We start from the raw sequence: 102,303 nt of genomic DNA, 5'->3' as shown, positions 1-102,303 counted from the left end.
AACTAAAGATTAACCGTACTTAAAACGACCAAGATGACGCTGATCAGACCACATTACTGGTTTCAAGCTGACCGTCAGAACTGACTATGCTGTTCTGCTCCCTCCCTCCGCCTATATAACCCTGAAACTCCCTTTTAAAAGCCCCTGTCCCCTGAACAGCAATCGGGAGTTCTCGGACAGGACTCCACCCTCTCTCCGGTTGCCAGCCTCTGAAGCAAACTTTCCTTTCCTACCAACACTTGTCTCTCAAGAATTGGCTTTGTGGGCTTCCCTGGTGGCGCAGTGGTTGAGAGTCCGCCTGCCGATGCAGGGGACACGGGTTCGTGCCCCAGTCCGGGAGGATCCCGCATGCCGCGGAGCGGCTGGGCCCGTGAGCCATGGCCGCTGAGCCTGCGCGTCCGGAGCCTGTGCTCCAAAAAAGAATTGGCTTTCGAGCGGCGAGCAGCCGGACCTGGGTTCGGTAACACTTTGACACTACCTTCTGGTCTGCTTTTCCCAAAAGCCAGGCGACGACTTCCCCGGCAGTCCAGTGGTTGACTCCGCGCTCCCAATGGAGGGGTCATGGGTTCTATCCCTGGTCTGGGAACTAAGATCCTGCATGCCGCCTGGCGCAGCCAAAATGAAAAGCCGGGCGAGCCTGGTACCCTCTGCTTCCCAATCCTGAGCTGAGTCTGCCACCTGTGGCTGGAAGGCATTTTATCAGCCAGGTGGCAGACAGCACCAGGGGCAGCACTGTCGGGCCCTAGAAGGAGCCCAGCTGTACCGCTTTGGCGGTTTTCTGATGCTGAAGCCCTTCCGCCCACTTCCTTCTCGGGGCTTCTCAGGAAGGGGGCGTGCGACCCAGACCTCATAGGCACAGGGGACAGAGCACCAGGGAGGAAGGTGGTCCTCCCAGACTCCAGTTGTGCTTGAAAACGTGGGGATGAAAGGGGCTTGGGCTGCGAGCTTCTTGAGGGCAAGGGCCATGCTCCTTTTGCCCTGGGCCTGGCATGAGGGCAGAGTGGCTGCCACACTCCAGCCTACCACAGCCCCGTTGAGAGCAGCCTCCACCTCCGTGGTGGGCTCAGGTCCCTGTGATCAGCCCCTGCCCTGTGCACACACCCCTGGGGCAGGAGTTATGACCATAGTCTGGGTGCTTGGGTACCCTGGCTGCTTCTTGCAGTACAGTGGCCCCAGGCCCTTCACATTCAGAGGGGAGCTGATTCGACTTGGGGAAGTATATCTCAGCACAAGGTGGCCAGGGGGCTTCTCTGCTTCTGTCTGGACAGAGCAGTAAAGGCCTGGGACCAGGAGCTCAGAGCTTGGGGACAGGATGGAAGGGAGCTCCTGGTCAGGAACTGCTCTAGACCCTCTCTAGAGGAATCCCAGGATCAGCTAAGTGTGGGTTCTGGAATCAGATGGGCCACCCCAGCCTCCCTCATTTGTCCCCTCCTAAGGCTTCAGAGGCCCTCATCTTTGGGAAGAATTCTTCATCCTTGGTTTTGTGCTGAGGGCAGCGACCAGGTCTTAACTCCTCTCTGCCAGTTCCTGACACACAGTAGATGCTCAATAATATTTGCTGAAGGAATTCTGCCCAGAGATTATCACCACTCTTGCCCAGGGGGCAGAGGAGGTCAAAGTTTCCTATGCTAAATGTTTACCAATATCTTTTTTCCTTGAAAGAAATGAGTTTTCAGGAAGTGGGCCTAAAAGGGGATACACACTTCAAAGGCTTGTGGCTACTAGCACCAAAAAGTATTCATCTACCTACCAGCCCTAACTCTTCTTTTCTGCTCAGTTAAGATGGAGAAGGTGGCAGGACCTGGTAAATGTGTCCAGCTGTGGATTCCCCCTTCAGTGTACAAGCTATGGATGGTGCCCAAGTACAGGACAGGATGGAGGGGCAGGGAGGCAATGGGAGGTCTTCAGGATCAGACTTTTCAAACTGGAAGAGACTTTAACTTATCTAGGCCAACCTCCTCCTTTTTCAAGGCCCAGAGATGGTCCAGAGTCACACAGCAAATTATGGCGGAGTCAAACGTGAATTCAGGTCTCTATTCCAGCCCAGAGCCCTTTGCTTCACCTCCGTACTACCTCTTTTGGCCAGAAGGGGGCACTCATGAGTCCTGGGAAAGACAACATCCCCAAGGATGCTGACTCACGCCAGTTGGACTCTTGCAGGAGGAAGGCTGGAGTCGGGTCATAAAAAGAAAAGCAATTCTCCTGATAAGGGTTTCTTGTTGAAACCTGGTTGAGCTTGAATCAACAAACAAGGTCAACAAACAAACAAACAACAAACAACAAACAAGGTTGAGCTTGAATCAACAAACAAGGTGGGAGTAGCCCTGAAGGGGGATGGGGGAAAACTTACTCCAGGCCTCTTTTCTAGCTTCGTTAGTTCACAGGGTTTATAACCCGCTGCAGAAAGTGTTTCTGTGTGTAATTCAAACAAACTCTGTTTTTCCTTTCACTCAGTTGGTACACTGTTGGGACAAGCCTGGGCTGATGACAGCCAGTCCCCAGGTGATGATCTCAGGGAAGGCAACAGCAAAAAGAGTACGTGGCGGCCGGCCGGTCTGGGGGAGAAGCTCTGACTTCCAGGCCAGACGCACAGGCCAGTGGGGAGCAGGGGTGGCCTGGCAGCTGGCCCAGCCAGCCACTTATCCCAGGGTTGACACCTCTGACACAGCAGGGAGAAAAGGCTGACAGGAGAGGGGAGTGAAAGGGCTTCTGCTGCAAAAGCAGCTCCGTTTCCACAGAGGTCCTGGGACCCTGCCTAGCAATCCTTCCTCCCCTGGTCTGATGTGTGGCTCTCCCACTCCCCCCCGCACTGATCTTCCCAGCCAAGATACAGGATGGGGCAGAGGAGGGAGGGGACCCTAGAGCAGGCCCTGCTGAGTGTGCAGGGGGCCCTCAGACTTCACTGATTCTAGGACCCAAGCCAGGGGCTCCCCTCCAGTTCTCTGCACTGTCGCCAGGATGGGTGCTCCACCTGGCATTTAATCTGTCCAAATCCTGCATCCAGGCCGACGCTCAGCCTGGCCCTCCACCACTGCAACACATTCTCTCCCAAAGCCCTTCTTCCCAAGGTTCCAGGTAGCATGAGGTCCAGCAACCTGTGCTGGGGGCAGCCCTGCGGGCAAGGGCTGGGCCACCTGGGAAGAAGGGGGGCAGGAGAGACTCGGAGGAGGGTTGAGCTCTTCGGAGCTGTCTAGAGGGTGAAGGACAAAGAGATCACATGGGAGGCACCGAGGCCGGACTTGAGGGTCCAGTGTGTTGAGCTGTAGCAGCAGCGCAGGCAGCCGGCTGAGCCCAGGCAGCCGTGACAGACCTAAGCTGGGCGCAGACCCACCTTCCTGGGCCCCGGGTACTCTGATGCCCCAGCAAAAAAGTCAGGAGGATCCGCTCCTGGATTCTGCTGGTCAGAAGGAACCCCGAGCCTCTGGAGGTCAGCCTCTAAGGTCCCAGCTCCTGGCTGAGTCCCGACGTGCAGAACCCAGATGGCCTTTGGTTCAGGCTTTCTGGGCAGCCCTTCACCCCAGCCTCTGGCGAAGTCGCTGGACATTCCTGGGCTGAGGCAGGACTCACTGACTTCAGGGCTCAGATGCCGGTCACACATGTGAGTGATCCCGGGCCTCAGACGCTGGTCACATACATGATCTCCACGCGCAGCCGCTTCTTGGGACCGTCTGTGTCCTCCAGAGTGAGGCCCTGCTCTGGGGCAGCCTCTGTTACAGCTCCTTGCACCTCAGCCTGCGGGCCCTGCCTCTCAATCTTCCCCAGGGCCCAGAAACTGCCACCCATGAAGAGGGCGGCTGAGATGAGGAAGAAACTTGACATGTAGAAAACATAGCTGAAGTTGCTGGTGGTGTCTAGGAGGAGTCCTAGGGGACAGAGAGCAAGTTAGGCCACTGCCCTTGGCTACCAGGCCTCCCGCCCACGCCCCCTCACCCCTGCTAAACTGTGTGCTCTGTGAGAGCAGGGATTTTATTGTTGTCTCTGCTGCACCCCCAGCACTAGGAACCGTGGCTGGCACCTAGTGGGAACTCATTAGGTATTTGTTGAATGAAAGGAAAGGAAACACTAAACCAGCCCCAGTCCGGGCAGGAAGAGCCCTTGGGCGGCCAGACGAGCACTTAGGGGCATGTTTCCTTCACCCTTGGTGGCAGGAAGCCAAGGACTCAAGGGCCAGTGGCGTCTGGGATATCTGCTCAGCCCTACCCCAGGCCCGCCATGCCTCCTCCTGGATTGCTCTCCCTGCTTGTCGGCTTGGAGAATGCCCTTGGAAACTGGGACTTCCAATGCCACGCTTGGGAGGAGTCCCCGTTGTCTGACTATAATAACCGTGCTGTCTGTTGACTGCCCCCCAGCACCACGGGCTTCACAAACCTTCCCTTTTACTCTGAATGTCACACGCTCAGCTGCCCAGCAAGTCCACTCCTGTGGGTCCCTGCTTCCGTATCTGTTCGTTTCCCTCCCGGCACAAATCACCATTATGATCACAGAGGGGCCTCTTTGCTCTAATCCCCGACTCCTCCACCAGAAGGTAAGCCCTGAGAGGTGGGGACTAGTTCTCTGTCTTCAGCCCTGCCCACCCCGTGACTGGCACAGGTGTAGGGATGGGTGTGGCAGGTGTTCTCATCTGCATTTTGCAGATGACACTATGGCTCAGAGAAGGAAAATGACTTGCCCGGGCCCCACAGGCAGAGGATGTTAAGAACAGCAGACATGTGCATAGCACTTACCGTGTGCCAGGCTCACTACTAAGCTCTTTGCTATATGACACTTGTGATCCCCACAACAAGCCTGTGAGGTAGATTCTACTGTCATCCCCACTTTACTGATGAGAAACCAGAGGTACAGAGGGGAAGACAAAGGACTGAGATAAGTCTGGTATGAAAATCCTTATTTTTCACTGTTCATACCCCGAGTGCCAGCTGCGGAACAGGCTACAGCCAGTCCCCTGAGGTGCTTGAGAAAATCCCAGATTCCAAGTCGCTAACCCTAAGATGCTGGAGGGGGCCCAAGTCTCCAGACTGTTCCTATTTGCAACCCCCCCATGCCCTGCCCAGGCCACACCTGGCTGCCCTCCCTCCCAGGGCCTCACCAGCCAGTGGCGGGGAGATGAGGATGGAGATGCTCTCCAGGACGGTGAAGAGGCCCAGGGCGCTGGAGAACCGGTCCATGGGGACAATGTCCATGAGGACCTGGAAAAGGAGAGCACCAATGCCGCTCATGGACACGCTGTACACCAGGCAGTAGGCCACCAGCACCCGGAAGTCGGCCGACGCTGCGCACGCCAGGTTGGTGAGCCCGTTGAGCAGGGCCGCCAGGCTGAACAGGTACTTGCGGTGACTGGCGAAGTCCCGCCGGCCCGCCACCAGCCCAGCCATGGGCCGCAGGAAGATGTTGCTAAAGCCAATGATGGAGATGAGCAGGGCCGCCCTGTGTTCGTCCACCCCGTGCCAAATGGCATACGGCACCAGGAAGACGTGGGGCAGCGGGAAGCCCACGATCATCCAGGCGACTCCCAGGGTGTACACGCGGTAGCCCACGTTGTGCCGCAGGACGTCGAAGGCCAGGTGGCGCCGGATGGCCCGACCGCATGCTGCCGGGCAGCCGCGTGCGGGTCTCTTGGAAGGTGGAGGGAGGCCGTCTCTGGTCTCAGGGGTCACACGGGCAGGCACGGGCCTCAGGATGGCCCCACAGACACAGCAGTGGAGGAGAACCCCGCCGAAGATGAGGAAGCTGCCTCTCCAGCCCAGGTCCTCCAGGAGATAGCGGGAGAGCAGCGGCCAGAGCATGATGCCCAGGGAGACGCCCGCCGAGGCCAGCGCGTTGGCCAGCACCCGCCAGCGGGTGAAGTACAGTCCCAGCACAGTGATGCTTGACTGAAAGCTGAAGCACATGCCCAGGCCTGCGGAAGGAGAGGGGAGGACCAGCTCCAGGGTGCACCCAGTGCAGGGACCCTGGGGTCAGGTCCCAGGTCTGTTCTCCTTCCGTTCCAGCGCAGACCCACTTCCAGGTCCCCAGGGATTTAAGATGGAATCAGTCTACCTCACCACCTCCCTAGAAGCATCCCACCCCTCAGATCTGCCCTCTCAAGGCTGCCAGGGGCACACCTGTTCCCGCTGGCACAGCACCAGGGGGATTTTCAAAACCCTAAATCAGGTTAAGTCTCTCTGCTGCTTAACACCTTCCAAAGATTTCCCATCACACCTAGAAGAAAAGCCAGAGTATTTACTCTGCCCTGGAAGGCTCTGCACGGTCTGGCCCCTGGCCACCCCTTGGGTGCCATCTCAGGCCACTCTCCCTGGCACTCGCCACGATCAAGCCCCATCAGTCTCTTTCTCTTCCTCTGGACATTAAGCTGCCCACCTACTCGGACATTTGCAGTTGCCATTCCCTCTGCCTGGAATATGCTTCCCTCAGACTTTCCTCTCCTGACTCAGCTTGGATGCCACCTCCCCCCACACTCCGTGCACAGCTGAACATGCTGGAGAGAAAGTTCGCAACCACGCTGTGACCACTGGCCTCAGGCGGGCCCTCGGGCCACCCACGGTGCCACTGTAGTTCCCTCGACCATTTACTGTCCCCGCTCTTAGATGACCACCAGGCCTTCCTGGTGAGCACCCCTTCCTCTGAGCACCCCAACACCTCCCTCCCGCACTGCCAGCTGACCACCTACCTTCCCGTCTGTGACAATGGACAGTCCGTGCTCCCAGTCAAGGGCAACCCTCCACTTCCGCCCTGCATCCTGTCTACTTGAAGGCATACCCCTCCAGCAATTTCTCTCTCCTGCGGCATCCATTATCCCCTCTTTACTAGATCATTCTCCCTCATTGTTATTTCTCCCGTTAAAACAAAACTCTTGACAACAGTCTCTTCTGGGTACTGGTCCATTTCTCTGCTCTCCCCTTATATCAAAATTTCTTGGAAATACTGTTTACCTCCACTGTCTCCAGTTTCCTTCCTCCTCTTCTTTCTCTCGTTTTTTTTTTTTTTTGGCCGTGCCACGTGGCTTGTGGGATCCCAATTCCCCGACCAGGGATTGAACCTGGGCCACGGCAGTGAAAGCCCAGAATCTTAACTACTAGGCCACCTGGGAACGCCCCTATTGTTCTCTTTTGAACCTGTTCCAATCAGACTTTCATCCTTACCTCTGCTCCAGGATTCCTCTTATCAAAGCCGCCAACCTCCACTTTGCAAAGCCAAAGATGGAGTCTGATCCCCACTCAGTCTGATCCATCAGTGGCTTGACAGTCGATCACTCCCTCCTGCTTGCGCACTTTCCTCACTTCCTTTCTCAAGAAACCCCACTCCCTCTCTGTCACTTCTTCCTGCCCAGGCCGCTAACCACTGGAGCGTCCGTGTCCTGGGCCTCAGGCCTCAGTCCTTTACATCCGTCCTCCCTTGTTCCCTTAGTGACAGCAGGGTGATACCTCATCTCGAGACTTGAGTACGAGCCATCTCAGGATTCCCCAGCTGCCCGCTCCAGCTCAGGCCTGTTCCCTGAACTCCAGACCGGATGTGTCCAAACCTGAGCTTCCCATCCTCCCGAGAACCTGCTCCTCCCCTAGTTTCCCACTGTAGTTAGTGGCTACTGCATTCTTCCATTCTCCCCTTGGTATCACCCTTCTTGGGTCCTGGGTCATCCTTGGCCCCTTCTCTGCAGCTCACATGCAGTCCTGAACACGACCACGTCCCATCACCCCAAGCATACCACCCTGGTTGAAGGTACCACCACCTCCTGGCTGGGTGGTGACCACGCCCCTGCCTGTTCTCTGCTCCCAGCCCAGCCCCCTATGGTGTATTCTCAACACCGCAGCCAGAGCAGTGCTCAGTGCTTCACAAACAGCGACTGGATGACGTCCCTCTGGCCGAACCCCTCACATGGCCTCCCATCTCACTACACAGCCTTTTAGGAACTAAACCTGTTCTTGGTCCCCCCACCCCCCGACCCCTTTGACCCTTCATTCACGCCCCTCCACCCCACCGGCCTCCGCGCTGCTCCTCGAGCACTTCTGGGCCTTTGCTTTTGCTGTTCCTGCTGCCTGGAATGCTCTTCCCCTGCCGGCAGCCTCCCTTACCTCCTTCTGCCCAAATGCCACCTTCTCTGCAAGGCCTTTCCCGACCACCCTGCTGAAACCAGCAACCTCCCCCAACCCTGCTTCACCTGCCGCATTGGCTGCTTTAGTTACTCTACCTCTTTACTTGTTTAATCTCTACCCACCCCCAGCCGAGCCGGGACACTATCACATCTGCTGTCCTGTCTTCTCAGGTGCTCGTCATGATCAGATATGATCCTTCTTACTCCTCTGTTCATTGTCCCTCTCCCTCATGTGACTGCAGGCGGCCCCAGAAGACGCGGTGCCTCGCCTGCCCTGTTCACTGTGCCTGGCCCTTTTCAATCTTGCACCCAGTAGCTACCCAGCAATTCTCGACGTGGAATGACAGTCACCTGTGATGAAGCCTGCCGTGAGGTAGAGCTGGCCGAGGGTGCAGCAGAAGGAGCCGGCCACCATGCCCAGGCTGGCCAGCACGCCGCCCAGCATCACCGTCACTCTGCAGCCGAAGCGCCCCACCAGGATGCTGCACAAGGGTCCTGTGCGGAGGAGGCAGCCGGCAGGTGACAGCGAAATGGCAAGGTCAGAGGGAGGGGGACAGTGGGCTTGGGAGGGGGTTCCAGCAGGAACTAGCAGGTGGCTTAACGGGCACAAGTCCCGGAACATACAGACCTGGGCTCTGAGCTCCGCCCTGCCACAGACTGGCGACGGGCCAAGCAATGCCAATCCCTCTCTGTGCTGCAGTTTCCTCCCCCAGAGACTGAGGGGTCAGACTGGGTGATGTCTGGCCAGCTGTGAGGTGAGGTGCTGCAAATATTCCGTTTGACCCTGACAAGGATCCCCGGAGGTACAGACTGAGGCCGTTCACTGCACTGACCTGAGGCCGCTTCTGTCCAGGTGAAATGGGATTGGCTTGTGACCTGGGTGGACGCCCCTCATGGGGGTCTGTCTTGGTGGGCGAGGGTCCCAGGGCAGTTAGATCATGGTGAGCGCCGCCTCCAGCCCCTGCTCCCCCTTCCCCCATCCTCAGGAAGACTGGCCACAGCCCTCCCACCATCCTTCAACCTGTCCAGGGTGGGCAGCCTGGGGCCCTGGGCCACCCTTCACCCGCTGGCTCTGGCCTCTGGGGCACTCTGGAGAAACGCAGGTGGGGTACCCTCTCCCCCCAACCCCCTCCAGCCATCACCAAAGTCTTGCACCCAGATGTTTAGCTCCTGGTAGACAGGGGCCTGTTCTCCCTCACCCACCCCCACCCTGAGCTGCTTTCTCACCAGTGCAGACCCAGAGTAGAGGCCAGTCCTGGCCGCCTGCTCTCGTCACCTCACAGGGCCCCATTCACCAAGTACCCTGCCCCCAAGTACACACAGCAGAGTTTCTCCAGAGTTGCTCTCCCAGAGAGTAGCCAAAGGGACAAGGAAAGTGTGTGTGTGTACTCGGTGTGTGTCTGTGTGTTTGGCGTGGAGAGAGGATGTGTGGGTGTGAGCCAGTACGAGTATGGGAGTGAACAGGGGAAGTGAGAGGCCCGTCCTCAGAGGTAATCAAGGAGAGGCAGCCACAGAGGGAGAGGCAAGGCTTTGAAGTGGACATGACTGCTGACTCACACATCTCTCCCACCTCATACTCTGGCCTGACTTTGGAAAGGTGACACTGGGGAAAGCCCTGCGTCATCGAGTTGGGAGTGAGGGGCCGGGATGTGTGCCAGCTCAGCCGAGACAGCCGAGGGCGCTGGGTGGGGCGCTGGGAAGCAAGGTGTTTCTGCTTCCACCCTGAACTCACCCTGCAACACCGGCAAGGCCTTGTACTTTGTGCTTGCTTTCCTCACCTCTAAAACGTGTGGGGGTGAGAGGTACTTAGGATCAAGGACACTTTCAAGTTTAAAATTTCCATGATACTCTGAATGAGCGTGGGCTAAAGGGGTGTGTGTGTGTGTGTGACACAGAGAGACAGACAGGAGTCCCGGGCCCACTGAGATGCTGGCACACCTGCTAGGCATGAGTCTAAAGCTGGTAGGGGAGTGAGGTCCCCAGCGAATGCCTGGCTCCCAGCCCCTGGCCCAGACCCCTCTCTGGCTGCAGGGAAGGAACTGTCTGAGATTCCCACTACTGCTCAACCTTGCTGACAAAAAGGTTATGCGGTCTGGGCCAGGCCTGGCCTTGCTCCTTGCCAGGCAGCGTGTTCAGGGGTCATTGCAGTGAGGGTGGCTTTTATCCCAGTTTGACTTCCCTCCCCATTCGAGGGAAGGACCTGGAATAACAAGCAGGCTGCTGGTGCCAGGTGGAGGTCAGGGCAGGAGGTAAGCAGGGAGATGGATCAGCTGAGACAGGCAAACACACCCGTGGGGAGAGCCCGGCGGGCTGTGAGGTCCAGCTCTAGCTGACCAGGCCCCTCTGAGGGAACTGCCTGTGGAGCTCTCCCTGGAGATCTTCCAGGAGCCCAAGGCTATTGTGGAGGACCCTCCTGTGCAGCCCCTGCCCTTCCCTTTCCCTGGGGTCAGGGTGAGGTGCTCACATCCCTGGGGGAGCCCTCCCTCCGTCTCCCCAGCCCTTGCAACACCCCCTCTGCTTCCTGGTGAAAGATGGGCTCTTGCCCTGCCCCCCTCGTGCTCCTGGTGTCTTCCTTGAGCCCTCCTTCCCATCCTGAAGCCCTGATGAGGGTCTCCAAAATACTAATAACTCACAGCTGCTTCCATTGCCCTAGCTCTCGGACCTGGCCGGGACCTCATGTGACCTTCTCTGCAATCCTGTGTGGGAGGTGGGCAGGATGGGATACTGGGTGTTACTCCCATATTGCAGAGGAAGAAACTGAGGTTCCGAGAGGTCACCCAGCAGGACCCCAAGCCGCTCCTCCTCCAGTCTGTGCTTGAGTGCCCGGCACGCCTACAGTCTGGATCCATCCTCCCACGGTCATCAAGGGGACCGGCTTTACCTCTCAGGGGCCTCTCCATCCTCTGCCCCTCCCCAGCCCGGTCCAGTCCAGCCCAGCCCCACCAGACTCCAGGCAGGGGAGCTGGCCCTGCTGAAATCAGAGGAGGTCTTAGGGATACACAGCACGGGGCAAAACCTGTGGCCTCAGAGAGAGGGACCCAGGAGGCCAGGGAGGTTGTGGCTTCCTCCCCAACCCGGGCTCTTTTTCATCCCTCCCTCCATCCCTCCCCTGGCTGCTCACCCCCTGCATGGAGCATGGCTGTCAGGATGGATGGGAACCAGGAGGTCTCGCTGTTGCTGGCCTGGAACTCACGCTGCAGTTCAGTGAAGAAGATGCCGATGCATGTGGGGAAGCCCAGGGTGAGGCCCTGGGTCACCACAGAGGCCAGGAGCACCATCCAGGCCCAGCAGCCCTCCGAACACTCCAGGGCCTGGGGCATCCTCGGCTCCAAGTGCTGCCGCCACAGCCTCGCGGCCACTGCTCCTACTGCCCGGGCCGCCTGGGGAAGGGACAGAATGGAGCTGCCAGCCCTCCCTTGGCCCACCTGCCACCTTCCCTGGGTGCTTGAAACCGTCCCTTCCTCTTGCCCCAGCACCAGGTATCACAGAGGGGCACCGCCCCCTGGGAGGTGGCCAGAGGCCCATGCGCTGGCCTTGGCATCTCCTTTCACCTACTTCCCAGAGCAAGCCTGGAGGGAGGGACAGGAGGGGCAAGCAGGTGAGCCGTAAGTCAGACAAGGCAGGTGGGTGGAATTCTTTCTGGTCGTTACATCACTTAGTGGTCGGCAGGTGGGACCTCCCAGCCAGCCTTGGCCCGCCCGCACACACCACGTGGCACGCACTCGACAGTCGCTTCCAGAATGGAGCAGGCGTCTGAGCCAGCCTAGCCCCGACGGCGCACAGGCGCACACGGATACCTTCCGAACATTCATAACCAGGCTTCCTGCTCACAAACACGGGCTTTCACGATGCCCCATCAACAGCCAGGTTCCCTGTCAGTGCTGCTGTGACGGCTGAGGTGAGCAAGACAGGGCTGGGGTCCCCCAGGAGCGCACACAGAACAGCTACACGAAGGCTTACGTAGACACACACGCAGAGGGTTTCCCTGGTGGCGCAGTGGTTAAGAATCCGCCTGCCAATGCAGGGGACACGGGTTCGAGCCCTGGTCCGGGAGGGTCCCACGTGCTGCGGAGCAACTAAGCCCGTGCGCCACAACTACTGAGCCTGCGCTCTAGCGCCCGCGCGCCACAACTACTGATGTCCGCGCACCGAGAGCCCGTGCTCTGCAACAAGAGAAGCCACCGCAATGAGAAGCCTGCGCACCGCAATGAAGAGTAGCTCCCGCTCGCCGCAACTAGAGAAAGCCCGTGTGCAGCAACAAAGACCCAACACAGCCAAAAAAAAAAAAAAAAAAAGATACACACGCAGACACACATCACACAGACGGGCAGAGAGAAACACATGGAACCAGCCAGGAACACAGATTTATGTGCAGACACACACTTACATAGACACATACAGAAAAGTCTAGAGACACACAGACACACACAGTCACACATACAGATGCGCACAGACATACACAGAGACACACACAGACATACACTTACGCAGATACACACTTAAAGAGACAAACTCAGACAAGCCTAGAGACATACAATCAAATGCACACAGACACATGCTACACAGACATAAGGACACACACAAACTCACAGGGTTGCACGCTCTGCAGACAGATACACACACCCTCACATCTTTGATTCAGTCCTACCTCGGTTCCTCGCCACCACCCAGGCCACTCCCCCCATCACAGAAGCTGCCTTAACCAGGCTGCAAAGCCCCAGCCCCCTCCCCAGATGTCGAGCCCTTTTCCAGTCCCCTCTACCCTGGCTCTCCAAAGAGCCAAAGGGTCCCAGGAGCTCCCATTCCCAAGCCTCCCTCCTTTTAGCCCCAGGCCTGGAAGATCCATGGAAACTCAGGAAACTACCAGAAATATGAAACCCCCTTCCTGCCAAGCCCAGCACCCCACCCCTCCCCCCCACCCCAGGGCCCAGGAGCTTTAACACAGCACCTAAGCCGGACCCACCCTAACTGCCTCCTTCACGGGCTCCAAAACCTTCTCCAGCCACAAGGCCTCTTCCCTCCCCAGAGGACCCCCAGGGGCCCTGCCAAGGGGAGCAGCCCATTCATCCCTAGCCCCGGAGAGTGTGGGGCGGGTGTGTGTGTGTGTGGGGGGGGACCTTGAGTCCTGTGTGTGGGCTGGGAGCATCTCCTGCCCTCCTAGCTCCTGCACATGACACTAGCCCTAGAGATCCCCCAGCTCTGATCCTCCTGGCTCAGCCCCATGCTCGGGGCAAACCTCAGACACAGGCTCCTCCAGCAAACTGGCTCTCGCCCCTTCCAGGATTTCTGTTCCCTTGGCAAATGAAAAGGCCACTGGTGCCACCTGATCCTCTCTGTGAATGTCAAGTCTCCCCACCCTGCTCTACTGCCCACCCCCCTCCCCACGCATCCCGGCCCCTCGGTCCTCCCAGACCTGCCACCTTCCCCCTCCTCCCAGAAGGGCCGCCAGCCTTCCCTCCACCACCCTCACTTCCTCCCGCTGCCCCCCATGGCGCCCCACCCCGGCACTCCCCAGCCCCTCCCTGCTCTGGTCCCCTCTCCTTCCGCCCTTGTCCGGCCCCTCTATGGAGAGGTCGCCCCTCTATGGAGAGGTCTCTTTCATGCCCTTAGCCCAGGACTCTGACCTTCGCTCTGCACTTACCTTCCCTCTGAACCTTTCAATGGAGCTAGTTTCTCCTCCCTCCAGGCCCCCCAGACAATCAGAGTCCAGGAAACCCTAAGCACCTTTGTTCTCTCTTTGCCCTGGCCTCCCTCTGGGAGCTGTCTTGAAGACTTTGGCCTTCCACAAGGAGGCTATCTCCTCCCATACACCCCCAATTCCCGGGTCACACAGATAGCTTTTCTGTCCCCCAGCCCCTCCCTCAGCAAGCTGGTTCCCCCTCCGGCTGCGGAGATTCCAAAATCCTCAGCCAGAGAGAAGTCCTGTTGGTCCTTCAAGATTCAGCTCCAGCAGCACCTCCAGGAAGCTACCCTGACCCTTACCCCAGGCTAGGCTAGGCCCTTTCCCGTACTTCTCTCTGTAACAGCAGTTCTCACACCACATTGGAGTGGGTCCTTCCCTTGTTTATCACTGTCGCCCCCCTCCTCCTCCCCACCTTCCATACCACGAGCAGGACCTGTTCACAGCCCCGCACCCAGCCTCCACCTGAGCACAAAATGTAACATTAATGTGACCCACCTGTGTTCTCCGGGGGGCAGGCAAGCCCAGGAACAAGGGTGACCTGGTTTCCCAGCAGGTAGGTCCATTCCAGAAGACTCGAGCAGAGCGGAGCAGAGCAGAGATGGGGGCTCCGGCTCCACCTCTGCCCCAGCAGAGAAGTGGTCTTCCCTTGGTACTGGGAACCAGGAGTCACAATCACTGCCTGGTGCGTGGCTGGGGCAAAGGAGGGAAACGCGGCCGGAGACACTTCACTCTCCCTTCCCGGGACTGGAGGCGAGCAGCTTTCCGCAGGAGCTGCCGACCTCAGCCCTCGGGGTCCCCCACCCTGAGTGAGACCATCTTCATGCCCAGGTGGCCTGAAGCCGGGTTTGTGGGCAGGGCAGAAGTTCACATGACACCTCTTGGCCTTCTCCCGTCACACACCGTCCCTGGGCTGATTTTTAGGGCTTCTCATCTGATGACAGAGGCCTAGCTAGGCCCTCAGAATCCAGTCCCAGCCCCTCTGAGCTTGCAGGTACCGGCAGAAGGGTGAGCGGATGCTCTCACACAGGGCTTTGGGGTTAGGCGCCGCCCCCTCTCCCTCTGCCCCCTTCCCGCGGTGGGAGAGCTGGTGAGAGGAAAACAAGAATCACCAGCTTCACCAGCAGCGGAAGGATGGCCAGACCCTGCAGACCCCCTCTCTCCCCAGGCCCCACATCAGGCAGCATCCCGGGCCTGAAGCCCAGGACACAGGACAGGCAGCGGTGCGGGTTCCTGCAGGACAGGAGAGCAGCAAGAACCAGCCTAAGCTTGGGGTTGACAAGCCCGCACATCCCTGCACCTGGCAGGGGCCGGCTGGCGCCAGCCACGCTCCTCCCTCTGTGCCTCCAAAGGTGCCCCGCCATCAGGGCAGGGGCAGGCTGACCACAGCCTGGAAGGGGGATGGGATAGGCAGCAGGAACTTCCTGACCTCTTGTCACCCTGGCTCAGTCCCTGCTGTCGGGATCTAGTTTCCTTCCACTCGGCTTCCCACCCACCCCGAGGTGGATCTCCTCTGGGAGGGGCTTCTGGACGTCCAGGCGGCGTCCCCGTGGAGATTTCAGCCCAGGCCTTGGCTGGTGCCTGTCCCCTCACCCCTCAGGCCATCGCAGGCTGGGGCGGCCCAGGACCCGGGCAAGAGGCTTTTCTGGATCCTCTCCCCCCACAGGCGGGAAGGGGCCCCGGAGGCCCACGGCGGGGCGGGCCCGCGACGGCGCTCACAGGGACCCCGGCACCCTGGGGACTGTGGGGAGAGCCCGCTCACCGGCTCGCCCGGGCCCGGCGGAGGGGCGGCTCCACTCCAGCGGAGCGCGGCTTCCTGCGGCCCGGCCCGCTCGCGGTGGAGGCGGCAGGACGCCGGGCGGCGGCGGGGACCGGAGGGGCGGGCCGCAGGGCTCCGGTGGGCGGGCCCACCTCCGCGTCTCCAGGGAGCCGGGCGGGGAGGCCTCCGGGCGAGGCGGTGGGGCGTGCCCGGTGCCCGGGGCCCGCAGCCGCTTCTGTCAACTTCGACCCCTCCTCTGAGTGGCCCCGACCCCCGCTCGGCGGGTTCATTTGCATGTCGTTAACATGTCATTTGCGTAGCCCGCCTTCTCACTTTGCGGCTTCTCGATTTTCCCGCTCTGGGTTCTAGGGGCGCCAGGAGTGGAAGAGAGAAAGCGTGTGATAAGAGACTCCACCTCCCAGCGGCAGCGGGGTGGGAGGCCAGGGTGCAGGATTCTTTCTTTGGGGGCTTTAGCTGCCCAGGAGTCCTTCCAATGAAAACCTAGAGCTTTGAGGGCCACATCCAGGGGAGCCCAGGAAGGCAGCTGTGCGGAGCAGACAAGAGCGTGGACCCCTCAACCCTGGGGGCAGGTCAGACGGCGCCCACCACCTCCGCGTGCGCCTCTCCCCCACCTAGCCAGCCCTTCATATGCATTGTTTAAAATGTATTCAATTAGTACAAAGTTACAGTAACCAGTACAGGCATAAGGGTAGACATAGATCGGTGGACTAGAATTGAGAACAAACCGTTACATTTACAGTCAGTTGATTTTCCGTAAGTGTGCTGCGACGATCCGGGGTGGGAAGAATAGTGTTTTCAGCGAACAGTGCTGGGTAGCTGCATGTAAAAGAAGGTGGTTGCGGTTGGCCTTCCACCTCACACCATTTAAAGAAAAAAGAAAAAAAAAAAAAAAAAAGGCTTACAGATAGAAATATAAAAACTAAAACTGTGAACTTTTTAAAAAAGATTTTTGATGTGGACAATTTTTAAAGTTCTTATCGAATTTGTTACAATACTGCTACAGTTTTATGTTTTGTTTTTTTGGCCGGGAAGCAGGTAGGATCTTAGCTCCCCCACCGGGATCAAACCTGCACACTCTGAATTGGAAGGCAAAGTCTTAACCACTGGACCACCAGGGAAATCACTGAATTCTGTTGAAGAAAGCACAGGAGTAACTCTTCGTGGCCTTGGAATTAGGCAATGGATTCTTAGACACTACACCAAAAGCACGAGTGACAAAGGAAAAAACATAAATTGGATGTCACCAAAATTAAAAACTTTGGGGGAATTCCCTGGCGGTCCAGTGGTTAGGATTCCAAGCTTTCACTGCCAAGGGCCCGGGGTCAAGCCACGTGGCATGGCCCCCCCCCCAAAAAAAAACCTAAAATCTTTTGTGCACTAAAGGACACCATCAGGAAAGTGAACAAATAACCCTCAGAATGGGAGAAAATATTTGCAAATCATATATCCGATAAGGGACTTGTATTGAGAATATATAAAGAACTCTCACAACTCAACAGTAAAAAGACAAATTAACCCCATTAAAAATGGGCAAAGGATATGAATAGATATTTCTCCAGAGAAGATATGCAAACGGCCAACAAGCACATGACAAGATATTCAACATCATTATTCATCGGGGAAATGCAAATCAAACCCACAATGAGGTACCGCTTCCCACCCACTGGGATGGCTTAACTTCTGGATGAATGATGTAAGAGATACTCTATCAAGTTGTGAGTCCATCTTAAACATAAGACATTGTTGTGACTGTGGTTCATGTTCTTGCCAACAGTCACTGCGCTGGGTTGCCTCTTACTGGGGGCATATTCAGCTCAGCCTGAGGTTCCCTGGATACAAACTTTAGGAGGAGGGGATTAAGGTTTATCCCATGGTTCCATAGGGATGGTCCCAGGCCTTGAGAGGTCCGGTGGGGGGGACAACAGGGATCATACTACAGGGTCTGCACCATCTCGTCACCCCTTATCTCAGCCTGGCCCAGCACTGAGTGGCAGTAAGACAGGAGGGAAGGGGGCAGGGCACAACCATTAAAAGAATGACACAGCTGAGGATACATAAAACTAGTTAGAACCAACTAGGCCCAGGGACTTCTCGCAGACCTGGAGCCTTATTATACACTTACGGTAATACATTAGCAGGCTAAATGACACACATACCAGTACCATGACAGTTCCGAGGCTGACCATAAAAGGCCAAAAGTGGGCGGTGGCCCAATTCCTGGAAATCCCCACCCTTCCCCAAAATAGCTGGAATAATCTTCCCACTTGTTAGCCCATGAAATTACCCAGCCCATAAAAACTAACAGCCCCATGCCCCAGGGTCCCTCTCACCTTCAGAGAGGGACTGCTTTCTGCCTATGGAATGCGTATTTTTCTAAATAAATTCGCTTCCACTTTACTATGGCTCGCTCTTGAATTCTTTCCTGCATGAAGCCAAGGACCCTCCCTTGGCGGCCCATTCCAGGAATTTGCCCGAGACGTGGGACTCGACTATTATCTCGTGCCCGCTTCTCCTGCAACAGCAGTACCTGCCCCAGGTACTCAGAACAGGCTAGATGTAGCCCTCCAATCCATCCCTGGGTACTCTGGCGGGACCCAGGGACTTAATACCCAGGGACTTCCTGGAGGCTCTTACCCTCTCTGAAAAAATCAAACCAAGAGGTTTTCCAGGACCTCACTATTTCCTGGGGAGCCCCACCCTAATATTCGACCTCTACTCATCAAGATGAAATTGAGAGCTGTGAGGATACCCCCTCCACCATCCTGGACTCTGGGTACTTCTCCAGAACGAAGCTCCCACCAGGTTGGGGCATAGTCACTGTGGCTGCAGAGCTCAGAGCCAGGGTCTGTGGTTCCCACAGGTAGTCCCCACAGCCTTCCCCAGCCTTCCTCCGTTACTCTGTACCCTAAGTGTTGGTCTGAGTGCACACCCTGGTCACCAGGCCCAGTTTTGTTAGGGCCCATGACAGCTGTCAGTGAGGGGTGGGTGACAAGGGACTCAGAGTTGGAAAGGTCCTCATCCACAGAGAAGCAAACTGCGGCATCTGCTCAAAGAGAGAGGGAGGCACCTACTCAAAGTCATAAATCTTTAAGAATTAATAGTAAGTTATTAGTAGTTAATAACGCAATCGCCGTACATCACTAAGAATAACAACCACTACATTCATTGCTCATCTGCCAACCCCCTTGAGATCTTCACACCTGCATGGCTGGTCCCCTTCCCTGAAACACTCTGTCATGATGATCCTTTTTTTTTTTTTTTTAACCCGGTTGGCCCTTGGTTGGCCTGCAACTGTCAGCTTAGAATCTGCTTCCTCCAGGATGGCCTCCCAGACCTCCCATGTCGAGGCATGAATCCTGCTGAGTGCTGTGCATCTGCCCCACTAAGCTCCCTGAGGCTTAGGAGCTTTCTTGCCCAGTTGATCAACACGACCCCAGCACTTAGCACAGTGTGTAGCACAGGATAATAATAACTATAATAAGAAGGGTCAACACGTATGGATGGAGGTTCTCAGTGCTGTCCAGATACTGCTTCATTGGCTGAATGAAGGAATGGAGTATTGCCCGTCCAAGTCACTCCCCCCATTCTAGGATCTTATCACCCCAAGCCCAGGACCTGGCATCCCTTAAAAATATTTTAGTTACTGGAAAGCGCCAGGATGTGATTCTGGTCCCTCTGCCCTTCTCTCCAGGTCTTGGCCTCTGGCAGTGACCCTGTGGTGTCCCTGACATGGACAGAGTGCCGACTGCTGGGATAATGGGGACAGTCTGTCTGTCTAGGCTTTTCTGAATGCTGTTGGCTCTGGGCCCCTGGGTGCCTTCCTACTCGAGGGCCCATTTCCTTCTCCACCAGCTCTATCCTTTTTCTACCCTCTGCCTGTCACCCCCCTCTGCCTGTTTGTCCTACTCTGCCAGGGCATGTGGCAGCTTGTCAGCTGGCCCCAGAGGCCTAGGCCATGCCACCCAGCCGGCTATTTCCCCAGAAGACCCCCTGAACTCAGATCTGAGGTGCACAGTCTCTCCCAGGGCTGGCCATGGCTGCGGGCCTAATGTTGGGGTATATCGTACCCTGGCCCCCTCCACTCCAGCCCCCACCTCCTGGGGGAGCAGAGATGCCCTGATGGCTCCCATCGAGGGGCAGCAGATCGCCCAATGCTGGGGCCAGCCTGGGGAGCAGGACAAGAGAAACCACAGGGTGACCTCCTGCCTCCTGATTTGGGATCATTCCTGTGCTGACCCTCGCCCTGATTTCGGGTGTGTGGGAAGGGGCAGCGGTCATCAGGCAGGCAGGCACTGCTAGAAGCATCACCTGGGCACAGCCCTTGCTCCGAGACCCCCGGTGCTTTGGGCCACCCCTCCCTCTGAGTCCCCTCTTCCTTCTCCCTCTTTCTCCTTTTGCCTGTCTTACCCAGACTCTCTCCTCCGTGCCACCCTCCTCTCTGGAGCTCCAAGCCCTTCTCCTTGAGATTTTCTCACTGTCACCGGAACTGAGCCTGTCCCCATACTGCTCACACCATCTTCCCCTTAGACCAGGCCCCTCCTCTGTTCTCTGACTCGATCCCATCCAGGGCCTCCCTCCCACCCCTTGGCCTTCATCTTCATATCCAGCTGATCTCTACAGACTCTTCCCTTTGCGATTTTGCTCAGCTGTCTTCTCTCTTCCTGAAGCTGGGGTCACTTCAGGCCCACACTCAGCCTTGACAGATCTCTCTCCTCAGCCTCCCTGCCTGAAATACCAGATCCATCTTGCAAAAGCCCCCCCCCCCGCCCAACCCTTTTCAGGGTTGCATTGGAAGGCCTTCCGGCTCTGAGTTCACAGATCACTCTGCCAACACCCTGGCAGGCCTCCGCTCTGCACACTCGTTTCCCAATACTCCCAGCCCATGTGCCTGGAAGCTCACCCTTGGGGTTCGTCTCCTCACCCATCCCTTCCCCCTGTGAATTTCTGCTCTTACACCATCCCCTCCCGAGTCCTCACTTCACCTCCAGCACACTTCCACTCACTCCCACTCAGCCTGGCCCTGGTGCCCAGGCCACGCATGGTTCTCCCCACCTGGGCTGCCCTGATACCCTCAAAACTGTCCATGTAAAAACAAACTGGGGGGACTTCCCTGGTGGCACAGTGGTTAAGACTCCGTGCTCGCAATGCAGGGGGCCCGGGTTCGATCCCTGGTCAGGGAATTAGATCCCACATGCATGCCGCAACTAAGAGTTCACATGGCATTTAAACAAGCTTGAGTCTCTCCTACAATGAAAGAAGAACAAAAATCTACCCTCCCTCCCCTCATATCCCCCTCGGGTTCCCACCCCTGCCCCTCCACATCCTGACTTGGTGGGAACAGCATCTCCTCTCACTGGGTCCACACCTCCCCTCCCCCTCCGCCCTCTAAGGAAAACTTCTGCCCCTCTGGTCATTCCCATGTTACACATCCAATGAGCATGTTTAGTCTTGATCTGCCTGAAGCATCGGCCCACATTGATCCCTCCCTCCTGGAAATTTGCTCTCTCCTTGGCTTGCAGAACATCATTCTCTCCTGGGTTTCCTCCCATGTTTCTGGCCGCTCGTGCTGTTTGCTCTGGACCTTTAAATGGCCGAGTCCCACAGGCTCTGACCTTCATCCTCTCCTCTTCTCTCTCCCCTTCTGTAGCTCCAACCACCACCTTTATACTGATCACTCCACATGTTCTATGTCCAGACCATATATCCAAACTGGCACCTTCACGTGTGTGCCTCAACAACCCTAAAGCCCGACATCAGCTAGAACCTGCCATCAACGCTGGCCTCCACTGCCCCTGGTGTAGCCACAGGGCCCTCAGAGCCTGGCCCTTGCCCACCCTTCCAGCCCCAAGTAGCTCTCCCTCACTTGATGCCCTCCAGCCACCTGAGCTTTCTCTGCTTGTCATGTTCCCCCAGCTGAGGGGTCTTTGCCTCTGCTGCTCCCCCCTGCTTGGAGCCCCATCCTGACCCTCTGTGCCTGGCTAACCCCTGTCACCTCAGACAGAAGCTCAAGCGTCACTTCCTTCGGGATGCCCTCCCTGGTTTCCCTGCTGGGGCTGGTGCTACTGGTTATTCCTTTCCCTCACAGGTCTACTGCTCCGCTTGGCACTGTCCACCACGGTGTGTTTATATTGATTTAAATCAGGAGTTACACACTTTTTCAAGGCCAAGAGGTAAATATTTTAGGCTTTGCAAGCCAGACAGTCTCTGTCGAAACTACTCAACTTTGCCATCATGGGCAAACGCAGCCACAGACAATATGAAAACAAATGAGCATGGCTGCGTTCCAATAAAGCTTTATTTATGGACACTGAAATTTGAATGTCACCTATCTATCCTTTTTTTTTTTTTTTTTAATTTGGCCGTGCTGCATGGCTTGCAGGATCTTAGTTCCCCAACCAGGGATCAAACCCGGGCCCCGGCAGTGAAAGCGCAGAGTCCTAACCACTGGACCGCCAGGGAATTCCCTGAATGCAATTTAATTTTCAGGTGTCACCAAATCTAATTCTTCTTTTGATTTTTTCCCCATTAAAAAAGTGTAACAACCTTTATTAGCTTACAAGCTGTACAGAAGCAGGCGATGGGCCATAGTGTACCGACTCCGGATTTAAACAATTCTGTGATGAATCTCTCTCTTGCCATCACTAGATCATAATAGGCTCCGTGAGGGCAGGGACTGAGTCTGTCTCAGCTCATCACTTTTGTCCCCACTGGTTGACCTATGGGAAGAATATTCTTCCCTCTTTTTCTACCACCCCTCACTCAGCTCATTGAATATCTGCTGAATGAGTAAAAACAGCAGGGTATGTAGATTGACTCACTAAATCCTCTCTGAGGTGGGTACTACTGTTTTTTTCTTTTCTTTTCAAGTTGGGTGTTTATTATTTCACTCCACTGCTTATGTATATTTGACATCAATTATTCTGTATATATCAAATATTGCATCATTTTACAAAGTGAACTCAACATGCTGCCTGTAAACCTTCTGTCTCTGGGATTCCCCCGTCCTTGAGAACAGTTCTGCCTTCCACATAGAAGACTGGGGCCGCTGGGGCCCTTTCCCTCCCCTTGGTCCGCCCCCTCCAACCCCTCACCCCCCACCCCCGCCAACACACACACTTAGTCAAATGCTGCCTCCTGGCCCTTCATACCTTCAGCATCTCTGTCCACCCTGCCCAGCCCGGAGCGGGCTGTCTTTATCTCTCCTTGAGCGGCTGCAGCAGCTTCCTGACCACTCTTCCTGCTCTAACTGATGCTCCCCTCCCTCCTCCAGGCCGGCGCTCTGTCCAGATCCGCTCAGCTATCTCCTGCTGAAACCCCGCAGTTTCTTCCCACTGATCCTGGATAAACCCTAAAGACCAAAGAGGCTGTTTACAAGACCCTGCGCCATCTGGCTCCACCCACCTCCTCAGATTCATTTTCAGCCATTCTCAGCCTCTCTCCCCAAGCTCCAGTCATGCTGGGATTCTCTTTGCTTCCTAAAATACAGAGGTGGGTACTATTGTTATTTTGCTTTTTTTTTTCAGATTATGGATCTAAGGCACAGAGAGGTTAAGTAACTTGTTCAGGGTCACACAGCTGTAAGTGGCAGAGCCAGGATTTGAACCCGGCACGTCTGGTTTTGGAGTCCAGATGCTTAACCAGCACATCATGTTTGCTGAGGACTGTCATGGTGCAAGCTCAGTAATGATGTGGCAATAAAACCGGTCTCCACCCTCCACCAGCCACCACCCGGCTTCCACCTGGCACACCCTCCCCATCTCAGGTCAACTTCTTTTCTTTAGGGACACCTGGTGTGGGATGGCTCCTTGGTCATCTCTTCCCCTGAGGAGCCTTAATCTTAGTGTGTGGCTAGATACACTCACCACCATGACTGAACTTAGGGTCTGTCCCCTCTACCCCCAAGCTGCGCCAGGGCAGAGACAGGGTCTATCTTGCTTCCCACCACCCCCTCCGCCCCTCTCCTCCCAGGAGCCCTGTGCCTAGCGCACAGGAGCCACACAAGACACATCTGTGGAGCATTGGAACAAACCGGGCAGAAACCTAACCATTGGTGTCATCTCCAATTGCATGTAAAACACAAAAGGCACCAAGGCTCATACTCTCCAGGCAGGAAGCATCTGTAGCTGTAAATGAAGAAGATTCAGCTTTCAGAAACACTTGGCAGGGAGCCAAAAGCCTTTTAATGGGTGCGCTTGGGCTTCTGACACTTTGATTGTGATATTGGCAAGGCTGAGCAGCTAAGCAAACGTTATTTAACTTAATCATTTGAAGCATCGGTGTACATACACGTTACCAACAACGGGGCATTATAGGCGTTGGCAGAATGACTGTTCTGAGCTTGCAGGACAGTTGGCATCCCTGACACCTCGCCCTGGTCCAGCTACGAAATTCCAGACATGTGACACCCCGTCTGGGGTGAGATGCGTGAAGCACTTGCCTGGAGCTCAAAATGTACTGGGACACCAGCAAAACTCAGTGATCAAGACAAATGATAACCTAACAATAATTTAAAGGTCACATTTTTAGAAAATCAGACCAATAAAGTATGGCCAATGGAGCGGTCACTTGGTTTCATGAGTAAAACTGTGTTGGGGTCAGGGCTGGGCTTAGTGCGACGGGTATGGAGCAGGTAGTACAAGTAATGGGTCAGGTCACAAAAGATGGGTCTTTTTCGTCTTCTTCTTTTTGGCCACACCGTGCGGCTCGTGGGGTCTTAGTTCCCTGACCAGGGACTGAACCGCGCCCCTGGCAGTGAAAGGGCGGAGTCCTCGCCACTAGACAACCAGGGGATTCCCAAAAGGCGGGCCTTTATTTCCAGTTGTGATATTCTGTCTATCATGGATGTTTGCATTAATTTTGATTTTGTCATATATTACCTTAAAGTATCATTTCCTCTGATTTCTGAGTCTTTTGGCACCTGCTCTTAAATGTTATGCCCTTGGTGAGGGTCTCACTTGCTTCACCCTAGTCCTGTCTCTACCTGAAATGCCCCCATTCCCCAACCACCTGGTTTGAGAAGCCCTGGGAGTCGTATAATCCTCAGCAAATATGGGTGATATCTCGATCCATGCTTTTTTAAAAAATCTGTTATTCGGGCTTGCCTGGTGGCGCAGTGGATGAGAGTCCGCCTGCCGATGCAGGGGACGCGGGTTCGCGCCCCGGTCCGGGAGGATCCCACGTGCCGCGGAGCGGCTGGGCCCGTGAGCCGTGGCCGCTGAGCCTGCGCGTCCGGAGCCTGCGCTCCGCAGCGGGAGAGGCCACAACAGTGAGACGCCCGCGTACTGCAAAAAAAAAAAAAATCTGTTATTTTATTTATTTATTCATTTGGCCTTACTGCACAGCATGTGGGATCTTAGTTCACTGACCAGAAACTAAGCACGAAGCCTTAACCACTGGACCGCCAGGGAAGTCCCAATCCATCCCTTTCTATAGGTCAGGAAACAGAGGCTGGAGAGGTCTGTGTCTCTCCCCTCACACACCTGCTGGAGGGTCCTCAGCCTCAAAGAACCTTCAAGTGGGACTTCCCTGGTGGCACAGTGGTTAAGAATCCGACTGCCAATGCAGGGCACATGGGTTCAAGCCCTGGTCTGGGAAGATCCCACATGCCATGTCGCGGAGCAACTAAGCCCGTGCGCCACAACTACTGAGCCGGCGTGCCACAACTGCTGAAGCCCGCACAAGAGAAGCCACCGCAATGAGAAGCCCACGCACCACAACAAAGAGTGGCCCCCGCTCGCCGCATCTAGAGAAAGCCCGTGCGCAGCAATGCAGACCCAACACAGCCAAAAATAATTAATTTTTATATATATATATATATATACACACACACATATAAAGAAGAACCTTCAGGCTAGAGGGGAGATCGAGATGGAAACCCGGGAGGAATAGGCAGGTCCTTTGCAACTATCTGGATGCAGTAGGTGCGTGGAATTGGCTTCAGGAGGAAGCAAACGGATGGCAAAGGGAGAAGCAGGTGAGCAGCCATGCCTGGGCCACTTGCACCCAGCCTGGCCTGACCCAGGAGAGGATCTGAGTGGCCTCCGACCCTCCAGGGGTTAAGCAATGGAGACAGAGATGAAATACCCGGCCAGGCGCTGCTCTGATGGAGAATTCCCACATGAAACAAGGTGGGTGTGAGGAGGGATGCATGCAGAGGGTGATGGCAGGAGAGGGGGAAGCCCACCTGGCTTAGGGAGAGGAGGGTTCAAGAGCGGCTTTCTGTGACACGGCATGTCTTAGCTGAGACTTAAGGACTAGGGAGGAGAAAGTAATAAATAATGAGGAGGAGTAAGGAAGGGGATGAGGGTGGAAGAGGGCTCCCAGCAGGGGCGATGGCAGGTGCAAAGGCCAGGAGGCAAGCGCTTTGAAGAGTAGAATGGAGTGGGGGCTGGTGATGAAGCCCATGAAAACGAGTGAAGACTGATGTTTGGCAAGGAGCGGGGGTGGGGTGGGGTGGGACTGGGCTAGCAGGGAAGGCTGGAGAGGGTCCACCTCTCCTGAGCTGGTGGGACCTGGTCCAGGTTACAACCAGGTGCCTTCCTCGCTGGAAGAGGGAGGAGTTGAGCATAAGCCCTCTTGGGTGAGATGCTCCCGACAGCATCAGGTACCCACTGCATGGCAGGCAGGGCCTCTGCCAGAGGCTCCCACAAACATCCTCTCCCTTCCACCTCCAGCCTGAGCACACCCTCTCTTGGGGGAGGGAAGGGTTAAGGTTCCCTCCCAAGGGTCCTGCCATCTGATCCTGCTTCCCCCTCTGTCCTCACCTGTGGGATGGCATGGTGAGACGATGGAAACCATTGATGCTGCCAGCCTCCTTCAGCTCCGTACTTTAACCCTTCTCCTCCTGAGTCAAACTTGCGGTGACATCCAGGAAGCAACATCTGTGGCTTTGGCTGGGTTGCCACTTGCCACCCACCTCTAGAGGGAATCAGGGAAGGTGTTAAAGACAAAACAAAGATATAGGACAGATGTGTAGGATGTAATATTATGCAGCCAGTGAGTGAACAAGCCATTTTTGTATTTTGAAAGTAACTTTGGAAAAGGCACGATACGAGTTGTAACTATCTTTTAGCTATCTCCATCTTCAACTTCTACATCTGTATAAGAAAAGAAGACTGCAAGGTGGAATTTCCTGGTGGTCCAGTGGTTAGGACTTGCACTGCCGGGTGCACAGGTTTGATCCCTGGTCTGGGAACTCAGATCCCACAAGCCGTGCAGCGTGGCCAAAAAAAAAGACTGCAAGGAAATTCTCCAGGAGCGGTTATCTCTGGGGGAAGGCAGTAGTGATCTCGGAGAGGCAGCAGTGAATGGTGGCATGAAGCGAGATCTTAATTCCCTGCCCAGGAATTGAACCTGGGTAGCCTGGATGAAAACCAGGAATCCCAGCCACCACACCTGCCCTGCCCTAGGACCCTCCCCAACATGCGTGTGCAACTCTTTTTCCAAGATGGATTACAGCCCAGAGGCCTATGGGATGGCCTTAGTATCATATATTATGGAGTGGAGCTCCCTCCTCTTTGACCCCCAAGGAGCCTTTCTGCACATGTGCAATGTGTCCCTTGCCCCAAAGATGGGAAATATATGACCTCGTGATCTTTTAACAGGGTTTAACCCCTCTCTGTCCCTGCCATAAAAGCGTCCAATGTCCAGTTACCTACCCTATTCCTGTTGTTTCTTATATCGAAGTGCAGATCTTGAAATATAGACAGGAGTCTGGTAAATACATACGTAGTCCTGGAGCCCGTATGTCTCTTGCCTCAGGAAATGTAAACAGGGGGTTGGTAATGAATGTCTGGCCTGGAGCCCATCTTCTTCTCACCCCAAGAAGTGTGAACAGGAGGCCAGTTATAAATGTCTAGTTTGGGGCCCACCTATCTCCTGCCTCAGTAGGATCATGATAGGAATATTTTATTTTCTTTTGTGTTTCTATATTGTGTACATTTCCTATAATGAATGTCATAGAAGAGGGGGTATAGCATAGTGATCGAAAAAGCAGACTGTATGGGTTCAAATCCCGGCTCTCCAATTTATGTAGCTTCAAGACCTTGGACAAGCCACTTAGCCTCTCATCCTCAGTTTCCTCCTGCATACAATGGGGAGAATTAATACCTATTTATAGGGTTGTTAGGATTAAATGAGTTCATATTTGGCATGAACATTTCATTTGCCATGCACAGGGCCTGGCACGTAGCAGGCACTATGTGTTTGCTAAATAAAAGCAAAGTTACTTTTGGAGTTCCCTTGGTGGTCCAGTGGTTAAGAATCTGCCTTCTAATGCAGGGGACGGAGGTTCGATCCATGGTTGGGGAACTAAAATCCCACGTGTGGTGGGGCAACTAAGCTTGCATGCCACAACTAGAGAGAAGCAACGAAAGATTCTGTGGGCCACAACTAAGATCCGACATGGCCAAATATAAATATTAAAAAAATACACAGATTATTCTTTAAGAAAAGCAAAATTACTTTTATAGAATATGCAAAAAGGTTAATTTTAAAATTATCCAAGTAATACAGGAACACAGTCTTCTTGTAAGGAATAACATGGGAATTTTTTAAGTGAAATAATCCTTGGGGAGGGATTAGTTTACAGCCTGTCTGGATTCACATTAAAAAAAAATTTTTTTTTGGCTGCGTTGGGTACTCATTGCTGCACGCGGGCTTCCTCTAGTTGCGGCGAGCGGAGGCTGCTGTTCGTTGCAGTGTGCGGGCTTCTCATTGCGGTGGCTTCTCTTTTTGCCGAGCTCGGGCTCTAGGCGCGTGGGCCTCAGTAGTTGCAGCACGCGGGCTTAGTAGTTGTGGTTCGCGGGCTCTAGAGCGCAGGCTCAGTAGTTGTGGTGCACGGGCTTAGTTGCTCCGCGGCATGTGGGATCTTCCCGGACTAGGGAATCGAACTCGCGCCCCCTGCACTGGCAGGTGGGTTCTTAACCACTGCGCCACCAGGGAAGTCCCTGAAAAACGTATTAGTTGAGTGCTAAGGCAGGAGCAGGAAGGCATGAGAAGTGTGTGGGTGGCATTCCAGGGACAATCCCCTCCCTGCTCGCTCCACACTGGGGGAAAGGGCAAGGCCAGGATTCACCAGTGTGGACCATCAGCACTGGCTGATCCTGCGCCCCAAAGCTCCCGCTTTGATATTTTCCCCCAGGAGGCAAATGCTGAGCCAGGAACCCAGACATTCTGGTTTGCTGGCCAGCCTCACTGACATGCAGGCCTACTTGCCATTTGGCTTTTTGAAATATTGGCAAGTATCTGACGACCCCCAGAACTACCACTGTGGATCCCTCGGGGCCTAGGAACTTCAAATCAGGAACTGTTTAAGAAAGCAAATGGCACGCTTCTGATACGGATTTCACACCAATGTGTGCCTGAGGGCAACACCGTCCCAGCATCACGCACCACGTGAAGTGTCCCTCAGAACCAGGAGGAACTGGCGAGGGTAGCCCCCCTCGTCAGCTCCCTGATGGGGAAGGACTCAGATCCACGCAGCTACACAGTTACCTCCTTAGCGTTTCTTTCTTTTTTTTTTTTAATATTTATTTGGCTGCACCAGGTCTAAAGTTGTGGCAGGCGGACTCCTTAGTTGCAGCTTGCCGGCTCCTTAGTTGTGGCATGCGAGATCTTAGTTGCAGCTTGCATATGGGATCTAGTTCCCTGACCAGGGATCGAACCCAGGCCCCCTGCATGGGGAGCAAGCAGTCTTGTCCACTGTGCCACCAGGGAAGTCCCCTCAGCATTTCTTGACCTCAGCCCATAGATTAGGAAGCGTGCAGCCTCTCGCCCAGGAGGAATAGGTTTTGGGGGTGGGGAGGCAAGATTTGAGCATTTTGGCGTGCAAGCTTTCTGTTGAACGGGAAAAAGTTTAGATTTCATTCCTACCCACCCACACCAGTAGCAGCCTGTGAGGATGAAAGTGATTGGACTGGTGCTGAGCGGAGCCTCCAGGGAGGAAGGTCAACATGAGCCGCAGCCCAGGCTCAAGGCAGCCAAAGGGCGCCCCACCCTGCGAGGCCGTCAGAGCGCACCCAACGCCTGCCGCGCGGCCGCCCTGCCAGGCTCCACGATGACGGCCCCCCCAGTGAGAAACTAGGGTCACTAACTTCTCCCAGAACAGGCCAGGCCGGGATGGAATTCAGGCGGGTCACTAACTTCGAGAACAGGCCAGGCGGGGATGGAACTCAGGCACACCCTGGTTCTGGGTGATGTGGCCCCAGGGATTTTCTCCCCCGTGACTTGTATCATTTCCTCTTGAGAGCCAATCATTAACCTTACCGAGGCCCTCACATGAGGAGCCACAGGAACAAGTGACTGGTTGAGGCTGGAAATGCCCAGGCTGCTTCCCCAGAGGGGCCGGGTCCCCAGTCACACTCCTGCCAGGGTCGCAGGGCAGGGGCCCAGCTCAGGCCCAGCCTCTCCTGCTGACTTCTACACACCCTGCGGGGCAGGTCAGATGGCAGAGGCCTGGATGTGGACGAAGCCCCTTTGCTTTCGGGCAGTGCTACCCACGGCAGCTGAGTGCCCTCTGCTTAGGGATGGGGGTGGGGAAAAGAGCTTTCAGGAACACTGGGGAGGGTGCAGGGGGGTTAAGGTTTTCCCACCCGGACAGCCTCAGTTCCACACCCTCTCCATGCTGTAAGACACCTGCTGTGTGAGAAGGTCTGCTGGGCAGCAGGGTCAGGGGCCCCAGCCCTGCCTGGACCTAGTCCCTCAGCCTTTTTTCCGGGGGTGGGGATGGGGTGGGGTCTGGGATAGTCATGGATTCCTTGGCTTAACTTCCCAGCCTCCAATTAAGCCAGTAACAGACAGAACACCTCTACCCTGGTGGGTCAGGTGCCAACCCTCAGTCTGGCCAGCTGCGGGGGAGGAGCCGGAGAGAAGCCACCTGGTCAGAGCCCCGCCCATTCTCGGGCAACAAAGCCCTGGTGCTGAGTGGCCAGGACCAACCCGGAGAACCTCTGATGGGGTTTGGGAACTCAAGGGCGGGGGACGCCATGCATCCTGGCCAGCAACCTCCCCGCCACCCTGGAGGCCACAGGGCTGTCCCCAGTACCGGGGGCTCTCCATTCTGGTTCAGAGCTCTTCTCCCGTGACGGTGAGGCCAGAGGGGTCGGCCTGTTTTCTGGGATTCCCAGGACCTCCTGGGACCACTGGGCAGACGCCGCAGGTCAAGTCCAGGCAGCGGGTCGGGAGGCGGGTTCCCCGCCCACCCCTCAACCACGGGCCAGGGGTCCCTGCGGGCCGGCCACCCTCCCCAGCGTGCCCCTCCCAGCGGGCCAGCCAGCGCTTGAGTCCAGCTTTATTGGCCGCCGCCTACGCCCCCGGGAGCTGCTTGAGGGTGACCGAGGCGCCGCTGCTGACCATGACCGCGGGGTAGAGCGCTCCAGGAAGGAGGCCAGGAAGCGGTAGATGAGGCTCACGCCACCCGCCACGCCATAGGAGAGGCAGCCGGCGCCGCATTCGAGCGCCACGCCGAGCGTGCGGTGGTAGCCGCCGTGCAGCACCGTCTGCGTGTTGTGTGCCACACGGAGAACTTGAGCGAGTCCCACTCCAGGCACCACAAGTAGGGGTTGCGGCCCAGCAGGTAGATGATGTTGCGGCGCGGGGCGGCCGCTGGGCGTGGGGGATGCGGCGGTAGGTGACGCCCAGGCACGCCCACGAGTTGGACACCTCGGCCTCCCACTAGTGGCAGCCCTCTGCCAGGCCGCGCGAGCACAGCACCTGCGGCCACTGCTTGAAGCCGCCCGGGAAGGGGCTGCCTGCGGTGAAGGGCTCCAGGAGGATGCCCAGGTTTAGCACCGAGTGGGTCTCCTAGAACAGGAACAGCTCCTCACTGGCCATGGTAGGGTCGAAGTTCAGGTTGCACTAACCTGGGGCAAGGGGGATGGGAAAGGAGGCCAGGGTCATTGGCCCCGGGCACAGAGCGCTGGAGGCCCGGAGCGGGGAGGGGCCGAAGCCGCATGGGTTTTGCACAGAAGTCACCAAATGCTTCCACCCCCAGCTCCCAGAAGTGGCCCCTCTATACCCACCTCTTTAAGTCTCCAACTGTGGCCCCCTGGGGGTGCTGACATAGTCCGGAGGAATGATGAGCTGGTTGCTGTCCAAAGGTCTGCCTTCCTAGAGAAGTTGAGAACCAAGAGTCCTCCTATCTGCCCCCCCCCCCGCTCCCAAAACCCTAACATAAGCTCCTTTTTTGTTTGTTCAGGGCACAAGATTGAGTGGGACTGAGGGAGGGTCAAGAGCTCCTGGAGCAGGTCGCTCAGAAGCGTTCATCAAAGGCAATGCAACCTTAACCCTGGAGATCTCAGAGAAATCACCGGTGATTTCTTAGAGAATCACTTGGCCCCTAGCCCAGCCTGGGAAAGGGGCTGCAGGGACATTAAATGAAAAGGGAAATTGGCTGAGGAAGAAATGGGCTGGGTCGTCCAAGCTGGCTTGGCTAAAGTCCAGGGGAGGTCGGCAGGCACCCAGCTGAGGGCAGAGGTTGTGCCATATCAGGGCCACGGGGGGCTGCAGAGCTGGCCTCTGGGTAGTAGGTGAGGCCTTGCCCACCCCTGGGGGTGGGACAGGACGGCCCTCTCCCCTTCCTGTCAGGGCCTTGGAGTCACGGGCCGAGTGCTTCTGAGGCCTCCAGCCCAGAGTGCGAGGCCAGGGCAGGAGAGAGCCGGCACCTCTCTGGAGCCCCGGCCTGAATGGAGGTGGGGCTCGGTAAGTCAAGGCACCCAAGGGCCCTGTTCCTTTCCTTCCCACCCCTGGGGCTGGAGACCAGTACTGCGGACTCACACTTGAGAAGTGTCTCCCTGTCCACAGTGGGGGCAGCGCCTCACAGGAGTTCATCTTGAGAAGTGTCTCCCTGTCCACTGGGGGCAGCGCCTCACAGGAGCTCATCTTGACGCCTGGGGAAGATGGAGGGGCTTTGCTGAGGACACTTTCACAGCCCAGCATCTTTCCAGAGAGAGGCGTGGGCTTCTAGGAGGTTGAGTTACCTGGGGAGGGTGCACACAGACAGGCAGGGTCCTCTACAAGTGCCTGGAATCCCAACCGCTGCCCTGTACGGCCGGCCCACGCCCAGAATGCAGGTGAGTCTCCAGGAGGCCCAGGCAACCAGGCACTAACCAACCCTTCAGGAAGAGCTGGTTGATGAAGCTGAGACCCACGTCCACCAGCCGGGTCCAGAGCTCTGCCAAGGTCTCTGGCAGCTGGAGGAAGCTCTGCTTCTCCTTACACTTGGTGCTCATCAGGGGTTCCATGCAGGCCGGGAAGTGCTTCAGCCTGGGGAACTCCTGCGTGCCGGGCGGGGCTGGCAATACCACTTGTTAGCCAGGCCCCAAGCAGATTCCAGGAACTCCTGCTTATGCCAGGGGCTTAGCGGTCCCCAGAACCATGGGGCAGGTGGAAAAGCTGCCCATGTTCAAACCTGGACCTCTTTCTCCCCTCGTCCCGGTTTTCTGGACATCTTAGGTTAGGGATGTCAAAGGCACAGCCACTGTGGCCTAGTGGAGGTTGTGATGGGCGTGGGGCAGAGATGGGGGTAGGGTGGGGCCTTGCCTGCAGAAATTGCTGGTGGCTCTGGTTGGCGAGCAGGGTGTGGAGCCAGATGCTGTCCCCCTCCAGCTTCAGGAGATGGTTGTGGCTCTGCTGGATGGAGCCGCCCAGCTTCCCCAGGGTGGCCGCCTCCTCTTTCTCCATGAAATCCAAGACCTTCATCTGCATCTGTTTGACCTCCTGGATGATCTCCGAAAAGCAGGCGTTCACCTCATCCCGAGCTGTCTGGATCAATTTCTGGGGGGTGGAAGGGCGTATAGAGAGGCATCTCTGAGCCCCAAGCCGGTACCGCCATTGTCTTCTGCTTAGGCATCCCGTCTCTGTCCTCCTGGCCTCACCCCATTCCCTCCAAGCCCTGAGAGGTCCCCTCAGGCTGGGCTGGGGCTGGGGGTGGACCAACCTTACCGAGAGAAATGCTACCTGGCCCTGGTGCTTTTGGCTGTCAGAGGTGACGACCGGCATCTGGCTCTTCACGTTGGCCTGGACCTTCTGAACCTTGACCTGGGGTGAGAGGGTGGGGTGCAAGAGGAGAGAGCCACTGATTCAGAGAGGTGCCCCAGCAGAAGCGCTTCTGTAAGCAGCCCCACGTCAAGCCCAGAAGAGACGGACCTCTTACATTCTTTTTTTTTTTTAAAGAATCAATTTTATTTAGTTAGTTATTTTTTGGCTGTGCTGGGTCTTCGTTGCTGCGTGCAGGCTTTCTCTAGTTGCGTTGAGCGGGAGCTACTCTTCATGGCGGTGCATGGGCGTCTCATTGCGGTGGCTTCCCTTGTTGCGGAGCACGGGCTCTAGGCGCACAGGCTTCAGTAGTTGTGGCTCGCGGGCTTAGCTGCTCCGCGGCATGTGGGATCATCCCGGACGAGGGATCGATCCCATGTCGCCTGCATTGGCAGGTGGATTCTTCTTAACCACTGTGCCACCAGGGCAGTCCTCACCTCTTACATTCTTAAGAGGTTTGAATGAGAATGAGGATGGACAGAGCTGAAGGGTAGATGGCCCAGGGCCACCCCTCTTTTTTTTTTCTTTGGCCAAGTGGCACGGCATGCGAAATCTTAGTTCCCCAATCAGGGATCGAACCCGTGCCCCCTGCAATGGAATTGCGGAGTCTTAACCACTGGACCACCAGGGAAGTCCCTGAGGGCCACCCCTCTGCTCCTGTTCTCTCACTCCCTGAGAGACTCTCTCCTCGTTCTTAGGTATCAGGTTCTTTGTCTCTGACAGTGATGACCATTGGGTTTCAGATCACAAGAAGCTGCTGTGGAGGGTTCAGTGACTTGAGAAGCCTGAGAGGCAGTGGGGCGAGGAGGGGCCCATCAGATATGGAGCACTTGGCTCCCTGGGCAGCGCTGCCAGGCCCAGGCAGCATTATGTTTCCAAGTTCCACATAAGCCTTTAGTCTCACCTGTTCCAGAGGTGGGCATTGTCATGTTTTACAATCTACTATAGGACAGTGTATTCCAAGGGCCTGTCTATGAACTGTTGCTGACCCACAACAAAAGAAGAAGCTCCTGCCAGACTGTAAGTCAACGCGCTGCTTCCTTTGTCGAGAAAGTCTTGCTATGAAAAAAGCATCAGCTGAACTGAAGAGTGTGATGAGTTGGCTTACATTCCGGCACAAGCTCCATTCTTGCCAGGGACCATCAACAGGTGGCTACATTGGAATAGCACAGTTCTAGAATATACATGATAGAATGTCTAAAATATAAGTATTCCATTATAAAAGCAATACAAATACAGTAAACAAAATTTTAAAATAGAAAAAAGGGGGCTTCCCTGGTGGCACAGTTGTTAAGAATCCACCTGCCAACGCAGGGGACATGGGTTCGAGCCCTGGTCTGGGAAGGTTCCCACCTGCCGCGGAGCAACTAAGCCCGTGCGCCACAACTACTGAGCCTGCGAGCCACAACTACTGAAGCCTGTGTGCCCTAGAGCCTGTGCTCCACACAAGAGAAGCTACTGCAATGAGAAGCCCATGCACCACTACGAAGATGCTCGACACAACTAGAGAAAGCCCGCACGCAGCAATGAAGATGCAGCGCAGCCAAAAAATCAATCAATCAATCAATCAATCAATAAGAAAAAAGGAAGGGATCCACCCAACTGAATGTTTGTATTTTGATATGTTCTCTTTCAGCCTTTCCTTTTTCTGTGCAAAAAAAATTTAAATAGGATTCATCACAAATAACTTTGGATCCTTATTCATTCAACTTGCCATCACTTTTCATGTCCTGGCAGGACCCTCGTGACCATCTTTTTTTTTGGCCACGCAGCACCGCATGTGGGAGCCTCGTTCGCAGACCAGGGATGGAACCTGTGCCCCCTGCAGTGGAAGTGTGGAGTGTCAACCACTGGACCACCAGGGAAGCCCCATCGTGACCATCGCTGTAATGGCTGCGTAACCTTCCTCCGAGGAAAGGGGTGCCCAGAGCTTCTGAGAGACCTTCCCTTTCCGCGGAGGACTCCCGAGTGCCCTGGCTCCTCCCCTCCCCCTCCCCCCAGCCCCCCAGCTCCGGCCTCACCTCCTTGCCGGCACACTCCTCCTCCAGGGGGATGGTGTCGTGGTTCTTCTGCTCCTTCAGCAGGCAGGCCCCGCACACGCAGCAGCCTTCCGTGCGGCAGTACAGCCTCTGTAGCTTGCGGTGCTTCCGGCACAGCCGGCTCTTGAGGTCCCACACGGGCTCCAGCAGCTGGTGGCCCTGGAACACCTGGTCCTCGAAGTGGCTGCGCAGGTGCTTCTCGCACAGGGAGGCCATGCACCGCAGGCACGACTTGACTGACTTGAGCTCCTCTGGGGCACAGAAGTCGCAGGGCATGTCTCTGGGCCCCCAACCAGGTTCTGTGAGGACCCCAAGGCCTGGCCCTTAGCCTGGGTGAAACAGGTCACCATCTCCTCCAGGACGACGTTCTTGCAGAGGCGAGGCCTGGAGCGGAAGCTCTCTCGGCACTGGGGTCAATAGAGCGTCTCTCCCACAGGTGCCTGGTGGTCCCAGAAACCCTGGAGGCAGGTCCTGCAGAAGTTGTGCCCGCAGGCGGTAGTGACCGGGTTGCGGAACACCTCCAGGCAAATGGGGCAGACTCCAATGTGGGGAGACTGTTGTCGTCATTCATCAGGAACTGGCCTTGGGGAGGTCTTGAGGGCTGGGCAGGGGGCTGCAGGGCTGGGACTTGGTCCTGGACTGGCCCTGGGAAGATAGAGCAAAGCTGTGTTGAAGCCAAGGCAGGAGTTGAGGGGCCCTTTGAGAGACACACCGGTTCTTCTCTCGGAAGCAGCTGTCTGCCCACGGGGTACAGGGACTGTGCCATCGGTCAGCCCACATGGGGGCATAAATTGGGGCCTGTGTTCTCCTTGTCGCTGTTCTAATTCCTGGACAAGAAGGTGGATGGGAGGAAGAAGACACATCGTGACAAGGGAAAGGAGCCGCTTCCTTGGCCCTTCAGAAGAAAGGTCAAAACACAAGTACTTACGTGAAACTCTCTGTATGTCAAGAAGAGCCAGAGGCTTGGCTGCCCTATGGAGGGAGAAAAAAGAACCCTGGGGCGTTCAGGCGTAGGGGCCTTGCCCGCACTTCACCAGTGCGGGGAGGATCCCCGTCAGTCCAGTGTGCCCTCACCCCAGCCCCTTACATCTCTTGAGGTTTGATGACCACCTTCTCACCTTTCCCTTTGGCTGCTGTTCTGCGGTCTCCCCATCAAGTTGGCCCCCCTCCTCGAGACTGCCTGCAATTTTGCTCCCTGATGTCACAGTTCAACCGTGACCAGCCCCAGCATTCTGCTTCTGATGTCAGCAGGGCAAAAGGTGTGCCACCGGACACGCTGCAATGCTGATGCGTTCTGCCCGCCCAAGAGATTCTTTGCTCCAGAGGCTTCATCCCAGGAGGCGGAGCCACTGCTGCACCTGGGGCCCCTTGCAGTGGACTTGGGGGACTCGCATTACCAACCAGAGAGGGAAGATGGCAACTAAGTGGCAGTGGGATCTTGGGCAACTGGTTTAATCTCTCAGGACCATGGTTCTCTTGTGAATCGACAGGGTTGTTGTAGAAGATACTTCAAGGCTCCTTGATCTGAAGTTGAGTGAGCCAAACACTATCTGACTGGTCATCCTAGAGACTGTCGCTTCCCACTGCGGTTCTGATCCTCAGAAGGAAAAAAGGGATGAATGAAGCGGAAGACTCTTATCACTGTGACAGCTTCTTGTCAGCGTTTCTGTTTCCCAGTCCTTCCAGCCCAACAGGATACATGCCCTGAAAAGTTTACAATATTTCACTCTTTTCCTCCAAAAAGTTAGTTTGATCCCACTTATTGGATAGGAATGGTAAACAGAAGGCATCCTTTTCTCATTTCCTTATCTCAGAGGAAACATTTTCAGCATTTTTCCATTAAGTATGATGTTTGCTGTTAAGTTTTTTGTAGATACCTGTATCAGATTCTGTAGACTCCCTTTCCCTCCTGGTTTGCTAAGAGGTTTTGTCTGGAATCGTTGTTGACTTTTATCTAATTCTTCTTCTGCATCATTTGAGATGATTATAAGCTTTGCCTCTTATTCTGCTGGTGTGGTGAATTTATATTTATTGATTTTCAATTATTAAACGAACCTTGCATTCTGGAATGAACACTTCTTGGACATAACATGCTGGGCTTTTTATAGATGCTGGATTCAATTTGCTACTATTTTCTTAGGATTTTTGCAACTATGATCACGAATGAGATTGGCCTGTAATGTTCCTTTTATGGAATGTCCCTATCAAGTTTTGGTGTTAAGGTATGAATAGCTTCATAAAATAAGTTGGGAAGTGTTATCACTTATGTGGAATAATAAGATGGATATTACTTCTAACTTAAATGTTTGGTAGAATTCACTGGTAAAACCACCTAGGACTGGAGACTTCCCTGGCGGTCCAGTGGTTAAGACTCCATGCTTCCACTGCAGGGGACGCGGGTTTGATCCCTGGCCAGGGAACTAAGATCCCACATGCCGCTCAGACAAAAAAAACGAAAACAAAAAACCCCACCTAGGCCCAGAAAATCTTTTGTGGAAAGGTTATTAATTACATATTCAATTCCTTTCAGAAATTATGTTGTCTGTTTATTCCTGTGTCAATTTTGGTAAATGGTGTTTTCCTAGGAATTTGTCCATTTCCTCTAAATTTAAAAATTTGGGGGGTATAAAGTTGTTCATAATATCCACTTTTTTTTTTCTTTTTTGGCAGCACTGTGTGACTTGTGGGATCCTAGTTCCAGACCAGGGATTGAACCCAGGCCCTCGGTAGTGAAAGGCAGAGTCCTAACCACTGGACCACCAGGGAATTCCCTATCCACTTATAATTTTTCACATAACATGAAATTGGCATTTTAACCATGTTGGTGTACAGTTCAGTGGTACTGAGTACACTCACAATGCTGTGCCACCATCACCACTATCTATACACAAAACTTCTTCATCACCCTTGACAGAAACTTTGTAACCACTGGGCAATAATTTCCCATCCCCCCTCCCTCCAGCTCCTGGTAACCTCTAATCTACTTTCTATCTCTATGCTAACTCTCTTTCTATCTCTATTCTAGATATTCTGTATGAGTGAAATCATACTATATTTGTCCTTTTGAGTCTGGCTCATTTTACTTAATGTTTTCAGGGTTCATCCATGTCATAGCATGTATCAGAATTTCATCCCTGTTGATGGCTGAATAATGTTCCTGCTGTCTATATTATATAAACACATTTTGTTTATCCATTCTTCTGTTGATGGACATTTGGGTTGCTTCTACCTTTTAGCTATTGTGAGTAATGCTGCTATGAACATGGGTAGACAAATATCTGTTTAAATCCCTGCTTTCAATTCCCTTGGCTATATCCCTAAGAGTGTCTTATAAAGACTATAGGATCTGTAGTTGTGGCTCCCTTTCACATTCCAGATATCCTTTGTATTTTCTTTTTTCTTGATGAGATAAACTCTCTAGGAGTTTACGCATTTTAGTAACCTTCTAAAAGAATCAGCTCTGGGTTTTGATGGTTGTATTGTATGTATGTGTGTTTGTTTTTTATGTCATTGATTTCTGCTCTTCTCTTTATTATTGCTTTTACTTCTTTGGGTTATTCCTTCCTTTTACTTTCTTTATGTTGAATTTGCTTTTCTAAGTTCCTGAGATGGTTGTTTATGTAACAATTTTTAGCATTTCTTCCTTGTAAATACATATGTTTTCCCATTTAAGTATGACTCTTATTGCACCTTATACTAAAGAGTATTATCATTATCATTCAGTTCAAAATGTTTTCTGATTTCCATTGTGATGTCTTCTCTGACCCATGAGTTATTTAGAAGCATGTTGCTGAGCTTCCAAAAAAGCAGATCTTTTCTAATTATCGTTTTTTATTATTGATTTCTAACTTGATTCCACTATAATCAGATGTTATGCTTGGATTTAAATCCTTTGACTTTTTTAAAGACTTGCTTTATGGCTCAGAGCGACATGGTCAATGTTGGTAACTTCCACATGCACTTAAAAATTCAGAATGTGTTCTGCAGTTATTTGATGTAGCGTTCTACACATTTCAGTTATGACATTTGCCAATCATGTTGTTAAAAGCATCGGTATCCCTATTGGTTTTCTGGTCCTCTTTTTTTTTTTTTTTTTTTTTTTTTGCTGTACGCGGGCCTCTCACTGTTGTGGTCTCTCCCGCTGCGGAGCACGGGCTCCGGACGCGCAGGCTCAGCTGCCATGGCTCACGGGCCCAGCTGCTCTGCGGCATGTGGGATCTTCCCGGACCGGGGCACGAACCCACGTCCCCTGCATCGGCAGGCGGACTCCCAACCACTGCGCCACCAGGGAAGCCCTCTGGTCCTTTTAATACTAAAAGATGTGACAAAATTCCTAGTATTATTATGGATTTGCCTATTTCTCCTTTTAGTTCTATCAATTTTGAGGCTGGAACATTAGATGCACACACATTTATAATTATTATGTTTTCCTAGTGACTTGTTTTACCATTATTGATTTTTTATTATTCAATTTCCTCCTTCCTATTATCTGGGTAGTTATACTTCTATTATTTGGGGGGTAGTTACATGAGAAATTATAACATGCATCCATGGCTTATCAAAGTCTAATATTAAGCGTTAATCTTAAATAATGCAAACCCTTAGAATTCTTCAACTTCATTTACCTCATCCCAACTTTTACTATGGTTGTGTATTTTCTCTTTATATATTTTAAAACTATAAAGTGCTAATAATGCTTAAATGGTCTTAAAGTGGTCTTAAATAATGCTTAAAGTGCTAAGAATGCTTAAATGCTTAAATGGTGTATAATCTATATATCTATATATATCAATCCATGTACTTACCATTTTAATTGCTCTCCATTTTTTCCTATTTCTCTAGCTTCTGGGGTCATTTCCTTCTTCCTGAGGAACACCTTTTAGTATTTCCTTTAGTACAAGGTCTGCCAGTGACAAATACTCTCAGGTTCTGGTTGTCAAAGTTGCTTTTATAACATCTTCATTCTTAAAGGATATCTTCATTAACGACAGAATTCTAGGTTGGCAGCTCTATTCTTTTCAGCACTTTGGAGATTTAATTCCACTGTCTTCTGGTTAATATTTTTCTGTTGAGAAGATGACTGTCAGTCTTATTGCTGTTCCTTTGAAAGTAACCTCTTTCCCCCCCCTTCTGGTGACTTTTAAGATTTTCTCCATATTTTGTTTTCCTCCATTTTGTTATTTCTATGTGTGTTTTTATTTATCCTGCTTAGGACTTGTAGTGATTCTTGAATACGTGGCTGCCTTTAAAAAGGGGCTCGATTCTGGCTCAGCATTTCCATCGCCCTGCCTCTGCCAGGTTCTTTTTTTTCCCCCCCCACTATTTATTTATTTATTTTAAAAACTTATTTATTTATTTTTGGCTGCATTGTGTCTTCGCTGCTGCACACGGGCTTTCTCTAGTTGTGGCTACTCTTTGTTGAGGTGCACAGGCTTCTCACTGTGGTGGCTTCTCTTGTTACGGAGCATGGGCTCTAGGCCCGTGGGCTTCAGTAGTTGTGGCACGTGGGCTCAGTAGTTGTGGCTCGTGGGCTCTAGAGTGCAGGCTCCGCAGTTGTGGCACATGGGCTTAGTTGTTTCGTGGCATGTGGGATCTTCCCGGACCAGGGAATCGAACCCGTGTCCCCTGCATTGGCAGGTGTTTTCTTAACCACTACGCCACCAGGGAAGCCCTCTACTATTTATTTATTTATCTGGCTGTGCCAGGTCTTAGTTGAGGCACATGGGATCTAGTTCCCTGACCAGGGGTGGAACCCGGACCCCCTGCATTGGGAGTGCGGAGTCTTAGCCACTGGACCGCCAGTGAAGTCCCTTTGCCCAGGTTCTGATGAAGCTCCCTTGGCCACTACAGCAGCTGCTTGGCTGTTTCCTCCCTGCCTCCAGCATTCCCCTCTCTCTCACTGTTCCAGGCACGCAGTGGCTGTGCAGCACATGGCAGCAAATAAGTGGACGTTTGCTCGAGCCCTGATAGAAGTGACAGAGCTGAGCAGCACATCCTTTCTGCACCTGCCAACCACACCCTTCTCCAACTTCAGGGTCTAGTTCAGAACTCTGTGGAGCCTTCCGAATCCTCCCCCCTCCAAACACCTGCTTACTGTCCATCATAACTGCACAAAGCAGGCATGTTTTGAGGATGTTTAGCTCTTTGATTTGCCAACTGTGAGACGGTGCGCATGCAAAGGTTATCAGAATGAAATGTGAGTAGAAGCAATAGCCCAAACTTAGACATAAAGTGATCCAAGAATATCCAAGGGAGCTTGTTCACATCTCCTTACAAGTAAGCTAAGAAATACAAACTATTGGTCTTCTACTCATTTTGTGTTTTGTTAGAATTAACAGAAAACGGACCAGTTAAAAAATACTCAAATTTAGATATGAGTTAGATTTGGAGCTGCCAAATTTGACTTGGGGAAAATAAACACAGAGGAGGTAAGAGTCACAAAAGCAAGCCCACGAGGGCAAAAGGTACAACTCACAAGGGCAAAAGCGCATGGAAAACAATGATCTCAATGAAAATATTTTTACGTGAAAATGAAAATAGAAAAACGATTGAATTGCATTGTATAGAAAGCTGACCAAGGAATTAAACTGGCTAAATAGAGTAACAGTTCACTCCAGGGGAAAGCTTCACTGATGAAAATCCTTCTGTGTGGCGTGATTCTTATTAAAAATTTAGCTCTGGGCTGCCACCTGGGCTTTCAGTCCGGCTTTCAGTCCGGATTCAGTCCAACTCAGATAACCTGTTGTAAACAGCGCCGTATGGAACCTCCAGCAAGCTCCAACAGGAGACTCACCGTGCAGACTCCAGGGTGTTGGAACAGAACCATGACTCCTTTTACAGGTAACTCTTCTTCTGTGGAGGAATAGCTCCAGCTACCTAATCAGGGGAATCAAGTGACCATGTGGCCTGAGCTGCCCATCACAACCCACCCAGCCAATCTGAGGAGTAATTAACACAGCCCAGAAATAGATGTGACTGTCTCTCAGACCTGGGAACAATGACTGTTTGCAGTGTCTTGTGTTGTGGGGAGGATACGATCATCTTTGTGTAAAGAGTAGTTGCGTCTTGGGACTTCCCTGGCGGTCCAGTGGTTACGACTCTCCGCTTCCGCTGCAGGGGGGCGCGGGTTCGAGCCCTGGTCGGGGAACTAAGGTCCCACGTGCCTCGCGGCGCAGCCGAAAAATTTAAAAAAAAAGAAGGAAAGAAAAGTAGTTGCGTCTTGTTACACAGAAGCACAAAGCTGTTCTTACGAAGTTCAAATGTGCACAGAAGCGTGCTTATGGGTGCGCGGCAGCCACAAAGGTGGCAGAGCTGCTGTTAACTCTCAGCCCCAACCCACCCTGCCCTGACTGCCAGTGCTGCTGGGGCCGGGAAGCTGCTGAAGGCATCCTGAGAGGGAGACGGCAAGGCTGGAGGGGGAAAAGGAGACGTGGCCCTTCCTGCTAGAGAAACCGCAGCGACGCAGCTTTGCTCTGGCGGCAACAGCTGGTCCCAGCAGTGCGGTTCCTTTGCGGTTTTCCGCGCTCCCAGCACTAGCCTCACTGAGCCCTGAGATGGCAGCATCCCTCTACGGGGCCCCCCCTCCCAGCCTCGACCGTTTAATGCCAACCTCTACCCTTTGCTCCCCAGTCCCGGGAGCGATAACTGTGTCCTGCGACCACTACAGCTGTGACACCTGAGTCCCCTGGGCCCTCTCCTTTCTCCACCACCTGTCGACGACGGCTGTGGTCTCCCGTCGGAGCTGTTACAGCCACACACCTTGCTCAGTACCTTTCTGTGTACACACCACCTCCCCAACTGTAAGCGCCCCATAGGAGGGACGACCTAACGCCTTTTGAGGATCCCACACCCCGCCTGATGCCTTAGGGATCAATACTTGACGTGCTGGTGACTCGATTCTCACCTCACGTTTCTTACCCCTCCTCTTCCTTGCAGAGAAAATGGGCACCCCGTCCCTTATTCTCTTCCAGGAAGACTTTCTTCCCTTGAAAACCACCTCATGCCCGCCCCCTGTCTCTTTCCGGCTCTCTGGTGGGAAGCCCATCTGTCCCCACCTTCTGTTTCTGGGCGCTCTCTGGGTCCTTTCAGATGCAGTCAAATGAAAGCCAGGAGGAAGAAGGCCCAACACCCCCTCAGGCAGTTTTAGCAGCAGGAGAAATCAGGGCTTTGTAAGAAGCCCTGCTAGAAAAAGGTGCAGTGAAATTCATCCCCTGAGGACAGCATGACAATCACCAATAGTGAGTGACAGCAGGAACCCAGGAGCTCGCAGTATCGGAAAACATACACCAAAGGTTTCAAGATTCAGAAGTCTGTTTCATGTCTTTATTGACCAGAGAGAAAAAAAAAAGGGGTCACAGCATTTCAGACTTTATTCAAACACACAAATGGTAACAAAGGGCACCCACAAGTGACAGGCATGGTCCCTAAGGCCTGGCTCAAAGGCCATGCTGGAGGGTGTGGGTGACTTCTCAGCCCTACTCCCTCAGCATCTCTGTCCCTTCCTCCTCTGCACCTCACGGACACCCCTGAGATCAGTTAAAATTGTGCAGAAACTAAGTTACTCTAGAGGAGGTTGGGCCCTGCCTCACTGCCAAAAAAGAGCAGGTTCTGAGGAGAAGATGGAAGCGGGCTTCGGGGTCATCACTCAGGAGACGCCAGGCTGCTCCCTGGGCCTGGCCTGCATCACCCACGGCCTCGGACCTGGGCAGGGAAGGAAGCAGGGAGACACTCCCCACGTGGCAGCCCTGGGCAGCTGGAGAGCGTGGGTCACTGGTCATGTGATACCCCCCAGCCCATGGCCAGACCTCTGCCTGAAGTTACTCCCCCGGAGGGAGAAGGCTTTCAAGAAAAAAACACCAACTAGGTTCATAAAGGGCTTGGGTAAAACACTTTTCCAGAAACCTTAAGAAACGAATCACTCTCAGATTCCTGGAGCACTGGAACAACTGAAATTGTCATGGGGTTGCCGGGAGGAGGGAAGCTTGGTGAAAGGCAGCCCTCTAGTTCCTCAGATCACTTAGCAAGGGGCTCAGCAGTCTTTTCGCAGGCTCCACGGTGGACCTCTGAGAAGCATGATGAAAGAAACAGTGCCTCTGAGAAGCATGATGAAAGAAACAGTGCCCGCACCTCCTCACTCCTCCTTGCTGGCTTGGGACCAGAGGCTGACCATCAGGTGAGCCCCAGAAAGCAAACCTGATTGGCCACGAGGCCCCACATGCAGCTGCTTTCCCTCCTTTCAGTCCAACGGTTCTTATTCAGATCGGCCAAAGAGCACCTCGCCCATCGTTCTGTGCTACTCAGGGCAGCTTTTCCTTGACTCACTCAAAATCTTTTTTTTCCCTGAAAGATGACAGGATGGACATCTGTCACCTTTCTGAAGGGGTGACTGTTTTTATTGTAGGTAGAAGTTCCTCTAACGTTTTACAACTGTAAAAATCCTGGGCTCGGGCCAGACTTCCGAGGCGCCGACGTGCACGTTCACGTTGGTGCGCAGTCATGGCGTGTCAGCAGACGCCCTGGATACACACTTCTACCCTACTCTACACAGACACGTGAGGGCAACGTGCGAATCCTGGAGAAGGGTTAGGCCACCTGGGCAGGGGCAGGTCACAGGCTCGGAAGACATCTGGCTTAGTCGATAGTCATTTCCAAAACACCATGACCCCAGACCCACGCAGTAAGCAGCTGAGCTGTGGAGCAGAGAGAACCTCAGCTTTGAAAGCGCCCAGGAGCCATGGGCTTGAGGGGCTCTTATGGATGGAGCATTCCCCACGGGCACCTCCCCCTCCTCCAGGCGATCTGCCACCCTAAGAAAGTCACCCGGGGCAAAGTCAGGATTCTCTGGTCCCTTTGCGTTCCACGACTGCTCATCGAGACTCAAAAGCTTCGAGAGTCCAGTTACCAGCTCCGAGGGCACAGCCCAAAGGAGGGCTTTCCTCCTCTGGGTCCAACAGCGTTTGATCCTCGACGCCTTGGCACTCCACAGAAAGAAGTGGTGGTGAGGGCTAGGTCAGAGACGGGGGAGTCCTCAGACTGCCCAGCAAACCCACACACACTATGGGGGATGGCGGGGGGTGGGGCTCACTGACGCCGCCCAGGTCAGAAACCAAGAAGAGACACAAATATCGCACTTTTGGTCAAGGCATTTCCAAGAGACGATCACAAAAATGATACCACTTTTGGATACGACAATGTAACACATTTGGCAACTTTCAAAGAAAACAGCCGGCCCCACCCCAAGCCATCGAGGGTCCAAAGTCCCTTTACCCTCAGCCCCAGTTTAAAAAGTCAGGGAAGGAAGATGGGCCAATGGAGGGCAAGAAAAGGCTGCAGAAGCAGTTACATCAACTACCTAAAGCGCCTGTCTGTCTGTCTGATTCGGCGCAGGTGCCGCCTGCCTCAAACCTCTTCTTGGGGAGAAAGCAAGCTATCTGGGGGGTCCAGGCTGCTGGAGACAAATGACGCAAAGCTGAACATGGCAGCAGCTGGGTGCCCCGAATCCAGAGCTGCGATCCCCAGTCTCCAACCACCACCAAGGACACCCTATCCTCCCCCTCCTCCAAGAGGCTTTGTTCATAGGAATGTGGGGTACTCTGGCAACTCTATCCAAACCTCAGTTCAACAACCTGAAGCTAGAACCCTTTGCATCTGCTGCATTATTTGGGGGTGCATGGGCCGGGAAAGATGGTGTTACAAAGCAGCTGCTAATGTCCGACGTGGCCCACTCAGGTGGAAACATGGCACGGCGCAGGGAAAAACCTCTTCCTTTGCTCCAGCTTCCTTGAAGCACAGCATATGTGCAAAGACCCAGGCCTTCCTCTTCCCCTCCCCCTAGCCCTAGATCAGCTCCAGCTGAGAACCCGGCCCAGCTGCTCTCATAAAGATTTGTTGTAACATTGGCTAAGAAAACAGAAGCAGGTACTGAAAAGGTATTCTGCAGCCGGAAGCGGCCTCTGTCTTCCGGTTCCTGTGGGTGGGGCTGGGGTTCCTTTGGTTTTGACCAGAACACTTCTCCACCGGGGGGCCAGGCTCAGCTTTGCTTTGCAGTAGCTCGGTTACTGTACAGGAGCAAGATTTAACTTCACAGAGGTGCTCTGCTGGGTTGCTCTCTCGTCGGTTAGGACTCCGGACTTTACATCCGAGATCCTCTCTCCTGAAGAATCTGGAAGGGGAAGGTGGGGAAGAGGGCTGAGGCTTGGAGGCTGGATGCAGACTGCTTTTGGGCGGTGGTAGCTTACCGGACCGCCAAGGGAAGAGAAAGAGCCCCGGAGCCGCTTTCCACTGGACCCCACGGAGCAGCACGACAATCGCTGTTACCCCAGGAAGCCAGGCAACCGCCCCTGAAGCACTGCAGTTGTAAAAGACTTTTGCTGAACACGGCCAGGCCTAAGTTTACGTGTTGTTGGACCACTTCCCCTGTGAGAAAGGACACGGTCCGGGCTCACCACACACTGATGATTTAGAAGCATGTATGTGTGTCTGTGTACGAGGGGGCACAGTGGAGGAAACAAGATAACAGTGTGCAACCATTTTCCAGTAACTTCAGGGCGTCAGGGGGCGGGGGAATCACAAAGGTAACCAAACACCTTTTCTCTTGAGATGGCAGAGAAAGAGAGAGAGAGAGAGAACAGTTTCAAAATATAAAGGTAAAATACTTTCCAATTTTGAGTTTCAGAATTCTCACCTTATGGTAATTAATGGCCATAAGCTTTTTCATTGATTTGACAGAGGCTGGGAAAAGACTACCCTATTTTGGTTCACATGTCCTAACTAAAAGCCTCTGCCACTGCTCCAAAAGTCCTGATTTAATTTACAACAGTCAGGGGCTCCCCTGGTGGCACAGGGGATAAGAATCCGCCTGCCAATGCAGGGGACACAGGTTCGTTCCCTGGTCTGGGAAGATCCCACGTGCCACGGAGCGACTAAGCCCGTGCGCCACAGCTACTGAGCCTGCGCTCTAGGGCCCGCGAGCCACAACTACTGGAGCCCGTGCACCTAGAGCCCGTGCTCCGCAACAAGAGAAGCCACGACAGAGAGAGGCCCGCGCACTGCACCGAAGAGTAGCCCCCGCTCGCCGCGACTAGAGAAAGCCTGCGTGCAGCAACGAAGACCCAACGCAGCCAAGAAAGAAAAATAAATTACAACAGTCCAAAGGCCAAAATGAAGGGGAAATGCAAAGCTGGCTTGAGAAGGAAAGGGAAGAACCTGTGGGCAACAGTTCGGGCAAGGCCTGCGCAGGGGCCGAGGGCAAAGGGCCAGAGACGAGAGCCGGGAGGAACTTACCTTTGCCTTCTCGCTCGGCTCAATGACAACGCCATTGGTAGAATTATTTAATTCTCTGGAGACAACACAGAGGAATTCTGCCTGATCCTCGTTTCCATAGTTATAGGAAGATCCGATGCTGATTAGCTGATAAAACAAGAATATGGTGAACATACAAATAGTGATCTTAAAATATTTAAGTGGAACACAAATCAAACCCTCCTCCTCACTGAACTTTTGTTGTTTTGCTTCTCAAAGGATGAAGAATTCTCTGGGTCTATTAAGGCCCCAGGGGATAACTGGATCCCAGCTGTGCACCAGGCTTCCCCAAAGAAAAGTGTGAGTTCTGCCACTGTCCCCTCACCCAAGCACTTGAAACAGTGCCAAAGGCAGCAGCCAGGATTGATACGGTCACATTATTCCTTCTAGCAAACATTGAGGGGAAATAGAATGCTTCTGTGAATGAAAACGGACACTTGCTTCAGCCAAAACACCTACACAGAGCTGGCTCATCTTTAAGCAGAAGTCCTAGGCAGGAGACCGGAGCTCGGGAGGCTCTGGAAAGCACCACGCGAGAGTCACTGAAGAGCTGCTCAAGCCAAATGCTGCTGGAACTTCTAACCTTTTTGGTGAATTGAACTCAGGCTCTAGTCTAAAGAGGAAATACGGATGCAGAGAGGGAGAAGCTGAGCCCGAGGGTGTGGTCATCCTGGCAAGTCCGCAAGGCCTCAAGTCGGGAGACCATGGCTGACTTGCTGTATGACCGGGCTGCGGACACCTCAGCCTTCCTGGGCCTTAACTTCCTCCTCCGTGTAATGGAGTCAAACGGAACAGACTTGGTCCTCCCACAGCACATCAATAAGATGAGAAAAACAGGATAAATTATTCATTAGTTTCACAAAGAATAGTTTTAAAAAGTTGTTATAGGGACTTCCCTGGTGGCACAGTGGTTAAGGATCCACCTTCCAAGGCAGGGGACACAGGTTCAATCCCTGGTCCGGGAAGATCCCACGTGCCGCGGAGCAACTAAGCCCGTGCGCCACAACTACTGAGCCTGAGCTCTAGAGCCCGCGAGCCACAACAAAGAGTAGCCCCTGCTCGCCGAAACTAAAGAAAGCCCGAGTGCAGCAATGAAGATCCAATGCAGCCAAAAATAAATAAATAATTATTATTTAAAAAAAAAAGTTGTTATAGTATCCTTTGTCTTTGAAACTTTATACCAGGGAAAAACTACTTCTGGAGTGGAAGTATGGTGACATTTTGAAGAACACCTGAACAAGAACTAGGCTGCCACATACAGGTAGCACTGATTCCGCAGTGGAGCTGAGTGTGAGGAATCATCCAGTATTGGTTCTGGAGACAGAGACACCTGTGTGTTTGATCTATAACATAATACTGTTAACACACAGAGTAACTGTTATTTAAGAAGGTAAGCTTATGGTGACAGTTCAGCTGGCCTCTTAAATCTACCTAAAAACAGGCATGATTCATTGAATCTATAACAGTCATTCTGTTCATGCTCAGCCTCCCTTGAAGACAGCAGATGAACAATTCTGCCATCTAGTGGAAGAAAGCAGTAAAATCCTGGCTCTCAGACACTGTTGATGCCTCAGTCAGGTCACAAGCACAAAGCTAAAGAGAAACCCAGAGTGAATGGAAAGGACCTCGCCATCCTCCTTGATGTCTGATCCCTTCACATCACAGCTGTTGGCCACGCCGTGCATGGTGGAGGGCGCACACACTCGGAACGATGAAGATCTGACCCTGGGATAAGCAAAGGGAGGGTTGTTGCTAAACCCTAGTCTTCTTTAGCTACTTATTCTAGAATGTGTCAACAAAGCACTTTTTTTTTAACATCTTTATCGGAGTATAATTGCTTTACAATGGTGTGTTAGTTTCTGCTTTATAAACACAGCACTTTTGAAAGGAATCCCTCTGAGGGAAAAAAGCCCAGAGAGGCACTTTCAAGCCTAAACAAACTGGCTGGCTCTCTCTGGGCAGAACCACGCGGAAACTCTGGATATGAAGCTGGGACACACAAGCCTACCCTCAGCTCTCCCCAACTCATCACGTCCTACCACGCAAAGAGTCCACGTGGAGCGGCTCTTTCTCCGTTTTGGAACAGGATCACACCTGGCCCCCACCCGACTCCCAGGGTGATTAACTGGCTACAGACGGTGACTGGCTCCGAGACTGAGATACAGGGCTGCTCCCACGAAAGAAACATTACCTGTTCGAATTTCCAACCATCAGACATAGTGGACACCATCTGCGTGAGCTCCTCTTCTTGGCACTGCAGGACTCTGTACACGTGCTTCACGGGGCCCTGTGACAACCACACACAGACTTTGAGGACCGGTTTCAAGGGCACAGCAGTTTGCAGCTGCCTCGGTGAGACTCTCCAAAAAATAAAGACTGGAAAGGAGTTTGCTTGGAATTTTTTCTTGGCGGCCACCCACTATCCCCTTTGCAAGCAGCACTGTAGTTTTTCAATAAAAACTTACCCAAGAAGAAAATAAGGGGTCCAAGAACATGAATAAAATAAAAGAATCCTGAACTCTGGAGGGATGAATCATGTGAGTGACCATATGCTGATAAACTGAAGACTTCATCTATTTCCCAAAGTAGAAAATAAGAGTAAAACTGCTCTGGACAAGAAAGTCACATTTTCTTTTTCAGTCACTATAGCTGACATACATGCTGAAAATGCAGACCATATCTTGGTTTATCCAGAATGTTACCTTATATATGGGAATAATACATTAAATAGGGACCCCATAATATACACATGTTCAAGCTATTCTACCCTCTGCTGAAGCTACCTGGAAGTGTTTCAGTGTTACATGGTAACATTCCTGCTATAGATATGTGTATAATAAAAAAATATTTGGTCTTTGTTCCTGGTTCCTTGCACAGACCTCCTAAAACCTTTGGAAACTCGAGTGACAGAAGTATCTTTTGGGGACTCCCCTCGTGGTCCAGTGGGTAAGACTCCTCGCTCCCAATGTAGGGGGCCCGGGTTCGATCTCTGGTCGGGGAACTAGATCCCACATACATGCCACAACTAAGAGTCCGCATGCCGCAACTAAAAGATCCCTCATGCTGCAACCAAAACAAACAAACAAATAAATAAATAAATGGGGGGAGTGTCTTTTGTATGCTAATGAGCTGGTCACCAGAAAGACTGAGGGAGTTAGAGGATTAGAACTTTCAGCCCCATCCTGTGACCCTGGGGGAAGGGGGAGGGGCTAGAGATTGAGTTCAATTACCAAAGGCCAATGATATAATCAACCTTCCCTACCAAATGGAACGTCCTGAAAAAAGCGATGGGGTTCAGGGAGCTTCCAGGTTGGCAAACACATCCGTGTGTTGCGCAGCTGGGGGCTGGCGCGTGCTGACTACACGGGGACAGAGGCTCCTGTGCTCAGGACCCTTTAGGACTTCACCCCATGAATCTCTCCATCTGGCTGTTCATTTGTATCCTTCATAATAAACTATAGTAAGTAGAGCATTTCCTGAATTCCACGAGTTAGTCTAGTAAATTACTGAACGTGAAGGGGGCATTGTGGGAGCCCCTGAATTTGTCACCAAGCCAGACAGAGTGCAGGCGGCTGGGGACCCAGACTTATGACTGGCATCTGAGACCCGTGGAGTCTGACGCTGACTCTGGGTGGTCAGGGTAAGGACAGGATTGAACTGTTGGTCACCCAGTTGGTGTCAAAGATTCAGAGAAAGGTCATTTGCTGGCCAGACTCAACTCTCTAGAACGTAAGTTAGAACCGAAAGCCAAAAGGCAGAGCAACTCAAATCGATGCCCCACGGCCGCAGCACTAAGGCCCCTGCACTTCACTGACACTTGTGATCTGGCCCATGGGGGACGAGACGCCAGTCACGAGAGAGCCAGGGTGGCTGCAGGGAGGCAAGCTCGCCAGATGGAAGTTCCAGTTCCCAGAAGGACAATTACAGACGCACAGGAGGACTCGGTATTTAGCAATCTGGGACCATTCAGTGCTGGGTGCAACGCTGCACACTCACTGCCCATCCCAGAGGGCATAAGGCACAAACAGCAATCCAGGTTCACAACAACGACTCCTGGTCATGGAGAGAGGGGTCAGTTATGTTCAATCGGATTTTAAGGAAATATGGACTATTCCCTGAAGAATGATGAAAACTTAACACTTTTTCAAAAGGACAAGCTGGCTTCAGCTACCTAGAAAATTCGTTTTAGAACAACTTGGGGAATACTGGAAAAATAAAAGCAGCTACTGATCACTGAGTGCTACAAGCCCCGAGTGTGACACCCTTCTCGTCTAATCTTCACTGCAGTCCTGGAAGGCAGGTGTTGGCTTCCTTCTACACATGGGACACTGGTGTTCGGAGCACAGTATCTTGCCCAAGCTGTACAGCGATTAAGGGGATTGGAGGTAGAGCTGGGACTTGAGCCCAGATCGGCCTGACAACATTATAATCTTTCTTGTATACTTTGTCCTTCTAAATGAGGTACAGCTACCATTAAACAAGGTGCTAAGGTAAAAAAAATTTTCTTCCATGTAAAATACAGGACAAATCTTCTGACAATTCCAATTACTTTAGCCACGCATTTCGGAAACAACCAGATGTTTTATATTGTAAGATGGAGAGCATCCGAAAGACCTGAGAGTGGCCACGGCTGTCAAAGTCCCAGGTGTTTAAGATATGTGTGCTGCCTCTTTTTTATTCTCTTCCAAAGTAAACCATTGGTGCTCTCAAATGCACCAAGATTAATCACCTAGCAAAAAATACTACCAAGGACAGCAGAGTAATAGAATGGTGGCAGCCAGTAAAAGAGATGTGAGGTCACTGAGAAAGGGCAGAGTAGGTCCCCCACATCTTGGGCTTCGCCCTATTGTCTGCCATGTGCGTCTCCTTTCAAAGCAGACAAGTTAAAGGAGATAACGTGTTTGAAGGGACAGCCACGGAAATCCACATTCAGCCTTAGAGCCACTTGGGACAAATGCAAAAGGGGACGTCATTGAACAACATCAAATCCATTGCCCAGAGTTCCACTAAATAAAGAGGACAGACGGAAAGATCAATTAACATCAAAAGGGTCTTGACATTCCTAGAATAAAAAAGCTTCCAACTGGGTATAAATCCACAAGCCTCAGAATCTAGAGAACTAATTAACTGCTGTCATCAAATAGAAATCTAACGATGCTCTCAAGGAATCTGCTAATGGTAAAGAACTGAGAGTGTTCAGGGGCCGTGATTCGAATGGTTTCAAATGACATACTCTATGGTACCATCAATATTTATATTAAGCAATCAAAGGGGTTTTTTGGAATGTGGAAAACTGAGGATGAGGCAATATTCTCAGAACGTCTGATCTATTAAGTGTCTATAATAGTGAAACATGCCATGTAAATATACTATGAGATGGCAGAAAGACTGGTGACACTAGATCATATTTCATATGGTAATCTGCAAACCAAATACAAGTTCATCTTTGAACATTAAAAAGAAGCCTTTCAGCCATTGGGCAGATGTAAGAGAACTAAATGAATAAGCCTTTCCACCTTTGCAAAGTGCTAGAGATAAAATGTATAAAAGAGTTCATTTTTTAGCATAGGTGTCCGTTATTCATCCAGATAATTCCATTTAGAGCCAGAAAAATTTTGATATATGAAGTCTTACACAGAAAGAGCAAGGAACTATTTTTTACTTTTGAAAAGGAACATACTGCCTTCTTATTTCAAGGAAAATTCTATATTGCAATAGATTAGATCTCAAGGAAGCGACCACCACCGGTATCTGATGGGATAAGAGGCAAGTCATGCTGGAGTCCAACTCTGCCCCGTTACTGCAGCTAAACTCTCTTAAAATAGAGCCTAAATACATGAAAGGGAGTGTCTGTGTTTCTTGCTAGACTTTAAGCTTCTTGAAGGCGTGGACCTTCTCCTATCAGTTGGGGTCCCCAGGGCCTAACAGAAGCTATTGTGGCCACTTACTTAGGACACATGATGGGTGACGAGACATGAAATGAGGTAAGAGTGCCTCACTGCCTTCCGTTCTGTTCTCAAACTATGTGGCAAATTGTTTGATTTTTGTTACCATATCTACTAGGTTAGCATAAAAATCCAGACTTCATAATAAAAAGAGAAGCTTGACATTATTTTCTTAGAAGCGTGATTCACAAAGCACTTGCAAAGTCTATGCCATGACTGGTTTCAAGAGGCTGTCAGGAGCTCGATGTGACACGGCCACAGGCTGAAGGCTGGTCCTAATAAACAGAAGCCAACAGGCGGAAGCAAGACCTTGTTTGGCCTCCACGTGGACATGAAGGGAGACAGATACTCTGCCGGAAAGAACAGGCTTTGAACCTCAAGCGCAATGGCTCCTCCCACTGCCAAATGGAGAGCGGCCACAACCTCCCGCTCTGCTAAGGGGACACGGGGCTGTTTCGTCTACTTTGTGATTTCTTCTCCTCTGTTTCCTTGTTCTGAACAAGGCTGGCAGAGTACACGCTGTCTGTCTGGCAGACGGGCGGTGTTCCGCACAGAGACCTCCGGCTCTACGGGGAAAGGCAGGGCTCTGGCCATCATCCAGAGATCACATCATCCATTTCAAGTCACACCCAGACACATGGACAAAGAGAGCCACTTGGGATAGCTTCCCCTTAAGAGCTCAAAACCCATTACCTGTGAAGTTCTGTTCTCGTTGTCCCGTATCCTTTCCTTAACAAGTCGCACGAGAGACGCAATGTTATAAAACTCCGCTTCCTCCAGCACACCTAGAAGGACCAAAACTGTAGTTAGATGTGTGTCAAGTCCCCAGAAAATGGCAGGAAGAGGCTGGAGTTCATGAGCTTGCTAAGAACTCTATCTTTCAAATGCAAGTCTAGTCTAACTCCTTCAGCCTGGGAAATGTTTCTTTGCTGTTTGGTGTGCACCCGTGACCTCTTCCCCAACGGCAGTGAGTCAACAGTGCTCTGTTTACTCCGTTTCACCCCTGCAGTTTCCCACCTGGCACCTTCCCCTGCTCTCCCTGCACCTGCCCGTGAGCTGCAGGACACCTTTACCATATGTCACTTAGTTCCTGGAACTAGTCCCACTGGACAACTCTTGAGCTTGCAATTTCTGCCCAGTTTGTCCTAAAAATGACCAAAGGTCTGTGTGTTTGTGTGTGTGTGTGTGTGCGTGTGTGTGTCTGTAAATTTATGTGGACCAAATTTAACAAGATGCTTATTATTTGAACAATATGAGAGGCAGTCATTGAAAGAATCCCATGCATAGGACTTCCCTGGCGGTCCAGTGGTTAGGACTCGCAGCTTTCACTGCCAAGGCCCTGGGTTCAATCCAAAAAAAAAGAATCCCATGCTAAACAAAATCAAAGGCCTGGGCTTCCCTGGTGGCGCAGTGGTTGAGAATCTGCCTGCCGATGCAGGGTACACGGGTTCGAGACCCGGTCTGGGAGGATCCCACATGCCGCGGAGCAGCTAGGCCCGTGAGCCACAACTACTGAGCCTGCGCATCTGGAGCCTGTGCTCCGGAACAAGAGAGGCCGTGACAGTGAGAGGCCCGCGCACCACGATGAAGAGTGGCCCCCGCTCGCCACAACTAGAGAAAGCCCTCGCACAGAAACGAAGACCCAACACAGCCATAAATAAATAAATAAAACAAAAACAAACAAAATATCAAAGGCCTGAGACAGGATAACTAAATGGGATGTGTGACCCTGCACCAGGAATAAAATTTGCTATGAATACCATTAATGGAACAACTGATAAAATTAGAATATAAGCTATAGTTAAGGTGTTCATCAATATTAAGTTTCCTGAATTTGGTAACTGTATTGTGGTTATGTGAGAGAATGTCCTGTTCTTGAGAAGTACACACTGCAGCATTAAGGGGTGAAGTCTGTAACCTAGGCTCAAATAGTTCTGAAATAAAAACTAGAAGAGGGAGAGGAAGAAGAGCAGGGAGGAGGAAACAGAGAATGTATTGTAATGCAAATATGACCAAAAAATGTTAAAAATTGGTGAATCTGGGTAAACGGAGTTCTTTTCTCTAAATCTGAAATTATTTCAAAATGAATTTTTTTAAGGCATTAGAAAAGATGCTTCAGATTCCTCTTTTCAAGAAACAAGAGTACCCATGAGTTGGTAATTGCTGAAGCTGGATGCTGGGTGGAATTTACTGCACTATTCCCATTACTTTATATGCATTTGAAATGTTAAGGAGAAGAAAAAGGGAGAGTGATTCCTCTTTTGACTGGTTTTAGCAGCAGTGTTCTGCAGCCACTTCATTAATTAGCACGGCCATTACAGCTTTCTCACGCAGAGCTAAAGCTCCCAGGTCAGGGTGCCCTGGCTCTAGGGGCAGGCCCCAGTCTTCAACGGAACGCCTCAGTGAGACCAAGATAGCCTTTTATTTTTATTTTTTTTTAACATCTTTATTGGAGTATAATTGCTTTACAATGGTCTGTTAGTTTCTGCTTTATAACAGTGAATCAGCTATACATATAAATATATCCCCATATCTCCTCCCTCTTGCGTCTCCCTCCCACCCTCCCTATCCCACCCCCAAGACAGCCTTTTAGAAAGATGTCTAGACCCACTTACGGTCCAAATGCTCTACAAACCAAAAAGATGAGTCAAATAACGATGCACCTGACAACGGGCTGGAGAATGAATTAGGTCAGATGCAAAAATTTACAAGGAAGCATGAGACCAGTCTTAAAAGAAATGAGGCCAAGCCTTTATTATTATTTCTTTTACAGCTGCAAGTTCAAACTAAAATTGAAAGTACGAATAGCTAAATGTCAGAGATTTGTTGCTTCAGGCTGTGGACATTCACGGCTAGCAATAAGTAAATGTAAAAAGGGGTCCTGACGATTCTGCAGGTTCAGAAAAAACTCCAAAGCTATCTCCAAAGCTGAGCTACGTAGCTTCCTTCTCCCGAAGGAGGCTGAAGCGAACCGAAAGGGGCTCCTTCAAGACCCTCTCGGACGAGACCAGGTAATTGGAGGCTCCCTATTTATTTTCGTAAAGCTTTCCTACACTATCTACTGCACGTGAGTTTGATGAAAACCTCAAAATTCAAATCTCAGGACTTCCCTGGCGGTCCAGTGGAATGACTTCTCGCTCCCAATTCAGGGGGCACGGGTTCAATCCCTGGTTGGGGAACTAAGATCCCACAGGCCGCACAGCGCGGCCAGAAAAAAATAAAATAAAATAAAATCTGTGGGGAAAAAAAATTTCAAATCTGTGAAACAGCTTTAAAGATTTGACCTGAACTTTGAAAACGCCCAATGCAAACATCGTTCTTACCTTCTTCTGCCAACTCCTTCGTAATGATGAGCTTCCCATGGCGGAGGTAGTTCAGGATAGGACCAAAGTAGGTAGGGTCCCTGTCAATCAGATAGGCCCCTGTCTCGTCCTGTCAACCAAACATAAGGGTATCACTGTGGAGCTTTCAGGCTAAGTCAGGGCAGGGTTTCCACCTCTCTGTCACAATACACGAGTGAGAGGGCAAGTTTTGCTAGATATTTATCACAAACTATTGGCAAGAAGCCTAGCTTTGTGTATCTTGTACTTCAAGATCATTTCAGGGAGGGTGTTACAGATGTACAGTCATATTCATCATCTAGGCATCAACTTGAACTTCTAAAATTTTTACTCTGACGCAATTACCAACATTCTTCCTTTGGGATACTTGTTATAAAGAAACCGAGGAAGAAAATGCCATAGTTGCATGATCTAAATTTTTGCTTGAGATGGACATTCTGACTTCTCTATTGTGCCTGAATCACATTCCTAATTCTAAGAAAACCTCTGTTCAGTTGGCAATGCTCCAGAACTCAGGGCCAACAACCGTGGGAGTCTGCACTGGCAGCTGTAACTCACACACTCCAGATCTGTGCCCACAGGAAGCTTGGCACAGCCAGGACTTGGCTCTGAGCAGTTTTAATCCTACTCATCTTTACAGTAAAGGGAACAAGAAGAAACTGGCTTCTACTGCAACAAGGACAATTTGGGGTAGATCAAATAATTCCTTTAGAATAAGCAAGGTTTTGGAAACTCTTTAAAGTTAGGGCAGGACAGGTTTCCTTCAATCTGAGATTTATTACAGGAGAGGCAGGAGATGAATAAGTGAAATCAACCAATGTTTACCCAACTCTAGCTCTGTTGCAAGGTAACAGCTAAGTGCTCTATGGGATACAAGGCGCTGTAAGCAATGATCAATGCTTTTAAGTCGGAAACTAAAAGATGAACGTGTAAAGTTAAAAAAACAACTCAGACAACAGCTCAAACTGAAAACGGGTTAGGCGCCTTGTCACCTCTCAACTCTCTGGTTAGCAGCCATGCAACTTGCCCAACAGCACTCTCTGGGTTTCATTTTCCCTGGTCTTAACGGGTCAGCTTAGGTTTGCACTGGCAAATGACAACCTCTTTCCAAGGAACGTATCTGATCTCAAATATCGACCTAAAACAATGACAGTTACCAGACAGGAGCTCAGGGACCAGGACCACAGGAAAGAAGTGTGATATCATGAGAAGCACTTCCTGCAGCTGTCGAAGCCATCATCAGACCCAGGCTTTCACCCAACTTGGCAGAGGGGTCCGAGAGGAAGTCTGAGAAAGCTACAAAGATGCCTTAGCTCACCCTGACCCAGTTCTGGATGCATCTGGCACAGGCGGTGAGGGGCTGACGAGGAGCCAGGGGAAAACTCATGCAGACCTGAGGGGCTGGGATGAGAGGTGCAGAGAGGAATACGGAGAAGGGGTGTGGAATGGGTTCTCGTGGGTGAAGGTGGGCACAGTATGGGGAAGGAGCCGCTGAGAACGAAGGGTGGCGTCAGAGAGAAAGCCCGCGTGCGCCTGAGGATGGGGGAGAATAGCCCCGGGGGTTAGCCTGGCGGGGAAATAGGAGGAGGAAGGGGTCCCGGCCCGAGGTGCCCGCCAGTGAGAAGCGTGTTGCAGGAATCGGGGGACAAGCCTAGGAGGAACGAGGGGGTCTGAAGGCCGGGGGCGCGCCCGAGGGCGGGGCACACCTTGTCTGAGTCCAGCTCCGGGTCCTCCTGGCAGCAGAGGCGGCAGAGAAAAGACTTGGGCTCCCGGCCTAGGGTCTGCCTGGTGGTCACGAAGTAGGTGCCGCCCACGTTCAGCCGGACCCAGCGGGCGGCTCCACCGCCCCCTGCCCGCTCGGGCGGTCCGGGACCCGGCTCCAGCGGCTGCGCGGCGGCGGTGGGCTGGCGGCCGTGCCCGCGGGGCGTGGGGCCAGCGGGGCGAGGGCTGGGGGGCCCGCGACCCGGGCCGCCACCGTCGCCCAGCCCACTCCCGCCCCCCCCTCCCAGCCCCGCCATCGCCGGGTCCAGTTGCAGCTCCGCCATCTTGGGCCGCCACCGCCGCCGCCGCTGCCCGCGCGCCGCCGGGCCGGCCCATCTCTTGGCAGGGAGAGCCGGGCCGGCCCATCGGCGGGGGAGGGGCCGGCGGAGAGGGACGGGAGCGCCCCCAACCAGCTCCCGGGGACCCTGGCAGTAGAGGCTAGGCGCCCGCCTTCGGGGACGGGACTTCCGGAACCAGCCCCCATCACCATTGGCTGACCTGAGAAATAGGGCCCGCCCCCTTGGCTTTGGGGCTGGCTGAGGGGAGGATTTCCGGTGACCCACTTCCGTTCCTTGGTGTTGTGGACTGTGGGCCGCTGGGGTCGGTGAAGGTGAGTGAGGTTTGGGGCGTTAGGTCCGACCCCAGGGGGTTTCTCTGCTCTGCCGCCTGCAAACCTCGGCCCGACCCTTGTCGCGCCCCTACCGAGGACGCCGGGCCCTGCGGTTGCCCTGCTGGCAGTGTCCCGGCTGTAGATGCTGCTCCGCGCTCCCTTCCTTTCCCCTCCCCCGAGCGCGAGGTCGCAGGGGCCAGTCTGTGACCCCGCCGCGTCTGAGGCACGTCCACTAACCTTGTCTCGTCCAGCCCGACCCGAGCCTGGCCGACTTCAGTAGTCCGGTTTGGAGGCTGCGGAAACGTTGCCGGGAGATCGTTTTAGCTTGCTGAGTGACACCCAGCAGGCTGGAGGGCTGTGCCCTTCCCTTCTGAAGGTTTCAGCATTCGAGCGTGTGGAGCTTTCAGAGCTTCTCAAGTGCAGGGTTCATTTACCGATTCAGCAAATACTCACTGAGCACTTCCTGTGCAAGATCTGTTCTAGGCGCTGGGGATTCAGCAGTAAATAAGAGACAGCAATCCATTTATGAAGCCTATCTTCTGTGCGTGGAAAAGTCTCTGTAAGGGCACTTATTTCTCTGGTGTGTTTAAAGAGATGCCCCTCACCTCCACTCCAGGAAACATAAGCTATCCTGAGAGTGAAAGGAAGCGGCAGGTGTTGGACACGTGTCTTGAGATCCTGGGGAAGATTTCTTCCATCTTCCTTGTAATCCAGCCCATAACTTGTAAAGACCTTTGACATTTCAGTCTTTTTCCTAATGTTTGACATTGATCTTATTTAGTTTAAGTTGACTATTTTCCCATATTCTATCCTGGTTTAAAAAAAATGGCTGTAATCACTTTCCATCTTCTCTCACATTCACACATGCATTGAATACCTTTTTTAAGCGTATTGCCAGTATACTCAGGGTTTGTGCTAACACTGCAGGGGATCATCAGACATGAATAGGAAGGTGCAGGTGTATTACTAATCTGACAGGGAGTGGGTAGAGAGCCCCTTAAGTTTGTATAAGATTGTAGAGCAAATTGATGTGCACAATTACATCTGATATTTTTAACAGCCTTCTTAGGTAAGCAGGGCTATTATCCCCATTTTTCAGGTGAGGGAATTTTGGTCGAGAGTCTGCCCTATTTAACTAAGCCTTGTTGAAATGGGGGTATGTGTCAGGTTCTATGCACTGGAGAATCAGTGAATAAAACGCAAACTGAGTGGAAATGCATTTAAATTATTTTATGTAATGCATGACTATTGCATTACCAGTATTTCCAAAGGTACATGGAGTGCAAACACTAGAGAACTGGGCTTTGATAGGTTAGGAATTGGGGAATAGGGGGAGGACCATCTAGTGGGGAGAGAATATATTTATATGCCAGGTTGCACACCTTGAATTTGAAAAGGTAAATTGTCCTCTTTCTGATTTGGTAATCCTAATTCCTTTAGTTGACAGATATACCCACTCATATGATGCTGATCTATTTCTGAAATACCTGAATATTTCTAAGATGCCCTTCAGACGATTCTCTCCAAGAGTCCTGTTTTGATCTGACCAGTTTTATTTTCTAGGATCTCTAGATGGCTGGACGGAAACTTGCTCTAAAAGCCATTGACTGGGTAGCTTTTGGGGAGATCATACCCCCCAACCAGAAGGCTGTTGCTAACTCCCTGAAATCCTGGAATGAGATCCTCACCTCCAGGTCAGTACCTTGCTGAGAGGGAGCCTCTTAACCTGTCACTTCATGTGGAAACAAAATGTGCTTTGGAATTGCACATGAATTTTTGATGTTCTTCCGGCAGAAAGTATAAAGAAATCCATGCATTTTCCAAATACAAGTAACTTTTTGCATTCCTTTGATCTCCCTCCAAGGGAAGAGTGTGATGATAGCCCCAGGCCATAGGAATAAGGAACAGGGAAATTGCTGTGTGGAGTTTTTGTTGCTCATGGAACAGTCTTAACTTCTGCTCTTCTGCGTGATCAGGTTGGCCGCTCTGCCTGAGAAGCCACCTGCCGTCGACTGGGCTTACTACAAGGCCAATGTGGCAAAGGCTGGCTTGGTGGATGACTTTGAGAAGAAGGTGAGACTTCAGGCAACTAAAGTTCTGGTCTTGTAACACGTCCTGCTTGGGGAGCAGGACGGTGGACAGTTACACAGGCAGGATGACAGGGAGGAAAGAGGGGTGGAATTAACACCCAGAATCCAAAGGAGGCTCAGGAGAGATGGGTGTGGCCAGAGGTCTTGTGATGATAGATTTAAATGGTAAATAGGTGCAGAGACTTCAGGGTCTCTTCATTCAGCTGGCTTCTTATCCAAGGAAACAGTATGGCAGAGCCTTAACCTGGGAGCCAGAGGGCCCTTGAGTTGGATGTTTCTGGCCAACTCTGAGTTCCTTCTTAGCTCCCCACCTGTCTCCTTTTAGAACAAACGTAACATTATTTTTCTATCCTTTTACTGTTTTCCTCTTTTCTCTGCTGTCTTTTTTAATGTCCCTTGGAGCTGTGATCTCTTGCTCACCTATCCTCTTCTGATGTTAAATTTCAACATCTGTAGTTTGTTGATTCAACAGTTGCTTATTGAGGGCCCACTCTGTGCCAGGTGCAGTGCTAAGTGCTGGGGCCACAACACTAAGCTGTCTTCTAAGGAGACCATCTTCTCCATCTCCATTATGCAAACATGACTTACGCCAGTCCACTACGGTTTCTTTTAAAAGAAATCAGGGGACTTCCCTGGCGGTCCAGTGGTTTGGACTTTGTACTTCCACTGCAGGGGGCACAGGTTCAATCCCTGGTCAGGGAAGTAAGATCCTGCATGCCGTGTGGTGCAGCCAAAAAAAATAATAATAATAAATAAATTTTTAAAAAAGATGAAAATCAAAGAGATTTTATATATTTATCATTAGAGAGCGTTGTTACACTGTAGTAATTAATGCTGAACCATGGTATAGTGAAACCCAAAGTAATACATTAGAAAAAAAACAATAATTTTCTAAACCTGTGATCTGGGTAATACAGAGTTGCTACTCAACATCTAATAAAGCTCTTACTTTCTGTTGTGAATTATAGAACACTACGTTTCTTTGGCTGTGTTGGGTCTCTGCTGCTGCACGCGGGCTTCCTCTAGTCGCGGCGAGCGGGGGCTACTCTTCATTGCGGTGTGCAGGCTTCTCATTGCGGTGGCTTCTCTTGTTGCGGAGCAAGGGCTCTAGGCATGCAGGCTTTAGTAGTTGTGGCATGCGGGCTCAGTAGTTGTGGCTCATGGGCTCTAGAGCACAGGCTCAGTAGTTGTGGCGCACGGGCTTAGTTGCTCCATGGCATATGGGATCTTTCCGGACCAGGGATTGAATCCGTGTCCCCTGCATTGGCAGGCGGATTCTTAACCACTGCGCCACCAGGGAAATCCTAGAACACTACTTTTTATAAAGCCATATGTTTTTAGGGAAACTTAGGAGTGACATAGAACTGATAAATGTGTAAAGTAAATTTTTCTGGATTTTTGTATATAATCATCTCTAGAACTCTGGACACTGAGGATTCATTATGCTGTGGTCAACTTCAAATACTTTCCAATTCCAAATATCTCAATGAATGAGCCTTGTCTTTTACAAATATATGCCAAGCTGGGCAACATCAATGGATTTTCTAAAAATAATGTAAACGTCTTCTGTTCAATGTTATTTGAGTGCAATAAAATGCAGAATTCTTAAAAAAAAACAAATCAGAATTTCTTTAGAACTGCAGGGTTCTTTGAGGTCATCAAGTCCAACTCTCTTTATCAGGTGAAGAAACTGAAGCTCACTGTAATAAAGAATTGTCCACGGTCTCCAGTTAGTTAGTGATGGGGCAGAGAAGAACCTTGAGCTTCCATTGGTAGTCTAGTACTCTTTCCACTACGACGCCCTAGATGCATGCTGGCTTCCTCCCTGAATGGAGAATGTGTTTTTATACGCTCTATTACGATTAGCAGCTTTGAGCCCTTTTGGGGGCTCTTGGTTATATTAATGACAACTCACTGTCACTGTTTTGTAGTTTAATGCCCTGAAGGTTCCTGTGCCGGAGGATAAATATACTGCCCAGGTGGATGCTGAAGAAGAAAAAGATGTAAGTATTGGAGGCTCTTACTTATTCTAAAATTCTCTTAATTCCTGACAGTTCTGTTTCTTCCTAGTAAGGTTAAGGTGGAGTGACTTTGAAGGATCAATAAAAAGGAATGAACTATTAATAAACGCAATAACGTGGATGAACCTCAAAATAATTATGTGAGTGAAAGAAACCAGCAGAGGAGGACATACTGTGTGATTACGTTTCTGTAAACAGAATTTCTCCCTTCTCTTAAAAGGTGAAAATTTGTGCTGAGTTTTTGTCTCTCTCTAAGACCAGGATTGAGGAATACAAGAAAGAGGTAAGGATGAGCCTAGGCCTTTGCTTATATTTCCTCTCTTTCACGGCCACACATCTTTCACCTGCCTTGGATTCTTTTTTGCATCTCTGCAGCCCTATTTATCTTAACACAGTTCCCGTCTTTTTCTAGCTGGAGAAGATGAAGAACATCATTCCATTTGATCAGATGACCATTGAGGACTTGAATGAAGTCTTCCCAGACACCAAATTAGATAAGAAGAAGTATCCCTACTGGCCTCACCAGCCAATTGAGCAGTTATAAACTTGAGTCTGGGAGAAAGTTCTGGCCCTTGAATTATAAACTCTGGACATTAAAAATAATTATATAGTGCTGTGTGTGTCTGCTCCTTTGTGGTTGAGATAGTTAAACTCTGGAGTTACCTCACTGGGAGCGGAGCTTTTGTTAAAATGGAAAGGTGTGCCTATAGGTGTGTGCTGTTGCCTAATGGCGAGGGCCTGTAGGAGCCGGTTGCTGAGCCCCCAGGGCTGCTGAAATCTTAACAAATAACAGTAGGGTCGATGACAGTGTTTTTCACTGGAATATGGTAAAGAGGAATCATTATCTACTGATTGCCTTGAACTTTCTCTTTGCTTTCAAACCATTGATTCCTAGGGAGTGCTTCCTTCTACGTGTCCATCAGTAAGTCACATGCAGATGTAACAGCAGGGCGAATAGCAGCAGGGATCTACTTTTCTGTGCTTCAGCTCTTCAGTTTAAATGTGGTATGAAAAGAAATTTTGTCACAAAGTTAAAACCTGTTATAGCTTTGTATATGAACGTAGGAAATTATTTTAATTCCATCGTTTCATTAAAAAAGATCCTAGTATTGATTGTAGTTAGCAGGACTCCTGAGCAATGCCAGGAAGTGTAGGTGGTTTAAAGTAAGATGAGGTGGTGGGGGCTTCCCTGGTGGCGCAGTGGTTGGGAGTCCGCCTGCCGATGCAGGGGAGACGGGTTCGTGCCCCGGTCCGGGAAGATCCCACATGCCGCGGAGCAGCTGGGCCTGTGAGCCATGGCCGCTGAGCCTGCGTGTCCGGAGGCTGTGCTCCGCAACGGGAGAGGCCACAACAGTGAGAGGCCCGCGTACTGCAAAAAAAAAAAAAAAAAAAAAAAAGATGAGGTGGTGGGAAAAGTTCTATTGCCCTTGAAGTCAGAGGACCTGGTATGCCTATTGCTTATGCCTGCCCTTGCATTTAGTTGCTGGTTCTAGACTAATCGTTTACCATCTCGGGACTTTCCTTTTCTCATTTACAAACATCACGATTGTAATGAGAATTAAATGAGGTAACCTGGGAAGTTTCTTGGTAAGAAAGTGATCTAAGCAAAGGCATCTGGCTTGACATGCCTTGATATGGCTTAAATCCTGTAGGAAAAACCTACCGAGGGGCTTCGTTGCTGGCGCGGTGGTTAGGAATCCGCCTGCCAATGCAGGGGACACGGGTTTGAGCCCTGGTCCCAGAAGATCCCACATGCCGCGGAGCAACAAAGCCCGTGCGCTACAACTACTGAGTCTGCGCTCTAGGGCCCGCGAGCCATAACTACTGAGCCCGCACGCCTAGAGCCCGTGCTCTGCAACAAGGGAAGCCACCGCCTGTGCACCACAACAAAGAGTAGCCCCCGCTCACCATAACTAGAGAAAGCCCAGGCACAGCAATGAAGACCAAAAAAAAAAAACCTACCAGGGGAAGGGTAATGTGCACAGGCCAATAATTTTGTGACACTTCTGCCAGAGATTCCAGAATTTACTGGAGAAGATCAACAGTTGCTGATAACGCTCAAAAAAGTAATGTAGTCTTAAAGGACATAAGCAGAGGAAGCCGGGGGCACTATCACCCCTAATTTGTAGGGCAAGGGCTAGGCCGAAGGTAAACTGTAATTGAGGAGCAAGGCATGTTCCACTTAGAGCTGCTTTAGTCGTAACATAATCTGATGTTCAGCAGTAGTTCTGCCAGATGGACTTTAATGCACAAAACGAGTACCCTTCGCTCCCTCCCCCCAAGCTGTGAATCATTGAACTGGCACCCAGCCATCCAGCTGAAGATGCAGAGATTCAGACAAGTGAAAACGTGGGAATCTTAGAAAAAGCCATTGAGTTTGCTTTTGGAGTGTGGTTAGAACGTGTGTTCAGGGGAAGAAGCAACATGAGTCCTATGAAAGTTTTGTAACATAAAGGGAGGGGTCGCTAGCACATGAGGGAGAGCCTTTGGAAGACTCAGGAAGAAACAACAGTGAAAAACTGACAACGTGCTCTCAGTCCAAGGCATTTAGGAAGGATTGGGGCACTTTTAAGTTTTATATCCTGAATCATTTGAAGTTTTTGCATTGAGCATGCATTGATTTACATTAAAAATTATCACTAGTAAAATAGGATTATGCTTTTCAAGTCACAAGAGAGAAAAGTACATCCTATATGGCAAAAGTTAAAGAAATCAGCAAAAACGTAAGTAGCATAAATACAGAACCAAACATACTTAGGATGATTATGGATCAGTAAAGACCTCTATTAGAAGACAATAATTCAAACTGGGTCAGCTAAAATCCAACTACAAGCTGTCCATCCTTTAAAAAATAAAAGGCAATTCCCTGGTGGTGCAGTGGTTAGGACTCGGTGCTTTCACTGCTGGGCTGGGTTCAGTCCCTGGTGGGGGAACTAAGATCCCACAAGCAGAGGCGTGGCCAAAGAAAAAGTTAAAGAAGGATACATTGGCTATATCAAGGGTTCCAACTCCTTACTCTAAAAACCGGCATTGAAGGAAAAAAAATATGCATTTATCCTGCTTTAATTTAAACAATGGTATTTCACGATAAACTAATAGACCTAGTTAATGATAGAAAGTGCTTTACAAACTATGTGGAAAGAAAGCAACATTGGAAAAAGCACTATTTTGTAATCCCTAATGAAATACAGTTGACCCTTGAACAACACGAGTTTGAACTGCATGGGTCCATGTATATGTGGACTTCTTTCAATAAGTACATACTACAGAACTACACCATACAAGGTGGGTTGAATCCAAGCTTGGTTGAATCTGTGGGTGGGTAGGGGCCAACTGTAAACTTAGATTACTTGACAGAGGAGGGTCAGCAACCCTAATCCGCAGGTTGTTCAAGGGTCAACTGTAGTTTATTCAGGCAAAGATCATTAATGGATGAGACCATAATATGAAAGACTGATGAAGCACTTGACAGTGATCAGGCTGTCACCTCCTGATGCCAAGCCCATATTATGTACCTTCTGACATATTAAATACACAGCACCGGGCTTCCCTGGTGGCGCAGTGGTTGAGAGTCCGCCTGCCGATGCAGGGGACATGGGTTCGTGCCCCGGTCCGGGAAGATCCCACATGCCGCGGAGCAGCTGGGCCCATGAGCCATGGCCGTTGAGCCTGCGTGTCCGGAGCCTGTGCTCTGCAATGGGAGAGACCACAACAGTGAGAGGCCCGCGTACCGCAAAAAAAAAAAAAAAAAAATACACAGCACCATTTGAAAGTATTTTTGCCAAAATGTTGAACCTGGATTTAAAAATCAAGGCATTAAAAGTAACTTCCAATTTAGAAGAAATATCTGGGATAGAAGAACAAGTTAAATGACACCACAAAGAAGATAAATCCAAAATGTGGGACATTTTACAGGAAATCTGACCTTTTGTTTTTCAACATGTCAATGGCATGGGGTAGGAGAGGAGGGAAGGTGGGGCAGCTTTAGATTAAAAAGCGACCCGGCATCCAAATCCTGTGTGTTTGGACCTTATTTGGATCCTGATTTGCACCAATCAACTGTAAAAAGATAATTAATTAAGAGATGACTATTGAAGTATGTAGGGATAAAACAATGTGATGTCTGGGATTGCTTTAAAATACTTAAGAAAAATAAAATAAAATAAAATAAAATAAAGGGTTTCCCTGGTGGCGCAGTGGTTGAGAGTCCGCCTGCCGATGCAGGGGACACGGGTTCGTGCCCCGGTCTGGGAAGATCCCACATGCCGTGGAGCGGCTAAGCCCGTGAGCCATGGCCGCTGAGCCTGCGCGTCCGGAGCCTGTGCTTCACAACGGGAGAGGCCACAACAGTGAGAGGCCCGCGTACCGCAAAAAAAAATAAAAATAAAAAAAAATAAAATACTTAAGAAAGGGCTTCCCTGGTGGCGCAGTGGTTAAGAATCCGCCTGCTAATTCAGGGAACATGGGTTCAAGCCCTGGTCCGGGAAGATCCCACATGCCGCGGAGCAACTAAGCCCGTGTGCCACGACTACTGAGCCTGCACTCTAGAGCCCACGAGCCACAAGGACTGAAGCCCGCGTGCCTAGAGCCTGTGCTCCACAAGAGAAGCCACCACAATGAGAAGCCTGCGTGCGCAACAAAGAGTAGCCCCCCCGCTCACTGCAACTAGACAAAGCCCGCGCGCAGCAACGAAGACCCAATGCGGCCATAAATAAATAAATGATTTAAAAAAAAATACTTAAGAAAAAGAAAAGGATAAAAGGATTAATAGAGTGAATGCAACAAAATCTTGATAACTGATGGATCGAGGTTGGTTCATTTACTATTCTCAGTTTCTGGGTATGTTTGAAATTTTTCATAAGAATTTTTAAAGCATGGGCAGAAATGTAGATTTATAATATTACTATCTAGCAAAGTAGAAATCGAGACAAAAACATGACATGGGCCAAACGCAGCTCTTAACTAATAAAGGAAACCATTCACATGAAAAAAATAATGATTGGAACCTTGATGTACTGAAAAAAATAACATTAAAACCATATAAAGCAAAAAAGTTGAAAAGAAATTTCTAGAAACATAACTTTTAAAGATTTTAACATACCTTTCTATTTTTGACATTTGCAAGACAAGTGAGACTAGAGCAAACTATAATAAAGACTCATTTAATAGCTTATATACTAAATTCTATGTCATACGAACAGAATAACTGGAAACCGATAACATTAGACAACCAACAATTAATACGCACAGTATAAACTACAATAACACAAAACAATACAGAAATGCAGCCACTTGGAAACTGAAACTCTCCTAAATCTTGGATCAATGAGAAATTAAATATGTAATTACAGAATGTTTGGAAGAAAAAATAATATGAACATTTCACATTAAAACAAAGCAAACTGATGGCATTAAATTGTGTCGTAGAAAAACATTTCATTACACAATACATTTTGATTACAGAAAAAAATCAGAAGATATAGATAAGAAAAATAGGAAATATTGAAAAAATTAATAAATTGGGTTATAAGTTAATACTCTCATATTAAGTATCATAAAAAGCTAAAGAATGGGGATTTCCCTGGTGGTCCAGTGGTTAAGACTTCACCTTCCAATGCAGGGGGTGTGGGTTCAATCCCTGGTCGGGGAGCTAAGATCCACATGCCTTGGGGCCAAAAAACTAAAACATAAAACAGAAGCAATATTGTAACAAATTCAATAAAGACTTAAAAAAAAAAACTAAAGAATAATTAGATCAATGGAAAAGAACAGAATGTTCAGGAAAAGTCCATACTGTGTTAGGATTAAGTACAGTTTACCCCTGTACAACCAGTGTTTGAATTGCAGCTCACTTTCACGCAGATTTTTTGAACTGTAAATACTACAGGACTACATGATCCGGGTTGGTTGAAGCTGAAGCTCGGCGCCCCTAACACCCCCCCCCACCCCACCTGCGTTATTCAAGGTATATGCATATAAGTATTTACTAAATAATTTAAGTAGCATTTTGAATCATTGAGGAAAGGCACTGATCTAAGTGTTTAAATATTTGTAAAACAGGAACAGATCCTTACTTGACACTTAAAAATAAATTCCAGTTACAGATGTAAATGTTAAAAAAAAAATAAACCACAAGAAACAACAGGAAAAGTTGTAGGTGAATATTTATATAAGCTTCAGGTGAGAGAATTTTTCAAACACCAAAGCAGAAACCAGAAACTACAATGAAAACAATGGATAGATTTGGGTGGGGCGGGGCGGGGAGTGGGGATCAGGCACTTGGGGATCCTGCAGGCATCTTCAACTTGAGATAATCAGCCCTGAACTCATCCCTTCCCCATCTGTCTTGGGGGGTGGCACCACTGTCCCCCAAAATCCTGGGCACCATCTTGGGCTCCTTGTCTCCCTCATCCCACAGCAGTTAGGAACCAGATCCACAGGTTCCATTTCCTGAACATCTGTTTTACTTCCTTCCTCTTGGTGTCCCTGCTATCGCCTCCATTCATGGTTTGCTTATTTCTTCCCTGAACCATACATCTTTCCCTAAGGGGTCTCTCTGCCTGCACCCTCACCTGCCTCTAATTCATTCTTTTTTTTAAAAAAATATTTATTGGAGTGTAGTTGATTTACAAGGTTGTCTCTAATTCATTCTTTTTTTTAAAAAAAAAAATTCATTTATTTATTTTTGGCTGCGTTGGGTCTTCATTGCTGCACGCGGGCTTTCTCTAGTGGCGAGCAGGGGCTACTCTTCCTTGCCGTGCGCGGGCTTCTCATTGCAGTGGATTCTCTTGTTGCAGAGCATGGGGCGCGCAGGCTTCAGCTGCATCACATGGGCTCGGTAGTTGTGGCTTACGGGCTCTAGAATGCAGGCTCAGTAGTTGTGGTGCACGGGCTTAGTTGCTCCAGGGAATGTGGGATCTTCCTGGACCAGGGATCAAACCCGTGTCTCACTAGCACTGGCAGGCGGATTCTTAGCCACTGCGTCACCAGGAAAGTCCCTCTAATTCATTCTTTTTTTTTTTTTTTTTCTATTGCGGTACGTGGGCCTCTCACTGTTGTGGCCTCTCCCGTTGCGGAGCACAGGCTCCGGACGCGCAGGCTCAGCAGCCATGGCTCACGGGCCCAGCCGCTCTGCGGCATGCGGGATCCTCCCGGACCGGGGCACGAACCCGTGTCCCCTGCATCAGCCGGCGGACTCCCAACCACTGCGCCACCAGGGAAGCCCTCTAATTCATTCTTTACCATGCTGCCAAGGGGATCTTTCAAAATGCAAGTATAGTTATTTTGCTCCTCTGCATAAAACCCTCTGCCCGCAAGATCAAATGTAAATTTCCTTACTCCAGGGTTCTCTCTTCGTACATTGTTCTCCTTCCTCCATTACAGCCATAGCAGATTGCTAACTGCCCCTCTCACGCGCCCCTTACCTTCAGACATTTGCGATTCCGGTTCGTCATCCTAGAAGGTTAGGAAAATCTAGAGGATTCTAGAAGATTCTCTGTTGAGTGCCAGTACTATACCTTAGTCATATTTATATTTCCCAGGGCTTAGCACTGTGCTTGGCATTTAGAAGAATCTTAATATGAATTCCTTATGAATGAAAGAGAAGAAATGTAAGATGCAATTTGAGCCTTCAGGGGTTCACGTCTGGTAGGAGAGTATCACACAAAAACCTTGAATAATGGAGCAAGCTAGTATCATAGTAAATAGTGATGACCATGACTTACAGAGCACACACTACGTTCCAGGGACTGTTCTAATCACTGAGCATAAATACTCCTCACGATAACCCCACGAAGTAGGTAGTGTGTCACCCAAGATATTAAAGAAGTCCTCTGAAGGTGATGAGATTACCAATGGTACCTTGGCCGTTCTGTACCCAGAAGCCTTCTCTGACTACTCAACTAATAGGTTCCCATCACCCTCTTTATTTTGAAACCCTCCTGGTATTAGTTTACTGTCTTTTCTCTCACTTGAATGTTGGCTCCGTGGACGCAGGGCCTGGAGGATGGTTTTAGCAGTAGCCCCAGCTTTGCAGGCTAGGCCTGTGATGCTGCAGCCACGCGGCAGGGCTTGGGAGCCAGAGAGAGCTGGAAAGTATCATCCCTAAAACTTGGAGGCTGGCTTAGAGCAGAGAGAACAGGAAGAATTCTGGATGACTCTGGAGAAGGGAGAGGGGGATTCTGTACTTCTAGTTTGTTATTTCTTTCTACAAAAGTACAAGGAAGGGTGGTTTTTAAACTTTTTTGAGTCAAGGACTTATGAAAACCTGATGAACAATACAGCCTCTCCCCGAGTAAATACAGCATCCCCGAAGGGCACACAGTGCGATAGTCAACTTGGATGCACACCCATAGCTCCTCAGGGCTTCAAGGTAAAAAGAAAAAAAATCATCCCTGGTCAGAAAAGTACAGTTAAAACAAAAATTAAACATTTTACCAAAGGATAATTATATATATATATATACACACACACACACACACACACACACACACACACACACACAGGAGAGTGTGAAAATCATAAATGTACATCTCCCCGATAATCGTTTTATTTATTTATTTATTTTTTATTGAAATATAGTCGATTTTCAATGTTGTTAATTTCTGCTATACGGCAAAGTGATTCAGATATGCATATTATATATACATGTTATATATATATATACACACATTCTTTTTAATATTATTTTCCATTATGGTTTAATCACAGGATATTGAGTATTGTTCCCTATGTTATACAGTAGATAATCCCTTTTTATTTTATTTATTTTTTATTGAAGTATAGTTGATTTTAAATGTGTTAATTTCTGCTGTACAGCAAAGTGATTCAGATATATATATTATATATACATAGACACATTCTTTTTAACACTTTTCCACTATGGTTTAATCACAGGATATTGAATATAGTTCCCTGTGCTATACAGTAGGACCTTGTTGTTTACCCACTAATTCCTTTTTGAATACTGCTGGGATCACCCGATGTGAGCGTGCCATCTTTGCCCCGCGGGACTTGGGTATACTCAAGAGATTGGCAGTTATCCCCACTGTCCAATGCGCGTGCTGTACACACGAGCTTCGTTGCACCCCTCCTGGCCCTAGCACAGGGCAGTGTGGTGGGTGCCCTCTCTAGGGAGACAGAGTCCACACCAGGACTGAGGGCATGGGGGTGGGCGGCGCCACACACCGCCTGCCCGTCTCCCGTGGAGGGTTTAGGAGGCAGGGAGGGACGGGCTAAGGTGTTGCCTGATTTTAACTTTATAGCGGTGGACTCACACAGAACACGCTCGCTTCTTTTGCACAGAGATTTGTAGCTTGCAGAGCCCTTTCACCACGTTGTCTGTTTAGATGCCAACCCAAAGAGGCAACAAGAAGTGGGGAACCATTTTCCGTCATAACGGTTTACCTTTAAAAGTATAGTCAGGTTCGATCAAAAAGAAAGGGCAAATTAATTGCAACAGAGACATACACACACACCCGCACACACACAAATGGTCTTAAAAAGAGAAAATGTGCCGCAGGAGTTTTTTACCTTAAAAAGGTAGAGCTGCAAAAGCGACACGCAGTGGTGAAGCCACCTCACCCCAGATGGGACTCGAACCCACAATCCCTGGCTTAGGAGGCCAGTGCCTTATCCATTAGGCCACTGGGGCTTCTCGTAAGCGGCGCCGGATCACATGCCTCTTGAACTATGAGGTCGCATGGCTGCGTAATGACGTCAGCCCGGAAGTTTCCAGGTGCAAAGCCCGTTTGGACACGAGCCCTAACTACCAGGTCCAGGTGACGGAAGTAGCTGCTGTGAGAGGGTCCGAAGGGCTCTACGTGTCTAAAACAAGGGCAAGGACTGGGATTTGGTTGCGGTACAGAGTGCTATCCTCTTTTCGGGACTAAAACGTTTCGACCACGAAGGGGCTCAAACTGTTAATCCGAAGTCAGACATTTTATTCATTAGGGCACGCGGCCTCCTCGCGAAGTAGGAGTCACCCGTAGACTTATTTGGTGACCCAAGGCCGCACCAGCGCTGACGCCAGATGCAGGGACCGCATTGTGGTTCTTCCTCCGCCACACCTGGGACACACCTTGTGGCCAAACGCACACGGTCGTTTCTTGCGCCAACGCCACCTTCAAGGGAGGGTGCACTTAACTATCGCATTGCGAGCCTGTGGGCGTCGTGACCGCGTGGCCTAACGGATAAGGCGTCTGACTTCGGATCAGAAGATTGAGGGTTCGAGTCCCTTCGTGGTCGGCTTAGTTTTGGGCGAGGGGCTCCTGGCTTTGGTGGCTCAATAACCCTAACCCGCTTCGTTTGCGGTTTCACCAACCTCTTCGCGCGTCCTTCGGGCATCTTGACGCTCACCTTCCTGCCCCCCGGCACTGCGCAGTCGCCTCACCTTGAACCTTAACTTTTCTCGTAGCCCCGCGGGTGTGCCCTCCGGTTGTCCTGCAGGCTGCCCAGGGCCGGCCCTCGTTCTTCGGGTCCACTGTGCGGCGGGCGTCATGGCAGGCCCGAGTGAGGCCTGTGCGCGTGCGGCTGCACGTTACCATGGACCACGTGGTGCACCCTTGTTATCGAGCCCCAGTGGCCTAATGGATAAGGCACTGGCCTCCTAAGCCAGGGATTGTGGGTTCGAGTCCCACCTGGTGGTGGAGTCAGGGTTGGAGAGTTTCACCCCGAAGTAACTTTTGTGCTCGCATTGCGCGGGCCTCCGAGGCTGTAGCCTAGGGATCTAGGGACCCAGGGGCTCCCCACCCGCCTGGTCTCTGCTCGCCTTCTGCCGTGCAGCGTACCAGGGCCTCATTTGCAGCCAAGTAGTTGGCGTGTCCCAGCCTCGGGCTCAGTGTCCCGCACTCCCCCTTCGTGTCCTGGTGACGTTACACCCTTACCCTGGCCCTTTACCCTCAGCCTGTGAGCTGTCCCAAAGGTGGTGGCTTCCAGGGGCGCAGGGGTGTAGTCACTGGCTTTGGGATCTCTCCTTGGGGAACCGGTTGTTCGGTCTTCCACCCGCGGGCCCGAACGCAGTGTGTTTGGAGTCTTCCATGCGGTGGAACCACAGCGCAGGAATTCCAGAGTCCTTTACGGACGGAAGGAGCCAAAAAAGGTGCCCTTACCCCAGGTGGGACTCGAACCCACAATCCCTGGCTTAGGAGGCCAGTGCCTTATCCATTAGGCCACTGGGGCCTGCGCTTCATCCCTTCTGGCATCTCTCCCCCTAGTAGGCGGTCCGACCACGGGCCTTGCAAAGCACGACTTAACGGGGGGCCGAGGCCGCGAGAGGGTAGGCTCTCAGGTGCTCACAGTCAACCGTTAGGAAGAAACCACGGTGGGAAGTGAACTCACCACCTTCTGCCACCCGCACCCGGAAGCACAGTGGGGCCTGGGAGGCCGGCGCTGAGGCTGCCGGACACCTGGACCATGGATGGCGGGTGAAGGCTGCCGTTTGTAGGCATTTCCAAATTTTACCGCCATGGCCATTTTGTCCACCTCTACAGAACTGACAGAAAATCCAAGAATTTTAGGAAAAGGTAGTGTAGGAAGGGAAGGAGAACAAACTCGTATCAATCACAAATACTGAAACACAAAGTCAAAATCCCCCATCATGCAACGATGTACAACGGGGAGGAACAAATCCTTCCAGTCTTAATAGTAGAAATATATACGTACGCAAATATATAATATACAGGAAAGAAATGGATCTCCCAACTAGATACTTCACTCTAATATTTTGTTCCTTTAAACTGTTACACAAAAGGTAATACAAATACAGAAAAAGCGCATTTTAAAATGTTACACACGTTTAAAATCCATTACTAAAATTCATGCGGATCTGAAAGATGCAACAGGAGCAGCTTTAGCCAAGAGCAGTGTTCACTTCCTGTGGTGCCTGCGTTGAGACCTTTGCCTTCCAGGAACTTGGAGACATTCTTTTTTTTCTCTCACCCACGTATAGAGTCTGCACAAACCCTTAATACCAGCAAGAAAGAGGAATGTACTCCACCTGGCTCCAGTCTCCAGCCTTGAGAATGTCCTCCTTTCAGTTACTAATTGGTCTGTTTGCTGAGGTGTAACATCCATGCAGTAAGGTGTACAGATCTTAAGGTCATGGCTGGATGAGATACAGAACAGTTCCAGCGCCGCTGAAGGCTCTCTTATATCCCCTCCCCATCAGTCACCACTGCCTCCGAGTAAATACTTCCCTCTCATTACCATAAAGCAGTAGTTTTGCCTGGTTTTGAACTTCATACAAATGGAATCATATTCTTTTATAGTCTGGCCTCTATCACTCATCATTGTGTCTGTGAGTTCACCCATGTTCATTCTTTTGCCCTCAACCTTTTTTTTTTTTCTTTAAATGACAGGTCCTGCCCTTGTTCTCCACTCTCTGTCCCCTGGCTTTTGTTTCTCTTTACCTCCTTCCCCTCCTCCATATCTCGAATGCTTTCCCAGGTCCCTTCACATGCCACCAATGTCTTCTGAGGGCCTCACAGGTCCAGCACTAGGCTCGAGTTTAACCAGAGAGATGCCCTCTCTGGTTTCCCGCCACCATCATCTTGCCAAGCGTCTCCCTGCCTTGCCTCATCTTCAACTGCTCCTCCATTCCCAAGACTCTACTTGTCCCCTGTCCTGCATCTCCAGCTTTGACCTCACTCCCCAGCTCCAGCTCCATTCCCTCTCCTGGCTATCTCCACCTAAGCATTCCTCCTCAGGCCCCACAAAGTCAGCTCCTCGAAGGCAAAACCATACCCATCATCCAACCATCCTCCCAAGCCTGCTCCCTCGGTGACTTTCCTGGCTGAAATCTCAGCACCCTTGTCACACACCAGCTCGCACTCCACCCAAGCCAATTTTCTGTCCCGATAACCCTTTTGCACCTGCTATTTTCTCTCCATGCCAGTAGTCACTGCCCTAGTTCCAGGATGGGTCCCTAACTACTCACATGGGTCTGTCCATCAACCTGTGTCCACTTCCCCGCAGTCTTTTCTCATTCAGTCACAGTCAGATTAATCTTCCCCTGACAGCCTCTGTAGGGGTGGAGTCTAAATGTCTTAGCTGTCACATTTAAGGCCTTTCTAGGCCTGGCTCCCACTCAAGGTGGCAGGTGTGTCTTCCACAGCTCCTCACCCCCTGGCTTCCAGCCAAACTGGAACTGTTTAATCATGGCTAAACTGTTAATTATGGCTAACATTCGCTGGGTATAGGCTCAGTGCCACTAACCACTACCACCCTACGAGGTGGGCACTAACAACATCATCCCTAGTTTATAGATGGTGAAGCTAAGGTTCAGAGAGGCCGACTAGTTTGCCCAAGGCTGCACAGCTGGGGGTGGTGGAAGTCAGCAGCTGATCCAGGGCAGCTGGCTTCACAGCCCATTCTCTCAATACTATGGTTTACTGTCCTGGCCACAGGCAGGGCCCTTGGCCATCACTGGAGCCTCCAGGTGACAAGCTCTTACCTTGCTCCCTTGGCCAGCCCCTCCCCTTCTTCCATCCCATCTCAAGCACATCAAGTACATCTTCACTGACCATCCAGCTGGAACTAGTTCCTTCCCAAAATCTATTTAGACCTTTCTTGTGTTATTTACCACGTTTTAGGTCATGTTACCCAGACGAAGCCATTTTTCTTCTCAGCTTTTATCATCCTCTGATCAAATGGAAGTTCTCTGGAAGAAAGGACTTTTGTTTTATTCATTGCTGATTCCCCAGGACCTGGCCCATTGCCCGGTATTCAATAAGTATTTGTTGAATTAATGAACCAAAGAATGCTGCACTTCCCTTGTATATGAGCCTCAGCTCCCTACTGGGCTCTGAGTCCCTTGAGGACAGGGACCCTATCTTCCACATCTTTTGTATTTCATAAGAGTCATTTATCGGGACTTCCCTGGTGGCACGGTGGTTAAGACTCTGCCTGCTAATGCAGGGGACACAGGTTCAAGCCCTGGTCCGGGAAGATCCCACATGCCATGGAGCAACTAACCCCGTGTGCCACAACTACTGAGCCTGTGCCCTAGAGCCCGCGCTCCGCAATAACAGAAGCCACCGCAGTGAGAAGACCACGCACTGCAACGAAGACCCAACGCAGCCAAAAATAAATAAAATTAAAAAAAAGAAAAAAAATCTAAATTCCTCAATTTGAACCCGAGACCCTGCACCTTGAACTTCTATCTCCCTCTCCAGACTCACCTCTCACAACAACCTGGACAAATTCCCCATTCAGATGGATTCCTCATCATCTCCTCCACCCCAGCCTTTTCTCTGGTCTCCTTTATTCACACTGTTCCCTTCAACTGGCATGTCCTCCCGGCTCTCGACTGATTAATATTCTAGCCCTGTCTCCAGGCCCAGTTCCGATGCCCACGCACCTGTCTCAGCCCTTCTGCCCCGTGTTCCCAAAGGGCTCATCCCTCTGTGCTCCCCCGGGGCTGTACAATCAGCCAATAATTATTAGGCAGATTTAAACTGAGAGAAAAGGGAGGAATTCTGTTCTGAAGCATTCTGAGAAGCGGAAGCCCACTGAGTTTAGAACTTTATTGCAACTAATATATTAAATGGATAATAGAGGTTTGACAACATGGTAATTGCCTGTAAAGACCTCTGCAACCACTGCCTACAAGCCTCATTCCAGATGAACATTCCTGAGATGGTTCCAATGTTACAGACAAGCACTGACAACAAACAACACACGCGTCTCCTGATGGTGTTAAAGCTCCCTCGGTGGCAGCTGCCTGGAGGCCCTAAAGAGGGTCTTTGCCAGCTCGAGGGGATGATTTCAGTCCACATCTACCCTCCTGCTGGTCTTTATGGCAGAATTTATTCTCTTTTTTCTCAGCCTTTCCTGATTCGTGTTTTCTATCCTGAAAACAAAGAAAAACACAATTATGCCCAGATGCCCAATCAGTGGTTATCAAAGTGGTGAGAGGAGCTGGCAGCTGAGCGGGAAGCAGAGCAGCCGAAGCAGCAGGCGCCGGCCCAGAAGCCTCCACTCCGGGTCCGAGTCTCTCCCATTCCCGGAGCTTGTCCACCTGCCTGCTGGCAGGTCGTGGGCTTCACCGTGCCTCCTTTCTTCCCTGTGTAGCCCCCTGTCCACACGAACTGGTTTGCAGAAGCTCAGGGAAGTTTCCGGTACCTGATTTTCTGAAGTGCAGCATCTTCTCTGGATGGCTCCTTGGCTGGCTGGCTGGCCTCAGTGATCATGTCTCGAATTTTCTGTAGGCAATCTGCCAGATTTCGGAACTGATAGCGGCTGCATTCAGAGGTAAGGATCAACTCTCCTGCCCTGTTGATCTTATTTTTGTGCTGCGGAGAACAAAGGCAAAACCAGAGTTCTACAGAGTAAAGGCCTAAAAGTGACTGAGGGTTAAAGAGAAAGGAAGGGGCCCGTGGTTACAGGGCCCGTGGTTACCGTGACCGCCATCTTCTGCCGTACAGGCTCTGCAATCCACTCGGCGCTGGCCAGGTGGAACCTGACTTCAGCCTTGGAATTTACTGTAAATAAAGGGAGGGGGCGCGGGTCACTGAGACGCTCGGGCAGGCTCAGCGCCCGGGTGGCTGGTGACCACCGGATTCTGAACCACAGGGAGGTGAGACACCCACCCGGGGCTGTTTCTACCCTGTGTGAACTCGGGTATACAAACTGGGCTATGGGCTATGGAATGAGCCTGCAAAGATAGTGAGGCACATCCAGACACAAATAAACTTCCAGGAACAAAACGCCTAGTGCTTTCTTCCTCTTACAATGTACTGGGCTCTGAAAAGACTGTGGGGGGGGCGGGGGCAGAGGAGCAGGGAGCGGGTCCAGGAGAACGAAGGAAACCTGCTCTTGGAGCCGGCTGCCAGCTCACACTGTGACTTCCCTTTGCTTAGACTCCCAAGCCAGTCCTAGTCCTAGCAACCCACAACTGAGAGTCTGAGAATCAGACCACATTCGGAAGAATAAAGAGGGTTATTATATAAACGGGCGGTATTTAAGCTTCTGAAAAAAAAAATCCCTTTACTGCCACATGAATGTAAACACAGAAGTCCTCAAGTCCGTCTCTCAGAAAAGCTTTAAAGTGAAAGAAAACAAGGCACCGTTGTACCTTTGTTAACATTCTGGCCCCCAGGACCACTACTCCGACAGTAAGATATTGTCAAGCGATCTGAAAAACAGAACACACACCAACAAAATATTATCACAGGGCAAAACATGCAAACTGCTAATTTACCATCAACATCAGTATCCCTATTCGTCTCTCTTTCAATGACGTAACATTCAGATCAGTAAAGTCAGAGATTAGTTACAGATGTCAAAACTAAAATCAAGGGTCTCCCAAGGCCACGGAGAGAGCAGAGGAGGTAAAATTACAACCCAGGTTGTCTGCTTCTGGTCTAGTATGTTCCACTAGATCTGACTGCCCTTGCTTTTTGCTGTTAGTTTGTTTTAAGGCAAGGACTCTTGGGCTTCTCTAGTGGCTCAGTGGTTAAGAATCCGCCTGCCAATGCAAGGGACACGGGTTCGAGCCCTGGTCCGGGAAGAAACCACATGCTGTGGAGCAACTAAGCCCGTGCACCACAACTGCTGAGCCTGTGTGCCACAACTACTGAAGCCCGCACACCTAGAGCCCGTGCTCTGCAACAGGAGAAGCCACCACATCACTGCGCACCGCAACAAAGAGTAGCCCGCTCGCTGCAGCTAGAGAAAGTCAGCGCGCAGCAACAGAAACCCAAAGCAGCCACACACACACACAAAAAGCCTTATTAAAAAAAAAACAGGTCTTCCCTGGTGGCGCAGTGGTTGAGAGTGTGCCTGCCGATGCAGGGGACGCGGGTTCATGCCCCGGTCGGGGAAGATCCCACATGCCGCGGAGCGGTTGGGCCCGTGAGCCATGGCCGCTGAGCCTGCGTTCCGCAATGACGGGAGAGGCCACAACAGTGAGAGGCCCGCGTGCCGCAAAAAATAAATAATAATAATAAATAAAGCAAGGACTCTTTCAAAAGCTCAAGCTAAGGGACAAACTGAGTTTAATGTTCTATTCTGAAATGCAGTGGATGTGGACTCCCCAGAGGGGAGGTGGCTCTCATTCCTCGTGAGTTGCGCGTGCACCCCTGGGCCTCGGTCGCGGTCAGTGGATGAAAACACCTGCTGGGTGAATGAGCGGTCCATTTGGAGCTGGGAGCCCCGTCTTCTAACACCAGCTTATCACTGACTGACTTTGTGACCTCCACAAACTCCCACCGCTTCTCTGGGTCTTGGTTGGTCTGTTTTGGATCTGTAAAATGAGGTTTCTTCCTTCTATTTTTGTAATTCATGAAAAGCAGCCTTGTAGTATCTGAGGGAAGCCGGGAAGGCAGAGCAGCGGAAAAGTTCCAGAAGACTGGGTGGCGAGCTGCAGGGGCTTTGGGGGGCGAGGAGTGCGGCCCCGTGGTGGTGGAGGGCCGGCCTCAGCGGGCAGCGGTGACCTCGCCAGATGGCTTCTGAGAGGCCCTTTGACAAATCAAATGAACTCATTTTTCTGAACAGGTGAGGAATACGTGTGGTTCCGCGGGGGGAGAGGGGGGCGGTTCTACCCCGGGGCTGGTGGCCTTGTCTGCATCCGTACAGGCCAGCCAGGCACGGGGAGACCTGGGCCCTCTCAGAGAACACGAGCAGAGGCAGCTGAGGAGCGGCCACGCGGCCATCTGCCTGCCCGTCCCCCCGAGGCTGTCAGGAGACAGCCTCCCTTCTCTCTGGGTCTCGGCCTCCTCCTGCCTCAGGGCACAGCTGCGGGCCTCAAACTGCTGAGCAGCGCAGGACGCCGGCTCCTCCGCTGTAGACCGTGGTCGCCTGGCCTCCCTGTTTCAGGGTCGTCCTGAGCAAGGGCCGCCGGGAGCCGGCGCCTCTGGCTGCTCTCCTCTCGCTGTCTGCGCGCCAGAAACCTCTGAACCTCAGGAGGGTTTTGCTTGTTTCTTTACAGGCCACGCCTTAGGCTTGATGGGCACAAAATTACGAAGTTATGCAAATGGTTTACAGGGAGAAGTCCCCACTCCTGCTCCCCCGCCACCAAGTTCCCGGTTTGTCCTTTCCCCTCCCCTCCCCACGGCAGTCCCTGTATCCAGGGTCCTTCACATCCTCGCAGATCTACGTGTACATCCAGAAGTGTGTCTTTCAGATATATGTAAGTGAAACACAAATGGTAGCTCACTATACAGATGCTTCCATACCTTACTTTTTTCAAATAACAATCAATTCATCTATCGTAAAGACTGTTCCACGTCACAAGACCATCAGGAGCTCTCTGTTCGTGCTGGGCACTGCACAGCACTCCGGAGTGGCTGCCTCATCACTTTTTTTTTTCCTTTCTATTCTCAACAATGCTGAAAGGACTCTGCTTTTGTAACCCCAGACAGTTTCTTTACTTTCATTGGTTTGGAGAGACCTGGAAGGAATGTGTGAGGGGTAGAGGAAATGACTGACTTTTTTATCAGCCCGAACTACTCACCTATAGGAATGTCGTAGTTGGCTTGCTCTGCATCATCCTGTAATGTAACATATACGGTGTCAAATAAATATTACCTACTGGGCGACTCCTAACTGTTCCAGGGCAACAAAGCAGAAATGATGTAAAGCCATGACATGAATGTAATACAACTATTTTCAGGTCTCCAGCAAAATCGTATCAGGATGACAGAAACATCTTCCCCAGACTCCAGAGGTACTGCCTCAGAAACACTCCTCCAGGGAAACGGAACTGACTTCTCCAGCCTTCCCTGCCGCTGCCCCCTGACTCCACTTAGCTAGTGTCGGGAACTACCAGCGCCCAGGGGAGGGAAGGTGCCACAGTACATGTACATCAGGCAGACTCCAAAAGGAACACCCTCTGCCAACCTGGAGCAACAAACCACGGGTCCCCTGTTCCTCCCCAGACCCCGGGAAGCTCGCATGTGAGGCTGTCTGCCTTCAACAGTGACTAGCACATCTGCCTTGAGGGTTCGTGTCAGGCTGACCTACTCACCCCAGGACCTCTCACCTTCACGTCTCTCCCGAGTTGTTCTTCCGAAGCCTCAAATCCTCGCATCCACAGGCCCAGTGCAAACACTACCCACTCTGAGGCTCTTCTGTGCCCCCAAGCTCAAAGTGTCTTCATCTGTCCCCGCTCTGGCTGCGTTCATCACCCACCACCCCGTTTTTGCGGGGGGAGGGGGGCCCCGGGCCCCACCCCTACCCCCCTGCTGCACCGCATGTGGGATCTTAGTTCCCCCGCCAGGGATCAAACCCGCGTGCCCTGCACTGGAAGCTTGGAGTCTTAACCACTGGACCGCCAGGGAAGTCCCTTCATCCCTTTTCATCTTAGAATTATCTGGGGGTGAAATCCCAGCCTACTCCACCTCTGCATCGTGGAGACCCTGGGCTGCGTCCTCCTTGAAGCTCGCTCTTCCCTCCTTCCGAGCCGGCCTCTCCAGTTTCCTCTTACCTCCCCGTGACTTTCTCACTCTCCTTTGCTTGCTCTTTGCAACCTTTAAAAACTCTGAAATGTCCTGAAATCCTTCCTCTTCTCTCTTTCCCTAGAACATTCCATCCATCTCCTTTGAAAATACCACCTTTGGGAATTCCCTGGCTGTCCAGTGGTTAGGACTCAGTGCTTTCACTGCTGGGGCCCCTGAGTCGATTCCTGGTGCGGGAACTAAAATTCCACAAGCTGGGCGCCACCAAATTAAAACAAAAAAAAAAACAACTTTGTTGATGACTCCCAACCTTCTGGCTCAAACTCAAACCTCTTTCTTGAGGTAAAGCCAACTGCTATTCGAGGTCTCCTCTCTCGAGTCTAACAGATGCCTCAAACCTCCTCACAGAGGACCTCCCTTCCTAACAACCTGAAGTAGCTCGCTGGCTATCACATCAAAACACTCTGGTCTATCCATTACTTCTCGCTCTCTGATATGTTTTCCCCATTTGTTTACTGTCTGCTCCTTCCGCTAGAACATAAACTCCATGAAGTGGGAACTCTGTTTTATCGTGGTGGTATCTGCAACGCTTGAAACAGTGTCTGACACAGTAGGTGCACGAGAAACTTTTTGTTGAATGAACAGACAAACGAATGCTATTACCGTTCTGTCGTCTCCATTAATGGCAACACAATCCTTCCATTACTCAAGGCCCTAGACCTCAGTTCCTCTTTTAATCTCACTTCTCAGGGAAAATCCATTAGCAAATCCGGTAGGCTTTCCCTTCAAAATTTATCTAGAACCTGACCAATTCTCATGACTCCTATTGCTTCCACCCTGCTTATCATCTCTTGCCTATAATATTGCAATCTCCTCACTGGTCTTCCTGTTCTTGCCATTCTGCAACCTCTTCTCTAGAACAGTGATTTTTGTAAAACTAAGTTGTATCATTCCGCTCTTCTGCCTCCATCACATTCAGGGCAAAACTAAAGCCCTGTAAGCCCTATACAAAGCCCTCCCCACAGCCTTCTCCCCTTCAGCTTCATATCTGAGCCCCCTGCTCAGCCACACTGGCCTGCTTGCTGTTCCTTGAACCAGCGGAACATGCTACTGCCTTGAGGGGGGTGGGACCTGCTGTTCCCTCCGCAGGGATGCTTCTCTCCCTGCTCTTCTCACGGCTCCCTGCTGCCTTGTTTCTCCCGAGTCTTTACTCAAGCATCACCTTCTCAGAGGCCTCCTCGGACCAGCCTACTTACAATTGTAACCCCACCCCCTACCTTAGCACTCCTTCTCCCTTCTGGACTTTATTTTCTCCGAAGTACTTATCACATACTCTATGTTACTGATTTTCTTCATTGCCTGTCTCCCTCCATTAAGCAGATAAGCTCCACTAGCATTAGGATTTTTGTGTTTTGTTCACTACTCTGTCCCCAGGCCTAGCATCGTGTATACACCATGCTTTCAACTGAAGTTTGTTAAGTGAGTGAATGAATGAATAAGTGAATGAATGAATAAATGAATGAACGCTCTCTTCCAATCCTGTAGGTGGAAACTCCATAGAACTGGGTGGGTCCAAACTCTCCTGCTCCGGGCCCTGATACAGCGCCTGCACACAGCGGGCTGTCAATAAAGGTATCCTGAGGCAACGAACCAGAAGCTCTGTTTCCTCAGGCGTGCTAGGGTTGCTAGAGGCTAAGGACCACGTCACTTGCTAAAAGGCTCCAAAAGGGAGCTACTTGGCAGCTTCCTGCCTTAATTGTCCTCTGTGGACGGCACTTTTCCCTTGGGACGAGAATTTGGGCCTGAGGGACGGGGAATGAATGCGGAAAAGCTGGTGGCCTTGTAAGAAGCACAGCCAGCATGCTCTCCAGGCGCCGGCACACCTCGAGCCACACGTGGGGCCGCCAACCGCCCAGCCGCCCCAGTCCCCCGGTTGCTCGGGCAACCAGCCTCCTCCCGCGGCGACCGCCATGTTTGAGCGCGTCCGTCTCTTGGATTAGCAGCACGCCCGACCAATGGGGCCCCGGCTGCCCGACGTCACCCAGCAAGAGTCCAGGAAACGCCCCTTCCGTCCGGCCCTCCCGGCTCACCGGAATCCTCCAGGCGGTGTCCGAGCCCCGCGATTTGGGGTAGAGCTTGTCCAGACTGTAGATGCTTTGGAATTCGGTACCCTCTACCTGTTTGTTCAGAGTCCGGTGGGGGCAGCGCGCGGGCCGCGGGAGCAGCCAGGATTCGGCTCGGTTCAGGCCCCAGCGCAGCCACCGTACGGCCGCCATGTTCGGGTCTCGGGGCCGCTTCCGGTGGGCGTTTTCTTCCGCGGTCCGTGGGCTCGCTCTTCCCTCGAGACTTTGGTTCCGCTAGACCTTTAGCGCCTGCCATGGGGCGGAAGCGAGCAGAGCTCCTGGCGTTGCTCTCGCGCGGAGCTTATTAGAGGCTTCTGGTCGGCCGCCTTCAGGAGGCCTGGTTGTTGCTTTGAGGGCATCTGCTGCGATGGGGAAGACGTTGCCCAGACAGCGAGCTCTCAAGGGAGCCTCCTGGTGAAAAGAACCCCCGGATGCCGTGTACCCCAGAAACACCACTTTTCTTCCTTTCGGTCTGTGCCTTCCTGGACCTATGTTCCCCCAAATCTCACAGCATCAACGAAGCATGCCCAGGTTCATCTCCATCCCCTTTACTCTTTGCCACTTTTTTTTTTTTTTTCACATCGCTCAATCTTATTTTTGTGTCTGTTGCCTGTCTCCCAACCGGAATGTAATCACCTCCAGGAGGGCACTGGCTCATTGCTGGATCCCCAGTACCCAGAAGCTGGCACGTCATGGGTACTCAATAAATATTGTTAAAAAGAATTCTTTGGGAAGGTGTTTTTGAAAGTTGAGCTCCGCCAGAGCTGAGTTTTAGTAACTTCAGGCTCATTCGCAAGGCAGCCTAAAAGCAAATCCCTGCTGAGCACCTGTGTGAAGGCTCTGCAGGACAAATACCAGGATGGAGGAGAGGCGGGCAGGTAGAGAAAGAAATACTTTAGACAGTGGACACCCGCCCCAGCCGCCTGCTTTGTGGAGCTTGATGGCAGTCTCTCCAAGCCAGGAGATGAGGGGAGGATGGGGAAGTAGGTAGAGATTCAGACAGCCACAGACAGCCTAAGCAGAGCCCTTTTTACCGGACTGTTAAAAAATGAACTTGAAAACTGAGAAGTTCTAACTCTGAGAAAGGTTTAAAATAGAGCAAGCAGTGTTTGGAAACAGGTAAATGTTAGCTAAGTTGCTTTGTCGAGAGGCAGTGTGGTAAACGAAAACAGCTCAATAAATGTTAGTAATACTAGTGGTTATTTCTTAATGGCGGGTTCTAATTTTAGGAAAAGCACAATTACCTAGAAAAACATGTCCCTGGGAATGCGGCTGTTTGAAATAGGAGATCGTCATCAAGTCAGGGCTTTACCATCTTAGCCTCATTGATAAAGGCAAATTCTTTAGGAGGGAAAACAATACTTCCCAAGCACTGGCTTTGCAAACCCAGACTAGGAAGGGAATGGCAATTCACATGCGCTTTGGGGGCTCTAGGCTTTAAGGGGAGTCTCCTGGGACCCTCCCTGTCTGACTTAATCCCATGACCTCAGAGGGAACAGAGGCGTCTCCATGGTGACTGGAAAAAGCTGCTCAGGGGAGCAAAGCCAGGGACTTGCCCAGGTTGAGGGCTCAGGGATTACGAATAAAACCACCATCCCATGGCATCACTGCTCTGAGGCTGGGCTCCAGCTCTGCGCCTGACCCAGAGTGATAGGAAAAGGAAGCTGTAGGTTTCCATGGCCCCAAATAAACAGCCTGCTCAGGCCATCTGGTGGCCTGGATTCTGGGAGAGGAGGGGGTAGAGGAGAGAATGGAACAAGCTACCCTGTGGTGGATAGAGGAGCAGCTGGCAAGCTCCTTTCACCTGCTGCTGCCAAGAACCATCCAGCACAGAGGCCCTTCTGGGAGAAACAGTCCTGAGAGGTGCCACCTGTTCCCTTAAAAAGGGGGCACTGAAGGCTGAGGCCAGCCTTCTTCCCTTCTCTGGTTCTCCATAGGTTGAATGGGTGCTTCAGGAAGGGGACACACATAGGGGCGAGAAGAGGGGAAGAAAAGATAAAGGATCATCAAGCCATTTCTGGTAGCTGAGGAGCTTGCAGACACCAGGCCTTCTCTATAGCTGTGAGTTGGGGTACCACCCCCATGTAGAGGGGGTCCACAGGATTTTCCTTCTTTTCTGGAGTGCTCTAGGTCAGACTGGCTCTTAAAACTCAACATTACGTGGAGGTAGGGAACATGCAGTATCACACAATGGGATTGATCAGGTCTGGGTTCGACTATTTCTATGTGATTTTTTTTTTTTTTCGGTATGCGGGCCTCTCACTGTTCCTCTCCCGTTGTGGAGCACAGGCTCCGGACGCGCAGGCTCAGCGACCATGGCTCACGGGCCCAGCCGCTCTGCGGCACGTGGGATCTTCCCGGACCGGGGCACGAACCCGCGTCCCCTGCATCGGCAGGCGGACTCTCAACCACTGCGCCACCAGGGAAGCCCCTCTATGTGATTTTGAATTACTAACTTAACCTCTAAGCCTCAGGATCCCCATCAGTAAAACAGAGATTTTACCGCTGCCTCATGAGGTTGCTGAAGGCCAGGGTGATTTAAAAGGCAAAGGAAGGCTTCCCTGTTGGCACAGTGGTTAAGAATCCGCCTGCCGATGCAGGGGACACGGGTTCGAGCCCTGGTCCTGGAAGATCCCACATGCCGCAGAGCAACAAAGCTGGTGAACCACAAAGCAGGTGTGGGTTGGGAGGAGGGATTTCAAAATCAGTACAGCAAGGAGGGTCCACCCCACGGGGTACCCTGCAAGGCCACGTGACCGGCCTAGCTGGTACTCAACAAATATGGAAACTTCCAAGAGCCTGCTACTTAGAGCTGTTTGGCTGCCAATCACGGGGGTGGTGAAGCTCAGGCTGTGCCCCTCCCCCCCATAGATAGCTGTGTGATGGGAGGCGGGTGTATGAGGTGCACAGAGACAGGACCATGGCTCCATTTCTGGCTTTAGATTACTGGTGCGTTTTTTATTAAAGAAGAGAATAAAGCATTTGTAAATATATTTCTCTCATGTATACTTCGAAGATGACGCTGGTCAGCAGCTACAGAACCGGGGAGCAAACAGGCAGAAGCCCTTCCCCCACCCGTCCCATCCCACCCCACCCCCTCCACCCTAGGTGCCGGAGACACACGGATGGCTGGGAGCTGCCCAGCTCCAACGGACCAAAGGTTCCAAGATGTGTGAATGGAAGGACCAGCTGACAACTTTCATCACAGTGCCGCCTGGAAAGCAGGGTGGCGCCTCCAGGGGGGTTGGGCAGGCTTGTTAAGAAAACCCCTTTACCCCTTAGAAACAAGTAAGGCATGAAGGTTCCCCACTGGGCTCCCAGCACAGAGGCCGGGGCTACTGACTTCCACTGCGTTGTATGGCTCCTCTGATTTCTAGGGTCTCAGGAAGAAGGAACTGGGAGCCCTGAAGAATTTCTCAGGGCAAACGGGGGACCTGGGCATCTCTTAGCTGAAGCTCTTAGCTGAAGCTGGACCTTCTGAAGCCTTAACAAAAGACTAACCCCCTGACCCAGCTGGGTCCTCAAAAGCAGGCATTGTATGGGAAGGAGGAGACATGTTCCCCATCTGGTCCCATTTCCCAGTGTGGGGTGAGACTCTTGGGCAGGCCCCAGTAAAGGGGGCCAGGGGAGGACGCTGGGACCATGGGCTGGTGGCACACATCCAGGACATTCTGGGGGTGGCAGGCATGACCTGCGGTGGGGTGGGCCTGGGGGGAGCAGGGGAGTGAATGAGACACATCATGGTCCCTGAGATGGGGACAGGCAGAGGCCAAGCTCGGTGAGTCAGAGGAGGCATGCAGAGATAGGGGGCTCCCACTGCCCAGACCCCTGGAAGGCTTGATACCCAGAAGGCATTTCCAGGGCTGGAACCCGGGGAGGCTGGCTCTGAGTTGATTGGCTACAGATCTGCAGTGGGCTGAGGATCTCCAGGGAGAAGCCCGCCCTCACCAGGGCTGGAGTCAGGCCACTCGGGCCTGGCTCAGGCTTTCTGCTCTGCATGGCAGGGGCTGTCTCTGACCTGGTCAGGACCCTCGAGGTGGGACAGCTGGTGCTAAGGGAATAACAGTGTGTCACAGCTGGAGAAGCAGTGGATGGTCCAGGAGACCCCTGGAACCTGCAACAGCTGGCTCTGGGGTCCCCCTTCAAGTGTTTTCAGTTGTGGAGAGGGGTCAGGGAGACCCTGCCTTGCAAAAAAAATCTCTCAAAAAAATAAAAATAATGGAACTTTGAAAAAAGAAAGCCAACTGGTCCAGAATGGCTTTCAGAAGCCTGGCTACAAATCTGAGAGCAAGGCCCAGGGTCAGGGAGTCGGGTCTGGGAGAGCGGGGAGTGGGGGCTGGGAGAGCGGGCAGTGGGGACATTTGGCTTGCAGACTCTCGGCTGTGCCTTTGGGCTGGCGTGGGGTGGTGGAGGGTCCTGGGAGGCAAGAGGTGTTGACCGCCTCCCCCGTCAGCAGGGAACGGGTGTCCCCCGCATGCTCCCTGGGTCAGAGAGCAGCCTCCCTCTGGGGTGTATTGCTGCTAAAGGGCTCCCTCTCTCACCAGAGGCTGCACAGCCCAGGTGAGAGGGACCCCACGGCCTGATCCTGGGGGAGGCCACTGGCCGGGGAACCTTCACTTGCCGCTGTGCGTCTTGACTTTGGTGGCGTTGATGTCGGCCTTGGTCTTCTGGATCCTGGAGAAGATCTCCTTGAAGAGCGCCTTGTACTCGGGCTGGCTCTGCTCCAGCCGCTTGTCCACGGCCTCCACGTGCTGGCTCAGGCTCTTCTCGCCCACCTTGGCCTCCCCCTGGCCCTCCTCGCTGCCCCGCAGGTCCTTCCACGAGCTGTCCCGGGAGATGGGCCGCGAGGTCTGCACGCCCGCGTGCCGCACCCCCGCCCCGTGCTGCCGGCACTTGCTTAGCAGCTCCTCGTACTTCTCCAGCAGCGCGTGGTACTGCTCATCCACCTCGCGCAGGATGGACATGCCCCGCTTGCGCACGCTGTTGGCGTGCAGCGTGAGGTTGCCCACGTGCCGGCCGGCCGGGTCTTTGGCCACGATGGCGTTGAGTGCCGTGTCGCTGCAGCTCTTGCGCACGGTGTGGCCCGGGGACGCGGCCGGAGAGGAGACCCCGTCCTGGGCGCCCGAGTCGTCCCCGCTGCCCGGCTGGGGGTCGTCGGCTTCAGGCGCCTGGGTGAGGGGCGCCAGCAGGGCCTCGGCCAGGTGGTCCTCCCGGCCCAGCAGGTAGGTCTTCGCCTGCTTCATCTGCTGCAGCTCCAGCAGCTCGGCCTCCAGCTCCTGCACACGGAGGCGGCAGCCCTCCATCTCGCACAGCCGCCGCTCCAGCTCTGAGTACTCCTGCAGCACCACCGCGTACTCGTGCTCAGCCCGCTGCTGGCGCTGCCGCTCCTGGCTCACCTGGGAGCGCAGCACTCCCACCAAGGTCTGCAGCCGCTCGTTCTCCTGCTCCAGCGGCCGCGGGCCCAGCTCCAGGGAGGAACTGTGCAGGCGGAAGGCATCCTCGCACCTGGGAGGGAGCAGGGGCAGGTGGGCAGAGGGCGGTGGGCACGGCCAAGGCCCCGGGAGCCCAGCCGCATCTCTCTCCCCGACGGGGTTGGATAGGCTGCCCCACCTAGAGTCGCTCTCGGCCTTTCTACCCCTGTTCTCTGCCCTGGGAGGTTGCCCTTAGCTTCAGCCAGGTTTCCTGGCTCTCTCTTGGGTTCAGCCAATGGGAGGTACTGGCAGGAGGGCCAGGGGGATGGGGGCAGAGGGAGGTCACGGGGCATGTCTCCCCCTGGGCTCCTTCTCTGGTTACTGCAGGCCAGACAGCGCTCTCCCTGCCTTCTAGGTTCCAGTAACCTCCCTTCTCCTGGTCCCTTCAGGCCTCAGGATGGTAACAGCTCCTTGCTACTGCAACCCCAGGGTGCTGCAGTGTCCCCCTGGTTTCCCCGCACCTTGCCCACACCTCTTTATTAAGCACTGCTCAGTTACTCTGGGCGGAGGCTATCTGTCTCTTGCCAGGACCTTTATTGAAACACCCACTAAATACACCGTGTGTACAGTATTTTTACATCAGGAAGTCATCCTATTCCAAAGACTTAATGAGAACTGAAAGGTAGAGCTGTTAACCCCTGCTGGGTGAGAATTCTGGCTTACTAAACAAACAGGTGACCTTGGATAAGACACGTGATCTCGGAGTTTCAATTTCCTCCTCTGAGTAGTGGGGACGATAAATCACACCTTAAGGTACTGCCGTGAGAATGAAATCACTTAGCAGAGCGGTGGGCACACAGCCAGCGCTCACAGGAGCCAGCTGCTGACTGTCGTAGCAACGGGAGCAGCCCCTCCAATAGCCTGGACAATGCGGCAGCTCTCCTTCCCACCTGCTGCGGGGCGCCTCCCTGCCCTTCCCTGCTGTGGTTGGCAGCCCCGGGCACTCGGAGACACGGTCCAGGGTCCACCTCACCTGCCCTCACCTACCGGGGGCTGGCGCACAGCTCCTTGAGGCAGGGGAAGGTGTGGATGGTGCGCCGGCGCTCTCGCCTCTCCCGCCGCACTCGCAGTTGCTCCAGGTCCCGCAGCTGCTCCACCTGGGCCTGCAGCTCCTCCACCTGGGTCTGCAGGCGCTCGATGGTCTCTGTCAGCCTGGGGATGGGGTGGGGGACACACGCATGGGAGGGACTTTAAGGGGACGGGGCCAGCCCTCCTCACTGCAGCCCTAGGGGGACTTGGGGGTGGGGGACAAACAGGTGACCTTGAGCCATGCTGCCCGGTGTTGAGGTCAGACAGGGAACTCCTTGTACGTCCAAGGACCCACTCTTTTCCCCCACCTCCCAGGCCGAGCTGACCATTTCTCCTCCGTGTCTCCTCGGTTCCTTGTACACCCATCTAATCACTTATCACCCTATAAAATAAAATATTTTGCAATAAAATATTTACGTGTCTGCCTTCCCTCCCAGAGGGCGGGACAGCGTCTTTGCATCCCCATCACTGTATTCCCCAGTGCCTAGAACGGAGCCTGGTGTGTAGCTCATGCTTAAAGAAGGTTTGTGTCCTGAATGTTAAGCCAGCCCAAATCGACAAGGACAAACTCACTACCATCCCGGGTTCCCAGACCGGGGCTTCTGAAAGAAGGAGACGGAGTCACACCCACTGGTCACTACGCACACATGTACACCCAGCCCTGGGCCTCTCCTTGGCCATGCCCAGCCCCCGGCTCCCAGCCCTCCACCCGGCCCTCACCCATGGATCTTCTGCTGGGCAGCCTTACTCTCCAGCACCAGCTTCTGGTTGGTCAGCTCCAGGTCTCGGGCCGCCAGGTCCAGCTGTTCGTACACTTTGGCGTGCTGATCATTCACGTGCCGCAGCGTGTCCAGCTGTTTGGTCAGGTACTGGGGGTGGGGGTGGGTGAGTAACCTTTCAGAACTGGGCTGGGGAAAATGTCTCCGCCTGGGCCCTCCTCCCACTTCTAGGAACAGGTTTGCTTTGGGGTATTCGTCTGCAGCAGAGGGAGGTGTCAAGATGGTGGTGCAATAGGGCTGCCTGGGACAGTTGTGCAGGTTGTGAACTGCACAAGGCTGTTGGGCCAAGCCTGGGCCTGCTAAGAGGGCACCTTTTCCTAAGCTGCACAAAGGTACACACGGGCCAAGGGGTCCTTGATGGGTGGCGGAGCCTGTGCAGGGCCCGTGTGGCCCCTCACCTCAATCTCCTGCACTTGCTCCTCGTTGGTGGAGTACATCTGCTGCAGAGACTGCTCCAGCTCCTTGTTCCTCTCCAGCAGTGTCTTCCCCAGCTCCGCAGCTAAGTGCAAGTCTTGGGGGGGAGGGGGTGGGGTGGGGATATGAGCAGCTGAGAATGAAGTTGGAGGACCCCCGCCATTCCTGTTCTGAGCACTCATTCTGGGCTGGGCCTCTGGGGACCCTGAGAGAACCAGGACCCAGGGGCCACCCCTGGGGAGACTCCAGGCCTGGAAGGGGATGTAAGCCACAAGCTAAGCCTGTGCATTGGCTGTCACTTCTGCCTGGAATGTCCTCTCCCCAGACACTCCCAGGGCTCACCCCTCTCTGCCTTTAATGTCACCTTCTCCAGGAGGCCTTCCTCAGACATTGACCTCACTGACCTCAAAACTGCACCCTCCCCCACGCCCCACTCCCTCCCGGCTTCATTTTTCTCCTGAGCTCATATCACCACCTATTTACCAAACAGTTTGGACCCTTATCTTGTTCGTCTCCCTCGACTAAATCGTAAGCTTACAGGGCAGGGATCCTGCCTGTTTCGGTCACTGATATTCCTAGGACCTAGAACAATACCTGGCATAGAGCAGGTGAATAAGAAATCTTTTCTGAAAGAATGAGTGAGTGGAATGTGATAAGAGCATCAGCAGACATAGGGGCAAAGTGCCCTGGGATGATAGGTAAGGGAGAGTTCACACAGGGGACAGTGGGAATCTCAGGCAATGAGCAGCCTTGGAGTTGGGTTTGGAAGGGCGGCTGGAGCTTACTGAGAGGGGGAGGGGCAGAAGGGCTTGCTGGGTGTTAGAACTGGACGCGGCTTCAGGGCTCTTTGGCCCAGGACTCCCCGGGTGGCACAGCGGTTAATCCGCCTGCCAATGCAGGGGACACTGGTTCGATCCCTTGACTGGGAAGATCCCACATGCCCCGGAGCAACTAAGTCCACGTGCCACAACTACTGAGCCTGTGCTCTAGAGTCGGCGAGCCACAACTACCAAGCCCACATGCCACAACTACTGAAGCCTGCGCACCTAGAGCCTGTGTTCCGCAGCAAGAGAAGCCAACGCAATGAGAAGCCCGCGCACCGCAACAAAGAGTAGCCCCCGCTTGCAACTGGAGAAAGCTTGCGCGCAGCAACGAAGACCCAACGCAGCCAATAAATAAATATATTTAAAAAAAAAGAGAGAGAGAGAAAACAGGAAAGTAAAAAATGGTGCAATAAAAATAAATATTAAAAAAAAGCTCTGGCCCAACCTCCTTATTCTATGGATGACAGGTTGAAGAGGAAAGAATGAAACCCGAGGTTTCATTACCTGGGTTATAGCCACATTGGAAGCAGAATTCACATCTCCTCACCCCAGTTGGGTACCATTTGGTCCTAGTGACACACGCCCCTCTCCAAAGCCTTCTCCTTTCCCTGGGCAGCAAAACCAACCTCTTCCCCCTGTAGCCCCGATTCCTGTACCCTGTTGGACCGGAACCTCCTCTCCCCAATCCCAGCCAAAGGTAAATGAACATCTATCAGAGAGGTCGGGAGGGAATCTGGCCTGTCTTTAGGGGGCTGTATCGTGGGGAAGGGGAGGGGTTACAAGGGAATGGCAGGTGCTGGCATCCCTAAAAATTCTCTCAGTGGGTCTGAAGTTGGTCGAGGGTACCTAGACGTTTGGGGTGGATATTTCCCCATACATAGGCCTAACTCCTTTTAGAAGAAAAGGGTAATATATAAAATAGATAACTAATAAGGACCTACTGTATAGCACAGGGAACTCTATGCAATACTCTGTAATGACCTATATGGGAAAAGAATCTAAAAAAGTGTAGATATATGCACAGGTATAACTGATTCACTTTGTTGTAGAGCAGAAACTAACACAACATTGTCAATCAACTATACGCCAATAAAAATTTAAAAAAGAAAAAAATTTTTAATATGTTTGTAAATATATTATTATTTATATATAAATATATAAATATATGTCTAAGGGAAGCGTAGGATCAGATTGTGGTCTCAAAGAGGAGGTCAGATCAACTTATGTTGTGTGCTTGGTGGAAATTCAGCAAGACCACCCCTAGTTCATGACGAGGGAGGCACGCCAGCTTCCTGCTCCCTGTAATGGGATGGCGGACATTTGGCTCATCCACAAACGCTATCAAGTAATTCATGTATACGTGAAAAAGAACAGACGGTCACACTAGCTTTTTTTTTACCCTTGGGAACTGTCAGGTCGTCTGTGACGAGGCCGCTGCTAGGGATGCTGCCTCCTGCACTGGCGTGGGAGGACAGGCTCTGTGGGTGGCCTGCATGAAGGCCCTGAAACTTAACCTTGAGTCCAAGGTCAGAGGCAGAGTGAGGAAAGGCCAAGAACAACTGCACTTTATGCTCTTCCTTCCAGGTGAGCATCTGAGCTGTGTGTGTATTCCTACTGCCAGTGGGTTGGGCTGGGGCAGCTGTCATACTGCAAGTCATACTGTAAACCGGGGATATTGAAGGCAGCGAATGTGACCCGGGCCGCTTAGCGATCCCGAGATGCGAGATGCAGGAAGGGAACACAATAGAAGCGGCTTGGGGAGAATCCCAGAGACTGTCTCAGGGAAATGGGATCACAAATGCAAGCTAAGCTGGTCCGAGCTGCCAGGAGGGATCATGAGAGAAGTCTAGAAGCTGCAGGGCAGGGAGCTGAGTAGAGCCAAGTGCTGGGGAAAGGACACCAGCTAGATGAGGGCTGGGCACGGCTTTGGCTTCGGGGAGGGTGCAGCTCCCTCTGGACCAGAGAGGGAGGGAGTCTTGGGAGTGGGTGGACGGGAGAGCTGGCTAAGCCAGAAGTGGAATCTGGAGTAATGAACAGCCTGTCACAGCCAGATTAATGGTTACACTGGACCAGGCCAGGGAAGGTACTGAGTCTGAACTGGCATCTCCTCTGCCTGGACCCCAGCATTTTCTGGGGTCTCCTGCAGTGGGCTGCAGCAGTTTTGCCCTCTGAATGCCAGCAGAGGTGTCGCCCAGGAGCAATGCCCCAGAGCCCTAGAGAGAATGGCTGGGAGCCAGGGGATGTCTTTGAAGAGAAATCCTGAAATCCTACTGCCCCTCCTGGTTGGGGTCAGGGTGGGACCCCCTAGACTCCAGAGAAGAGAGGTAGGGAAAGGACAGAGGACAGACATAGGGAAGAAAAGACAAAGACAAAGGGGGCAGAAGGAGGCCAGCTACCACCTGGCAGGGCTGCAGGGGTCCTGTTCACAACCTCCGGGGCACCAACGTCAGGAACCCTGGGTGCGCAGAAATTGGGGTCCGGTCACCTCCCTCCCGTCGCCATGTCAGAGTTCTCCCCTGAGGCTGAGACTCAAGGTCAGGAGCCCAGGACCTCAATTCTGTGACTCAGCAGTCATCTCTCAGCCTGGAAAGAGGTACCCACAGGGCCGGCCACACCTCGTCCAAGGTGGGGGAGGGAGGCAGGCAGAGAGAGAGTGCCAGCGCTTAATAATTAATGGTTTTTTCTATTTTTACTGGTGCTCGTGGCAGTGGGCAGAGGGAACACAGTGAGAAAGGAGGACCCTGTTTGTCCCAGATGCCTGCCTCCACTGGGACAGAGCAGCATCAAAGTCAACCAGGAGCTTGATGGCCAAGCATCTGAAAGTAAAGTTGGGGCCCGTCCTCAGGGGAGTTGGGGCTAGCTGAGAAAAACCATGTCTTGGGACACTCAGAGGCAACTTGGGGGCAGCTGGGCGGGAAAGAATTTGGGGAGCGGGTGTGGGGAAGGGGGAAGGAACAGGCACCCGATCCCCCATGTGTCTGGCCTTTGGTCCGCGTTCACCCCACCATCCAGCCTTCCGTGCCGGTCCCCATGGGGTGCCGCAGCAGCTGTGCCTGGGACTTCCTCTGACTCCCACCCCGGCACTCCAGATAATTCCTACTTTGCAGTCATGCGTGGTCTTTTCGCATGGCTCTGTGCCTCGGTACAAGCACCCCCTCTACTTAGACTGCCAGCCTGCTTCCTCTGCCGGGGCGGGGCGGGAGGGCCCTCTTCACCCTACAGCTCGGAGGGGTGTGTAAGCCTTTACGCGTCTCACAGCAGAAGGCCCTCACTTCTGTTCTCACTGTCCGCAGGGGCTCACTGCTGCAGAACCCCTGTCGCTCCGTCACAGGTGCTACTCTGATCCCATTTCTGCCTCCTCTGCTGGACTGTGGAGACTGCGAGGGTGGAGATCACGTCCCAGGCTCAGCACAGCACCTGGCCTACGGCAAACAGACGTTTGGCTTCTGGTGGAAAGCTCCAGTGTCTTCTGAGACTGTCTCATTTCTGGTTTCCCTCCTCGTTCCTGGGCTCTGCCTGCTACTCAGGCTACGAGGCAAGGCTGACTGCTGCAGACCAGTAAGGCCAGAAAAGCAGGGGCCTGTGGGGCCCATTCCCGACCCCAGACCCAAAGCATGGCTGCCCGGCCCAGCTGGAATCTCGACATCTCTCTCCCTCTCCGGATGCAGCACATCTCCCCCCCCACTCCCTAGCTCCTTCCTCCCACATCTGGGCCGGGCGCAGTGCCAGAGACTCCTTTAGGGGTGCGGGAATGAAAGGAGACAGCAACAACATCAGCATCTGCCTCCGAGGAGGCCATCTTCCCAGGCACTCAGCTTCCAATCTTCCCTTCTAGGCCCGCCTCTTCCATGAAGCCCTCTCACCGCATCCTGTCACTCCCACTCAGTTCCAAGCCCAACTCCACCTACTCAGGTGCACCCAGGAGGCCAGGGCTGGGACTACTCCCAGCTCCCAGGATAGTGTCTGACACTTAAGTGGAGCCTGATATGTGTTTGTGTAATGTGAGGTTTTGGGGGTAGTTGCCCAGGATGGGGAAGGGGGTTGTTGCAGCCAGGACTGGGCATTTCACTCCAGGCAGGGAGGCTGAGGGTAGCCTCTAGGACACAGAGGTGCGGTCCAGCCCAGCATCAGCCCCCCCGCCCCGCCCCATCCTACACTGGTCCCGCAGAGGCTCTGATTAACCCACGGTCCTGAACACAAGGGCAGCGCCTCATCTACCAGCAAATGTGGCCACGTGGGGATGTGGGTCAGGGCCGGAAAACAAAGGCTCCAGGATCTGGCTAGATGCCTCACATGAGGGCAAAGGCAGGCGTCTGGGCCCCATGGATGGAGACCCAGAGCAGAGGGTGTCCGCACACACTGAACCAGACTGTGTCCACACCCACCAGGCTTGCTGGGTGACTGTGGTCACTTCTAGAACATGTTTCCTAGAGCCTCCAATTCTGACCATCCAAGAATGAGGCACTTTTCTTGGGAGGAGAGGTTGGATTTGATCTCACTCCAGCAGGCCCTGGCCCCGACCCTCTTAGGCCTCCTCCTCCTTCCTGTCCTAACAGCCCCACCCCCTACTTGGAGTGACGTCACCTCGGCCACCTCATCAACCCCTTTCCAGTCGCCCTCTCTGCCCTCAGATGGGAGAGAGGGGAAAGTGACTCCCTGTTTACTCAGGCTCTGATCTGGGGCACTGCTCAGAATTCCCAAATCTGATCCCCTCCAAACCTTGAGCCATTTGGGAGAAGGCCAGCAGGGGAAGGACCAGGGGACTCCTCCCTCTGGAAGGCAGACTGGACTCCTAGTAGCCTCCGCTTCTCCATCGGCAAGGTGCCGGCACCCCCATCACCTCCCTGGGTAGAGGGGAAGGGAGTTGGGGAAACTTTCTAGGAGCTCAGGAATCCTGGCAGGGAAGTGTGCCGCTGGATTTGGAATGGGGATAACTTCCTCCCCCCTCGGCCCCCCAAAACCCCTCTCAGCAAAACCACCAAGGAGCCACCTCCTGACCTCCAAAGACTTCCAGCCAGTACTCTCAGACCCCCCCAACAATACCCGGGGCGCCTAGGCAGTTCCTGCCTCTAAGACGGGGTGGGCGAACTGGCTGAAGTATGCCCCTGTTGTTCGGGCAAAGAGGAAGACCGCTCCCCCCATTTTTGCAGGTCTTCACGCGTTTGGTTCGGGTCTTCCCGGGCAGCGCCCCCTCTCTCCACGTCCCCATTCTCCAGACGCATCTCCTCTCTCAGTCCGGCACGCCGGGTGCAGCCCAGCCCTCCCCGGGGTGATACCGCCCAACAATGAAGAAGCGGACAGGGGTCGCGGGGCGCACCCCGCTTTCCTGCCCCCTTTGCTCACCCTGCTCCAGGTCCTGCTGGTCGTACCAGGGCTCCTCTTCCTCTGCGGTGAAGTCCTCCATCCTGGCGGCCCTCCGCATGGCCCCGCAGGCGGCGGGCTGCAATTGGGCGCTGCGGCGGCGCGGCTCAGGGCCGGGGCGCGGGGCCCGGGACAATGCGGCGGAGGCGGGCCGAGCCTCCCGCGTCGCGGACTCGGGCTGCAGTGCCCCCGCCCGCGCCGCGCCCCCTCGCCATCGGCCGTCGGCCTGGCGCCCACAGGGGGCTGGCTCGCTGCCGCGGTCTGGCCCGGCTGGGGTCCTGCAGAGCCCGGGGCACCGGGCGGCGGCTGCACAAAGGGTGGAGGGGCGGGGACGGCGGGCGGGACGGCGGCAAGGAGGGCCCAAGCCCGGCCGGCAGGTCTGGGGCGCTAGGAGCGAGCGGGTGCCGCGGCGGGCGCCCCCTGCCCGACTCCGGCCAGCGCTGCCCCCCGCCCGCCCGGCGACACCAGGAGCCGCCGCTGCATCTTGGCGGGGTCCGCCCCGCGCTTCCCGAGCCGCCCGCTCCGCGGGGTGGGGCCAATCGCCGATGGCCAATCAGGAGACGTATGCAAAACTGGAGGCGGGGCCGAGGGCGGTATCTCCGCAGCGTTGAGGTTCGGCTGCTGCTGAACCAACCCCACCTTCCCTTCACAGTCGACTCCAGTTTACATCTCAATGCCTAAAATCATTTTATTTTGTTTACCTATTGTTGTCTCTCTCTCCCCGTAGATCTCCTGAAAGCAAGGATCTTGTCGCTCTTGTTCACAGCTGGCTCTTCAGTGCCTAGAGCAGGCTGACCCTACTGCTACCTTCCACGGACGCTCTTTGAATGAATGAAAATTAATCAAAAATTACCTTTAAGAAATCGTGTTTAAATGCCTGTGGTGTGGCCTGAAACCTCACTCCAGGAGTGGTGAACTTTGACTGTTACCTCCATTCTGGGGTCCTGTTTCCCTCTCCCTGGGATTCATATCCTATACCCAACTATACCCATTAAACTATATAAGTGTCACTTATCCGAGCATTCTTTCCTTAAAGGAGTTTTCAGACTCAAGTATACATGTAACTCACTTTTATTAGGCCCCACCATGTGCTGGTACTGTTGAAGCACCCTGAGTATAACCGACTCTGAATCTATGTGGCAAATACATCAAACAAAGGACTTGTATCCAGAATATAGAAAGAACACCTGCGAATCCACGAGAAAAAGAAAAACAGCCCAGTAGAAAAGTGGGTAAAAGACTTGACCAACACTTCACAAATGACCAAAGTGACCCAATCAACATGTGACAAGTTGTTGAAATTCTTGAGAAGGAGCCACGGTTGTTTCTGTAACAAATTACCCCAAATTTAGTGGCTTGAAATAACACACACTTATTATCTTACAGTTTTGTAAGTTAGAAGATTGACATGGCTCTTGAAGACTGAAATCTAGTTGTTTGCAAGGCTTTGTTCCCTTCTGGAGGCTCCAGGGAAGGGTCTCTTTCCTAGCCTCTTCCAACTTTGAGAGAGGCTGCCCACGTTGCATGGCTCATGACTCCCTTTTCCCATCTTGAACGCCATCAACAGCAGGTGGCCCTTCTTACACTGGATCACTCTGACTTGTCCTGCCACCTTCTTCCACTTTTAAAGACCCTGTGATTACACTGGGCCCACCTGGATAATCCAGCATAATTTTCCCACCTCAAGATCCTTAATTTAACCACATCTGCAAAATTCCTTTTGCCATGTGAAGTAACATATTCAAAGATTCTGGGGATTAGGCTATGGATATCTTTGGGGGTCAGGATTCCATTTACACAAAGTTCAAAATTGGCAAAACAAATCTAATCAGGATAGTATTTGGCCTTGGGGAGACGTGGGGGAACTCTGAGGGGCCAGGAGTGTTTTATTTCCTGATCTGGGTGTTGGTTACACACAGGTGTGTTCATTTGTGAAAATCATTGAGCTGTATACTTACGTGCACTTCTCTGAATGTTATACTTTAATAGAATAGTTTACTCAAGAAGAAGGAAAAAAACACCCTATGGCTAAGACACAGGTAGTTTCTGCTCTCGAGTAGCTTACATTCTAGTGGGGATAAATAAGTGATTACAACCTGCAATGTGCTGTGAAGGAAATTAACAGGCTTCTGTGAGAGAGTCTGGGGGGAAGGTTCAGGAAAGACTTCCCTTAGAAGCTGACATCTAAGCTGATACCTAAAGGATAAGATGGTGCCAGCCATGCCAAGCTCTGTGGGGAGGATGTTCCAGGCAGAGGAGACAGCAAGATCAAAGGCCCTAAGAGCTCGACATATGTTAGAAACTGATGCAAGCCCAGCATAGCTGGAGTGGAGAGGATAGAAGACAGATGAACTGGAGTTAGGCCCATGGGAAGGAGTTGGGATTTTTTTTTTGTTCCCAAGTACACAGAGAGAACCAATAAAAGGCTTTTCGTTTTCAGTTGTGAAATATCACTAGCAATTTTGGAGCATGGATTGGAGGGGGGGCAAGAGTGGAAGCAAGAAGACCAGTTTGGAGGCTTTTGCAATCATCTAGAAGGGAGGTAACAGTGTGATGCGCAAGGCTGGTGGTAGTGGAAATGGAGCGAGATGAGAAATATTTGAGGTGTAGAACTAAGATGTGCAGATGAATTGACTGAAGAATCAGAGTGATGCCTTAGACGTCTGGCTTCAGTAACTGGGTGACAGTGATGTCATTTACTGAGATGGGGACAAAATGAATCTAAGGGACGAACAGGTTGGGTGGCTGTCCCACAGGGATCTGGTCACATTCCAAAACCACCAAATCCCTTCCCATTCGTTCATTTCTTCATTCTGCAGCTGTGTGGAAATGTACCCACAGGAGCCAGGGAGTTTAAGGAGTCCCCAGAGGAGAGAAGAGGCAAAGGGCTGAGGGCCACGTCCTGTGCAGCGAGGATGATAGCAATGAAAGGCAACTCTTCAACCTGAAAAGTCACCGCCAACGCCTACAGCTAAGGATGGTTTCAGCGATGCCTTAGAAGACCCCCATGTTTGAAAACATCCAGCTCCTGGGTCATCTCTCAGCTTTTGGCCTTTACCACACTGACCACACCCTCAGCATGACCAAAATACCCTCCCTCCCTGTGGACACCCTCTCCCTGCCCCAACCACAGAAGCATTGCCTGGCAGGGATAAATAAATGTCACAAAGGCTGAATTCTTATTGCTGCCTGAGCACAGGGTGGAGTGATTCAGGCTGG

General features: G+C 52.0%; 5 protein-coding genes and 1 pseudogene across 7 annotated transcripts; 1 reads left to right on the top strand and 5 right to left on the bottom strand.

The window, feature by feature from the left end:
- Positions 1-3,615: 3,615 nt before the first annotated feature.
- SLC16A5 (solute carrier family 16 member 5) lies at positions 3,616-11,424 on the bottom strand (the record flags this gene model as incomplete). The annotated part of the gene is made up of 4 exons (XM_082860598.1): positions 11,211-11,424; positions 8,441-8,584; positions 5,087-5,896; positions 3,616-3,863 (listed from the first exon to the last, which is right to left on the bottom strand). The coding sequence occupies exons 1-4, from the start codon at positions 11,407-11,409 to the stop codon at positions 3,616-3,618; spliced, it is 1,401 nt and encodes a 466-aa protein (XP_082716724.1). The 5' UTR covers positions 11,410-11,424.
- Positions 11,425-30,852: 19,428 nt separating this feature from the next.
- On the bottom strand, positions 30,853-36,387 carry LOC309975583 (E3 ubiquitin/ISG15 ligase TRIM25-like; annotated as a pseudogene). The gene is made up of 7 exons: positions 36,334-36,387; positions 35,604-36,175; positions 33,490-33,585; positions 33,088-33,321; positions 32,595-32,822; positions 32,362-32,508; positions 30,853-31,404 (listed from the first exon to the last, which is right to left on the bottom strand). The product of its transcript is annotated as an E3 ubiquitin/ISG15 ligase TRIM25-like (transcript).
- Positions 36,388-44,748: 8,361 nt separating this feature from the next.
- Positions 44,749-59,252, bottom strand: KCTD2 (potassium channel tetramerization domain containing 2; the record flags this gene model as incomplete). Its single annotated transcript, XM_082860543.1, has 6 exons — positions 44,749-46,782; positions 47,904-48,029; positions 50,113-50,208; positions 54,560-54,651; positions 57,190-57,298; positions 58,914-59,252. The coding sequence occupies 6 exons, from the start codon at positions 59,250-59,252 to the stop codon at positions 46,753-46,755; spliced, it is 792 nt and encodes a 263-aa protein (XP_082716669.1). The 3' UTR covers positions 44,749-46,752.
- A 272-nt stretch (positions 59,253-59,524) lies between these two features.
- ATP5PD (ATP synthase peripheral stalk subunit d) lies at positions 59,525-64,297 on the top strand. Its single transcript, XM_082860212.1, has 6 exons — positions 59,525-59,578; positions 61,142-61,272; positions 61,555-61,651; positions 63,600-63,671; positions 63,910-63,972; positions 64,102-64,297. Exons 2-6 carry the CDS (start codon positions 61,151-61,153, stop codon positions 64,231-64,233), a joined length of 486 nt encoding a protein of 161 aa, XP_082716338.1. The 5' UTR covers positions 59,525-59,578; positions 61,142-61,150; the 3' UTR covers positions 64,234-64,297.
- Positions 64,298-77,297: 13,000 nt separating this feature from the next.
- MRPL58 (mitochondrial ribosomal protein L58) lies at positions 77,298-85,372 on the bottom strand. 2 transcript variants are annotated; one of them, XM_082860210.1, is made up of 6 exons: positions 85,174-85,372; positions 82,141-82,177; positions 79,762-79,821; positions 79,086-79,168; positions 78,810-78,979; positions 77,298-78,537 (listed from the first exon to the last, which is right to left on the bottom strand). In XM_082860210.1, exons 1-6 carry the CDS (start codon positions 85,357-85,359, stop codon positions 78,453-78,455), a joined length of 621 nt encoding a protein of 206 aa, XP_082716336.1. In that variant the 5' UTR covers positions 85,360-85,372; the 3' UTR covers positions 77,298-78,452. The 2 variants fall into 2 exon arrangements, with proteins under 2 accessions (XP_082716336.1, XP_082716337.1); XM_082860211.1 differs by having other exon boundaries at positions 85,261-85,371.
- Positions 85,373-88,486: 3,114 nt separating this feature from the next.
- CDR2L (cerebellar degeneration related protein 2 like) lies at positions 88,487-99,181 on the bottom strand. The gene is made up of 5 exons (XM_082859960.1): positions 99,067-99,181; positions 92,884-92,996; positions 92,427-92,575; positions 91,665-91,829; positions 88,487-90,711 (listed from the first exon to the last, which is right to left on the bottom strand). The coding sequence occupies exons 1-5, from the start codon at positions 99,143-99,145 to the stop codon at positions 89,820-89,822; spliced, it is 1,398 nt and encodes a 465-aa protein (XP_082716086.1). The 5' UTR covers positions 99,146-99,181; the 3' UTR covers positions 88,487-89,819.
- Positions 99,182-102,303: the final 3,122 nt, after the last annotated feature.

The sequence above is a fragment of the Leucopleurus acutus genome (genome assembly GCF_964270905.1).
Source record: "Leucopleurus acutus genome assembly, chromosome: 19".
In the NCBI taxonomy this organism is placed as follows: domain Eukaryota; kingdom Metazoa; phylum Chordata; class Mammalia; order Artiodactyla; family Delphinidae; genus Leucopleurus; species Leucopleurus acutus.
The sequence above is the reverse complement of the archived record's forward strand: the minus strand, read 5'-3'. Positions and strand labels throughout refer to the sequence as shown.

Bases quoted from the DNA above. Each gene is read 5' to 3' on its own strand.
- ATP5PD (XM_082860212.1), top strand. From the start codon at position 61,151: ATGGCTGGACGGAAACTTGCTCTAAAAGCCATTGACTGGGTAGCTTTT. The intron at 61,273-61,554 runs GTCAGTACCTTG...CTGCGTGATCAG, and splicing joins AATGAGATCCTCACCTCCAG to GTTGGCCGCTCTGCCTGAGA. The intron at 63,973-64,101 runs GTAAGGATGAGC...GTCTTTTTCTAG, and splicing joins TTGAGGAATACAAGAAAGAG to CTGGAGAAGATGAAGAACAT.
- MRPL58 (XM_082860210.1), bottom strand. From the start codon at position 85,359: ATGGCGGCCGTACGGTGGCTGCGCTGGGGCCTGAACCGAGCCGAATCC. The intron at 82,178-85,173 runs GTGAGCCGGGAG...GTTACATTACAG, and splicing joins ACACCGCCTGGAGGATTCCG to GATGATGCAGAGCAAGCCAA. The intron at 78,980-79,085 runs GTAACCACGGGC...TGTTCTCCGCAG, and splicing joins GGCAGAAGATGGCGGTCACG to CACAAAAATAAGATCAACAG.
- CDR2L (XM_082859960.1), bottom strand. From the start codon at position 99,145: ATGCGGAGGGCCGCCAGGATGGAGGACTTCACCGCAGAGGAAGAGGAG. The intron at 92,576-92,883 runs GTGAGGGGCCAC...CCCCACCCCCAG, and splicing joins AGCAAGTGCAGGAGATTGAG to TACCTGACCAAACAGCTGGA. The intron at 90,712-91,664 runs GTAGGTGAGGGC...GCTCCCTCCCAG, and splicing joins GAGCTGTGCGCCAGCCCCCG to GTGCGAGGATGCCTTCCGCC.